At 42.9% G+C, this 144179-nt stretch overlaps 2 protein-coding genes across 3 annotated transcripts; both read right to left on the minus strand.

The window, feature by feature from the left end:
• Positions 1–18317: 18317 nt before the first annotated feature.
• LOC117448953 (solute carrier family 2, facilitated glucose transporter member 1-like) lies at positions 18318–74867 on the minus strand. The gene is made up of 10 exons (XM_034086242.1): positions 74859–74867; positions 65217–65309; positions 55450–55610; positions 55127–55367; positions 40654–40816; positions 36137–36324; positions 19116–19220; positions 18939–19040; positions 18660–18863; positions 18318–18524 (listed from the first exon to the last, which is right to left on the minus strand). The coding sequence occupies exons 2-10, from the start codon at positions 65289–65291 to the stop codon at positions 18318–18320; spliced, it is 1446 nt and encodes a 481-aa protein (XP_033942133.1). The 5' UTR covers positions 65292–65309; positions 74859–74867.
• Positions 74868–86579: 11712 nt separating this feature from the next.
• dedd (death effector domain containing) lies at positions 86580–97751 on the minus strand. 2 transcript variants are annotated; one of them, XM_071203857.1, is made up of 7 exons: positions 97430–97751; positions 94921–95560; positions 93211–93266; positions 92963–93029; positions 91781–91885; positions 91540–91677; positions 86580–89818 (listed from the first exon to the last, which is right to left on the minus strand). In XM_071203857.1, the coding sequence occupies exons 2-7, from the start codon at positions 95483–95485 to the stop codon at positions 89388–89390; spliced, it is 1362 nt and encodes a 453-aa protein (XP_071059958.1). In that variant the 5' UTR covers positions 95486–95560; positions 97430–97751; the 3' UTR covers positions 86580–89387. The 2 variants fall into 2 exon arrangements, with proteins under 2 accessions (XP_071059958.1, XP_033943503.1); XM_034087612.2 differs by lacking the exons at positions 92963–93029; positions 93211–93266 and having other exon boundaries at positions 97430–97750.
• Positions 97752–144179: the final 46428 nt, after the last annotated feature.

The following is a 144179-nucleotide window of genomic DNA, read 5'->3' on the forward strand; positions in this document are numbered from 1 at the left end:
AAGCAAATCAGAGAGTCCGTGGGGAGGAGTTGTGTAGGCTGCTCCCTCCCCTAGGTGTTATTTACTGGTTGGATTCACTTCGGGTCGGGCCCAATACAGCGAATCAGAGTTCTGGGAAAAAGTATTTTTCTTCTGAACAGAGCGTGAGAGCTTCGGAAGTAAACAAGGACAGAGTGACTTTAATCCCCCTTTTTGATCTCACCTTCAGAGATCAACTTATACACAGCATTTGAAACATAACCACTGTCATTCTTTTCTACTGTCTGTTCCCCAACATTTATATAAATCCATCAGTCGCTGGGATTTAGAGCACTTTTAAACCTTTAGGAACAGTCCACCATAATAACTTCTTATGACAGTGGAGGGAGACCAAAATATGTTAAAAAAACTCGTCCTTGTCGGCTGAGTCATCGTGCTCTTCCCCCTCCGACACGTAAGCCAACAAGGGCATTTGGTACGGGGAAGGGGCAGCTTTTCCCTCAATGGTGGAACTGATGAGTCTAACACACAATGACCGGATACAAGGCACACAACAAAAACCACATGTCACCAAAATGGCAATAAAAGTAGCCACAGAAATGAGAAGAGACATTATTAAACCTTTCCATTTACCAAACATGTTTGTCATCCATTCCTCCATAGGATTGTTGATCCCTGATTGTTCATGCATGGTTTTAGATAGGGTGCGTAGACCCTCTAAGGCTTTAGTCACGGAACCGTCAGGCGCCGTGTTGTTGGGAATAAACGTGCAGCACATATCACCGAACATTGCGCAAACACCCCCTTTCTCCGCCAGAAGCATATCCAACGCCATTCTATTTTGTACAGCGATAAGGGAGGTAGGCCCTAACTGTTCAGCTAGGCCTTCTACTGCGTCCCTAGTGAGGTTTGCTAAACGGAGGACATTGTAATGTACAAAGTTAATCCTATCTACATTTTTGTTAGTGGTAATGGGAAGAATAGCTGAAATTATAGGAATATTTTCGAACCCTGCCGCGATCTGGTCAGCTAATTTGTACTCATTAGGGACCCCCCGAGGGATTCCTATGGAGTCAATGTAAGTAGGGGAGTTACTGGAAAGGTCAAAGTTGACCCCTGCGTCTCTTTTGTTTAAGACGTGTCTTCGCCGTCGGTTAGCTAACTGACCGTTCGAGACGTGTTTCGCATTGAGGGGAATTAACCTATCACCTAGTAATGTCAAAGGGGCATGGAGGCGGGTCATTGCACAATGTCCTATTGATGCTTCCGGAATTCTGGTATACAACCGTCGGCCGCCACAATAATAGTAAAGTCCACCCCTGGCCCAATGACCTACCATATTACCTGCTAGAGTGCTGTTGCACCAGTCAGAGGAAACATTACCCAGATTAAATTTAGGGGAGGCGCTGGTTAATTTGAAACAAGTGTATCCCCCTCTGCCTTTTCTTGGAGTAAAGGGTCCTGTTTTCGTGTCATTATCAATCGGTGGGAAAAGGCTGGCTAAGGTTGTACAGTTTGATGGGCTAGCCATTTGGGTAAGTTTTAACATACAGTTGTAACCCCAGGTATCTGAAGGGAAGAGAGGAGCTGGGTCAGTTATCAAGTGGGGACGAGCGGTCGCGCAAGCTAAACAATCACCTACCATTTGTTCGTGAGCAGTCCCAGCAACCCATTTTAACCATAGGTTATCATAAGTAAAACCCGTGGCCAATTGAATTATGTCTAGTGGTTCAAGTTCGCCAACTTCGCTAGTACATTGATCTCCGCAGATGATTTTGGACATATAGTGTACCTCTGTGGTAGTTGGGTACTGCTGGTTTCGGAGTGACAACAATCTTAAACAGACCTTGGGGTGACTTGTTTCCTGCATGTGCTGCCAAAATATATAGAACTGCATCGCCGATCTCAACCCTTCTTAGGATAATTAAGACGGGGTTGCATCTTCCCCAGTCTGTCGGACCAGAGTTAACTAGTAAATAAGACCAGGATTCACATTTACATCCTCGGGTGTGAGTAATAGATCCCTTATCTTCCCTGTTAAAGGAAGAAACAGAGGCATAACTTGCACCTGTGGACCTTCGGTCGGTGAATGTATTGCATACTGTTGGGGTGAGGCAGACATATTTAGCGAGACTTGAGTATGATTTGTCCGAGTTGGAACATGGGGCGATCGCGCACAGATCTATGTCCACTATTCCGTCGCTAACTTCTTGGAGAGTGAAGGTTCTTTTTGGGGACATAAGGCTCACTACTCTAGTACCTCTTTTGGTCCTTACTATCTCTTCCTCAGGGGCAGGGGTTGGAGAAAGAACATCATTAGTTTCACAGACAATGACAATTATCGTTAACATAATGGTAAGCAGGAGGCCCAGGCCTGCTACCATTCTCCAGTGCCCGTACATAATTATGCTGTTAGCTCCAATTCTTCTGGTATCTTTAAACCGTATATTACCAACGGTCAATGCGATCGTACCTTGGTTCCCCAGAATTGAGATTGAGACCCAGATATGCCAAAACCCTCTTGAGTACGAGGAGTATTTAAATAGACATCTACCCTCGTCCAGATGTTGAGTAATGATAAAAGGGCCTATTTGGAAAGTAAAACAGCAGTTACTCCAAACTTGGTTAGTGATTGATTTTAAGCGATAGGTTGTTAATGGTAAATGCGGGTCCCCACATATATCAGTATTCTTCCACCAACTGATCCAAGTTAGCAGGGGTGAGGGAGCTACCCGGGTTTTATTACCTATCTCACGGAGGTCTTCTAAGCGCCTCTGAAAGGTACTCGTTTCGCTCGGAGTCTGAAGAGAGATTACTGTGTCTGCCCTAAAAAAAAAACTTTTCAACATTTCCTGGAACCTTTAACACATATTTCTGTAGAATAAAATAAACAAATCCCTTAAACAATGGGCTAAAAATATACAAATCCCTTAAAGTATGGGATAAATCAAGTCCCTCAAATAATGGGTTGATAAACAAAGTCCCTCAAAAAATGGGTTGATAAACAAAGTCCCTCAAAAAATGGGTTATTAAAACAAAGTCCCTCAAAAATGGGTTATTAAAACAAAGTCCCTCAAAAATGGGTTATTAAAACAAAGTTCCTCAAAAAATGGGTTATTAAACAAAGTTCCTCAAAAAATGGGATATTAAAACAAAGTTCCTCAAAAAATGGGTTATTAAACAAAGTTCCTCAAAAAATGGGATATTAAAGCAAACTCCACACCGGCTATATCAACCTGTTTCAGCGGAGAGTGGAGTCCCCTGTGCCGCCTTGGCTTGCCGTGTCTTTGTCCCCCCGATCCGCTGACGGCGGCTTCTGGGCTGCCTGCTAGAGAGGTGTCTTCTGGATCCTCCTCCTCCTCCGACCCGCTGATGGCGGCTTCCGGGTCGATGCTGGAGAGATGTCTTCCCGATCCTCCTCCAACGGCCCGCTGATGACGCCTCCCGGGTCGACTGCTAGAGAGATGTCCTCCCGATCCTCCTCCTCCGGCCCGTTGATGGCGCCTCCCGGGTCGACTGCTGGAGAGATGTCCTCCCGATCCTCCTCCTCCGGCCCGCTGATGACGTCCTCCCGATCCTCCGGCCTGCTGATGACGTCCTCCCGATCCTCTGGCCTGCGTATGACGTCCTCCCGATCCTCCGGCCTGCTGATGACGTCCTCCCGATCCTCCCGCCTGCTGATGATGCCTCCCGGGTCGATTTCCTTGACGAGGGCCAGGTCTGTCCTGATGTTGTCTAGGGTCCTCGCAGGTGTTTTCCCGACCGCACACTGCCTCCAGTGTTACCAGTTGTCCCCCTTTCCTTCTAGGCGGACGGCATGGGAGGTCCTCTGGGTCACTCGGTAGGGGCCGGAAAACCTGGGGTTGAGCCACTTAGGCCTGATGACTTTCAGCCAGACGAACTCTGCTGTGTTGGCCTCGTGCTTCTCGGGTCCCCCTTTGGCGTCAGTAACCTGTGTGGAGAAATCTGATACCAAGCCCTTAAGTTGCCGGTAGTATGGTTTTGAACACATGACCTCTACTTCCTTTCCTACGCTCAAGGCTCCTGGGCCCGGGAATTGGTGGCCATGTGTCAGCTCAAATGGGGAGAAACCTGTCCCTCTGTTAATGGAGCTTCTGATTGACATGAGGGCTAGAGGCAAGGCATCTAGCCAGTTCATGCCTGTCTCCTCACATGCTTTGCTGAGTTTCTGTTTGATGTTCTGGTTCATCCTTTCTACCTTTCCCTGTGACTGTGGATGCCTACACACATGCAAGACTTGGGGGTGCTCTATGCATGTGTCTGAGGGTAAAATAATGGCATTCCCCCATTTTTTTTGTTATTCAGTGTTACCAGGGGCACGCACTTCTGACCGGTGTTTCCTCTTTGTTTAGTCCGTGGGGGAGTGCTTAAGTGTGGGTACACAGGTTCGCCTGGTGCACAAGGTTATGGAGGTGCTGGTGTCACCCCATATTCACATAACTTTTACCCGCCTTAAGAGACACTATTTTGGGGTACAATTTATCAGTTATTTAGTCTGTGAACAGTTATTTAGTCCTGTCCATTTCATGCACTTTCAATGAGTCGTCAAATGTGGATGAAATGGAAATATTCCTGTACATTTCATCATGGTCACAGCCTGCGGCTGCTGCTGCTCTCCCTCCCTGTATTCACAGCAATTTTACCCAGCTTTCACACACTCATTCCTGGGTAAGAAAGCCATGTGCATCACCCTGGAGGGACAGATTCCTGTACATTTCATGCACTTTTAATGAGTCGTCAAATGTGGATGAAATGGACAGACTCCTGACTTGAGAGGTGACTTGAGAGGAATCTCGAGAGGGAACTTGATCGGAGACTCGAGAGGTGACTTGAGAGGGAACTCGAGAGGTGACTTGAGAGGGGACTCGAGAGGAAACTTGAGAGTTGACTTGAGAGGTGACTTGAGAGGAATCTCGAGAGGGAACTTGATCAGAGACTCGAGAGGTGACTTGAGAGGGAACTCGAGAGGAGACTCGAGAGGGGACTCGAGAGGGAACTTGAGGGGTGACTTGAGAGGTGACTTGAGAGGTGACTCGATAGGGAACTTGAGAGGTAACTCGAGAGGAGACTTGAGAGGGAACTCGAGCGGTGACTTGAGAGGGAACTCGAGAGATGACTTGAGAGGGAACTCGAGAGGAGACTTGAGAGGGGACTCGAGAGATGACTCAAGAAGAGACTCGAGAGGGGACCTGAGAGGGAACTTGAGAGGGGACCTGAGAGGGAACTTGAGAGGGGACTTGAGAGGGAACTCGTGTGGGTCGGTACGCCGACAGGACACGGGGAGCTGGCGTCGGCTGGAGAGCCAGCAGGAGACGAGGTGCTGGAGTCGGCCAGTACGCCGACAAGACTCGGATCCATGGCTGTGTGGGATGGTACTGGAGCACGGAACCATGGGTGTGTGGGCCGGTACTGGAGCATGGAGCCATGGCTGCTGGGGCTCGGGCAGCTAGCCTGGCCTTGCAACTCCTTCTCTTAGCAGCCGCCTGAATACTCCGTGGACCTCCATAAGCCAGACGAGTTCCAGAATACGACTCCTGGCCAGGAGCAGAAACTGGGGCAGAAGCATGGGTTGACTTCAGACGGAACCCACCGAGGCGTATGGTACCAGGTTGGGAATTGGGAGCCAGGGAGCTAGCATGTCTGGGGCTAGCAGGCCGGGAATCACACACCGGGAGGATCTTTGAAATCCAGCCAGGTAAGAACTTCACCAAACCAATCTCTTCACCAAACCAATCTCTCTAGCCATCTGGCGCGCCTCTGATAACACAGCCTCTCGCTGCTGAACTCCGGGTGCTCTTTTCCATCGATCCGAGTAGTTAGCCAAAAAAAAGGAAAAATTCAATAATTCCAGCTCGAACGGATCTGCTGGGCCCATTTCTTGGTTGGTGCTTTCTGATACGCAGAGTGAGGCAGGTAGGACCCAAACGCAGATAGCACTTGATAACAAATTGTAAAGCGCTTACACATCACTGTACACTGTATACCAAGGCAGGTTTACCATCACTCTCTGTACGGAGGCTCAGTCACTGGTACACTTTTATTTATAAAGCTATGTTGGGCAAACTCCCGTATTACATCTGTTCTCTGGTAAAGCAGAAAGTTGAGGGCAGCTATTGTCTGAGATCGCAGGATGTGGTCTTGTTAGATGTGCCAAGAGTGAGGACTGTCTTAGGTAAGATGGCTTTTATGTGCGCAGCTCTACTTGCTTGGAACAGCCTACAGTCAAAATTAAAATTGAGCAATTTTATTTCTCTGAATGTTTTTAAGGCACGTCTGCACGAGATGCTTTGACACTATGGGTGTTTGTAAGTGTTGGTGAATATGTAAATATGATGTCCTCTATTGTTTGTTTTTATGTTGTTTTTAGGTTTCATGTGGAACTAAATTGATGCAGGTCTCCCTTGTAAAAGAGATCCATGATCTCAAGGGACCTATCTGTCTAAATAAAGGTTTGAAATGAAATGAAATGATAACACCTTTATTTCAAGGACTTAATTATACTTGGACAGACAAAACACTCTACGGTGAACTAGGTCACAAACAAAAGAAGCACCAACACTGAACACAGGTAGAGACAAGACTAATTACAGGGAGGGGTAATTACAAGACGAGAAACAGCCGGGCAGGGGAGGAGAAACACAAGGGCCACAGGTGAACACAATCAGATAACTTGACACACCAGGGAAACTAACGACAGGGGAAAAAACACAGGGAAAAGGACCAGACAATAACCAAGAGGAAAACATGACAGAGAGAACAGCAAACACTAGGGTTACCTACTGTAACCCAGCTTCTATGAGTAATGGCGCAGCCCTCTAAGGCTATCGCTATTGGGTTATCCCTCTGCGCCCCCGCGCAGCACTGAAACACTTGTAGTCCACGCCCACCCGCTAGGTGGGCCCCACCCTCGGGCCTCCTTCCGGTATAAGTAGGAAGGTGGCCCGGCAATCTGCTCCCATACAATATAACTTTTCTTCAGCTATTCGTAGAGCCAGTGGGGCCCAGCGCCATTACTCATAGAAGCTGGGTTACAGTAGGTAACCCCAGTTCTATTTCGTATATGGCTTCGCCCTCTAAGGCTATCGCTATTGGGTTAAGGGCGAAGCATGATGTAGTCTGCGCCCCACTGGGTCCGTCCAGCACTAGAAGCACAGACACACCCTCAATAACACATCCCTGCCTGTTGTGCCATGCGTAATGGCGCATCACCGTCCTTGGAACATAGCAAACATACCTGTTTTCCTGACGGGGTGAAGGCTGGGACAATACATACCGACCGCTGTGAGAAGTAGAGACGAAGGTCCCACCTTATCCTGCGATCATAGAGGGGGAACAGCCGCTCTCTCCGTGCCAGCCAGGTAGGAGAGCGCTCAGCTGGATCCCTGACGTTACTCACTCTAATCAGACACTTCGTATGAAGTGTATTAGAGGAAGGGGAACATCCCTCTCCTACGAGGGGAAAAGGCCGCTCTCTGTGTGCCGAGAGGCAGGAGAGAGGCGCTCAGCTGGCTCCCTGACGTCATTCACCCTGACAGGACACCCAGTACAGGGTGCGTCCGAGGAAAGGGAAACATCCCTCAAATATAATTGAAAAAATGAACAGGGGGAAGACCAAGATGCAGCCGTGCAAATATCTTCCACTGACATTCCTCCGTGGAGGAGGAATTCCTCTGGTGGAGTGCGCATGTTCTCCGGGGCTCTACCGAGACATACGCCTGCGACACCGCCTCACACTTTTAGGCAAAGGACTGCGAGGGAGTTTCCACACGCTGCATTTCACTCCGTCTCTCATCATGCGCATCATGTACATGCCCAGAGGATGAGAGGTATGTGTATGCTGTCCACACGAGGCGTTATAACGGCGTTCATGTGTTTATTAAGGCCGTGTGTACGAGGCGTATCTCGGACAGAGGAATGCTGCGAGCTCTGCAGTTTATTAACCGATAGGTTCAAACTAGCAGAATTCTGCAGCGAGCCCTGACGCCGTGGCGCTGCGGGCGCTGCCGCTGGGGCACTCAGCCTCCCGTGAGGCGAAAGGGCTGCGAAGAAGCCTCCACACGCTGCGTTTCACTCCGGCTGTCATCATGAGGCGTGTACACGCTCAGGGGATGAGTGGCGGTGTGTGTCCTGCCCTGTAGGCCGCCGCGGCTTTGTTGTCTGTGCGAATCAACACATGCGGATTCCGCAGCAACGGGGCAAAGTGCTGAATTATTCTCCGTAAGGAGATCAATTCCAGCACATTTATGTGGAAGACATGTGACATGCACGTTCCTCCCCACCCTGAGAGAGATGCGTCTGTGAACACCGAGGTGTGTGACGTAACTCTGCCCAGGGGAACCCCCTCTGACAGGACTTGGGGACTTTTCCCGCGTCACCACGCTGCGTGGTATGACACGTTGAAGGAGAGCTGTCAGCGTTTCCACTCTCTGCCGTGAGAGTCGTGCTCTCATGCGGGCTGAGTTCAATTCCACCCCCAGGTAAACAATACTCTGGGCTGGAACAGGACAGCTCTTTTCCCAGTTGATCACGAAACCCCGCTTTGACAGATGCGATATGAGTATACCGTCTGTAAAGCCGCTTCCTCCCTGGAGCGAGCCAGCAGCAGCAGGTCGTCCAGGTAAAAAGTACTCTCATTCCTCCTCTGTGTAGCGGCTGCAGCGCCGTCTCTACACACTTTGAAAAAGTACGAGGAGCCAGGGAATAGCCGAACGTCAGACGGCCTATTCCCATGAATGAAAACCTCAGGAATTTCCTGTGTTTCGGAATGATGGCATATGGAAGTAAGTGGGTCTCATTCCCCCTGTCTTTTTCGGGATAAGAAATAGCGGGAGTAAAACCCCTGATTTTCTTCCTCCATGGGGAACCCTGGAAATAGCCTCTTTCAACAGGAGTTCCCGTAGCTCTGCTTGGAGCGCAAGACACTGTTCTCGGGATGTTAGGCATGTCACCTGTATCCCTTTGAACTGTGGGGGGGTGGAGGCGAACTGCAGGGTGTACCCTCTGCTGATCAGCCTGTGCATCCATCCGTCCATCAAACACAGGCGCTGCCACACCGAGAAACACTCTGACAGCGGGCGCGCCTATTCGAGATGTGTTGTGGTTGTCATGACGACGAGCCACTCCAAAGCCCTCGAGACAACCCAAGGGCTGTGCGGAGGCCTCCACACGCTGCGTATCACTCCGCCTCGCATCATGAGACGTGTACACGCTCAGAGGATGGATGGAGGTGTGTGCAGTAATATCCACATGAGGCGTTACCACTGCTCTCATGGGCTTATTATGACCGTGTATAGGTGGCGTATCTCGGACAGAAGAATGCCGCGAGGTCTGTGGTTTAATAACCGAAGAGTCATAACCATCAGAAATCTGTCGCGAACCATGCCGTCTACTAATCATCAGATTGGAGGCAGTTGGTGTAATTATTGTGCTCCGCCGTTTATTAATCGATAGATTAAATAGCGCAGGCTTTTGTACCGAACCCGGCTGGCTATTAACCGACAGGTCATAGGCAGCCCTCGTCGGTGCGGGACGGTGCCCTCCTTTTTTGAGCGTCGTGCTGGCCGCTTTAGCGATCTCCTCCGACTCCTCTGGAGCCACGGTGGTGGATCGCTCGACCAACGTCCCCACCGAGTTGGTCAGCAAAGCGATGTTGTTTGCCGCTGCTGACGCCTGGAACGCACATTGGTGCGCCCGGTCAGCCTGCTCATCCATCTGTCCATCAGAAACACGCGCTGCCACTCCGAGAAACACTGAGAGCGGGCGCACATGCTCGAGATGTGTTGTGGTTGTCATGACGACGAGCCACGCCAAAGCGTTCGCCGCCGCTGCCCGTGAGGTAACCCAAGGTGGGCCTAGAGCGAAAGGGCTGTGAGGAAACCTCCACACGCTGCATTTCACTCCGCTTCTCATCATGACGCGCGTACACGGTCAGAGGATGGATGGGTGTGTGTGCAGTGATATCCACATGAGGCGTTACCACGGCGCTCATGGGCTTATTGTGACCGTGTGTAGGTGGTATATCTCGGACAGAGGAATGCCGCGAGGTCTGTGATTTAATAACCGAAAAGTCATAACCATCAGGCCTCTGCAGCGACTCCTGCTGCCTACTAATCAACAGATTGGAGGCAGCTGGTGTAGTTACTGTGCTCTGCCGCTTATTAATCGATAGATTAAATAGTGCAGGCTTTTGTAACGAACTCTGCTGGCTATTAACCGATAGGTCATAGGCAGCTGGTTCACCCAGTGTGGAGGATATGTGAAATACATTTGTAACTGATGACTCAGACAACATGTTGGGAAATAATCGTTTTTTATTTCCTTCACACACCCCCCCAAACCGTCAAGGCCGGCTTTGCTTCTTCGGCGGCTCTCGTGGAGCAGACGCCGAACGGGAGTATCTCACTCCCTTCTTGCCCCCCCTCTCTGGTGGGGGGCCGGAGGCGCAGGACGGTGCCCCCGCCGCTGACGGACGACTCTGACGCCTCGGCTGTTGCGCGTGTCTGTCCGTCTGCCGCTGTGGCTGGGTTGGCTGCTGCTGCTGCCGCTGGCGCCGTTGCGGCTTCCCCGCTGGCTGGAGCCAGCTGACGTGCTGGCGGATGTCCTCCGCTTGCTCCGATGCCGCCTTCATGGACTCGACCATGGCCAGGAACTGGGGTCCGAACAGCCCGTCCGAGCTGATCGGAGCTTCCAGCAGCACCTTCCTGGCTGGCTCTGTCACCGCTGCCTGCTGCAACCAAAGGTGGCGCTGGATCTGAGTCATCCAGGCCGTGATTCTGGCCTGGGAGACTGCCACGGCTGCGCACAGCGTGAGTGCCGTGCTGGCCGCCTTAGCGATCTCCTCTGCCTCCTCTGGAGCTACGGTGGTGGACCGTTCGACCAACGTCACCACCGAGTTGGTCAGCAACGCGATGTTGTTCGCTGCTGCCGACGCCTGGAACGCACACTGGTGCGCCCGGTCAGCCTGGCGGGCGACATACTGGTCTTTGGGGGTGGCCAACATAGGGCGCCGTCCGGCGACCAAGTTGGCCTGTCTAACCCCGAAAAACGCCGTTAAGCTCGGTTCCAGAGCGGGTGTGGTTGGAAAAACCTCGTCCGTGAACCCCTCCACCTTAGTGAAGGGAACAAAGGTTGCCACCGGAGCCCTTAAGGTCCTCGGGTTCGCCGCTGCCCCTTCCTGGTAACGCCTAATGGCGGGGAAGCGCGGCCAGATCGGGTCACCCTGCCCGTCTGAACTCGGGAAAATACTCCGGCCATGTCATCCAGAGCCACCCTCTCCCGTAGGCTACTCGTGGAACGGGGAGGCCTCTGCATGCTGCTGCTTTGCCGATTATCTCCGGCAGCTCCAGCATGATGCCTCCCAATGCCGGTAGCGCCGTGGCCACGGAGAAGGGGACCACGTGCTCGACCGCCACCTCTGACTCTCGCTCCGACCCCGTCTCCCCCGTCCGGGGAAGAGGGGGAAGGGGAGAGCCGCATGGCGAGCCCTGGATGGAGGCGGGGGAGGAGTCGTCCGACTCCTGCCCCCCACTCGCCTCCAGGAACAGGTTGTCGTCCCTGTTCTGGATGGGCCAGTCGTCCTCCTCACCCGCAGCAGCTAGAGCGTCCGCCCTTTGCCTCCTGTCGGATGATGGGAGACGCACACAGTGAGGACATGCGATCTGCTGGCTGAGAGCCGCGTCCGCGTGCTCTGGCCCCAGGCAGGATGCGCATATCGGGTGTAAATCATAGCTCATGATATATCCTATATTGCACGAAGGACACATGCGGATACGATCATTGCTGCTCATGATTTTTCTCGTGCTTCAGTACTGCTGGTTGCTGAAGAAAAGAGGGAGCAGATTGTCGGGCCACCTTCCTATTTATACCGGAAGGAGGCCCGAGGGTGGGGCCCACCTAGCGGGTGGGCGTGGACTACAAGTGTTTCAGTGCTGCGCGGGGGCGCAGAGGGATAACCCAATAGCGATAGCCTTAGAGGGCGAAGCCATATACGAAATAGAACACCCAAACCTAGACATAGAAATGTGACATAACATGAGCATCGTGACAGGCGCGTTACAACTGCACGCCAAAGGACCCTGACCAAGCGTTGCTATTGGACTATCAGGGAGTGAGACTGTGTTGCTTAAAATGGTTTGGCTCTATGAAACCAAACGTACTTATATGATTCTGTTTTCTTTAAGTTTGTATCTTCTTGGTCAAATGCACTTATTGTAAGTCGCTTTTGATAAAAGCATCAACTAAATGCAATGTAATGTGCATCAGGACCAAAGTCGAGCCAAACCTGCCGCAAATTGCATAAAACAAGGGCAACACAGAAACGTCCGTGTAATCACAACGCAAAAAAAGTGTATATGTAAATTAGAAGAAAAATAAGAAGATGAACCTTTATTAATCCCCCTAGGCGGAAATTCAGTTTTTCACTCTGGCTTGTATTTTTTGGTTTAATACACACTCAGTATACAGGTAAAGTAGGTGCACACATAATACACACAATTATACACACTATACAGAACACATGCATCTGGAGAGGGCCAGAGCAAAGACTTGGCTGCTAGTCTAGCCGGCACCTGGGAGCAGTTAGGGGTTCGGTGCCTTGCTCAAGGGCACCTTGGCAGGGCCCAGGAGGTGAACTGGCACCTCTCTAGCAACCAGTCCACTGCATGTTTATTTTTGGGCGAAGGGGACTCGAACCGGTGACCCTTCGGTCCCAGGGGCAAGTCCCTACAGCAGGGGTCGGCAACCCCTGGCACGGGGGTGTCACCGTAACCAGTGGCACACAAGGAATAAGTGGAATAAGTGTACAAAAATATTTACATTTGATTTTCGGATCCTGAACGAGACCGCCGCCAGAGCGCGTCTCCCCGTTACCTGCAGAAGGAAGCCATGCACGCAACGCAGCCTCGCTCTCTTTATCTCCAGGTGACTTTCTGCCGCTTTCCTCCGTGGTGCTGATCGTTTCACCACAGAGGAAACACTTCACAAATTGCAGTACCCATAAGGAGCTGTACAAATGCCGCATTTTTTGCGTGGCTGTGTCTTTGGTTGAAAGCCCAGTGGCGATCTGCTCATCTCTCATCGAAATAATAGGCTCCAAAGGGGCGGACTGGCCATCTGTGTGTTGAACTTTCCTGTCGGCTCCCAGACCGTAGTCGAGGAGGGCAGACGCAACAAGCTTCAGGTTCAATAACCCACTTGAGCTTAAAGGAATGGTCCACTCATTAGATAATTAATCAAAACTTCAGTATTTAGTGAAACGTTATGTTTAAACCATACCCTGAAGAAATCAGCGATATTCCCCGGTAAATAATGATTTTATAGCTCTTTTTTATCTAGACCTGTATATTCCGTCTGGCCGCCGCCATTTTTGCCATTTTCAGTAGTCACGTGATGGTCGTGACGTCATCCATGCGTTCACTTTGTCAACACACGGAAACATGGCTGAATATTTGAGTTCGGACTCGTCAGCAGAGGAAGAAGTTTTGATGTTTTATCAGTATGACAATACGACACCCTCTGTCCGTAGACCCTCACATCGTACAAGGAAACACTTCCGAAGAAAACCCACAGTTTAAAGGGAACATGGGAGAAACCTCAGGGAGAGCAACAGAGGAGGGATCCCTCTCCCAGGACGGACAGACGTGCAATAGATGCCGTGTGTAAATTGAAGAGATAATACATTTGCAACATAGGTAGTCCAGATGTTTGGAAATGCATGTGTGTATAATGGGAAGATGATATAAGATACTATATGTATGCATGTAGTACCACCCTTGCTAGCGATTCCCTCTCTAGTTTAGCATACTCAGCTTCGTTGTCCCTGGCCATAGAATCACGATTTTATGGGGCCGGAAAAAACTGGGGGGAAATACACACTAGCCGGTACTACGCTATATGGAAAGGCCACCAAAAACTGTCCTGGCCTGGACGCTAAAGGACGTTAAGACGGGGCTAGCCGCTGCAATGGAAATGCGCTATAACATACCTTATTCTTACTCCGAGCACTACTTCTGCTCCTCCGTCGCTTCACACTTGCAGAGGGCGATTTCTCAACTGGCCGAACTGGTGTCCTGGTCGGTGATGACACCAGAAAGACCGATGGTACTGCATCTCCATTGAGTAATGGTTGTTCTTTAAATCCCATGTTATGTTTGATCATACTCTCAGAGTAGTCGTCCGGAAATGTGAAATGTTCGCTGCATACATGAGCCTGTGAATCTTTCGGTTCGGGCCGGCCACATTTCGCTAGCCACTGCCTCTGAATGTACTTCTTACGCTTACCTTTTGGCAACAGATGGAACCGAGCATTCCGTGGATTGTTCCTATCAGAATTGTGGCAATATTTCGCGATACAGTGAGGCATATTTGAATAGAGAAACTACAGTAAATAACATGGAGATCAACGTGTCTTCGAAAACCAAACGCATGGTTTACGTCACGTCCGGGAAATGGCGGCGCCCACAGTGTTGATGTTATTTCGGTATATAATCAGTTTAAAATCACTGATAATGTCATCGGATTAAAAAAAAAAAAGAAAGACTGGCAGAGACTGGTCTGTTTTATCGGATGATAATTTTTAAAAATGAGTGTCATGAGCATACCATTCCTTTAATGACTGGAGAGAGGCGAGCTCTTCCTGGGAGGCCGTTGCATTTATTTAGTTGTTCTTATGTTTCACAAAATACATCACAGTAGGGGTGGGCGGATCAATCCCAAAATATCGATGCTTCCGATATTACGTTAAAGGTGGGGTAGGTAATTTTGGAGAAACCAGCTCGAGTGCGCTCGAATCGGAAAATACACAGCCGGAAAAAATCTGCCACTTCCTTACAGAGCCCCTCCTCCAACACACACAAACACGCACATGACCAATGAGGGCACGAGATAAGTCTGTGCACAGATGGAAGGCTGACAGGCAGGTAGGCCATTACAGTACCACGGCTTCCACAGATGACATTTTTTATGGATTTTGTGTCAAAGCACTTCAGATATTCATTGCTATCGGGATGTTAAGAGCATTCCATGGAATATAACAAAAAGTGTATCTCGAGCCGGTTTCTCAAACTTACCTACCCCACCTTTAAGTTTAAAAATATCGATACTAGAGCAAATAGGATCGACACTTTTATACTTTTCCCCCCCTCTAATCTACTCGTCAATTTAATCAAAAACGATGTGCAGACGAACACAAGTATATGCGCTCTTTTCTTCTCTCTCCACTGCTGTCCTCCTCTCCCCGAGGCTCGTGCACGCACAGCGCGCACCCTGCCTGAACGCCAATTATCAAGCTGACTGACAGCAGCCAGCAGGGCAGGACAGCAGCAGGGCAGGACAGCAGCAGCCAGCGACTCACGAGTGCGACACACAGGACTTGAACTGGTGACCTTCCAGTTGCCAAGCCAAGTCCCTATGGACTTTGCCACCACCGCCCTGACTCATAGTAGTTCTGGGCAGAACATTGTAAATTGCAGCATCGATCATAGCATAGTTCAATACTCCACAGAGCCCAGTGTTATATACTTGTGATTTGATCAGCAGAGGTGTGTCAAACTAAAAGGATTTAGCAATGATGTTGTGAGGATTTGCAGTTCTCCCTCCTTCTTCTCCCCTTTGTTTTGTGTTTGTTTTTGTCTGTCTGTGTGTTTGTCTTCCTGGCTGGGCGTGGCTGACCCACTTCTGTTTCCCGCCAACTCATCCCCTCAGCTGTTGCTCATCATCCGGATTACAACTACTCACCTTCACCTGCATATATACCCGGTTCCTCCATCCAGTATTCACTAGTTCGTCGTTTCACCACGCTGGTAATACGACTTGGTACATTTGCTGTAGCTAAACTATACTCTCTGTGTTCTTGTTATCCTTACCTTGTGCTCTCTCTGTCCAGTATCCGTCTGCATACTCCTCTGCCTGCCACGTCCAGCCACCAACCCCTCGTCTGTGTTCCTCCGTGCTTCCATGCACACCAGCTCAAGCCTGTCAAATCTCGCCAGCTCTGAATCCTCGGCTCACCTCGCCAGCGTACCTCCGTGCATCTCGCGAGTGAAAACTAAATCTTAGTGTGGCTTAAAATGCCATCACTCACTACTATTATTGATTTATGGTGTAAATGTAACAATCTAAAAAAATAATATATATATATATATATATAGAAACCCATATAAACCCATATAAAAAGGTGGATGGAGAGGACATGGTTGCTGTGGTCCTCTTCAACCACTGGCCATGTGATGCATGGACAACAATCTCTTCCTTAATGTGGAGAAAACAAAGGAGATTGTTGTCGACTTCAGGAGAACCTCAACCCAACTTCCCCATCCCCTGACAATCAATGGTGCCGCAGTAGAGCAGGTGAGCACCACATTCCTGGGGGTGCACACCACTGAGGACCTCTCCTGGTGCAACAACACCACGTCACTTGTCAAGAAAGCCCAGCAGTGCCTCTACTTCGTCCGCAAACTGAAGAAAGCAGGAGCTCCCACACCCATCATGCACACCTTCTACCGAGGCGCCATGGAGAGCATCCTCAGCAGCTGCATCACCTTGTGGTTCGGAAGCTGTACAGCATCCAACCGCAAGACACTTCAGCCTTCAGGGAAAAGGTTCCGCAGCCTGAGGTCGAGCACAACCAGACTGAAACACAGCTTTGTCCACCAGGCTGTCAGGAGGCTGAACTCTCTCCCCTCTATTTCACCTATCCACCCTGCCCCCACTGGACCGGGACTTTAACGCTCCCCCACACACACGACAAAAATCCAACACCAGTCACTTTTTACGCTGCTATGGAAAATATGTTGCACTCTCATTTGCAGATCATCTTTTTTTATATATATCCTGCTTACTTTTGAAGTAAACGGTTATTTTTGTAATTATTGAGTGTTCTTGTATTTTAATATGTATATATAGTTATGTAAGTAAGTTGGAGTATAGGTATGTATATACATATTTTATATATATTGTATATCCTTTATTTCATTTTATACCTCCGGACTGTGGGAAACAATATTTCGATCTTTGACTTTTTGACTTTGACTTGACAACTCATTGAAAGACATCAAAGTAGTTGCTGAACTTCAGTTTGCCTATGGTGTCAAAAGACTGGAAACACTTTTATAGAATACAACACTTTAATAATGTACAATCACAACACGGTTCATTCATTCTGTTAAAAAAACAAAGTCCTCCTGTCCGTCAGTAATGCCTCTCAGACAAATGTTGACTGGAAATTAGCAACTTTAATATTGTATAAATTCATAAATGGTCCTTTTGCAAAATATGTTGCCGGAGCAAACATTCAAATACAGCTCAGAAAATAAAAAGTGAATTGTTCAATATAGATGTTTCTTTGCCTTGCCTTACAGTTTGACTATCCAACTATGAAGCCAATGTATTCCTCAAAAACACAATGACTGCTTCTAAAACTAATCATTACAAATACAAATCAACATGGTACGGTTAATCATTTTAAAAACACGAGCAATGTGTCCAAGTGTTACATTTTTTGTCTTGTTCTGTCTGTTAAGCTCAAACAAAACCAATTGGTGACTGCACACAGAGAGGCACCACATGCCAAATTGGCCTTTTTACTCTTTGGCTTTTGTCCAGATAAAACAAACAGAACACACTGATCTGACCTTGGGAAGTGTTGGTCGGCCAATTTTGCAACGTTTAATCAGAGCCAGGCTCCATGTTACTGTTTCCAGTCGTTCTTCTAAGCTAATGTACCATTTATATTTAAGGGACAGATACGATCCCTCTTTGCATCCTATATAACACATACAAGAACCAAACATGCACTCAAAAACCTCTGAACACAGATTGAACATTCACATAAAAACATTTGGATGAAAACACATGTATAGTTATAGTTTAATCTTGTACTAATGTACATTCCCAAATATATTGAAGTGACTGTTATTTCGATTATTGTAGCATGTCAGCAGAGCAAGGTCATATAACTTTTAACAGAGGTAAAAATTATGCATTGAAGTTACATTTACTTTTTTAAATATGAAAATGAATTTATATTCCAAGTATTTACTTTTTTTTTCTTCTTCTTTTTCTTTGTATTAGTATTATTAATTATGCTGCAGTACATTCTAGCCTCTCACTCTCCCTTTAACCCACTATTAGATGCCATCTTTACTTACGTTAGACTACCTACAGACGGAGCCCACAGTTACTAACAGTTATAGCAAGCCATCCAACTTTATCACAGTCTGTAGAGTAATACTGACCCTAACATTAGTTTATGAGAAACACGATAATACTGTCCTAAAAGTAAAAACGTGGCTGCAGGTGAGTGTGTGCATGAACAGCAGTGTTTAAAGGTCAGGGTCGTCTCCCCTGAGGCTGTTGAACTCTTCAGGGGCAGAGTACTTGCCAGCACTCGGACCTGCAGACTTCCGGAAGCCTGCTGTGATCTCATCGAAGCTGCGGCCCTTAGTCTCTGGAACCTTAAAGTAGGTGAAGGTGAAGAAGCCGAGCAGCAAGATGGTGAAGATGATAAAGACGTAGGGGCCACAGAGTTGCTGCGGGACAGCCAAGGAAAACATCATTTCATTTGAATTATGGGCCCCACATATAGTATGTACAGTATATGCAGCGCAGCAGAGAATGGACTTTCTGGAATGTTCAATATACTCTTGAATCAAAGCTTTTCTTACCTCAACATACGGGAAGCTCATCCCCACCAAGAAGTTGGCAGACCAATTAGAGAAACCAGCGACTGCAATAGCAGCTGGCCGGGGCCCCTGGCTGAAGAGCTCAGCCACGATGAACCAGGGGATGGGGCCGGGGCCAATTTCAAAAAAGGCTACAAAACTGAAGATGGCCCCAATGCTGACATAGGACATCCATTTGAGCTGGTCCTGAAAACACAGGACTTTCCGTCACCTTCTTTAAAAATCTCTATGGATTCAGTAAAGATGATCTGAAACACTTACCAACAACGCCATGGCAACCGTCAGAAAAACAGCTGAAACTGCCATTCCCATCAAACCTGTGAGGTGAAGCGGTCTCCTGCCCACACGCTCCACCACAAACAGCTGATGAGAAGAGAACGTATCTTATCAGAATGAAACGTCTGAGGCTTGCTGTGTATGTGCTCGGCTGAGACTTACAGACACCAGGGTGAAGGCGGTGTTCACCACTCCTGCACCAATAGTTGCATAGACCGGCAGGGTCACACCCGCTCGCTCGAATATCCCAGTGGAGTAGTAAAACACCTGAACACCATGACATAACACAGGAATCAGTTTGTTTACATTTTAACATTGTGTGTGTTAGTGTGTGTATACATTCAGGCATTTTTTGTAACACCTCCTGCTCTGGGCCCACCCAAATGTTGGAAATGATTACATAACCTCCACAGGTGGACCATCAATGCAGTGACAGAACGTAATTGATTTTAGCGTCGTATCGTTGCTTCTGGGCACATAATGGATTGTATTAACTCAATGTGAAGCAGGAACTGGACAAGACATGCTGTGTGTAAAGTCTGTTACACAGAAACCAAATCGGTCGGTGAAGCAGAGTTCAAGGAACAGAAGTGACAGCGGCTCAGAGACACCAAACATGGAGTCTGCTTTATCCACCAACACCAGTCCAGAACCACCCTGTCTCTCAAAGCATTGGACAAGGTTCAACACTGGCTGAACAACATTTGCAACAGTATGCATGATGTTCAGTAAACGACCAGTCAAAACCGAAGGATACAATGTGTTTTTAAAGGAGCAGAAATAGAACTAGTCCCCCACTTCAAGTATCTTGGAGTCATACTGGACTCAAACTTGACTTTTAAGAAACATATTAAGAAAGTATCCAATACCATTAAATTCAACTTGCAAAATGTTAAACAAATTAGACCTTTCTTAACTGTCAATGCTGCACAGTCATACCTCCACTGTATGATTCTATCCCACATTGAATACTGTTTGACAAACTGTCAAACAGTGCTTGTGCCACAAACCTGAAACCCATAGAACAGCTGTACAAGAGAGCTATCAAGGTGTTTGACAGAAAGCCTTATTCATACCACCACTGTACCATCCTTGAGAAACACAATTTATTGAGTTTTGACAATTTTAAGTCTTTTAAAAGTATGTGTTTTTTTTATAAATGTTTATATGGACTGCCCCCCCTCCCCCCTCCTTACTCACAACTCTCCTTCTCTTAGCGACCGTAACTCCACAGTTGCCTACGCTCTTTTCGGGTTTGCTAACGGTAGCTACTTTAGCTTGATATCTCAACCCAGTCTCACGGCATTTCGTGTTCACCAACACGATTTTTAATCTATTGATTCGTGTTCACCAACACGATTTGCCCCTTTTTTTGGTGTTGCACAGCACGATTTTAAAAGCAATGTATTTCTACTGGTAATGTGTTTCGTGCCTGCAGGCTGCAGCACGTCTTTTTCTCCGGTCGGGTCGTGGAAGACCGGAAGCTGTGTGGTTCATAAAAACATGTTCTTACTCAATATCAAGCCACAGTTATTGCTTTTATTTTAAATCGTATCATTTTGGACTTTTGTTGCCGTCTGTGAGGAAAATAAATGGGGCTCAGAGCCTCAGGATACTGAAATCTGTATTTTTAAATATTTTTTTCCTTCTAATTTGTTATTCTTTTCAAAATAACACACTGTTATTTACTCACCAATAACACACAATTATCATTGCTTTTATTTATTGGTTTGATTCCATAATCTCGGGCTTTTTTGGCGTCCGTCAGGAACTGAATTTCAAAATAAATATAACCGGAAACAGACGTAGGCATTTCGAGCGATTACCCAAGATCCTCAGCTATGGTTTTAAGCTCGCTGATTGGATGTGTTAGCCGCAATGCATGCTGGGATTTGGTGTTTATATTATATGAAATCCGGAAAACATTTTAAAAGAATAAAAATAATACTTAATTCCGAATGCTCTTGCTTTTCTCTTTGAAAGTCATCACATAACGGCATTGTAATACACGGTTCGGCTGCATTACATATTACAGATCTGCCGTAGTTCTTTATTTAGAGAGCCCTGATGAGAAGACCTTTGGAAAAACTGGAAGAAATGCCGCCGAAACTGAATACTTGACGTGGATCATAAATATATCAACAATTAAACAACATCTTCAATTTCTCTTCACACAATACGTCTCCTTGCAGTATCAACACTAATTCGGCTGACTTTTACATTTGATCTAATTCACAGATAGGTTATATTTACACCATAACGGTGCACAGCTGATAGAAAAGGACTGTAGTTTTTAAAGATATTACTGATTTTCTTTGAATGTAAGAATGTAAATACTGAGTCTGAAATAGTATAGCAATATGCTGTAAAATTATGTGAAAGCATGAATAAAACGTGTCCTACACTAATAATACAAAGTTATTATGGCTGTGTGTACCTTGTGTGCACCGCCTAGTGGTTAAAGCACGTTATTGAATTATTGTTTTTATGTGTTATAATATAACATAAAAACAATAATGTACTCTTAATATTTTTTTCATCAAATATTATTTGAATATTTGAATAAAAATATGAAGAGTACATACTTGCATAGGGGGAAAGTAGAAGGTCTGTGATAGAAATATAGGATATAAAAAATCAAGAAGATACTATAAGTGATCTCTACAATAAAACAGTTTAGTGCAGGATGTACACAGATATTAATAGGAGGAGGTGCAAAACAGAAAAACGAATTAACCTTTATTTAAACATTAAATAACAGATTAAGGTCTTCTTTTAAATAAGAAAAAAAACTTTGGGGGTATCTATCTACAGATAATTATTAAGCCTGACAAAGTACTTAACGTCTAATATATTGCTTTCCTGCAATGTTAACTATGTTGAAGCACTTATTTTAACTGATATTATATTATGAATTATACTCTTATGTATGTAGATAGAATAAGAAATGTGCAGAATATGAATATGTTTAATGGTGGAGGTACACACATATTGATAGATGTCTTGTAATGCACTGTTGAGGAACCTGTGACCCAAGTTTTTCATTCATTGCATAACTACACCGTAGTTGTGTATGATATGTCAATAAACCTTTGAAAATCTTGAAAGGGATGTGCAAAATAGCCATAATATACAGTCTTTAATTAATTATTAGTAGAGAATAACGAGTAATGAATATACTTTATTACTCGTTTCCATTCATGTCAATTGCAGATACATGTTTAGTCTTCTCAAGCACCAACTATCAAATATCTCTCCTGATTGTTGGCACTTGACAATCACCTTACCTGAATTTTACTCAGGTCACGTGTAACTAAAGTCTGATTTAAGGGTTGTTTATATTTCACATAATTAATCAGAATCTGCAAAGTAACTCAAATAAATGCAGTGGAGTAAAAATATCAGGTTAACCTCTGAATTGTCGTGGAGTAGAATTACAAAGTAACAATGAGCTGTCATGTATATATATATTAATGCTGCACATTATGGACACAAGCGATTTCCACCCATTTATTAATTATATGTTTTACATTTGATAACACCAATGTGTTTAATAACACATTGGCAACTTCTAAAAACGAAAACGTTCAGTAGAGACGTCCCATAGAACATTTTGCGAAACACAATAGCCATCATGTGTAGTTCTGGAGGGGCGTTCGATTCCAGTTTTGGATAGTCTGGCGTGGTTTCGTTCCATTTCACACAGCTGTTTGACCTTACGGGGACTGTAGTCCTAAACGATAGCTGGGGATTATGGGTAGTGTAGTGTCTTCGGCCATCCTAAACTCAGAAATGTTGACAATCGCAATGATGCTCGAAATGTCCCTTATAGACCTACGTCTGTTTCCGGTTATTTTTATTTTGAAATTCAGTTCCTGACGGACGCCAAAAAAGCCCGAGATTATGGAATTAAACCAATAAATAAAAGCAATGATAATTGTGTGTTATTGGTGAGTAAATAACAGTGTGTTATTTTGAAAAGAATAACGAATTAGAAGGAAAAAAATATTTAAAAATACAGATTTCCGTATTCTGAGGCCCTGAGCCCCATTTATTGTCTGAGCCCCATTTATTTTCCTCACAGATGGCAACAAAAGTCCGAAATTATATGATTTAAAATAAAAGCAATAATTGTGGCTTGATATTGAGTAAGAACATGTTTTTATGAACCACACAGCTTCCGGTCTCCCACGACCCGACCGGAGAAAAAGACGTGCTGCAGGCAGTAGAAATACATTGCTTTTAAAATCGTGCTGTGCAACACCAAAAAAAGGGGCAAATCGTGTTGGTGAACACGAATCAATAGATTAAAAATCGTGTTGGTGAACACGAAATGCCGTGAGACTGGGTTGTATATTAATGCTGCCCATTATGGACACAAGCAATTTTCACCCATGTATTAATTATATGTATTAAATTTGATAACACCAATGTGTTTCGTATCCCCTAAACCTCCAGAGATGTATACAGTTTAATACTGGCAACTTTTAATTGTGGGAAATACGAAAACATCTTTTTAAAACTACAATTCCCAGTAGAGACGTGCCATAGAACATGTTGCGAAACACACAATAGCCAGCATGTGTACTTCTGGGGGGGGAGGGCTGGGCTGGACCTGTCCAAGTCCAGTTTTGGATAGTCTGGCGTGGTTCCATTCCATTTCAAAGAGCTGTTTGACACTCGGCGTAACCTTGTCGCACTGCCACTCCAACATCCAATCACAGAGCATGAGGGCTAATCACGGGGTTTGTAAAGCAAGGCGGATGTTGTAGTCCCAAACGATAGCTGGGGATTATGGTTAGTGTAGTGTCTTCGGAAACTCTGTAGTGTCTAAACTCCGAAAAAACAATTTGTTTCTCCGAATCGAAGGTTAAAAACACAAAAGCATTGTACACCATTTAAACCAATCAATATTGTGTAATTAACAAGGATAAACTGATGTTTTTTAGTGGATGAGTAATGGAGATATCACTGTGTAATCATTTGACAGTGTGGGGAATACTTCCGGTTTTATTATGAAAACTTCGAGACCGGAAATACTGTTTTCACCCACGCTAACTTTACATGGAAGCTGCCCCATATACAGTACACGTTCTCCTGGCGAGACCTCAAATCATCTTCGTATATCTATCAAACTGTAGATCCTACACATCCACTGGACGTAGATTATAAAAGTACAATATACACTTCTCGCTAGAAATCTAATAAAAAAGCATTTTAATGGCCAAACTATTCCACAATTTAGGATTTTCCAGAGAGGGTTATTTGTGAATAAACGACCCTCCGGAGCGTTTGCAATCGACAGGAGCATGTTGTTTCTTATACGACCACTAGAGGTGCTACACTTTAAAACGTGACTCTGGGTCGTATTTAGCTGCTGAACAATCTACTTATATGGTCGTTTTTTGTAGGAGGACAGGCTGGCTAAAACAATGTCGGACACCGTAATCTTCTCTGGTCCCCTCCCCAATCTGATCAATGATGACATGTATAGCCGCATGTCATCATTTCAGCGCTGGTTGTCTTGGTGGTGCCCAGCAAACAATGTGGGCTTCGTAAATAATTGGACAGCCTTCTGGGGAAAACCTGGTCTGATTAAGAGAGACGGCATTCATCCTACTTTGGAAGGTGCAGATCTCATTTCGGCAAACATTTCAGGGCTTTGTGGACTTAATCCATGACAAACTGGAGTTAAGACCAGGAGGCGGAGTCGCAGTCTTACACGCTTCTCTGCGCTCTCTCCTAGGCAGTCATCCATAGGAATCCCGAACCCAATAAAATACCCAATATTAGCGGTGTGTGTGTCTGCCCAAGGACAATTTAAGGTAAAACCTAATAGAGGTGTCATACATAATAACCTAATAAAAGTAAATGTAACAACTACTACAGTGCAACAAAACAGGAAGATTAAATGTGGTCTCTTAAACATAAGATCTCTAGCATCTAAAGCAATATTGGTAAATGATTTAATATCAGATTATAATATTGATATATGCTGTCTCACTGAAACTTGGTTGAGACATGAAGAATATGTCAGCATAAATGAGGCCACTCCACCCAGCCATATCAATACTCATATTGCCCGAGGCACGGGCCGAGGAGGTGGAGTTGCAGCAATCTTTGACTCAAGTTTACTTATCAATACTAAACCAAAATTTAATTCTACAGGTCTCCTTTGAAAGTCTCGTTTTTAGTCTTACGCATCCGACCTGGAAAACTTTGCAGCCAATCTTATTTGTTACAGTGTACCGTCCACCAGGTCCTTATTCAGAATTCTTATCAGAATTCTCTGAGTTTTTATCAACTTTGGTACTTAAAACAGATAAAGTAATTATCGTAGGTGACTTTAATGTTCATGTTGACGATAACAAAAATAGCCTTACTGTTGCATTTAACTCTATATTAGATTATGTTGGTTTCTGTCAGAGTGTAAATAAACCTACCCACTGCTATAATCACACTCTCGACCTTGTTCTGACTTATGGTATTGAAATTGAGTAACTATTAGTCGAACCGCATAATCCTGCTTTATCCGACCATTTCTTAGTAACTTTTGAAGTACTGTTACTAGACTACAAAGCATTAGTCAAAAGCTCTTGCAGCAGAAACCTATCTGTTAGTGATATAGCCACATTTAAGGAAGAGATTCCACCAATACTTAACTCGATAGCATGTCTGCATGTAAGGGAGGAAACTTATACAAAATGTACACCACCCCAAATTGATCATGTTGTTGATAGTGCTACAGATGCGCTGCGAATACAATTAGACTCTGTTGCTCCTTTGAAAAAGAAGAACATAAAACAACATAGATTAGCTCCATGGCATAATGCCGAAACCCGCAAAATATAGCAAAAGTCAAGACAACTTGAAAGGATATGGCGTTCCACTAAACTTGAAGAATCTCGTTTAATTTGGCATATTACTCAATGAATATAAGAAAGCACTGCGTAAAGCGAGAGCAGCCTACTACTCTTCATTAATAGATGAGAATAAGAATAATGCAAGATTTCTTTTCAGCACTGTAGCCAGGCTGACAGAGAGCCATAGCTCGATTGAGCCTTCTATTCCCATAGCACTCAGTGGTAATGATTTTATGTGCTTTTTTAACGATAAAATTGTTACTCTAAGAAACAAAATGAATGGCCGACCTTCGTTTTATTCTCGGTGGAAAATGCCTATTTTAAAGTTAGTTTGGCCATTAAAATGCGTTTTGATGTCATTTGATGCGAGAAATATGAGTTGTTATTTCAGATTATTTGTTCAGTGGATGTACATGATCGAACGAAGTTCGGCCATGTTTTTTTTTCTGCAGGGAGAAATTTGAAGATCACGTGACATAGACGCCAGCCATTGGAATGAATGGAATGCAGTTGGAGGTCAACCAATCAGAGAGCTTGAGAACTAATCACAGGGCATGTCAAACAGAGCACATGGTGTAGTCCTAAACGATAGCTGGGGATTCTGGGTAGTGTAGTGTTCTGCCATCCTTTACTCCTAAAAAATATTTGTTTCTCCGAATCGAAGGGGAAAAATACAAAATCATTGCACACAATTTAAACCAATCAATGTTGTGTAATTAACAAGGATAATCTGGTGTTTTTTAGTCGATGAGTAGTGCAGATATCACTGTAAAATCAATCGACAGTAAGGGGAATACTTACTTCCGGGTGTACAATTCTCCGTTATCCAATGGTAATGGACGCTCACATTGCCTTTTAAGGGCATTAGACACAAACGAATGCCATGCTTCCATGAGCGTCAAATCCCGCCGCAGATGGGAATACATTGCAATCAGTTGAAAGGTATTTGCGTCCCTTTATAAAGCTGAAGGAGCCTAGGAGCGTCACAACTGCACGCCACGGGACCCTGACCAAGCGTCGCTCCTGGACGATTATGGAGTGAGAGTGTGTTGGTATGTTAGACCCAATTCCAACTAAGCTGTTGAAGGAAGTTCTTCCATTAATTAGCACTTCTTTATTAAATATTATGAATATGTCTTTAATATCAGGCTATGTTCCACAATCATTCAAAGTAGCAATGATAAAACCGCTTCTTAAAAAGCACAACCTCTATCCAGAGGTTTTTGACAACTATAGACCTATTTCTAATCTTCCGTTCCTCTCAAAGATTATTGAGAAAGCAGTCGCAAAACAGCTGTGTGATTACGTAAAAAACATCGGTAATGTCCGCTCCGTGCCCTGTGAACTTGATCATCTTTATTGCATTATCCACTGAGGCATAGTGAAGGGAGAACTGATCTGAAGGGATGATACTATTGACGCTGCAGAATGGGCCGGAACGGGGAGCGGACAGATCGAAAATCAGCCTTTTTTTATTTTTTATTTAGTATTTGCGTGTGGCTATTCCGATGGGATTTGAACGGAACACTGGGAAGCTAAAATGACCGATTATATATCCTTTGAGAAGTTCTTTGTCGATGAGCTGGGAAACTATGTTGAGTTCTTTAGCGGCTGACTGTAAGTTTCTTGCTACGAAAGTCACTGTGGGAGATGAGAGGACCCCTACCCTGAAGCCTTGGGAGAGCCCTGACAGGAGATAGTCCACAAACACGGAATCTGGGTGAGTAGATAGCGCAGCTGCTAGCTGAGGGATGTTAATGGGAGTGGAGGGGTGATATTTCAAAAGGTTTTTCCACCACAAGGTTTCTGGCGCAGAGCTACTGTGAGGCTTCGGCTGCGCCTGGGGCAAACGGACTTCGGGTGTGCATCCCTGCAGGAACTGCAGATATGAAGAAATGTACAGTAAGGGTGAGTGCAAACATTTTCGTTAAAGCTAGTACAAATCCTATCTTCGTGTCTAATCTGCACCTGACGGCTTGGTCTATCGTTCCCAGCATACTGCATGTGGGAGGCTCTGGGCGCGGAGAAAGGCACTGAGAGGCAGAGGGGAGCGATGTGGCCCTGCGCTCCGCAGCTGTTGCATGAGATAGCAGATTGGCCGCCGGTAGCCATCACGAGCAGCTCAATGTCCATGACTGACCAATCCAGGCGGATATTGCTATGCGCTAGGTGGAGCGCTGCTTTGCTTTGCTTTGGGGCTGGGAGGGCCGAAGCCAGAGAATAAGGGGGAGCTACTGCTGGAATGCGTGGAACACCCTGACCCGGCAAACCCGGCGGGACTGAGGCAGAAAGCGCTGCACTGAGTGCAACGGAAGTTGAAGCTCCTGTAACGGAGTCTTCCAGGGCCTGGAGGCGAGCATCGATAGCTATCATGGAGCTAGCCAGGGATTGCAGGGAGCCGGCCACGCTACTCTCCATGAGGGAGAGTAGTGTAAGTGCCACTCCCGGCCTGGCGAGCCTGGGAAGGGGTGGATTTTGGAGGCGGATGGGATCCTGGAGGGCTCAACTTCCTGCCCTTTTTACCTCGCCCTGTTCTCTCTGGGGAGCTGACTGGAGCTGCTGCCCCGGACTGGGGAGCTATGCTGGAGACCTGGTCCGAGAGCTCTCGGAGCTGAGAGAGAGTGAGGCCTGGGGCTGTGGGAATCTTGAGCTAATTATTTCTTATGTTTTTTTTTTTTCTCACGAGGAGGAGTATTGTAGTACTACCACGGCGTGTGGTCACCTGAAATGACAACTGACAGGGAGGAAGAGTAGGCATTTAAGGAATGTAGCATGTGCAGCAATTGGCTGCTGAGGGGTGACGCCCTCGCATTTAATGAGGGGGGAGGGAGCAATAGAGTGACATGTAAGTGACTCATTGTTAGGTCTTCCTTATTGAACTTGCGCTAAAGCTTTCATGAGGTGATGGTCGTGGATGAATGGCACAACAATGGGCCTCAGGATCTCGTCACGGTATCTCTGTGCATTCACAATGCCATCAATAAAATGCACCTGTGTTCGTCGTCCATAACATACGCCTGCCCATACCATAACCCCACCACCACCATGGGCCACTCAATTCACAACATTGACATCAGAAAACCGCTCACCCACACGACGCCACACACACTGTCTGCCATCTGCCCTGAACAGTGAAAACCGGGATTCATCCGTGAAGAGAACACCTCTCCAACGTGCCAGACACCATCGAATGTGAGCATTTGCCCACTCAAGTCGTTTACGACGACGAACCCGGAGTCAGGTCGAGACCCGGATGAGGACGACGAGCATGCAGATGAGCTTCCCTGAGACGGTTTCTGACAGTTTGTGCAGAAATTCTTTGGTTATGCAAACCGATTGTTGCAGCAGCTGTCCGAGTGGCTGGTCTCAGACGATCTTGGAGGTGAACATGCTGGATGTGGAAGTCCTGGGCTGGTGTGGTTACACGTGGTCTGCGGTTGTGAGACCGGTTGGATGTACTGCCAAATTCTCTGAAACGCCTTTGGAGGCGGCTTATGGTAGAGAAATGAACATTCAATTCACGGGCAACAGCTCTGGTGGACATTCCTGCTGTCAGCATGCCAATTGCACGCTCCCTCAAAACTTTCGACATCTGTGGCATTGTGCTGTGTGATAAAACTGAACATTTTAGAGTGGCCTTTTATTGTGGCAAAGTACTTCATATTATACCCTTTGTTAAAAAAGGGCCATTAAAAGAAACCGAATTCCTTACAAAGTACTTCATATTCTACCAGTTGTTAAGTACATAAATCAAAGTGTGTCTAAAAGTATCTTAGTAACACAATAAAAGAGAAAAAAGCATTGATGTTAACGAAATAGCGTTAAAATCAAAAGTGCCTTTAAAGAAAATGTATTCAGACAAAGTATTTTATTTTCAAAAATGTTTAAGGTTTTGCATACATAAAAAGTGTATCTTACAGTTCCTTTGTGAGAGAATTACACACAAATATGCCGAGTTTGTAAGTAAAAAGTGTTAAAATCACAAACTTGCCTTTTAGAGAAACAGTCTTTAAGAAAAATCTAATCAGACAATGTACTTCATTTTCTAGTTTTAAGGTTTTGCATACCACAAAGTGTGTCTAAAAGTATCTTGGCAAGAGAAAAAAGCCAAAATATGCCTAGGCCATTAAAAGAAACCGAATTCCTTACAAAGTACTTCATATTCTATCAGTTGTTAAGTGTTACATACATCAAAGTGTATCTAAAAGTATCTTAGTAACACAAGAAAAGAGAAAAAAGCATTGATGTTAACTAAACTGGATTGTTCTACTGAAATAGCGTTAACATCAAAAGTGCCTTTAAAGAAAATGTATTCAGACAAAACTTTTTTATTTTCAAAAAATGTTTAAGGTTTTGCATACATAAAAAGTGTATCTTACAGTTCCTTTGTGAGAGAATTACACACAAATCTGCCGAGTGTCAGTAAAAAAGTGTTAAAATCACAAATGTGCCTTTTAGAGTCTTTAAGAACAAATCTAATCAGACAATGTACTTCATTTTCTAATTTTAAGGTTCTGCATACCTCAAAGTATGTCTAAAAGTATCTTGGCCAGAGAAAAAAAGCCAGAATCTGCCTAGGCCATTAAAAGAAACCGAATTCCTTATAAATTACTTCATATTCTACCAGTTGTTAAGTGTTGCATACATCAAAGTGTATCTAAAAGTATCTTAGTAACACAAGAAAAGAGAAAAAAAAGCCAAAATCTGCCTAGTGTCAGTAAATAAGTGTTAAAATCACAAACTTTCCATTTAGAGTTTGATTCTTTAAGAAAATCTGTTCAGAAAAAGTACTTAACTTTCTACCAGTTGTAAAGTTGACCAACGTAAAACTGTATCCACAAGTAAGAGAAAAACAACGAGAGAAAAAACAAAATCTGCCTAGTGCCAGTACAAAAGTGTTAAAATCACAAAACGTGCCTTTTTAGAGTCACAGTCTTTAAGAAAATACATTTGTTACAAAGTAAATGACATTCTATCAGTTGTAAAATGTTCCTACATAAAAGTGTATCACAAAAGTATCTTGGTTTCAAAAATGTTTAAGGTTTTGCATACATAAAAAGTGTATCTTACAGTTCCTTTGTGAGAGAATTACACACAAATCTGCCGAGTGTCAGTAAAAAGTGTTAAAATCACAAACGTGCCTTTTAGAGAAACAGTCTTTAAGAAAAAATCTAATCAGACAATGTACTTCAATGTACAATTTTCTAGTTTTAAGGTTTTCCATACCTCAAAGTGTGTCTAAAAGTATCTTGGCAAGAGAAAAAAGCCAAAATCTTCCTAGTGTCAGTAAATAAGTGTTAAAATCACAAACGTGCCTTTTAGAGTCACAGTCTTTAAGAAAATAAAAGTTTTACACAGTGACTGACATTCTGTATGGGGGTTTCACACCTGAGCGGCTGCAGGGGGGCGTTGAAAAGGGGATGAGTATGTCTGGCTCTCGGAGGGATGGTGTGTTAAGAGTCACAGTCTTAAAGAAAATCTGTTCAGAAAAAGTACTTAACTTTCTACCAGTTGTAAAGTTGTCATACATAAAACTCTATCCAAAAAGTAAGAGACTTACTGTTCCTTTGTGTGTCAGTAAAAAGTGTTAAAATCACAAACTTGCCTGTTAGAGAAACATTCTTTAAGAAAAAATCTAATCAGACAATGTACTTCGTTTTCATTTTCATCTTTAAACTATTATTACCCTCTTCAAAGAGACTTCCTTGTAGTTAATAAAATAATTAAAACATTAGTTCACAAGCCATACAACTTAAGAGAACATCCAGTTCACAAGTCATACCATTTCAAAAAGAACATCCTTGGTTAACAACAACTTCATAGGGGAAATTAAACATTAAAAATACAAGATCAGGGGGTCATTAAGATCTTTTAAATTATTATTACCCCTCTTCATAAAAGAGACTTCCTTATAGTTAATAAAGTAATTACACATTAGTTCACAAGCCATACAACTTTTTAAAAAAAGAATATCTTTAGTTAACACAAATCATATTAAAAAAACTAATCTAATTTAGAGAAGACAATAAAAGTTTTAGGTGACTTAGTGAGTGAAAATGAATGGCGTTTTATTTAGTTTGAGCGTATTCTGCCACTTTCTTACAGAGCCCCTCCTCAAACACACATGAACGCGCACATGACCAATGAGGGCACAAGATAAGTTTGTGCACAGATCTTCGGCTGGAGGCGTCTGAACCCGGCACAGATACTGCATCCGTTTCTTGACTGGCTCTCCCGACGGATGGCGGTAAGTTGTCACAGGCGTCTCGCTGATTAAACCCATATCAATGCGTCTCTTAGCCATTTTTTTTTTTGAAAAGGTGACTTGATGAGTGGAAATGACTGGCTTTTTATTTAGTCTGCACGGATTTCTTTTTTTTCACCTAACTCCACCCCCACTATCTTCTGGCCTCATAGCGTGTGACAGGAAGGGGTGGAGAAAGAGGGAGAGGCCGGGGGTGTGAGGGGACGGGGGCGAGACAGTCTCACGCACAACTTCAAAGAGACTGCCTTAATCAACACCTAGATTAACATCAGAGGCTTATAACACGCCGGTGTGAAATCACACCTACCTGTTATAACACCTCAACCCTCACATCAAAGGATTAGACAACAAAGGCGCTACACAGGGGGGGGCATTTCACACCTACATGTGATGACACCTCACCCCTCACATCAAAGGATCTCACACCTACGTGTGAATTCACACCTAGGTGTGACATCCACCTCGAACAAAGGGAGGCGGGACTTAGCTAATTAGCATAATTGGGGCCGGGTCCACCTGTCACTTGTTATGCATTAATGTGATTGAAACAGCATCATTATTACTACTCCTGCGGTCCTGTGTCCTGGATCGCGAGCCCAGGATCTTGAGTTGTGGCTGTGGTCCTGGATCATAGGTCCTGGATGGATATCCTCGTGGATTCATCTTCCTATTATACACACATGCAGTTGCAAATGTATTATCTTTTCAATGTACACACGGCATCTATTGCACGTCTGTCCGTCCTGGGAGAGGGATCCCTCCTCTGTTGTTCTCCCTGAGGTTTCTCCCATTTTCCCTTTTAAACTGTGGGTTTTCCTTGTACGATGTGAGGGTCTAAGGACAGAGGGTGTCGTATTGTCATACTGATATTCTGTACAAACTGTGAAGTCCACTGAGACAAATGTAACATTTGTGATATTGGGCTATATAAATAAACATTGATTGATTGATTGAACATATTTTAATTGGGGGTGGACCTCAAATCCTCTAGGGGGGTCCGGGGGCATGCTCCCCCCGGTTTTTAAATGTTGGACTTAAATTCATCAATCTGGTGCTCTTTGAGGGGGAAATAAAGAGACTACACCCATATGAAACAGAACTGTATACATTTAAATAATCATACAATCATAAGAACATGGCCATAACCAATAACATACCATATCCAATATGAAAAAACATTGACACTTGTATATTTATTTGTTTTTACTTTCTCCCTCCTCTCCCTCCTATCCCCCCTGCTCCTCTTTGAGGCAACAGCAGAGACTAGTTTTAGCTCTCAACAAGTTTTAAAAGTACCCTTTTTCACCTAGTTAACATTTTATTTGTATTATTAATGCATATTTTACTAATCACTACCCCCTCAAATGGAAATATGTATTTACATACATGGTGACCAAACCGTTTGAGACCCACTGAGATGACTTAGACTAAGTTAACTATCTAAACACTCAGAGTCCTTTACCTCACCTGAGCTGTAGTTATCAGCCTCTCAGTCTGACAGCAGAGGACTCTCCCCCCACCTTGTTGTTGAAACAGCTCCTTATATCCGTTAGCGCAGCTAGCTAGCACCAGATGCTAACAACAACAATACACGTAACCGGTGCGCGCGCTTTCTCTCTCTCGCTCGTGCCACACATACACACACACCCTCCAGAGCTTGAATGACACACAGAGACCAATCGAGGGCATTAGTGTATGATCTGTATGAAAGTGGCCATGTCGGCAGGCCACATCATGTAGATGTGGTCACCCTCTGTGAGGCAGAGTCAGACCCACATTTGCGCAGCGTTGCGTTCACAATACATACGTATAAATAATAAAAATCCTCAGGCCAGCAGGCCACTTAACAGGCCAGACCATCGGGAAACCTCCCGGTCCTCTCAATGGCCAGTCCGGGCCTGCCATAGACAGACAACTTTTGGACAAAATGTCCTCTCCATTAAAGGCAGCTCATTCTGGAATAGCCTCCCAACTGAGATATGGGATTGTCCCACTCTCAATAGTTTTAAAGGTCAACTCAAAGAATGGTTGAGAAACAAACAGACGTGTAATCACCGATAAATGCACTTGTATACAGGGGTATCTCCTCTTGCACTTTATGTAGTACTTTTATCTTATCTTGCACTATATATATATCGTAGCTGCTACATTTTACTGCCATGTGGTTAATGCTGTATGCTGCTCATGCTCTTCCTGCATATCATGTATTTATTTTTGCTATGTATATAAATGTCATGTTATATGTTGTATGTGACGGGACTACAGATGGAAATTAGCTCAACGCTCTGAATCCGTCCCAGAACCAACAGGCAGAATGACCCCGCTGCGGCTCGGAGACACACATGGTTTTGTGTTTTTATCTTGCGTTACTTCACATCAGACAGACAGACAGACAGACAGACAGACAGACAGACAGACAGACTAGTGGTGCAAATATTCGCATCGCTTATCTCCATGTAGATACTATGGTAGATACCAACTACAAGAAAATGAACATATTTTACCGTGATTTAATTGTTAATACACGACTACACAATTCAAAATGATGCCGAAGTAACAACATACTGATACCGGTTTTAAATACCAGTTATGAACGCGTGTGTACACAAGACGGCAGGAGAAATCCTTTTTGAATGCGTGTTTCCTGTATGGAGATCTTATCGATCAGGCTAAACGAACCTGTAGCTGCTTCCTCCACACTTACAACAACGTCACACAGACAGAAATAAAGCAGCGACTGTATTCACCATGCCATATACAGTCTGTGGTTTGCTAATAGCTAACGGCTGATGTTTTGGTTTTCTGATTCAACGTCAGTGACGGCAGGCTGAGATCCTCACCGCTGACTGGCTAACGTGCAAATGCGTCACTCGTCACGCAAATTTGACACGGCTCTTACGTCTTCTCAATCACGCCATGGCATTAGCGTCATTTGCGCTGCTGGAGCGAATTTGCGTCTATGCGCGTCTTTGCATTGCAATTTAATATTCATTTCAGTCACAATCCGTTCACTGAGATTGGTTAAAAGCTAATGAGTGTACGTTTTATGGCGCTGCGCCAAAAAAAACACATCGCATCCGGTGTGAACGCAACCGTTGAATGTTTGATGATAGGACAGTGAAGCTGTAAAAGTTCAAGTTAAAGCCTGATTGATTGATTGATTGATTGATTGATTGATTGATTAAGGCACATGTATTATTAAGCCTTAATCTGCCTTGAGAGGAAGATAAATGTTCCACAGGACCTCTGAAATATATAATCAATCAATCAATCAATGTTTATTTATATAGCCCAATATCACAAATGTTACATTTGTCTCAGTGGTCTTCACAGTGTGTACAGAATATCAGTATGACAATACGACACCCTCTGTCCTTAGACCCTCACATCGTACAAGGAAAAACTTCCAAAGAAAACCCAGTTTAAAGAGAAAAATGGGAGAAACCTCAGGGAGAGCAACAGAGGAGGGATCCCTCTCCCAGGACGGACAGACGTGCAATAGATGCCGTGTGTAAATTGAAAAGATAATACATTTGCAACATAGGTAGTCCAGATGTTTGGAAATGCATGTGTGTATAATAGGAAGATGAATCCACGAGGATATCCATCCAGGACCGATGATCCAGGACCACAGCCACGACTCAAGATCCAGCGCTCGCGATCCAGGACACAGGACCGCAGGATCATCCATGACTCCGGATCCCAGCGTATATAGACACAAAAAGAAAGACATTTGGGGAAGCTGGGTTAATCGGAACATGAGTGTACACGGGTATAGACAGAGAGAAGGAAGAAGTAAGATGTCCCCCGACAAACTAAGCCTATATCAGCAAAACTAGGGGCTGAATCTAATCAGCCCTAACTATAAGCTTTATCAAAAAGGAAGGTCTTAAGCGCACTCTTAAAAACGGATAGGGTGTCTGCCGCCCGAACACAAACTGGAAGCTGATTCCACAAATGTGGAGCTTGATAAGAAACCTCCTGGTTTGACATGATTAGAGAATTGCCATTGGCAGTGCCCAGCGGCTGACAGTGAGACGCAGGGACAGACTTACAGCGTTGATTCCAGACAGCTGCTGTGAGAGCTGCATCATGATGGCAACAAAGATGGGCTGTCGATACAGGGGGGAACGGAACAGCTCGGGGATGGTCACCTTCTTCTCCCTCATCATCTGCTGGCTCTCCTCCTTCATCTCCTGCATGTCCTCGCTCACCTCGTCTGTTCCCCGCAGCATCACCAAGACTGGAAAACAGGACGTAGTTCAAGAAAACTGTCCGTCTGCCCGGGAGGGAGGGGGCCCGATGTGCCTGGCAAAATGTGTGTGCTTTAGAAGAAACCTGATGTGAGCACTTGCAGGAAAAAACTCTGAGCTTGTGTGCATACATTTACACTTGTATAACATATCCACGTATCTGTGAACCAACTTTGAAGTCACAGAAGAAAAGAAAAAGTGTTGTAGCTTGTAGAAAACTTAGTGCTGAAATGTTCACTTGCAGAAAAACATATGTTTTTTAAATATATTTTCCATTACAACTGCAACTTGGTTGTTACAACCTCTCAAATCAGTCATTACAACTTCATGAATCTGCGGCCTTGACTTTTGCTACACTTCTTGCGATGAATGGGTCGCTAAAGTAATTTTCACCTGTAGACGTGGGGGAGGCATGGGCGTAGTTTCCACTGGGGACAGGGGAACATGTCCCCCCCACTTTTCAAAATCCCATTTGTGTTTATTATTATTTGTTAACGCAAGCGGTCATCGTCACGGAGGAGCGTCTGTGTGTGTGATTTTGTGAGAGAGAGAGATTAATAATAATAATATATTAATTTTCTATAGCGCTTTTCTGAACCCAAAGACGCTTTACATTTGGGATGGAGGGTAGACAAACAAAACAAAGACAAAGCCAAAAAGAAACAAAACACAACAGAAAAGCAGTCAGGAGGAAGTTAATTGAGAGGGGGGGGGGGCTTATGGATAGAGAGTTGAAGAGGTGGGTTTTGAGGCGGGACTGGAACAGGGTAAGGGACTCAGACTCATGGAGGTCTTGGGGGAGGGAGATTAGAAGCTGTTTCAACAATAAGGAGAGGGAGAGTCCTCTCCTGTCAGACTGAGAGGCTGAGATAACGTCAGTTTAGGTGATGTAAAGGACTCGCTGAGTGATTAGATTGTAAACTTTAGTCTAAGTTATCTCAGTGGGTCTCAAACGGTTTGGTCATCTATGTAAACAAATATTTCCATCTATTTAATATATTTGTTCAAAATAATTAAAAATAACAGTTTAAAAGGGGAGTGATTTGTAAAATATGCATAAATAAAAATAAAATGCAGACTAGGTAAGATAAAGAGAGGAGAGAGGAGTATTTCAATTATGTGTTATTGGTTGTGAGCATATTCTAATGGTTTTTGGAGTATTGAAATATACAGTTCTGTTTCATATGAGTGTTGAGAGCTGTATCCACAAATCTCTTAATTTTGCTCTCAAAGTGCACCAGATTGATGCATTCAACTTCAATTTAAAGACAAAGATCTTCTCCTCATTATATACACTACACATTTTTCTTGAATTTTTTAACACCATAGTCCCTAATATATTTGTAGAAAGGCAGGAAATGGAATGAAATCGAGAAAAATGTTTCATTGCGGAGGACCCCCTGTTTTGTGCCCCCCCCCACTTCTCAAACCAAAGTTACACCCTTGGGGGGAGGGAGGGGGCGGAGCTATCAGAACGACGAGGCGCAAGCTCGGGTCGGTAGCCGCTTTCACACCAAGTACTTTGCCGTACTTAGTTCCCAGCACTTAGTACCCCCATGGAACTAAGAGCCGATCGCGTTCACACCGGAATAAGTTCCCTGAGGGAAGATTGCGCAAATTATGCCGCTGACGTCACTTCCTCTTCTTCTGCTTTGGGTTTACTGGCAGGCTGCAAACAACTTCATGGCGTATACTGCCACCCGAAGTCCCCGGCCGGAAGTCCCCGGAGTTGGGGACTGGCTTCAGTAGAAGCTGCTGGGAGTCTGCGAGTAAATCGCCAGAACGCCGACACCTCCTCATCACTCCACCGCTCCCATGTTTTTTTTTGTGTTGCCATAAGTTATTCTCTCTCCGTTGGTGCGCGGGGCTAATGCTAATAATGCTAATACCAGCAAATACAATGGCGGCTTCAAAAAACGTTTCAGAGTTTTACGGGGCGTGGTTTGCAATTCGCCCAGCCAATCAGAAATTGGTACTTTTTTCTCCCCAGGATAGTCCCACCTCTCTAGCAGGCACTAACAAATGGGGGTAAAAGTTCCCTGAACTAAGTTCTCTTTTTGGTATGAACGCAAAATTCCAGGCACTAACGGAACCAAACGGGAAAAGTACGAGTAAAAGTACTCCGCTGTGAAAGTGCCTAGTCACACAGAAGTGACTACTGTTGCCCCTTCACACCAACGCAGCTCCCGTTCTAGCTCCGTGCTTCGCTCACAACAACAATAATGGGAGACTGCGTCGGGTCGATGATCGTGTTACTTTGAATCATATGAAGCCAGATTAAATTAAATAACTACTTCTCCAACCTTATACTTTGCCGTGGTTAATTGTTTATTAATGTTTTACAGCGGCATTTACCGACCGCTGCAGTGCAGCTTGTCCACTGGAGTTTATTCTCCCATTTGCTCCGGCAGCGGCCGCTGTAAAGTATTCACTGTCTGACTGTCACACAAGCAGCTGATACATATCCCCAATTCCCCATAAGTGAATGTGTTTCAGTATGAATTGACGCTGTTTCGCATCACAATGCTGTTATGAAAGTTTATCTGGTATAAAATGGGTGATGTTAGCATAGCAACCAAAGCTAAACTGACTATATTGACTAGGCTACTTGTTGCTATCCAATTGTGGCATAAGCCGTTTTCTACAGGCACATTTTACCGGCATATTTTTCATTATGATTCTACTTGTGATAGTCGGACATCACAACCTGTGCAGCCCATGTATTGATTCCATCTGATAGCTGCTATAATACGAAACAAAACGCCTGCCTGCTCTCCACAATGATCAATAACAGCGAACAAATGGTCAAAGTAAGGTACAAATAAACAGAATCACACGAAGCCTAGTTACTGGTTAGTGTTGCCTGACTTTATAAAATGTGTTTTTTTTACAAGTGTGTGGTTGAGTTCTAGTCACTTTGCTCAGCGCTACTGCTTGTTTCAAATTGTATTTGCCGTACTCTACATAAACTGTTAGTTCAGGTTAATCTCGCCCCTCTCCGACGTAAGCATGACGTATGCGGTTCTTGCCTCTAGACCAACACTTTTTTCGAGCTTGGTAAGAACCGGTTTTCGGGGAAAAGAGCCCTCCGCTGCGGCGTGAACCGGAAAAAACGGTGCTTATCAGGCACAAGCTCCGAACCGGCCCTGGAACCGCGTTGATGTGAAAGAGGCAACATGCGGGGCCCCGCAGTCATCCGGTTTGACCTGACATGGCTGTGTGACTGACCCGAGCTTGCGCCTCGTCGTTCTAATAGCTCCGCCCCTTTGCTCCAAACCCCATCCCTCCCCCCACATCTACAGGTGAAAATTACTTTAGCGACACATTCATCGCAAGAAGTGTAGCAAAGGTCAAGGCCGCAGATTATTCGATTTATACTGCCACCGAGCAGATTCGTCAAGTTGTAATGACTGATTTGTGAGGTTGTAATAACCAAGTTGCAGTTGTAATGGAAAATATATTAAAAATATTAAAAAAATTCTGCAAGTGAACATTTCATCACTAAATTCATTTTTTTTCTACAAGCTACAAAACCTTTTTTTTTCTTCTGTGACTTCAAATGTTGTTCCCAGATACGTGGATATGTTATACAAGTATAACTGTAACAAGCTCAGATTTCTTTTCTACAAGTGCTCACATCGGGTTTTACACGCTCTCGCATTTTGCACTATATCTACCTTCATACTAAACTTACCTACAGGAACTGTCACTAAAGGAACTAATAGCTTTATGTGTACTTATTTTTGTATTCTTATTCTCTATTAAGATCTGCATTAGCACTAGCGAGAGTATTGGCAGTTGTCACCTGAGATACTCACTCACACAGTCACACATACATAACATACAAATAAACTGTTCATCATTTCATGCAATTCACAATTCAATATAAAGTGAAACAATTAAAATAAACCTATTTTGACCCTAATCAAGCCAAACCAAAACAATAAAAATAATTGTACATACCCACATACACAGTTCAATTATACTTTACGATACAGAGAAGATATTTTTGCAGAATTTTGAAATGTACTTTGGAATTCTTCTGAATAATATGGACCACCAATGACTGTTTTCTGTTTCATATTTGTTTTGGGGAACACTAACTTTCCTTCTATTGGGTATTGGGATCCTTAATGTTGTGTTTGATAGTTTTGCTGAGAAAGCTGCGATATAAAGCTTTGTGATACTATATGTGATAAACACTGTACTATTTCTGGCAACATTTAACAATGCATAAGGTGACCTTCAGTTTCTCTACATTTCAAAGTGATGTTGTTTATAACCCTGTGTTTTGTAAAATGTGTGTGTGTGTGTCTTACTGCTGCGGGCTTTGCTCTCTTCCTTGCAGTTGATGAGGAGGTAACGGGGGCTCTCTGGGCAGAGGGGCAGCAGGACACACTGCAGCAGGGCGGGGAGCACAGGGAAGGCCAGCAGGAGGGGCCACAGAGTAGCGTTCCCCATCAACAAATCCATCCCAAAGATCTGCACAACAAGCACAATACACGACTCACAACTTTGCACAACACACTGAGTATTGCCAAGGTAGCTACAAATGTTTTATATGTTTGAATTCATATCTTTCCCCAAAAATTGTCAATGCACTCAAAAACAGTTGTTTATCCTTGTATATGAAAAAAAACGCCCCCTTTTAAAAATAATTCATAAATGTATTTCTGATGCACAGATGCAGACAAATATTTCCGATTTTTACCGATTTTTAATACCAGCAGTGATAACTTGGATATTTTCATTTGAAGTAGTAGAGCAGCAAAAACAACATAGGGTGTGGGTTTGTGTATTGGACATTTTAATATTATATTTTTGCTGTAATTTAATGTCCACGTCAAGACACTGGTACTTGCATACCATGCTGCGAATGGATCTGGCCCTTCCTACATCCAGGACATGGTTAAACTGTACACCCCAATACGTGCACTCCGCTCTGCATCAGCCAAACGACTCACTGCACCCTCGCTGCGAGGGGGACCCAAGTTCCCATCAGCAAAAACACGTGGGTTTGCTATCCTGGCTCCAAAATGGTGGAATGAGCTCCCCATTGACATCAGGACAGCAGAAAGCCTGCACATCTTCCGGCGCAGACTGAAAACTCATCTCTTTACTACAAAAAACTGCTAACAGAGCACTTGTATACTAATAAAGGACTGGCTTATCTATAGCCAGTTGAGTAGCACTTGAAATGCTTGGCTCTATGAAACCTGATGTACTTATATGATTCTGTTTTCTTCAAGGTTGTGTCTTCCTGGTCGAATGTACTTATTGTAAGTCGCTTTGGATAAAAGCGTCAGCTAAATGCAATGTAATGTAATGTAATTTAGTTGTGATTTGCTTATTCAGGTGTCTTTCACATGAGTCCTTCTTTCTCACATAACACAATGATTTGTTTTAATTTACAACTAACTGTGTTTTTCTGTATTACCAGACGGCAGGGTCCGCAGTCTCAAGGACGCAGGTGTTTCAAGGACTTTCAGACTCTTGCCATGAACATGCGACTGTAATGTTTGAAATATTTTCTGCATATGAAGTATTCAAAGATAATCTCTTAATTGAGATGGTTGAGGGCTTTGTAAGTGAGGACCAGTATTTTGTAGTCGATGTGCTGTAAAACGGGAAGCCAGTGAAGTTCTTTGAGGACTGGGGTGATGTGGTGCCATGATCTGGTGTGTGTGAGGAGTCGGGCGGCTGCATTTTGAACCAATTGGAGACTTTTGAGGGAGGGTGAGCTGATGCCATAGCTGAGGTAGATCTGGGTGTCATCGGCATAGCAGTGGAAGTCCAGGTTGAAGTGGCGGAGTATCTGACCAAAGGGGAGGATGTAGATGATGAAGAGGAGGGGGCCGAGTACTGATCCTTGGGGAACGCCTTGGGTGACTGGGCCTGTGGCAGAGGAGTGGTTGGGGAGGGAGATGATCGGTTGGAGAGGTAGGACTGGAGCCACCTGAGTTCAGTACCTTCAATACTGATGTCCTTGAGTCAGGTTAGCAAGATGTTGTGGCTCACGGTATCGAAAGCTGCACTCAGGTCAAGGAGGATGAGGATATTGAGGGAACCGGTGTCAGCAGAGGTGAGGAGGTCAATAGGCGCAATCACACCGCAGTACTTTCCCCACAAAGGTGCATGAGAACTTAGTTCATGAGAACTCTTTAGCTCTTTAGTGGATTTTTGCATTTTGCACCATATCTACCTTCATAGAACGCGGCTATTAGCCGCGTTCACACTGCGGTACTTTTCCCACAAAGGTTCATGCGAACTTAGTTCATGCGAACTTAGTTCATGCTCGCGTTCACACCAAAAAGAGCCGGTACTAAAAGTAGTTCATGCGAACCTTTTAATCCCCTCGAAAGTCCCTGCTAGAGAGCAGGGACTTTCGAGCGGCTCTTTTTTGAGAAAAGAGCTATATTTCTGATTGGCTGGGCGGATTGCAAACCACGCCCCGTGAAACTCTGAGAATGCCATTTTTATTTCCTCGCATTATTGCCCAGCGCACCAACGGAGAGAGTACTGTTTTTGAAAGCAGTTATGGCAGCAGTTATTGCAAAGAAGTCATCGGAGCGGTGGAGTGATGAGGATGTGTCGGCGCTTCTGTCGATTTATTCCGAGGACGCGACCCAGCGGCTTCTGCTAAAGGCAGTTTCCAATGCCAAGTTGTACGACCGTTGTTCACTGAAGTTACGCGACCTGGGAATCTTCCACAGCGCTAACTCATGTAGGGACAAAATAAAGAAGCTCAGGCAGGACTACAAAAAAATAAAGGACCACAATAATAAAAGTGGTAACGACCGGAGGACGAGCAAATGGTACGATATATTAGATGCTCTGCTCGGCCACAGGCCCTCATTCTCCGGCACAGCGTCGACAATCGATTCGGGCGCGCTGGTGTGGGAGGCCGCTGAAATGGCGGATTCAGTGTTCTATGTAACTTTATTTGCTCAGTAGATCGAGCTGGCCATGCTAGGCTGAACTGGCTAACACTGTTAGCCTGCCGACCCCGAGCAGGCTAATAACAGCTAGCTGGCTAGCTATTCTCGTCCACTGTGAAAACGTTTTGACTTGTGAATAAGTGTGCAATGTTTCTGTAATTTGCTTCACTAACTAATCGTGTGTTTTCAGGGGCAGAGATGGGGATTAAAGCGATTAAACAGATCCTGTATCTTGCTTATTTCTCTTAGTCTTATGCATACACACAAATAATTTATCATATCATTGAGATAAATAATGAAAATACAAGGGTTAATATCCTATAGGACACTATATAAATACATTTACATAGTTGTAAAGTACCCGTATAACTAGTGTGTCTGCACTATTGTAATTGTGTCTGTCTTGACTGGTAAATAAAAGAGAACCAAAAGCACTGTAGAAATATCAGTTTTATTGTCAATTAAAAAATGTCAACACTGTTGAGATGCCTCATAAGGGCTGTGTGCGTGTCTTGGGGAGGCTGCCCCCCAGCCTCGCCAATGGCTGGCGCTGGCCCATCAAGCTGGGTCGCCGGTAAGGCAGTCCATTCGGCCCTGTACTCATCGCCATTACTCTCACAAAGGTTATATAGTATGCAACATGCTGCCACCTGGATTTTTATCTTGTCAATCTTGCAGTCGTTTCGCTTCATCAAGCACCTCCATCTGCCCTTCAGTCTGCCAAAAGCGTTCTCCACCACCACTCGTGCTCGGCTTGTCTTGAAGTTGTACACATGTTGCTCGGGTGTGAGCCTTCCATTATCTTGGAATGGTTTCATCAGCCATCTTTGCAGGGGGTAGGCTGAGTCACCAAGGATATAGTAACCCACATCATGTCCACCAATATCCCTTGTCACATGAGGAAGTAGACCACCCCTATCCACAAAACTACCCAGTGATGACAAGCCTAACACTCTGCTATCATGCATGCTACCTGGTAAGCCAACAAAAACACTCCAAAAGAGGCCCTTGCCATCCACAACACCCTGCAGGACGAGCGAGTGCCAGCCTTTGCGGTTGAAATACTCGTTGTGGTGTTCCTCTGGTCTCAGAATGGGGATGTGTGATCCATCTACTGCACCTACACACTGTGGCACACCCCATCTGCGCTCAAAAAATAACGCCATCTCCTTTAACTTCTCAGAGTTCGGCCATGGCATAAACTCAGGAAGGAGTAGCGTCACAACAGAGGAGCAGAACTCGTGCACACAGCAACACACCGTAGATCTGCCGACTCCAAACAAATGAGAGCTGGTCCTGTACTCAGAGTTGGTCGCAAGTTTCCACAGTGCTATGGCGATTTTTTTACATACAGGTACACACTCCCGGAAGTTTGTGTCGCTTCTCCCCAACGTTGCTCCCAGGCGAGAACAGAGGTATTGAAAAGACTGCTTGGACATTCGGAAATCTTTAATCCACTGCTCATCGGTGTACGTTGGCACCACCGTCTCCCACCAGGCCGAGGTTCTATTGTTCACCCAGAGAGAGCGTGGGATACGGCGCGCACCGTAGTATTCGCATATCTGGAACACATACAAAGGCACAAATTAGCTCAACATGGGTCATTCCAGAATTGGAGGACAATTTAGACACCAACATTTTTGAAAAATGAAACTTTAAAATTTGATAAAAAATGGTTATGTATTTAGGAAAAACAGATAATAAACCATCAAAAAAAGTGATTTGCCCAGCTAGGCATCAAATGTATATTTTCCAATGAAGAATTACCCCGGTTACTCTAATTATAGTAACAGGGTTGAAAGCAACAGGGTTGAAAATCAATGCTAATTTGAGCTTTAACCTCAGGAATTATTCCTAGATGTAGCATGTAATGCTACTTTCAAGGCAAGGACAAACTTGGATATCTAATGCAAGAAAGATAACTTTGAAATTAATATGCTTTATTCTGAAAATATCAGTAACAGGGTGGAGTGGGTCAGAGTGCCACACTCTTTTAAGACTGAAAAGATTGTAAACGCATGTTGAGGGACACACCTTCTGTGCAAAATTACTGTTATTTAAAATATGTTTATGATTTAACAAATTGATTTTACCATTACAAGAGACATATATCAATAGAATAATACCAAAAAAAGTAAATAAAATCCCTATTTCAAATGTTATATTTGACTTGCAAGTTGGTCACCAAGATTTTTTATATGGGGGACATGAAATGTCCTACAATTCTGGAATGACCCACATAACTCCACAAATCCTACATTAGATAGTATTATGATTTACTGATAACTTACCATTGCTGTTCTTATGGCGTGATAACGCTCATCATCCTCAGCCGCCCTACGGTCAAACAAGGCCAGAGAGCGTGCATTCCGTCGTCCAATCCTTTTGCTATCGCTTCTTAACCGTCTTCGCTTCCGAAGCAGCGTTGCTATTTCAATTGAGGTGGTGTAGATCTGCTTTTGTGGCTTAAATAACTCAGTTACAACGCTGTATAACACGAGCACAAAAACCACAACATCAGTCAACTCCATCATGTTTGAGGTCTGCGGTCGGAAGTGTGTGTTGTTGTTCTTATCTTGGTTCTTCTTCTCTCGGTTTTTGGCGGATTGCAACTTTAAGGTGCATACCGCCACCACTGTACTCGCCGTGAAGTGGTTTGCGGCCTGCCAATAAACCCAAAGCAGAAGAAGAAGAAGTGACTTCAGCAGCTTCATTTGCCTAATCCACCCCCGGGGACTTTTTCTGGTGTGAATGCGATCTGTACTTAGTTCATGCGAACTAAAGAGTTCGCATGAACTAAGTTCGCATGAACCTTTGTGGGAAAAGTACCGCAGTGTGAACGCGTCTACTGAGGACTTTGATGAGTGCAGTTTCTGTGCTGTGGAGTTGTTTGGCGATGATGCGTTCGAGTTTTTTTTATATGAAAGGGAGGTTGGAGATGGGGCGGTAATTATTGAGGGAGGAGGGCTTGCCAATGAGGCAATGGTAAACTGTATGATAATATAAATAGAACATATAGAACTATAGTTCTATATGTTCTATTTATATTATCATACAGTTTAACATTTGACCCATTTTCTCTTCTATGTATTTCAGAGCAGCCTCACTTTCTCCTGTAGTGTGCCCAATATTCTGTGTGGACACAGACTCTTATCTCTAAGTCATTTGCTGCAGCCTCTTCCAGTCCTCTGGGGGAATTATTGGACGCCCTTGTAGCTAACATCGCTGAAACTAGCACTGGAGTTGTACATCTCAGTGACATTAATATTCAGACAGGAGAATCATTTGACCATTACTTCTAATTATTCTCTCATGGTCTCCATCCCCACCTACTCATAACATTAGTAAAAACCTCCATCTCTATCTCTAATCTCCTCTAAGTCTAACCTCTCTGTAACCCAACTTCATATCTCTGATACATTTTTCCTTTATCCTATCCCCCTAGTAACATGACATACCTATGTCTTCTAATTGAACGTATGTAGCCCCGCCCCTTTCCCCACTTCCGGTTTAAACGCTTATGTCCTTGTTCTTCCGGTTTAGCACTAGCAGCATTGTAAACAGTGAGTTTAATTTGAGATAATTTACACTTTACTAATGTTGCATTTCTATAATTTAAGGTTGGAGTAGCTGAAAAGAATCCATGAAGCTTCTCGTCAAGTTTTTTAATAAGATGATACGATAAGTCTACAAAAGTACTCGGCCGAGGTCCCCTCCTATTTCACTGATACACAGTCCACATAAAATGTAGTTCTCTGTCTCTCAGAATCACAGGAAGAAGTCCTGATCTCTTCATCACAACACATTTGATGGAGGGGTCAGGTTATATTGGCCCCAGGGCTGTCCCTGGCCATCTTGTGGACTTTAATAATGACTGGTTTTCAACCTTCCCTAGTTCTCAAACACTACGACACCGCCCCTCCGCTCCCTTCACTGGTTGCCAGTAACTGCCTGAATCTTCTTCAAGACATTGGTACTGGCCTATCATGCTGTGAATGCAACAGGCTCTGATAATTACGAGACAGCATAAGTCTACAGATATTCCAGTGCATTTTCAAAACCATCCTGTTTCAACTGCACCTTGGACAATAGCAAGAATAAAAACCCTTCTACCTCCTGTATGTAGCACTTAGAAAGGTTTGGCTCATATAATGCCAATGCAGTAGCCATTATAATGGTTTGGCTTTTAAAAAGCTCATGTACTTAGCTGCGAGGCACTTTAGAGTAAATCCTCAGATAAATGAGATGTGAAGAAATGTATCAGAGGCCTTATAACAGAGGCGCATTACTTCAACTATGGGGAATCTTCGAGAATAACTATTCTTATTGTTAACCACTCTACCTTGTGTGAAAAAGCGAGGTAACCATACTTTTCAGTATCAGGTTCCAACTTCTATGCTATCTAGGGCTGCCGTCTAGTCTAATCGACTAATAGTCATCAATTCAGGCGGTTACCGTACTGTCTGGAGTATAAGTCCTAAATGATATCATCAATGCCCTTGACTCCAGACAATACTGTGCTGCCATTTTCATCGATCTTGCCAAAGCCTTCGACACTGTAGATCACCAACTGCTTCTGGGAAAGCTTAGAAGCATTGGTGTCACTAACCAATCGATAGCCTGGTTTGAAAACTACCTGTCCATGCGCACCCAGTGTGTAAAATCTGAAAATCTGATGACACAGCCCCTATCCATCTCTAAGGGAGTACCACAAGGCTCTATTCTAGCACCCATCCTATTCTCAATATATATAAATGACATGGAGAAATCAGTGGGCAACTCCTCTATCCACCTATATGCTGATGAGACGATTCTGTACACTGCTGGCCCTTCCCCGGATACTGTCCTGACAACTCTTCAGGATAGTTTTCAGAGAATCCAGTCACATCTCTCTGCCCTTGGCCTGGTCCTGAACACCACTAAAACCAAGATCATGTGGTTTGGCCGCAGTGGTGCCTCCCAAACTGGCACTATTGTGACCGCCGATGGCCGGGACCTCGAAATAGTTAAATCTTATAAATACCTTGGATTTTGGATTGACAGTAATCTGTCATTCAAAGAACATCTCTCCAAAATTCAGACCAAGGTTAAAGCTAGACTCAGCTTTCTATACAGGAATCGCTCCTCATTCACTTCATCTGCTAATCTCTCTCTGGTCCAGATGACTGTCCTTCCTCTGTTCGACTACGGTGATACCATCTACCGCTCGGCGTGTAAAGGAGCTCTCGATCATTTAGACGTTCTGTATCACTCCGCCATCTGCTTCGCCACCAATGCCCCCTACAGGACACACCACTGTGACCTGTACTCTCTGGCTAACTGGCCCTCTCTTGAGACCAGATGCAACATCCACTGCCTCACTCCCTTCTACCTCACACAATTACTGCAACTCCGCACACCCCCAACGCACAACACCCGGTCAGCTACAAGCATCCTGCTAAAGATCCCTAAAGCCCATGTATCCTTTGGCCGCTCCGCCTTTCAGTTTGCAGCGGCAGATAGCTGGAATACCGTTCAAAAAACATTAAAAATTAAAACCTTTGTCTCCCCCCGCACCTTCAATGTCACTATTATAGACACCCTGGTGCACACATGTAGCTGCTTTGCCTGATGCTGATTTTAATGACTGATTGAACCACAGCAATATTGTTTGAGAGTTTTTATATGTTCAACTGCTATGCCTGTCATCTTTGCTCTATGTGTTTGTGTTGTCTCCTGGGTTCTGTAGTGCCCGGAGTGTGTCTTTTTATTTCCTCCCAAACCCCATCCCCTCAGGAAGCCTTTGCCTCCTGTCAGGTCATCATTGTAAATAAGAATTTGTTCTTAATTGATTTTCCTGGATAAATAAAGGTTCTACTACTACTACTACTACATAAGTCGCGTTTTTTTTAGCTGTCTGGTTGGTCCTGCGACTTATACTCCAAAGCGACTTATATTATATTTTGTCTGATTGTGTTCAAACTACGGCCAATAGATGGCACTGTATACAATCGTGACAACTGAAAACTGCTGTACCACCTAAGAAGAAAAAAGTCACGGCAACCGGGAGGATGCGTCACGTAACTTTCGAAGATGTTGTGGGATGACTCGACACAGCATGGGCTTCAATGACGACCGACACCATCCTGTCAGGATTCAGAAAGGTCTAATCCCAGCTGATTCCGATGGTGAGTCTGACGACAGCCTGTAGCAGTATGCTGCTTCATCTTCCACCGGAGTTGGCGGAATTGTTTAAAGGTCCCATGTCATGCTTTCCCGGTTATTACCCATCCCCTTGTGTGTTATGAAGGTTTTTCTGCATGTAAACGGTCTGCAAAGTCACAAACCCTCAAAGTACACCCTGTAGCGAGTACAACTCTAACACAGAAAAGACCTGTCTATGCTGCCCCAGAACGTTGGAGATTTACACTGTAGGTGTGCCGTGTTTGGGGGTGCGGGGGGGGGTTGCGTGTGCTAGTGGAACCTGCAGCCCCCTCAGCATCCCCCCTTGCCGCGTCCATTCGCAATGTCTCGCCTACCTCATGCAGCAAGCAGGAAATGAACCCAGCTCACACTGTCCGCTCCTCGCAGCAGCGAGCCGCGCAACGTCCCGCCAACACGGCACCCAGACCCCACGCAGCATTCTCATCTGTTTGTCCTTACTGGTGTCATTTTCTGGTTGCCAACGCCATTGTAACTAGTGCTGCGTACCGGTACACCGAACCGGTACTGGACTTGTAAAAAGTTTCGGTTCAAGTCCGGTTAAAACCGGAACGTCAGGAACCGGTACTTGGACTCGCAAAAAAACTAGCACTTACGTATATTCTGGTGTCTGTGGTTATTTAAACATTCCCTGATAAACGTTATTCAGCGTCAATAAATGAGTGCTAATCCCAGTGTGCTCAGTGTACAACATCACATGTAATTTCTCCTTCGACTCACGGTTTGAAAACGTAGCATTTCGCCACATGCTAATGCTAACCGGAAGTGAATAATTTTCAGAATAAAAGTAGTAAGTAAATAGTGTGAACTTTCGTTTTTTTCAGAATAAAACTGATTTAAATTAAATAGTGTATTTAATTCAAAATTACGCCATATCAACATTGATTTTAATTTCTAACAGTATGTATGTACATCACTATGTATGTACAGTATGTACTGTATAATGTACACATGTAGAGTTGTAGAAAATACATGGTGTACAGACAGTACAGTACACTCTGACTGTACAGTCACTACAGTGTAGCCTATACTGTATAGTAGGTGTGTAACAGTGTAATGCGTATAGTCTACTCTACACTCTACCTTTCAGCAACGCTTTAAGGATTTAGGCTCAGTCAGCTCAGGGACTGTTTGGTTACTTTAGTTTGGTAAATGAAATACATGTTTGAACTTTGTAGTAGTTCACTGTAGTTGCTGTCATAAGTCATTTGTAGACTAAGTGGCAAAAAGTGTTTTTTTTACATTTGTACTTTATAGAGAAATGTAGACACAAGTTGGAAGGGAGCGCAATAAATCTGACGAGTTTGAATTTGAGTTGATTAGGAGTTAATTTTCAATTGATAATTAGCTCACAATAAGTTCACTTTAGTTACTCACACAACTTGACACAAGCCATGGGTTCAGGTACGGACTTATAAGTCCGGACCTGAACCTGAACCTCTGGACTTGAGTCCGGACCTGAACCTGAATGTGAGTCCAGGTACGCAGCACTATTTGTAACACATAATCACTGATGTTCCGCTGTAACGGTGGTAGACCATAGTGGTGGACTCATCAGAACAGAGTGGGCGAGGGGAGGGGGGGGCAGGAGCTCCATCAAGCCGTTTAGGAAAGAGAGTGAATACACATACTATACAGAGATATATTTACGTATGCACCATGACATCAAGTCAAATGCCTAGTATGTGCGAACCTACCTGGCAATAAACCTGTTTCTGATTCTGAGATGCTGTATGAGAAACCAATGTGAGTTTGGAAAATTGCACAATATAAATCTATTCTAGTATACCTCAACAATGGAATTATGATCAGTAGAAATGGCCATGACATGGGACCTTTAACAGCGACACAGAGGATGAAGACTTCATTGGATAAATGTGACTTATACACCGAAGCGACTTATATATGTATTTTTTCACTTAATGACACATTTTTTTATAAGAGCGACTTATAGTCCGGAAAATACGGTAGTCGACTGAATTGACGAAAATCTTTTTTTTATTTATATATATTTTTTCTCCCAAAATGGTTTTAGTTTCAAAGGCTGATAAAGAACGTTATTATAACAGCATGGTACGTTGTGCTTTACGTAAAATATGAAATAAAACTGTAATAATGAACATTTGAAACATAAATTCACACTGTGAAGACCACTGAGACAATATGGGTTATATAAATAAACATTGATTGATTGATAAATTAAATGTTACACAGAGTAAGATCCTGAGTCACACTGCACCGCACAGACACAGCGGTCCGCCTGTCAGCAGTGTAAACAGCAGAAGCTACAGTAAGAATTCTTAATGTGTGTGGGAACAAGCAGCGAGCACACACACACATACACACACACAGAACATTTAGTTCTAGTTTAAGTGTAAATATTACAGTAATAGTGCACTTGTACTGTGTGGGGAATACCGCGAAAATAAACAATAGGTTTATCGATCTTTTTTTTATCGATAGTCATGAAATTTTTCTTGGGCCAAAATAGACTCTCCATTAGTAAACGTTTACTCTGTGTAAAGACTGTGTGAGACTTTGTCATATCTATTTATATGTGTGTCTGTGATGTTATACTGAATGTAAAGTAACTGGAAATACCTGTGTGAGAGAGAGAGAGAGAGAGAGAGAGAGAGAGAGAGAGAGAGAGACTCCTGTCCCACCTCCCCAACTTTCTTTTTAGGTGTGCATTGTTATTTGTGCTTGAGCAACATTTCACTTGAACGTTATTTCAATGAACCTAGTTGTAATTATTGTCCTACTTTTTAATTTGTTTTACAGAGAGGTTTCACAGCTGCCTGGGCCTAGTGGCCCACAGGAGGCGTTTATCCAGGAGCCAAAACCTCCATCTGTGCCTGTCCCCAGGTCAAGATCTACCGTGGATCAAGGGCCTTCAACACTGCCATCACCATCAAGGATCAGCGGACCAGCATCACCACAGCTGCCACCTGTGCCTGTGCCATCTGTGCCTGCCACCAGGTCAAGATACACCTCTGCACAAAGGCTCTGCCACAGCCATCACCATCAACCCAGCCAGAAAGGAGGTCTCATATAGCACCCGTACCTCCAACACAGCCACCAGCAGCCTATTTCCAATTTCTTATATAAATAGTTGGTTGAAAAAAACATATTTATAATAAATTGTTGGTTTATAATATGTTTTAAATGTGTATTGTCTGTAGAGATTTCCTTCGAGTCTTTTAGTCCTTCAGAATTATTAGGTAGGTTTAGTAGTAGGCATGGTTAACAAAACTGTGAGTTTGTGTCTTAAGGGGGGGGGTGTCACGGCTGCTGCTGCTGTCTGCTCATTAACCTGTCTGGGATTGTTTTCAGCTGTGTATTATATGTATATGAGATGTGCCGTTGCCCGGACGCCATTGGATGACAGTTTCCTGTCCCTCCTCCGGTAGGCGTGACCGAAGATCTGGATTGGAGCAGGTCGAGCCCGACTCACCAATCCCTGCCCACACCTTCCGGGGACTCTTACAAGAGTGTGTGCATCTCAGTTAGACAGGAGAGGTCTGAATATGTGTCGGACGTCTCTCGGTGCTCTCCTTATGCTCTGTGCTAGTTCTGCTACAGTGGTTAGTTAGGGTGTGTATTCTGTGATTTGTGACGGTGTCGAACTTGTGCGAGACGCCTCACTATTTTAGCCTTAAGTGCCCATAGTGCGCTATGACTGTGATAATCTGTGGCCTTCGTTTTGTGTAGCGTTATTTTGAACAGATAGCTGGTTTTAAGAGCCTGTATTTTTGGTTATATCATCTTTATTTTGAGTTTATTATTAAAATCAACCTCTTACCAAGAACACCTGGTTTCGTGTTGCTTCCCTTTTACCCTAAGCGAACTGGGGACGTAACAGCATCACATGAACCTTTCTATGAAGTCATGAATCAGTCCTGATGTATCTCAGTCCCTGCTATAGTGAAAGTAGAGTGATGGACAACTATTTTACAAAAAATTCACACATTTTCATTTTAGACATGAAGGACACATGTATACAGTGTAATTCATATATTTAACTACTTTTGTGAACCAAAGACTTTGGTAAACCAAATCTAAAATACCCAAAAAATTGGATAACGAGTAAGGCAAGGCAATTTTATTTATATAGCACTTTTCAGCACGTTGCGTTTCAAAGTGCTTTACAGATTAAAAGCAAAATAAATTTAAGAACAAATACAGCATAAATACATTATTAAAAGGCATTTTAAAAACAGGCATAATAAGCAAAGGTAATGAAATAAATTAAACACAGCAGGTACAGAATACATGACTAAAAAGGCATACTGTAGTGTGAGTATGGCAGCTCAATTAAAAGCAGTGGCAAATAGGTGCGTTTTTGGTCGGGATTTAAAAATAGGAAGTGATTCGGCGGAAGTGCATGATTTGGGCAGTTTGTTCCAAATTGTTGGGGCATAATATCTGAACGCTGCTTTTCCATGTTTAGTGGTTATTCTCGGAACAGAGAGCAGCCCCTACCCAGAAGACCTGAGACTCCTGGATGCTTCATAGTGATGGAGTAGGTTGTCTATATACCTCGGTCCTAAGCCATTTAGTGATTTAAAAACTAGCAGTAGTATTTTAAAATCAATTCTTTGGCAGACTGGAAGCCAGTGTAATGATCTCAGAACCGGAGTGATGTGATCCACTTTTCTAGTGTCAGTGAGGACTCGAGCAGCAGCGTTCTGAATCAGCTGCAGCTTTCTGATCGATTTTTTAGTGAGACCTGTGAATACACTATTGCAGTAGTCGAGTCTACTGAAAATAAAACCAAGGACACATTTTTCAAAATCCTGTTGTGACATTAGTTTTTTAATCCTTGATATATTCTTCAGGTGGTAGTATGCAGACCTAATAACTGTTGTAATGTGACTGTTAAAATTCCGGTCTGAGTCCATCACTACACCCAGATGTATTGCTTTGTGAGTTACTTTGTAGTCTGCCGACTGAAGCTCTGCGATTACTTTTAGTCGGTCCTTCTTTGCTCCAAAAATAATGATCTCAGTTTTTTTTTTGTTTAATTGGAGAAAGTTCTGAGTCAACCAGTTAGTGATGTGCTCAATGCACTTGCTCAGTGTTCTAATCGGAGAGTAGTCTCCCGGTGTAATTTAAAAATAAATCTGGGTGTCGCCTGCATAGATGTGATAGCTTAGATCGCTCTTTTGAATAATTTCAGCCAGAGGTAGCATATAAATATTAAAAAGCAAAGGTCCTAAGATGGAGCCTTGAGGAACCCCGCATGACATATTTATCAGGGTTGATTTGTACTTGCCTATTGAGACAAAGTTTGTTCTGTCCTTTAAGTTGGAGCTAAACCAGTTTAGAGCTGTTGCTGAATGAGTACATTTGTGTTTTGAAGATTTCCAAAATCTAATGTAAAATTCTCAGCTTTAGAGCTAATTATCTCATCATATAGTGCTCTAAAATGAGTGACTTGTATTTCTAGCAAGACCAAAGACTGTCCTGAACATTTTGATATGTAACACATGGGGTGCCACATTATAACAAGTACATTTAAAAGGTGATTTAAGGAAACATCTAAAAATCGAGAAATAATTTGAGGGTTAATAATGATACCTTCACACTACATGGAGTCTCTTTGTCTCATTCTGAAGCTACTGAAGATGGGAAATGGAGTTAGAGATCTCACCTGTGCCATCAGTATGCCGATCACTACACCCAGTTGATGCAGAGTTCCTAATGCTCCGCGGATAGATGTGGGTGAGATTTCCTCCACATATATGGGCACAAAGCCAGTTGATAGGCCAGAGTAGAGACCCACTATGAAGCGCCCAATGATGAGCATCTCATAGGAGGAAGCCAGCTTGGAGAAGCCCATAAACGCAGCGGCTATAAAGGCTAGCACATTGGCCATGAGCATGGAGTTCTTCCTTTAGAGATATAAGAGTATATATTATTTGTCTTTTTAAAAGTAAAGTGTGATTAATAATGTTTTTGGTGAAGGAGTCTTACCTGCCAAAGCGATTGACAAAAAGGCCGACTGAGAAGGAGCCGAACATTCCTCCCACAGAGAAGATGGCCACAGAGAGCGACCACAGAGCGGTGAGAGTGCTCTGAGGGATGGGCTCTGAAAACCTGCTGCTCCATGTTTCATTGTAGAAGCCTTGAATGATCTGAAGCACAGAACCACAAACAGGTCTCAATGTGTAAATAGACAGATTTCCACTACACTCCCGGCTGAAATCGATATTAGTGACTTTCCCTGTAGCACCATCATTAGGTAGCTATTTCTCAAATATCTCAACAACTTTTGAAAGATTGTCGTGCCATGTCAGAGGATGAATCATACACACTTTGATGATGCTTTTACTTTTCCTCCAGCACTACCTACAGGTCAAATGTTTAACTTTCCAATAATTTGGGCAATAAATAGATTCCAGTTAGTACTAACATAGTACTGATTTGCTAATACTATCATAATACAACATTATATCTATGTCTGCTGACAAATACATGTCCCACCTTTAATAGTTCGATTTGCAAGAACAAGGAGGTCTTACTTTAGATCAGGGGTGTCAAACTCAAGGCCCGTGGGCCAAAACCGGCCGCGACCTCATTTTATGTGGCCCGCAAGAGCTTGCAAAGAATATAATATACAATACAATTGGTGTAATTGTATTCAATTATTTGCCCTAGACGTCTGCTTTCAGAAGTAGTTATTTATGATGTTATTACCAGAACTGATAATAATCCAATGAAGAGCCAATAATATAATATAATACTTTATTTAATATAAATGATATATGTATATTGATATAGTCTTAAAGTTACAACCGGCCCTTTGAGTGCAACCATAATTCTAATGTGGCCAGCGATGAAATTGAGTTTGACACCCCTGCTTTAGATGGATCCATAGCTGTTGCAACCACAGTACATCATGGTAGCTTTGATAAGACAGAAAGAAGTCATAATAGCCGTACCAGCATATGATTATTTTTCAAAATAAATGTACTGGTAAGAAAAATAAAATGTGTTGGAGGAATGCCAATCCACTGTTAATTATGCTGGTCCACCCACCCACCCCTATGTTTGTGATTTTCACATTGGGTCATCACTTATTATTGTTTTAATTAACTAAAGGGGTCACATGAGTTTGGGCAGTAGTCCTGAAGCACAACAACCCTAATGTGCCTGGTAATCTGGTAAATTTGAGCTCCTTAATCCTAACCTCATTAACCTGCTCTCTGTCATTTCAGATATCTGTCAGAAACAGAAGCTTGTCAGCAGCCTTAGAGGGTGTAGGTTAACATGTAAAATACTCAAATCCTGGCTCGACTCAAATAGCGGCATCTGACATCTTCATCCTGCATACATAAATAAAGTTTCATTTAATGGAGTCTATGTGGCTGCAGAATAATATACAGTATATATTATTTAAAATACTGGAGATAAGATGTTTTTATTTACAGATAATCTTTCTTCACACTAGATCTGAAAATTACTTGAACATGAGACAATATCTTTTTGTATACAAATATTATTGTGGAATGCAATGTAATCATAATTTACTATTTGCTAGATTATAGTACCTACTATACGTTAAAGTAATAATCTTTTATTACTTGTATATGCTTGTGATTTAGTGAGTTGGTTTAGTTGTTGTTGTTGTTGATTTTGTTGTCACCAGAGGCCTGTAAACGAAGCCCGTCCAACAGACCCTGGATATCTTTGTTATCTGGCTGAACCAACGCTAACAAACGAGATCTATGGCGCTGGTTATCAACTCTGTAAGTCAAACCGGGAGTTTCCTGGTTAGCAAAATTTGACCAATCACAAACATAAATGAACATATTTACATTATCACTGCCTTATTTAGGACATGAGTTGATCTGAGTATAATTACATTTGTCTACTTAATGTTGTTTTCTTTTTCTGTCTTTTACATGTTCAAGTACCCTTCTGTATACGTTTTTATAACTTAAAATCATTCCCTGCATTTATCAAAGTATGTAACCTGTAGCAAAATAACACTTGAATGAATACAGTGGCGGCACTGAGTGTGTGACTGAAGTGTTGAAGCAACATGCAGCTCAAGAAGCTGACACAGAGAAGTATATATATATGATGTGTGTGAATGATAAGTGTGACATGTCCGCGTTGTAAACTTGCAGAATGTACCCATTGCTCTGAATGACTTCTCAGGTTTCTTCCCTTAGCAAAAAAATCTATAAAATCCTATAGAATCTTGTAGAAATCTATAGCATGTTATAGAACATAGTCATATTTGTAAGCCATGCTAAAGAATTCTATAGAATACTATAGAAATCTCTAGATCATTCTGTAGAATACTATAAATGTGTACTTTTCTATAAACTTCTATAATTAAAACTATAACAATCTAAATAATACTATAGGACAGAACCGACTCATGACATATCTGTAGAAATCTATAGAAATCTATAGAAATGTGTAGAAATCTATAGCATTCAAAGAAAACATGCATGACATTTTCTCTCTGATGCAACCTATACTAAATTCTATAGAATTCTATAGAATTCTATAAAACTCGTCTTTAAATTGGAATAGAGAAAATCATAGTAATCTACATCATTTTGTGGAACTGAGCTGCTTTGCAAAAGCTGTATGGGTCCCTTTGAAATCTTTACAACTGTATACTGGATTATGTGCCCAATTAAATTATGTAACCTATACATAACCATATACAACCATACAACATATTGGAATGGAACTCTAAACTGAATGAATGTCACTGTCCTTGTAATCTGATGTAAATGCTCCAGAATTTCTGTGACTGCATCTGTATGTATACATTGATCACTTTTGTTATGTAACTAATTATCTGTTACAACTGGAGATTAAAGCTAAGTGACATATAACAATATCTATTGTTAGTGTGAGTCTGTTATAAACAACTCATTGGAGTCTGCAGTACTCTACTCTGTTTTGCAGTCTATTATACACTGTAAAAAAAGATCGTAATTTTACAGGAAATAACTGTAAATGTTTATAGTAAGTATCATGTTTTTTTAAATAACTTGCAAAATCCTGTAAAATGGCAGATATTAACTATAAATTAACAACCCAAAACATTATTTTCAGTATTTTGACAATAACCACAAATAACATTTATTTCCTTTTTTTTTTTACAGTAAATGTACTATATAATATTTACAGTATTTTTGCACTTTCAGAAAATAAATGCAGATGTACGTCAAATAAAAAGTATTATCTGTAATTAAATATGTAACTCGTAATATAAAAGTGTATTACTATTATAAGACTTTAAGATTTTCTTTGTAATTTTAAGGTAATCATAAAACTGTAAAAAAAGCGTCAACTAAAAAAAACGTAAAATGTAATTAAAACCTTTTTACATACATACTTTTCTCAATATTCGATTGAATCCACCACAAACACAAAATATCCAATGTTGAAACAAAAGTAAATAAATATGTTCTCATTAAATTCCTAACTTACTATATTGTAAACATCTACAGTTGACAATATCATTAAAACAAATTAAAATGATAGAAAGTGGAGACATTTCTGCAGTGAGGATCAAGGTTTAAAACACACACTGTTATTTACTCAACAAGTCACAGTTATCCTTGTTTTATTTATGTTGCTGTTTTTTTTTCTCCCATTGGTCAATATACAGTAATAAGCCTTAGTTTTACAGTATTACAGTATAGTTTTCGGATTCTGGCCGACAGCCAGAGCTACGGCAATTGAAATAGAATTCAGCCAAAACACGGCAGACAAGTCAGGCATGTTTGGAATGAGTCCACAACACTCCTGATTGGTTAATATAAACGTCATCGAAGAAACCTGCCAATGAGAACTGTCCGCGCCTGTCGTTCACATTTGAGACTTCCACGTCAGTTTGAGTGGGTCTCCTCCTGCGAGCTACAGCTGTCTGTATGTCTGCTGCAGGATTTTATGGATTTATATCGGGATCGTTTTACACGTTAAATATGAGCATCGGGACGTCAACAAAGAACAGAAGACTTGAGATCTGGTGAGTCCTGCAACTGTAATGGAGTTAAATATGTATTTAGATAATCCTTAGTTTGTGAATGTTTTATTTTTTATTTAAGGTTACGTTTCTTCTTCTAGTTAGCTGAGTTTCTTCCCGTTAAGTTGGTATTCATCATTAATAGGTTGTTAAATGTTAAGAAGCCCTGACATGCTGTTTCTTGCAAGATGTTGCGCCCGGGACACCTGGCTTAACAGGTGGCTGCTAACGTTAGCTTACAGTTTATTGCAGTGCTGCCCCCCCACCCTCTCGTCTCCAACACGGGAGAATTACACATAAACATGCAGCGGGGTGTCACAATGTTGTCGCCAAGTTTAATGTAAAGTTTCACAGCTTTCTTATAGCGGAATCTAGTTTGTTAATGTTCAGTAACAGCTAGCATAGCATACACAGCTAACCGCTAACGTTTGGCTAACTTGCTAGTTAGCTCTGCTCTATATATTACAAGCTAACATGACTAGCTAATGTCACACTGTGTGAACTAAAATACTTTTTGTATTACTACATCATACATGCTTGGTCCAAATCACTGCTAAAATTAATTATTTTTGAAAATGTATAGTAAAGAAACACTCAGCCATGCATGAAATAACATAGCAAAAAGAATACGGGTAATGTTTGACCCATGTTGTGCCTTAGAAGTGTAGTGATACAAACATTATTTGTATTCAAAAAGTAAGAAAGGGAAAAATACAAATTGGTGTTGATCCAAAACAGGTTAATTGAGGAATACCTGGAATCCTGAATGGTTAAAGTAATTTATTGCAAAGATATTTACAATTAAAACTAATTCGGGTCACTTTTGACACATGTTGGTTGTATGTTGTGTAACAAAGGGTTAACATGACGGCTGTGATGTTCACTCTTTTGACAGAGCACCAGTGGACAGCGAGGACTATGGAAGAGAAGATGTGATGGCTTTGTGTGGAAAGCTGCTGACGCCAGCCTGTGTCCCTCTCATCAGTCTCTCCAGGCAGCACCCAGCTATTCTTCCATCTTGGAGATGAAAAGACTTTGATATGTGAGTAATAACTAACTTGTGTCTAACATAGTATTGAATGTGGTTTAGTAAAGTATTTAAAAATACCCCACATTGTACATGTACAGGACAATCAGACCTTGCTCAACAAAGATCATAAGACAATTGTTTTGTCTTTGAGGTACAGCCGCAGCAGAGAGTCTGAGTTTGAAGAAAGCACTAACATTTTATTTAGTGTTGTTTAATCAATCAATATTTACTGGTCTTGAATTTCCTCACTGGATTACATAATGCTCGAATCTTATTGTACAGGGACATTATGCAGATTTAATCACCTGAAGATGAAAATATAGATTCATCGATATGTACCATTTTAAGGAAATAGACTGTTATGCGGCTTTCACACCAGCGCTTTTCAGTTTCTAGCTCCGAGCGGGAGCTTTTCTGGTTCAGCTCCGGTTTCCCTTTTCAGCTCCCGCTCTGTTCACACCGCCCACTGGCGCTCCAGAGCTGCCCCTGCTGCGTCATGACGTCACCGTTTACATCGCTGATTTGCTCCCCAACGGCAGCCATTACGGCGCTCACAACAACAACAACAACAACAACAACTGCGTCGGGTCGATGATCGTGTTGCTTTTAATCACACGAAGCCAGAATAAATTGAATAACGACTTCTCCAACCTTATACTTTGCTCCAGAGTGCCGTGGTTCATTGTTTATTAATGTGTTTCTGCAGCATTTACCGACCGCTGCCGTATTGGCTGCTCTTCCACGGGAGTTTATTCTCCCGTTAGCTCCGGGTTAGCTCACACTGCAGCGACCGCTCTAAAGTATTCACTGTCCGACTCACACAAGCAGCTGATGCATATCCCCAGTTCCCCTTAGCCTAAGTGAATGTGTGTCAGTCTGAATTGACACTGTTTGGCATCACAACGCTGTTATGAAAGTTTCTCTGGTATAAAACGGGTGATGTTGGCATAGCAACCGAAGCTAAACTGACTACTTGCATCCGATAGCTGCAATAATACAAAACAACACGTCTGCCTCTCTCCACAATGATCGATAACAGTGAACGGATGGTCAAAGTAAGGTACAAATAAACAGAATCACACGAAGCCTGGTTAGTGTTGCCTGACTTTATAAAGTGTGTTTATAGGCACTACTGCTTGTAGGCAGGCATGACAGTCGACCCATGTTCAGGGGAGGTGGGTTTAGTTTCCTGCACGCCTCGACGTAAGAGAGACGTAAGCGACGTCGCCTCTTAGCTCCAAAGCTCTTGCCTCTGGACCGACAATTTTTTGGAGCTGGAAATGAAGCGGATTCCGGAGCTAAGAGCCGGCGCCGCTGCGGTGTGAACAGGAAAACCCGGCACTTTTCAGGCTCTAGAGCTGAAAAGGCGCTGGTGTGAAAGGGGCATTAGTGGTATTGACCGAAGCTCCACAGCTGTAGCTAGGTGCTGCTAATGAAAACTCAAGTGCTCAATTTGTTGGTTTTTCTTTATTAATAAGAATTGAGCAAGCATATCTTCCTCTTCGAAATCCCAGTTGTACTTCGCTAACACGTAGTGCCTGGGAGGGTGTGTTTGATTGTTCCCACCCTTACCTCACTTATGGACTAGGTCATGTTAGACAAGCAATCCAGTGGTTCGTTTTAGGGTCACCTCCATTGTTTTATTTTTTATTTATTCACTTTAAGAGAAAGGGATTTCAGAAACAAGTCTCACAAGTTTGTCTCGAGGTAAAATTAACAAAAGCTAACTGTTGTTAGACTATGTTCCCCCCTTCTAAACTTATGAAATAATCAATGCCCTGATAATAACATCCATCATTATGGTTTACTAATAGTTATCACTTCACTTCCTCCTCCAGCACCTGGACACAGCAGGAACCTATGCCAGGATCCTGTTTGTGGACTTCAGCTCTGCCTTCAACACAACCCTCTGGCTGGAGGCTGCGCACCATCAGGACCAGAACCTCTCTCCATCAGGACCAAAACCTCTCTCCATCAGGACCAGAACCTCTCTCCATCAGGACCAGAACCTCTCTCCATAAGGACCAGAACTTCTCTCCATCAGGACCAGAACCTCTCTCCATCAGGACCAAAACCTCTCTCCATCAGGACCAGAACCTCTCGGCACCTCAACAAGGCCCGCCCCCCCCACTGACACTTTACCTCAGCCACAACGCAGACTCTGCATGGAGATCTTAGGATGGTAAATAATGCAATGTTTAAATATTGCTTACTGCCCATATTTTATATTCTATAATTTATTGCATTCTATTTCTTAATATAGTTCGCTATCTGTGTAGTTTTTACATTTTTTTATTTGTATGTACGACACCTCCTCATACGTGTGAACATACCTGGCAATAAACCCGTTTCTAATTCTGATCTTTTTGTCCTCTAGGTTGCACTGCCACGTCTACAGCAGCGCAGAATGGACAGAGGAAACATGATTGGGCCTCAAGTTTTTTGCAGCCAATATACATTATCCTACAAACTTGGGATAGGAGGGTGAGTGAACAAGTTATCCATTGGTTGGAACCTACATCCCCATTGTTAGACGTACTAAATCCTGCACACTGCTCCTTCACATTGACAATGTGAACATATGTCGCCATTTTGCCATTTCTGTTATTTTCAGTTGAGAATGTTTCAAAGTAATCTTAAAAAATTCAACTTACTTTTTGTTTCTACTGTTTATAAGTATGATGTTTAAATATGAAATGCTGTATTCATTAGTTGTACTATAATTCTACAAATATTTTTAAGTTTTCAGAGTAATTGTTTCCTACAGAACATTTTGTGATGTCATTTTGTTGAACCTGTTTGATTGGAATATGTTAGAAAAAAGCTGTAAAATAACAGTATTCTAGCTCTTTAGGTTCTGTATTTATTTTAGTGTTTGATCATACAAATCTAATAAAAGAAAATGTAAAAAACTGTTTTTCTCATCAGAACTTTATTTAAGGTATTTTAATGTAACATTTTAAGACAATGGATTTTGAAAAGAGAGGAAAGTTTCCTCTAAAATCTTTAAGGACAATTTCTGTATACTAATTGCTTTTGCACTTTATTTCAGTTAAAGTATTTTTACTTTAATTTTATGGTTTTTGTTTGGCAGCCTGCTGCCAGTCATTTGACCGTTTTTTCCGGTTTTTTTGCCCGTAGAAGTTTTAGTGCTGTACTTTTATTAAACGTTATTGACTGTAAAAAGAGCAGATACATCTGTAAAACCTGTAAAATCTTTAAGGACAATTCCCGTAAATTAATGTTATAAATTCTGCAGAACCATTTTATAGAAAACAATAGCAATGTTCTATAGATTATTTTGCAGAATCTATAGTAAAATCCATAGGTAAATTCTATAGAATATTTGCCAATATTCTGCAGTATATTCTACAGAAATTCTATAGAAACATCAATAGATTCTATAGAATATAGGTCACAAATTCTATGGTATTCTCCAGAACAGTTCTATAGAAAGCATCCATGGGGTTTTCTATAGGATTCTATAGACTATTTTCTACAAAAAAACCATCTATACACAGTGTATATTTTCTATACTATAGTATTCTATAGATTATTTCCCAGAATCTATAGTAAAACACGTAGGCAATTTCTATAGTATATCCGCAAAAATCCTGTAGTATTCTACAGAAATTTTCTATAGAATTTGTCCATAGATTTTTCTATAGTATTCTATAGATTTCTTTGCTAAGGGTTATGCTGTGGATCATTATTAGCTATTCAAGTAAGATCCTTTTACGATATTTAAAGGTGACCTATCATGCAAAATGAACGTTTGTACGTATTTTATACATGAATATGTGTCCCCGGTGTGTCAGGGAACTCACCAAGTGTCAGAAAACACAACCCTCTCTCTTTTCCTCCATACCCAAATCTCTAAAAACGGGGCTCCAACGGAGCTGATTATTATTTGAATTTTTCTGAAGTCAGAAAAGGGGTGCTCCGCCTATATGGGCAACTCTCCACCTATCAGGGGAATGAGAGACCGCTCAACAGCACTGGAGACGATGTAGTACATATGCCAGGCCTGTAGGTGGCGCTGTAGTCTGCCACAAAAGCAGAATCAGCCCTTGCAAAAACAGTGCTGGAAAAGAGCAAATAGAGCATGGCTAAAATGCATGATCTGTTTGGTATTTTGAAAAAAGAACTTCACAGACATGTTTTATATAGGTATGGCCCTACAATATATGTTTCAAATATAGCATGATAGGTCCACTTTAAGTATTTGCTTACCGCCAATGTGTTGTCATATTGTTCTGGGGACAGTTTTTTTAATGGACACTTTTGCACAGCCGTCTTTCCTGAATATGGCAGTTTAACTGTTCCTTTATCCTGTAATATGACTTCATAGCCCTAAACTCCACACACAGAGTTCGGATTGGTCAGCAGGTGGTACTTTTCCCCGAGTGGATTTCTTATATCAGGCAAGTAGGTGTTCAGTATAAGTAACCATGGCAATCTGCTCCAGTAAGAAGTGACCCAGCGTTGTAGGACTGAAGACCCAGAGTTAAAATAAGATAAGATGGACCTTTATTAATCCCTGTGGGGAAATTCAGGAGTTTAAGCAGCAACAGAGTGAGAGCGATAATCAGGACAGTAATACAATTTAAGATACAATTAAGATAAAAGATAAAAACCCTGAAGTTACCACAATAACCCCAAAACATGCTTCTCGCACAGGCCACACTCCAGTTCACACAACAGAATACTCACATTCTGAGGAGCATTGATGACACCAGTGTTGTAGCCAAACTGGAGAGAGCCAATCACAGCTGTCCCCACAGCCATCAGCAGTCGGGGTGTCAACTGTTGTTATGATGGAGAAACACAGATCAGCAAGTTTACTTTCCTACAGTGGAATTTCTAAAGTCACACTGTTCTTGGTCACTGATCTGGCTGTCCTTCGTCCTAAAGTTGTTCAAAAATATTTCGATGTATTCCATTGGTGAAAACAGTAGGTACGTAGGCTGGTTTTTCGGTTCAAAACCAGGTGGCCACTGGGACAAGGACAAATCACCTCAGTTTGAATTTCGGCATAAAACTGAGATTTGTTGTCCATTTAAGCCCTTGAGTGTAAACCTGAACTTCAGTTTGCTTTTTGAAGGGGGTAGGTGGGACCGGAAACATTATAAATGTGACAACTGTGTCCTTATTTTAACTGGATTAACACAGCTTTTACTTCAGTATATGTGTGACTACTGGTACCATAGCACCGATGCCACAAAAAAACAAATATAAATGATTTGTATATATAACATAATAGCTGTATCCTGAGCTCACAGTTAGTGGTGTGAGATGAATGAACACATTACACATTACATTTACACTAGACAGACACAACCATTGAGATTACACTCATTTACTTAAGAACAATTTGAGGTACTTCATTACGTAATTTTTTTAAATCTTGTGATTCTTTATACTTTTACTTCACTACATATCAGTTCCTGTAAATTATATAAATAAAATAAATATATATAATATATATATATATATATATATATAATATATAATCACTAGTACACACTGTTTGTAATGTAATGTAATGTTTCACATTTACATAACATAATAATGAATGCATGTCACTTGCTGCCTGTTGTTCTTACTTTGACATGCTGAAACCATGTAATTAGGAGGCCATTACCGTGTTTAAAATGCAAATCTACAAGAGTAGAATCAAGATCCAAAAATAACAAACTGGATTCATAAAATTCTGATCAGGAGTTGAAAAGGTTACAAAGATATAAACAGATAGCATTTAATTTGTTGGTAAATAAATCAAGTGTATTTATTTGTGAAATATGTTTGTATATTTAAAGAGTCGTTTTATATTTGCAAATTATTGTTTTTTAGTTCACAAATCTCTTTTGCATTTTAAGAAGTAGTTTAACATTCACAGATTTCACAATTACATCAGTGGATCAGTTCACACACATACTGTAGGCCTACTGATACAGATCTCCCTCTGTACCCCCTGGTGACGCAGCAGTTACCTGGCCGCTGCACTCCATCCCAGCTGCTCGGGTCACTCAAACTCCAGACTTCACTTCCACACTGTACAACTCCGGAGCGCTGTTACTCAGGCAGGTCAGTAAATTCGGCTCTCTACAAAAACATGTGTGCAATATCATTTAGTCCGACATTGATGTAAACAACTTCCATTCACCTGCTGCACTAAGCAGCTTATGACGTCAGTCGCACTAAGTGGATCTTAATGGGCTGCGGTGAGGAGCGGAGTCAGTACGCTCACACACAGCACGCAAAGCTGCGTAGTGTCCCAGTGCTCATACAGGAGGGAACCAGACTTCAGTCTCAGATAACGATCAAACGTTAAATTATTATTTCCTATGAATTAGTGAGCACATAAGTCACTAAGTGAACAACAACATTTTAAATGTGGACATTTGTACACAGATGAAATGTTGCATTAACTATAACGCTTGCTTAAGTACTGAGAAGGATGTTCATTGGTGACATTTCTTAGTTAAATTATAATGTTGATCGATGTGATGTAGTTTACAATCCAGAAATATATTTTCAACAAAAGTGAGAAAAAAATGGGTTAGTGTTTAGGACAATGGAAAGAACCCAAAAAAGTATGTTTTAGAAATATTTAAGAAATGTTTATCTACTTTAAGCCTTGAGTTTAAATAGATCATAATTAATAAATGTCTAAGGTCTGAATACGTTTGTTGTTGTAGGACCTCAGTTTGAATTGTTTCTGTAGAATGTACTATATATTTATCTTTTTGTCAATCAGGGTACAGATAATACATTGTGATACACCAGAGACCATGTACACAACCTTGACTCATTTTATTATTGCTATTATTTATCCACTCCAGGGATATATTTGCACACCAATGTGTACTGTGGGTCCCTTCTGAGCCAAGTTAATCCAACATCTCTATATAAACATTGTACATGAGAGAGAGAGAGAGAGAGAGAGAGAGAGAGAATCTCTAATCATCTGTAGATATTTAAACCTTCACTCAAGAGTTATATCACTGAACCATAAAACAATAAAACATGTACAACAGTTGTACTAATACAAAAAAAAGTAAGGTACATGCTAATGTCAGCATCCCATGAAGCATTTTGGAACTATGGTACAGTTCATTTTGTTGTTACTGTGTTAGTGCAATATTCAAACAGATCACTAGAGGGCGCATAACGCTTGTGAGGAACCTATCATTGAATAAGTGTGTGTGTCCAGGTCCGGACTGGCCATCGGGAGGACCGGGAGGTTTCCCGATGGCCTGGCCTGTTAAGTGGCCTGCTGGCCTGGCGATTTTCCTTTTTTTTAATGTATTGTGAACGCAACGCTGCGCAAATGTGGGTCTGCCTCACACAGGGTGCTGTCTGTCCACACATGATGTGGCCTGCCGACAGGGCTGTCCCTCCCTACAGGCTGATCACACACACTGCGTGGGGCCTCACCTTGCGGAGGGGGCCTCACCTGGAGGGGGCCTCACCTCGCGGAGGGGGTCTCACCTCGCGGAGGGGGCCTCACCTCGCGGAGGGAGCCTCACCTCGCGGAGGGAGTCTCACCTCGCGGAGGGAGCCTCATCTTGCGGAGGGAGCCGCAAATACGGCGCACCTATGCGCTTATGCGGCGCATAGTGTGGCGCGGCACGGTTGCGAGGCTCAAACTGTTTGGTCACCATTTATGTAAACCCATATTTCCATTTGAGGGGGGAGTGATTAGTAAAATATGCATGAATAAAAAGAAAGAAGGTAAGATACACTTGTAAAACTTGTTGAGAGCTAAAACTAGTCTTTGCTGCTGCCTCAAAGAGGAGCAGGGAGGAGAGGAGGGAGACAGGGGAGGCTGATTCAGGAGTACAGACACACTCACAACTATAAATGAACCAAAAATAAATAAATAAACAACTTTCAGTGTTTTTCATATGTTATTGGTTATGGCCATGATTTTATGATTATTGAAATGTATACAGTTCTGTTTCATATGGGTGTTCCAGGTGTAGTCTCTTTATTTTCCCCTCAAAATGCACCAGGTTGATGCATTAAACTCCAACATTTTAAGATAAATCTTACCGGGGGGCATGCCCCCAGACCCCCCTAGAGGATTTGAGGTCCACCCCCACTTAAAATATGTTCACATGGATAGGTTCCCAAATACATTTGCATATTTTTTTAAATAGTAACCCCTGTCCATATGTTTATTATTGGGTAGATTTAAACTATAGAGCTATCACTATGGGCAGCTACGCTGTAAATATTTACAAATAAATCCAGCAGAATGGCAACTGGTAGTGGCCTGGCTGGGTGTATAATTCCCGGCCTGATTTATTGTCCCAGTCCGGCCCTGTGTGTGTCTACAGAAGGTCCAGTTGTGATAGACACGGTTCGCCACTGGTATAATTCCACACACCTTTTCTCCTCGTATTCTCATTCATGACTTTTTATTTAATGCATTTTAACAGCTGTAATCATTGTTAACGTGAAGCCGGAAGTAACGTCATGGAACCGACGGGTTTGTCCTTCAATAAAGCTTTTAGAAATAAAACTGTACATTCATTTAATATTCAGCAATAACATTTGCCACATGCTAATGCTAACCGAAAATGAAGTATTTTCAGAATAAAACAGTTTTTAGTTTACAGTATGTTTAATCGGAGCCACTATACCAGGTGAGGTGTTTTCTGACAGCAACACGCCGGCTATAGTGTCACTGAACGCGCACAGTGCTTGGACGGCACTTCCTGCGGTGTATTACACTTACGTGAGCGCGCCCACCCGCTGCCCCCTATACTGGAGGTGTAGCTGGAGCGGGGGTGGCTCGAGTGTGGCACAGTGTTTCACAATGGCGCGGCATATTCCTTGGTGTCTTGCTAATGTACAAATAATGTACAAGGAAAAACAGACATTGCATTATACATTTTTACAGCAAGATCTAATAATAATGATAATACAATTTATTTATAGAGCACTTTTAACTCAAAGTACTCAAAGACCATTTATGATGCTAACAGAATGACACATTTAAAACACAATATAAATGACAAATTAAAAGCAGCTGTGAAGAAGTTGTGTTTTAAGTGTTGTTTTAACACGGAGAAGGCTCTGCCCACCCGGGCTGCTTGGTTTGTGAGCCAAATTAGTACCTCAACATTTTACTCAAGTACAGTACTTGAGTAAATGTAATTAGTTACTTCCCACCTATGGCGGCAGCCAAAGTGCCATGGTCCATGGTAGAGAGCCACCTCCACCAACCAGACCAACTATACTATAGCTGGCTGCTGACTGGCTGTCTAGCAGAGCCGGATACGACAGTCTGTCCACCATTTGAAAGGTGATTTGCACTGTGTAAGGGCAGTGGCGCCTCCAGAAATGTTTCATAGGGGTGGCCAAATGGGGCCACTGAAAATCTAGATGAAAACAATGAAAAAGAGAATCACCTACTGATATACTTTGGTTTCTTATTTTACATTTTCTGATACTATTCATCTGAAGTGAATATAATACGGATAGTTAACATTTTACTTCAACATTTAAAAGAACCTTGTTTTGTGTTATGTATACATGTGTTAGGTGATTTATTGTTTTGTTTTTTATGCTAGTTGTTCTTTCCTTTTAAAAAGACAAATACAGCTTAATTTAAATAAGTTCCTTTATTGTAAGGCACAACATTTCCAGCATTCTCAACACATACAATACACAACAGCAACACAACATGTTCTTCTCTAGGTTATAAATTGTTTTAGACTGAACAAAGCCGTTTGTGTCACACTGGGATCAAAGATGATTGACATTACTTTATTAAATCAAGTTTTAAAACATGTCTATTTTATTTCAACAGGACCCAAAAACACAAGGGGTATAACATGGTAAATACATACTGTGATTGAACACAAAAACACCATCTATTATTGACCTTTATAGCAAGTTCAAAACATTATAAATGACACAAAACACCACCTTTTAGTATTAGACAGAAAATAGGTGACGAGACATATTTCTATTTTTTTTAGATTAGGCCACTGTGGTGAGAGTAATACATATAGCTTGTATTCCATTTGTTTTGGAATGTATATACTTTATAAACAAACTGGTTACCCTTTTTTTAAATTGGCATACAGAACATTATGAAAACAAACTTGACTAATGGTCGGCTCATAACCTCAGAACACAGAAGAGGAAAAACTGCATAGATTATCGTTTCATTTTGAAGCAGCTGCAGACCTATAGTGTGTAGAACACTTAAAGGATTAAAAAGGTCACAATCACATTAATAAAACTGTACTTAGGTTTTAGTTTCACTTTTACAAAACAGAGTTCCACATGTACTTTCTAGCATGTATGGCCATCTCCTCACTAGCCCTATGCTGCTGCTCGATACGGCAGCCTGTCGGCCACCCCCTGGAAGGTAAAACGTAAATAGTTTCTGTGTTTCGGAGCAATTCCGACATGAACATAGGCGTCCTTCAGGTCGATGGTTATACATCAATCGCCTGTTGCACCAGTTGCAATAACCGTTTCACAGTCAACATCTGGAAAGTTTTGCGTACAATGTGGAGATTCAGACCACGGAGATCTAGAATGGGCCTGAATTCGCCTGTTTTCTTGGGCACCAGAAAATACAGAGAATAATGCCCCGTCTCTCTTTCCCGTGTGCGCACAACAGATACCACCTGTTTTCGCACTAAAGTCTGAACCTCTGTTGAGATCCCTTTGGGATGTTAGCGTCGCCTCTTTTATGCCTGTAAACGGGGGAGGGGTGCTGGAAAACTGGAGTGAGTAACCCTGTTTCAGCGTCCTGTCCATCCACTCCGTTAGCATGCATCTGGGTTTCCACTTCCCGTAACACTGTGTCAAGGGATGTGCCATTAATTGTGGGGCCCCAGCAATAACCTGTCCCGCCGCAAAAACTCCCGTGAAGGGAGCATTTGCCCATGGGGGGTCGACACGGAAAGGGCCGACTCTCTACTGAGGTCTTTGAACACAGGCACATTCCCTCTGGAGCGCGCGCTCCACCATGATGTTTCCACCAAAACGGTGAAAAACACATGTGGAGTCCTCACACTTGGTCTTAATTGTTTCCTGAAACTGTACTGAAAACATTATGTGGCTGTGTGGGTGTGTGGAAAGCAGAGACACTCAAACTGGAGTACTTTTGATCACTAGAAAAGGACGAGTTAACAACAAAAGGATCATAGAGGGAGGAGGCAGGATTTACCCTCGCTTCCTGGCCGGAGAATTCCCCTCTCCCTGCCGAGACGCTTCCTCCCGCCGCCAGTCAACTCCTGGAGGAGGGAGCTCCCCACCCGGTACTCCTCTGCGGCGGTGGCACCCGAGTGCGGACCGGAGGAGGAGCCCGACGAATTCTGTTGGCCTGTCCCTGAGGGTTTCAGCCCCGACCCAACACCTCGGGACGGACCGTGGAGGCAGAGGGCGCTCTCGGGACTCTCACCCGACGCCTCTCTGTCCGTCTTACCACCGCCGGACGCACTCCCCTTTGCGGGGGGCCCTGAGTGTGAGCCAGCGGCAACATGCGGCTGAGCTGAGCTTTCTCCACTTCCGACGGTTGAAGCGCTGAGTGACCGAGGCTATCGATCCAAAAAGCCCTTCCGTGGTAACGGGGGCCCCAAAGAGATCATCCCGGTCTTTCTTAGGTGGTCAGGGCCATCACCCGACCGGCTGCGCTAGCCATGCCGTGGACCAGATTATTCATCTGGTCCACGCAGCGGTCCGAATAATCACTCCCGCCCTCAGACGGGGGGGCGGGAGCGTCCTGCTGAGGAGAAACCAGCGACACTCCTAACACATCCAGATTATTGGCCGCCGCCGCTATCTGCACCCCGAGCTTGAATATTTTATCGAGATACTCAAGCATCTCTCGGTCACGCGGCAGCGGGGGCAGGGGCCTTCTCCCCTCTGCCCACCCAGCTGCCTGCGGAAGCAGATGTGCCGCAAGGCTATCCTTCAGCGGGGGCACACATTCTGAGTGGCCCTCCACCTTGAGGATTCCTGCCCAAGTAGCCACCGTAGCCTTCGTTTTTAGTGGCTGCCGCCACGTGGCTTCCACACACACCGCCAGAGGTCCGGCAGAGGGGGTGAAACGAAGACCGGCTGTGCTGGACGGCCCGTGCTGTAGAAGCCCTGGCGAAGGCGGCTCACCGGCCTCGGAGGTATTAGTGGGGGAAGCGGCAAGCCTGCACGCTCCGCCGCCATAGCCATCATCGCCGAGAAGTCCTGACGAGCCGACCTCTGCTGATGGCCTTCCTGGCGGTTAGCGGAAATCCCGGATGACGAGGTGTCATCATCGTCGTCCGCCTCTCCGATGCCTGGACCCGTCCGGGCTGCTGGGACGGCGAAGACGAATGGCACTCCCTGCACGAGGTCCTCCATCTCCACCACGTCGAACTCTGGGTCTTCCACCGGCGAGACGTAACACCCCTTGAACACCTCCACTCTGTATAGGCAGCTGGACCGAGTCAACATCTGACATGCGCTGCAAGTTGCTGATGGAGGCAGTTTAGCTGCCGCGTGGTCAGACCCCAGACACTCGAAGCATCGTACATGCATCATCACCCCCGATAGAACCCGAACACAAAGGACACGGGCGCTCGTCAGGTGAGTCCATATTTGTCCGAAGAAAAACAACTGTTCTTTTTTTATCCTATTTAATCTCTCGCTCAGTTACTCGATAGCTGCTTAGCTGAAAGAGAAAGGGATAGCAGTGAGTGGGCAGGGCCGCCTCTTATGCAGTGGATGCGCGCGCATTCAGGTAGGCCCGCCCAGGGGGCCGGCTACGGGTATAAGTCTCAGTGAAAGAATGCGTGCATAGATAGGATTGAGGGGAGTACCCATAGAGTCCAGTAGAGGGCGGAGCCCGTGAGAGATATAACTGCATGTTTCGAGATCAGACCCCAGCCCATTTGTTTTGCAAATCCTTTAAAAGGGTTAACCCACACAAGGCTCCAGGACCTGATGGCATCCCTGGCCGTGTTATCAGGATGTGTGCAGTTCAGCTGGCAGAGGTGTTCACGGGTCCCTGCTGCAGTCTGTAGTCCCCACATGTTTCAAACACTCCACCATCGTTCCTGTCCCCAAAAAGACTAAAACCACCAGCCTCAACGACTACCGCCCAGTGGCACTCACCTCCATCATCATGAAGTGCTTTGAGCGGTTAGTCAAATCATTCATCACCTCCTCCCTCCCTGACTCTCTGGACCCCCTGCAGTTTGCCTACAGAGCAAACGGGTCCACAGACGACGCCATAGCCCTCACCATCCACACTGCCCTCTCACACCTGGACCAGAGGATCACATATGTGAGAATGCTGTTCATCGACTACAGTTCAGCTTTCAACACCATTGTGCCCTCCAAGCTGGTCATCAAGCTCAGGGACCTCAGGCTCAACAGCACCCTCTGTGATTGGATCCTGAACTTCTTGACGGGCAGACCCCAGGCAGTGCGGGTGGGAAACATCACATCCTCCACCCTGATCCTCAACACCGGAGCCCCTCAAGGCTGCGTGATCAGCCCTCTCCTTTACTCCCTGTTCACACACGACTGTGTGGCCACACACAACTCCAACAGCATTGTGAAGTTTGCTGACGACACAACCGCCATCGTCCTGACACACGGAACATTTAGTTCTAGTTTCTATTATTTATATCTGAATACAACAATCCAATAAATACTATACGAGTAAACGGAAACACTGAAAATATGAGCTTCGGCAAAATTACATTACGCCCTCATCATGAAATTAAAGCTTTATCGTTTTCTGAGGTCAGAATGATTATATATTATAGGTCTATATATGTGAATACAAAGCTAGGCTACTGCCTGACTCACCGCTGATGTTTTCCTCAGAGTCTGAGAAAGTAGCACACCATCCATCCATCCATCCATCCATCTTCTCCCGCTTATCCGTGGTCGGGTCGCGGGGGTAGCAGTTCCAGCAGAGAGCCCCAAACTTTCTTTTCCCTGGCGACATCAACCAGCTCTGACTGGGGGATCCCAAGGCGCTCCCAGGCCAGCGAAGAGATATAATCCCTCCACCTGGTCCTAGGTCTACCCCTTGGTCTCTTCCCAGCTGGACGTGCCTGGAACACCTCCCTAGGGAGGCGCCCAGGTGGCATCCTAACTAGGTGCCCGAACCACCTCAACTGGCTTCTTTCGACGCGAAGGAGGACCGGCTCAACTCCGAGTCCCTCCCTGATGACCGAACTTCTCACCTTATCTCTAAGGGAGACACCAGCCACCCGGCGGAGGAAACCCATCTCGGCCGCTTGTATCCGCGATCTCGTTCTTTCGGTCATGACCCATCCTTCATGACCATAGGTGAGGGTAGGAACGAAAATGGCCCGGTAGACAGAGAGCTTTGCCTTCTGACTCAGCTCCCTTTTCGTCACAACGGTGCGGTAAAGCGACTGCAGTACCCCTCCCGCTGCTCCGATTCTCCGGCCCATCTCACGCTCCATTGTTCCCTCACTCGAGAACAAGACCCCGAGATACTTGAACTCCTTCACTTGGGGTAAGGACTCATTCCCTACTTGGAGTGGACAGTCCATCGGTTTCCTGCTGAGAACCATGGCCTCAGATTTGGAGGTGCTGATCCTCATCCCAGCCGCTTCACACTCGGTTGCGAACCGATCCAGTGAGTGCTGAAGGTCGCAGACCGATGAAGCCATCAGAACCACATCATCTGCAAAAAGCAGTGGTGCAATCCTTACTCCACCGAATTGCAGACCCCCCCCCCCACGACTACGCCTCGAAATCCGATCCATGTATATTACAAACAGGATTGGTGACAAAGCGCAGCCCTGGCGGAGGCCAACCCTCACCGGAAATGGGTCCGACTTACTGCCGAGGACCCGGACACAGCTCTCGCTTTGGGAGTACAGAGATTGGATGGCCCTGAGTAGAGACCCCCTCACCCCATACTCCCGCAGCACCTCCCACAGTAACTCCCTGGGAACCCGGTCATACGCCTTCTCCAAGTCTACAAAACACATGTAGACCGGATAAGCGTACTCCCAAGCCCCCTCCAGGATCCTTGCGAGAGTAAAAAGCTGATCCGTCGTTCCACGACCAGGACGGAATCCGCATTGTTCCTCCTCAATCTGAGGTTCGACAATCGGCCTGACCCTCCTTTCAAGTACCTTGGAGTAAACTTTCCCGGGGAGGCTGAGTAGTGTGATGCCTCTGTAATTGGCAGACACCCTCTGATCCCCCTTTTTAAAAAGGGGGACCACCACCCCGGTCTGCCACTCCTTCGGTACTGTTTCCGACTTCCACGCAACGTTGATGAGACGTGTCAACCATGACAGTCCCTCAACACCCAGAGCCTTCAGCATTTCCGGGCGGATCTCATCCACCCCCGGAGCTTTGCCACTGTGGAGTTGTTTAACGACCTCAGTGACCTCCCACCGGGAGATTGGTGTTGATCCCCCGTCATACTCCAGCTCTGCCTCTAACATAGAGGGCGGAGTTGTCGGGTTCAGGAGTTCCTCAAAGTGTTCCTTCCAACGCCCCAACACTCCATCAGTTGAGGTCAACAACGTCCCATCCTTACTGTACACAGCTTGGATGGTTCCCTGATTCCCCCTCCTGAGGTGTCGGACAGTTTTCCAGAACAACTTTGGTGCCGCCCGAAAGTCCTTCTCCATGTCTTCTCCAAACTTCTCCCACACCCGCTGCTTTGCCTCGGCCACGGATGAGGCTGCTGCCCTTCGGGCCTGTCGGTACCTTGCAACTGCCTCGGGAGTCCCCCGGGATAACAAATCCCTGAAGGCCTCCTTCTTCAGTCGGACGGCTTCCCTGACCACCGGTGTCCACCAGGAGGTTCGAGGGTTACCGCCCCTTGAGGCACCTAGGACCTTGAGACCACAGCTCCCCACCGCGGCTTCGGCAATAGAGGCTTTGAACACCGACCACTCTGGTTCAATGTCCCCAACCTCCACAGGAATGCCCGAAAAGCTCCGCCGGAGGTGTGAGTTGAAGGCCTCCTGAACTTGGGCCTCCTCCAGACGTTCCCAGTTCACCCGAACTACACGTTTGGGCTTACCCGGTCTATCCAGAGGCTTCCCCCGCCACTCGACCCAACTCACCACCAGATGGTGATCAGTTGACAACTCCGCCCCTCTCTTTACCCGAGTGTCCAAAACATACGGCCTCAGGTCCGATGATACGATAACGAAATCGATCATGGACCTTCTGCCTAGGGTGCTCTGGTGGTAAGTAACACACGTTGTCGGATAATTAAGCTCCGTGTTTTGTTATGAAGCCAGCATTCAGGAAGCTGCGCTCTGGTGGTGTGGATAGGGAGGAGACCTTTTGATCCATACTTTGGATTTCCTGCCCGACCAAATTAACTTAATGACATCTCTGAATGAAGTTTGAGGGTTTCCGGCTGACGCGTCATAACACATGCAGCGCACGGATGGAGCTTTCATTCTTTTTTAATATAATCCTTTTTTTCAACTAATCAGCTAATGAAAAATTGCTCGATTAAGACTTTATTAGTAGACTAGTGATTAGTCGACTATTAGGAGGCAGCCCTAGTTCGTTAAGTAATCTTTGGTACTACGTCATTGATGCATTTGCCAATGTAGCAGATGACCGCGTCCATGTGTGTGTTGATGTTATCGTCCTCAAACACACACCACTAGTTTCAAAGCAGTGCTGCAGAGCTGAGTCTGACTCCTCACTCAAGCGCTGTATAGTCTGTGTCACCGGCCTGTCCCGTTTGAGTTTCTGCATGTAAGCAGCAGCAGCAGTGAGATGTGGTCTGATTTGCCGAAGGGAAGGAGAGCTTTATATCCATGTCGGAACGGGGAATAATCATGGTCCACTGTATTTCCACCGCGCGTCGGGCAGCTGATGTGTTGGTAGTACTTCGGAAGGACCTTCTCAGGGGTGGATCTACCGGGGTGGCATGGGGTGGCCATGCCACCCTAAAAAATAGCCTTGCCACCCCAGCTGCCACCCCAGTTGGCATCTTTGTTTTGAAAGAAAAGTTGTGGCTCATCGGACATTTATGAGAGAAAATCTCTAATGTGCGAGTGCAAGTGAATGCAGCACAAGATGCGAGTCTTGTAACCCCGGCCCTGGCGCGAGCTTGGAAATATGATTGGTGGCAATTTCATTTGAACGGGGGGACGGCGCAAAACGAGAAGCATTCGGACTCAAGTAGACGGAATGAATGAGGTATTTGCAGTCTACAACAGGGGCGGATCTACCGGGGTGGCATGGATGGAATGAGGTATTTGCGGTCTACAATGACAGAGAAGAGACTGTCAAGTGTGGCTGTACTCAGCATTGAATCTTAATCAGTTTGTGAAGAAAATGGTAATCGCCGCATTCAGCTGTAATAGGCATGCCAACTTGATGCTCTGCTCACGGATGACTCGATGAACATAACAAACTGTTAAGATGATGACCTTGTATGTATGTATGTTTTTTTTCTTTGTGGGGGTCTGCCCCCAAAAAACTGTTTAAAGTCCTGAGGATTCCACTGGATAATAACTTACTGCAGCAATGTATATGTTTTAGCTTTATACACGTTTTTTAACCCTAACTGATGCAGTTAGTCACTTCTTTAATGTGTGTTCTTTCTGATGTAAAGTCCAGGTTGTATCTGCAGTAAAGTCGTGGGGCGCTGAACTGTTCCTTTGAATCTTTTGAATTTTGATACATGATATAATTACTTGTCTTTCAAATTTGAAGGAGGGTGAGCAAGCATCTTGAGGAACATTCGTCATTAACTCCTCCAAAAAATATAGTTTATTCAATAATAAATTAATATGTGAATCATAACAGTGATTCTGATAGGAATAATACGATTGTTAATATTATCATATTCATTCAGACAAACATCGATGAGACAGTTAATTAATGTACTTATTGAAGCAGTCTGCATTGATTTGGTACCCCTGCTGGTCTAAGAGTGAGACAAACTCATTCAGTTATTGTTCAGTTAAAATTCATTAAATTATGTCTGCCACCTTACAGTATATATTTATATCTAAGGCTTTACTGATGTGCCACAATAATGTCACCTATGTTATTGAGTTAAAATATTAATATTGTGGTTTTCCAAGTTAACATTGATTGATATGACTGCGATTAAATCAGCATATACTTCTGCCAGGGGATGTCACCCCTCAACATCTCCTGCCATCTCATAAATATTTGTCTAGATCCGCCCCTGCACCTTCTTCATGTTGGCAGAGTTAAAATCCCTGGTCACAATGAAAGCAGAAATCTCTGTCCTGTCGATTACATCAAACAGCTATTCCAGCGCTGTGTTGTTGTCAGTGTGTGGCGGAACATACACTGCTGTAAGCACAACCGCTGTAAATTCCCTCGGCAAATGGAAAGGCCTGCATCCGATCATGAGGTGCTGTGAATGAGGAGAACAGTCCGAAGAAATAATCTCCACATCTGTGCACCAGTTATTGTTCACCATAAAGCACACACCTTCTCCCTCCCTGAGTTTACAATCCGGTCCTGGTGAAAAATCTCCCCATTTATATCAGGACAGCAGAACATCTACCTATTATTCCATCGCAGAGTGAAACCAAGCGGTTTCCAATGCATCAAACTTGACACAACAAAAAAATATACTACTTAAAAGGCTTCGCCCATTTGAAACCCATGCACTAGCACTGGTAAAACAGTGGTTTAGCTGATTTTAAGCTAAAGTGCCTGCAGGTTTGCAGGACATCTGATGGAATTAACTACACATACACACTTCTTACTCATTATAGCACCAAAACTAAACACAGATTTGTGTAGATTTGTTGGCATGTCATTCAGACACGTTTTGTAAAATGTCCGCATTTCAATGTTTTTCCTTTTTTTCTCTATTCTTTGTGGTGACGATCATTTTCCTGTAAATACTACAGCTTTAAGCCACTGGCTAGGTAGATGAATATGTGTCATTGCGCAACAATAAAAACTATTGATTGACATTTTTTACTTGAATTATAAATATTGCTTCAAATATTAATTTGAACATGCTACAGTAGGAAACGGACCACATGCTGCATCAATACAGAAGCTGCATAGTATGGTTATTTGCATGTATTTATGTATGTATTTGTGTACTATCTAATAGGGACACAAGCAAAATAGGAAAATATCATCCACTATTTTGGGTGAAAATGAACTGTAACTAACATCTTCTTTGCAGTATCCAGTTATTAGTTGTTGTGTTATGGTAGTGCACCGTTATATTTATTTACATGAATGTATTTCAATGTCATGTGCATAGAAAAAAAAAATGCTGTCATTTATGGTTATAAAATGACTTATTCTTCCTTTGTGGCCACTTATTGCAATGGGATTGTCTCCCTTTTGAACTTTGAACCATTTCACTACCCGATGTGACCCTTACCTGATAAATGCTCTTTAAATAAACCATTTTACTATCAAACTAAAAGATCTGTGACACTGCATGGATGATTTTATTCCGCATTGGCCTATATTCTTCCCTAACATTAGTAATACTTTTTCAGTCTTTACTGTACAGTGAAGGAACAATTGGAAATCCTTCATGTCTGTCAAAAGGTGATTGTGTGTTTTGTGATTAACATTTGAAAACGAATTAAGATTAACTAAGGTAAATTATCTGTTAATTGTACATCCTTAAGTTTGGCCAACATCACACCATGGGATAGATTTTCAGAATGAATACCTACTTATTGAAATATGAAGTAGACATGTTGTAGGTTTAGCCTTGTCCGTGTTGATTTACAGCTTAGGGCTTAGGCAGGCAATAGGAATTAAAAAAAAGAAAAGAAAATTCAGATTTGAAAAACAAACAAGTTTGTATTGTTAAAATTGTAAGATTGAAAAAAACAATAAAAAGACAATAGATTTCCTGAGCTTTCTGTCTCTCCGGGGATTAGCCTACTAACTTACACATTAAAATACCATCATGGATCCTGAATCTGGCCAATACCTGTCCCTGGCTATATTACAAGCCACAAAAGTAAACTGACAACCCTAACTAAGTAAGATATTTTATTGACATTTTATACAGTATGATACTAAATTCACAACAATAACAGTATAGAACAACTGCTAAACTGTATGGTTAACCAAATCCAAACGTAAAATCTATCTTAATAGTATTGGTGCAAAGTTGGATCATAAGTGACTTAATCCTAGCTCAGTTTGATAATCAACTGTAGAGTATCCATGGAAAGACAGCAACATTTACTTTAAGGTCAGCAAGGGAACAGGAATACGCACCAAATAATTTACTATTTTGATTTAGGGGATGTGCTGAAAGCTTTACCTTAAACTGGCAGTTTATAGTTCACACATACATGACAGTTAAGTCTCTTCACATTCAGAGATTGTATCAAAATAAAGGCTTGATTTCTGTGACAAAATGTGTCGCCTATATTCCCTTCCTCATATGTCTTCCTCACATGGAGAGTGATGATGCAGCCAGGACCAGTCTAATGTGAATCTTAACACACAGTTTGAAAATGGTTTTAACATTCCACTTAACAAAGGCTCTGTTTGTCTAAGTGTTTTTTAAATGTTATTGTAGCTCATTAAAACTTGTCAGTTTAAATATCTCCTTTTAGTAGAGGAACTAAGGCCCCTTTCCGATGTAGAACAAAGCACAACCATGTTTTTTCATTGCTGTAGCGTGAATCACTCACGAGGACAGCTCTGATCCCTCAGAGTGATGGCTAACATCACAGTGACACTCTAAGGCAGGGATGGAGAACCTTTTTCCTCTCAAGGGCCATTTCAATTTTTTCAACATCCTCCGAGGGCCGTACAAATGATTGACCTCTGCTTAAAAATACTAAAATCACAGCCCATTCATTTCGCCTTTCTTTCATGCTGTGCAAAGAAAAAGCAACCTCTTAATCCAGATATCTTACCATGACTCGCGCATGCATGCACGTGCACGGTTGTAGCATGACCACCAAAACAGAAAGATATGGACACAAGATGTGTGCAATTTAGTTTCCTATCCATGTGAACATGATTTAAGTGGGGGGGGGAACCTAACCTTCTCTAGGGGGTCCGGGGGCATGCTCCCCCGGGAAGGTTTTTTTTTAAATGTTGAAGTTAAAAGCATCAATCTGGTGCACTTTGAGAGCAACATTAAGAGATGTGTTTCTGTTTATGTGTATGTTTATTAAGGATCCCCATTAGCTTTTGCTCTTGACAAAAGCTACTCTTCCTGGGGTCCGACACTTAAAACAATACAACAATAATACAACAACAATACAACAACATTCAAGACATCATTCCTGACATCATCACCAATATCATCAACAATTTCCAACATCATCAACAATCTCATCCACTTTCATTATCAATCTCAGCCAAGGATGAGTGCACTAGACACCCACCAGTACAAAGTATGGGATCAAATTAAATTAGGGTTCACAGCTCACAAGGGTGCATGGTCATTAGTAGATGGCCCTTCAATCTCTTCTTGAAAGAGGCTCTGGACTCTATTTCAGCAAGGTAGTTTGGCAATGAGTTCCATTCCTTTATAGCTCGATAAGACGCAGAAGAGTTCAGAAGATGTGTCCTGGGTTTAGGTGCCAGAAGATGGCCTGATGTAGCTTGTCTAGTCTTGTGGTCATGCTCGTCTCTTGTGTAAACTATTTGATCATAACAAATACAGTGTTTTTTTGCTAAATTTGAAATGTTTTAGAAAGGTGATGACACGAGATTGCAGACGTTTCTCAACCGGAAGCCATGATAGGTTTCTATGCATAACTCCAATATGAGTGCGCTTCGAACAGTGGAGAGCTAGTCTGGCAGCCTTGTTTTGAGCTATTTGTAATTTCTGTAAATGTGTTTTTGCTGCTGATGACCATATGACCGGACAGTACTCAAGATGTGACAAAACCAGAGACTGAATGACTTGTTTCAAAGTGGTTGGTGTTACATACTTTGTACATTTTCTCACCACAGCTATGCTCCTTCCCATTTTAGTTACGATACTGTCAATTTGCTTTGTCCACCGTAAACCAGAATCAAGAACAATGCCAAGCAACTTAGTCTCGTTGACCTGTTCCACTGGCTGACCAGCCGGCGTCAGGCTTAATGAGGATTGCTGCTTAACATAAGTCTGGATCCGACCACCATTGCTTTTGTTTTTGCAATGTTGAGTACCAGTTTGTTATTGTTATGGCTTTAACCTCTATTTTAAGTAGATTTCTTCTCTCATCACACATTCAAGCCCCCAGTGTTCATGTATCATTTCAAACTAAATTCTTCACTTTCTTCTTACACATTACATTTCAGCATAGCAGTTTAGAGTCAGCTTTTCAGCATAAAGCATTCCCACTAGCAATTTCTTCAGGAATTGCATTCTCTATTTTACGTATGTCCTGCTGCTATGGACAATGTTGCACTCCCATTTGCACTATGTACATCTTCTTTTTTATATGTATCCTTGCTTACTTTAAGTGTTTGTAAATGATTGAGTCTTCTTGAGACTGTGGGAAACAGTATTTTGATCTTTCTGTGTGTACAAACATATTTTGAGATTGACAATAAAGTTGACTTTGACTAAAGAAGAAGCACATGTAGCTGATGGAGGGGCCTAGCCAGACTCCGGACCTTAATCCCATAGAACATCTGTGGAGGGAGCTGAAGCTTCGAGATGCCAAGCATCAGCCTCAAAGCCTTCAGGATTTGGAGAGGACCTTCAGAGAGGAGTGGACCAACATCCTTCCTGAGATGTGCACAAACCTGGAGACCAGCTACAATAAACTTTACCCGTATCTCGTGTCTTTTTCCGATTATGTTGTCATGGCCAACAGCCAGACCATGACACAGCCAACAGGCTGCTTTACATATTATTTCACATGATTAAACAAGAAAATCAAAGATTAATAATGAATAGAATAATCAATAAATCATACAATTATAAAGAGTATATTTATAACTGGGGTCCTTTGTATTTGTATATACTTGATAAAGCCAATTCAATCAGGAGAGACATGTTTTGATGTAACAATATATATATATTTATAGCCAAGAAATACACAGATGAATATAATGGTGTTTGGTGATTAGACCCCGTTGTGTGAGAGGGGAATACCGAGCCGATAAAACCCCCCCTGGGGTCTAGACACCGGTGGTGGTGAAGGCATGAAGGGATTGATGGAGGTCTGAAGAGGAGTGGTTTAGCTTGACTTGGACCCTGGTTTCAGAGAAAGGGGAGGAGGGCTGCGTCGAGTCACATGACAGCTGCCAGGAGGGGAGAGAGCAGATTTAACGGTTTGACGATGTTCTATGATTGGCTTGTGGGAATAGAAACGAAAGTGATAGGTTTAGCTGGGGAGTGAGCACACCTGATCGCTGATTGGAGGGGTGAGCGTAGTAAGAAGGAAATATGTGAATGACGATATAATGATGGTCTTCCTGGTTGAACTTGCGCTGAGCTTCATATGTTGTTATTCAAATAAAATCAGTCATATAAATATGACAGGTCGCCTTATTCCAACATTTCAAGATTAACCTAGGTGCTTGTTGGGAAAATACTGAATGTACTCTTCTAATATCAGAGTAGCACGTGATTACAAAGGCCCTACGTATAGCTGTGTACGTAACAGGATGGGACACACTGTGTTAGGCATATGATAGCTGTGTGACATCGATGAACATGATGATTCAGCCTCTATGGAGATAGACATATGACTGTCATGTTTATTGCTTACGTGGGCCTAATCTGAAATAAACATTGAATACTGCTTTGAACCGGTATTCTGCATCTTGTGACTGTGACACTCTCTTGTATATAAGGCATGTGAAGGACACTGATCTGATAACCATGCAGCTCCGTGTGTGATGACTACTTCCTTTCTTGCAAGGATAATAAATACATGTATCCTGATATTGAAGACCAAGCCGGTGACGCGTGATATTTTCCTAACAGTTCTCCAGATAATACAATGAATAGAGTGATGTCCTTCATACTATCCCATGTCATCATGACACATACAAACAGTATACAATACATGAGTTGTATTCCATACATTTAGTAATAGCATTGTTTGAGGGAGCCTGACAACAATAACTTGACCAATCTTTAAAACATCGTGAGGCCCTGCATGCTCAGTCCCCTCAAGACCCCGAGTCCTCCTTCAGTATATCAGACTGATCTGCTGCAGGCTCCATGTTGTTCCCCACCAGTCTACAGATGGAAATGAGGCATTGTTTCTTTTGTCTTGGTGTGTACAGTGCCATCATGTTTCTATGCTTTGCACATAACTTAGACCTATGTGCCTAGTCGTCACACATCACATACGATGAGTCAGCTCTCTTCAGCATCAGGCCATGCTACATGTTGGTTAGAGCTGTGCAGGAAAGTGTTAACGCCTGGGGGGTAAAGCTCAACATGAATAGAAACAAAAGCTGAAGCTGGGTGAACAGATCAAAGGCTGTGTTATTCCTGATGTCTCCCTGAAAAGTATCATCGACCAATGAGTGAATCACACCAGCCGTAAGGCCAAATCAGGCCAGGGGAGCAGAGTGGGGGGCGGGGGGGCTGTTTGATTACTGATGTGTCATGATTAGAGACATGGGATAGTTTGAAGAATATCACTTTTTTTGCATCCTATAGAACAGGGTCGTCAAACTCAATTTCTTGGCGGGCCACTTCAGCATTATGGTTGCACTCAAAGGGCCGGTTGTAACTTTAAGACTATATCAAAATACATATATAAATATTTAATATAAAATAATGTATTATATTACATTATTGCCTCTGCATTGTATTATTATCGGATAGGGTAATAACTTCATAATTAACTACGTCTAAAAGCAGAAGTCTAGGGCAAATCATTGCAAGTCTCTTCAGTGAGAATGTTACAAAATGGTTTAAAAAAAAATCTAATTCTGAGAAAAAGGCAAATTCTAAGAAAAAAATAATATTTTGAAGAAAAAAAGTCAAATTCTGAGAAAAAAGTCAAATGTGAGATGCATTGTGGGAAATGTAGTTTATGGGCAACGTGCTTCTGTAAATCGGCATGTAACCGTATAATAATAAACATATTATATTCTTTGCAATCTCTTGAGGGGCCGCATGAAATGAAGTCGCGGGCCGGATTTGGCCCCCGGGCCTTGAGTTTGACACCCCTGCTATAGAAGAACTAGTTATATTTAAAGAACATTGGAATAATAAATAGAAGGCTGGATGTCATCTTCAAATCTCTGATTTGATGAACAACAACCAAAGGCTTTATAACACACATACAAATACTAGGCACCCAAGTGTATATATAAATACAGTATATAATTGATCATTCATTTATGATTCATCTTTGATTTATCCATCTAATAATTGAACATTTTCATTTAAATCATGTTAAAATGTTGCATAGAAACCTGTTAGCTAATGGCATCAAAGTATCTACTGTGTTATTCAAAGATGATGTAAAATACAAACAATGTGTTAAGAATGAAAAAGTTTGACATAATTATAAAAATGAAAAATAGTTATATAATATTACTGGATCTCTTAATCTATGCTTTGTGTCCTTCCCTTCACACAGGTACACCCTTAGGGCCCCATGCTGACGGCCATTTTGGCTGCAGGTTAGCTGTTAGAGGCTGGTGACAGCAGAGGCTGAAGTGAATAGTCAAAGATAACTATTTGTATATATATAGCAGTCTCTGGTAAATATAAATTACATTTGTGGGTGATTGGGCTCTTTAGTTTAAAAGTGACAGAAAAGTATAAACATACCCTTTGCATTTTAAATGTACTTTTCTATTTCTGTCTTTGGTTCATGAAGTGTCAATATTACAAGGATGGTAAGAGGTATTGATATCATTTATTGTATGCTATACCTCTCTGTGAACATCCAAGTGAAATGTCGTGACATTCTGGTCATTATTTCCAGATATACACGGGATAAGGCCAACAGGCCCCCTTTCAAAGCATGGTTGTGCTTTGTTCTACCTCGGGTAGGGGTATCTCGAAAACTAAAGCCCTTTTTTATAATCCTGTACATTATAAATTGCAAAATGTAGTTTTCCACCTAAAGATTTTGGTTGTGTGTCATGTGACATGAACAAATAATAATGCCTGGGACTTCAACAAAACCCATCCATTTCATTTATTAACAGACCTATTTGTCTGTTTTCTGAAGAAATGCAAAATTGATTGGAAACTGGAAACCCAATAAAGTTAATTACAAAATATTAGCACTGCGAGTTTCTACGACATTTTGACATAACAGGTTATATGCAATGTTGCGAAGGAGACAGCTATATTTAACTAACATAACATTCATTCAACAGAACACACACCAACCTATATAATAGATGCTAACTTGCAACCTCGACATAAAAAATAAATAAATGTAGACCGACTATGTAACAGAGGGCAGTCAAACATGACTTGTGTTTTAATATGAACCCACGGATTGTATGATAGCAGAGATAAGAAAGAGCATTTTTTGAAGGAAGAATATATTTGGCATGACGACGACTATTTGGCTATGTGCACGGAGTAAAAGAAAGATGAATGGAAAAGGTCAAATGTAAGCATTTGAGACTAGCATTGCAATTGACAATTGTGACTTAAATGACATTTAAGCCTGTAATCAAATTCTGTTATAAATTCTAAATGATCTATTCACAAATCAGCATTATGCACAGTCTTTTATATCTTATGATTAATATCAATCACGTCCAAACAAGTTACTTTTTGCATTAAGTAATAACCTGTCCTGGTTCGACAGCAATGACATTACAACATTTCCAATTTGGAGAATCTTAAATGGCATGACTCAAGATTGACATACTGTACTTCTCTGTGTCCTCTATGCTGCTCCTCCAGTCAGTGTGGAGGGCGACTGGTGCACAGGCAGCTATGTGTCTGACTATGATGCAGGAGAATGGTAAATCCATCCCATCATAGAGACATTTTTATTAGTTCACTGACACTCTGGCGATTATGTTTTTGGGGAAGTTGAACTTCAACACAGAACAGGAACTTCAACCTACTGCTGCCATAAGGGAGGCTTGCACCTGCAATGAAACAAAAAGTCGAGAGTACCAATCTTTTTGTAATCCACAAAGTATAACAGAAAGATGAACCTGACCTTTTCATACCACTGTCAGGCCAAATAAACAGTGACCAAGCTGTGGATAAAACAGGACTCTACTAGATGTGTGCACTCTGGGCTGGAACCATGACAAGAAGCTTTAAAGCTGGGCTTCCACAGCTTGCTGATAAAGCTAGTGACTCGTCAGTATCTCATGTATAGGATGAATTTGTCAGCGGACCTAAAGGGTGTTCTCTAATAAAATGGCCACTCAGTGTATTTTACCACTCTATAATATGTTAGTTGTCTCTCACAGGCACCCATTATACCTGATGTCTTAAACCATGGATACCAAAATGAAATTCAGTTATATTCCAACGTTGCTTGACTGGCTGCATTTCAGAAAATTCTGTAGTCATTTTTGTTCCACTACAAGCGCATGATCAGCACCTGCACTCAACATTGTAGAAGTGTATGCTCCATTCCCGTTTCAAAGCATTAAGTATCCAGTTTGCATTGGGAAGCATTGTGGATGGAAGAGGATACGCAGACACTTCTTCGTCCTCCATCAAGCCCAGTGAGGGTGAGGAAGTAAAAGCACCTGCTTGTACTGCTTTTTCAGCATGTGATTGACAGTTGTTTTAAATATTTTAAAGTTCACTGTTATATGAGTAAACATGTGGAGACGGCAGGTAGGTGTGGTTCGGGCTGACAATGAAACGTGAAAATCCCAAAATATGTCAAACACAGTAAATGACTACATTTTTCATTGAATATGATTCAGAATAGTTAAAGGTGGGGTAGGTAAGTTTGAGAAACCGTCTCGAGGTACACTTTGTTATAATCCATGGAATGCTCTTAACATCCCGATAGCAATGAATATCTGAAGTGCTTTGACAAAAAACCCATACAAAAAAATTCATCTGTGGAAGCCGTGGTACTGCTGTAAAAAGCACGACCAATCATCTGAGCCGGCCCGGCTAAAGTAACTGGATGGCCTACCTGCCTGCAGCCTTCCATCTGTGCACACACTTATCTCGTGCCCTCATTGGTCATGTGCGCGTTAGTGTGTGTTGGAGGAGGGGCTCTGTGAGGAAGTGGCAGATTTTTTCCAGCTGTGTATTTTCAAATGTTTCTCCAAAATGACCGACCCCACCTTTAAAATGTTCCACAAAGTTTAAATATCGGTGTTGACTAAACAATTGAAATGTCACATTAGGTCAGAATCACAGCCCCTGGTAACAAGTCACGTTGTTAATGAAATAATCTGAAAGACACAAGGATGTAGACAGTGAGACCAACTGGGAGCCAAGGCTCTTAAGGGTTTATCTTTTCACACAAGGGAACTGTGTTAAGTCTTAAGGAAAGTAAAGGAAAATCTAAATGTAAGTCATACGTCTGTGCCTTTCTATAACAAACAGAATACTCTTCCCTTGGGGTTAATCCAACCAATCTGTTATGTACCGGACATGGCTGGACCGCAGACCGACCAGCTTGACCCTAAGGTACAAATCCCACTGAGTCATTTACATCATAAACACGAGCTTCTCCAACAGGTTGTCAAGAGTGGAATCAGGTAACAGATGCACTTCAATGAGTTAAGGTTCAAGAAACAAAATTAGTTCAATTCAATGCACACATGTATGAGTATTCTCCTCAAATAAAGTGAAAAGCTTAACATTCAAAATAATATCCACCTGTATGCACCTACTTCTGCTAACAAAGTTCTAAATCACCTCGCATGCTACGCTCAGGAGGGCCAAGTTGATATCCTAAGACCTAAGCTCTCAAGGAATCGAATGGGAAGCTAGAAGTCCTTTAGTTTATTTTCAGGCACCTCAAACAACACAAACACATCTCACGCACTTCCCTGTGGGGGGTCCACAGACACAGAATATTTGCTAGCTCCACCTGGGCTAACTCCACTTGTCACCAGATTACGAAGTAGTTTGCGCCGACCAGCCTGGTAGTCTTCTTCATCGACATTGACCAATAGTTTTATAGCTTCGTGGCCAACAGCCTGTTTTAAGGAATCTGTGATGAAGACCCCTTTAAGGGCCTCGAGCAATGATCCGTTGATGTAGTCCCTCCAGAAGGCATCCAAATAGGTGAGCTCAGAGAACTTGATGTCACAGATGATGGAACCCAAGTCTCGGGATTTGAGGATAGTGTTTGCCTGGTTGAAACGCTCAAACTGGCGCTCCACTGCCTCTTGCTTGTTAGAGAAGACATTGCCCTGAAGTGCAGACTCATGCTGGCAATATTCAGCACGAACCCGGAGGCGGATATCTGAAGGAGGAGAGCACAACATAAAGTCAATAAGATCATCAAACAAATCTCCTAGTGATACTCTACAAGGCGCTATGTGGACAATGCTCATTGGCCACGAGTATTTTTTGCATAAGCACGGAATCATGAGCAATCTCTCCAAACATCTGGCCAAAAGGCATCATATTTAGACGGAGACATGCACAGCTTTCATTTACCTTTACTCGTAGCTCTGTCGCCCCAGTTACGTGTAAAATGGGAGAAGTACTCAGATCTTGTACTTGAGTGAAAGTAGAAGTACCAGAGTGTGGTTCTACTATGACTACGTTTACTTTTTCAAAGTAAAAGTAGTCGTTGTGCATTTCGTTGTCCATTTCAGAATAATATATATGATATGTTTTATAATGATTGATCATGAAAGTGTTCTCAAAGCTGGTAAAGGTGCAGCTAGTCTGAAGTACTTTGTAGACTGCAGGGTAGCTGGTGGATTTACTCCAGGTGGAACTAAAGTCTGATTCAACACCTGATTATATTTCACATCATTCATCCACATCTGTGAAGTAACTGAAGGTATTAAATACATGTAGGGGAGTCAAAGTACCATATTGGGGGATCTGTGGTGGTCGATGTCTTTTAGACTCGGTTCAGATCTTTACACCACACCGGTTTAAACCACGGTCCCCCATTCCCCTCTCGGTCACTGGGAAACAGAGCTTCCTGGAGATCACTCTCCTCACAGGCTAACTAGTGACCTGGCAACATGGATGGAGGTGAAGCGACTACAGGGTGCGTCTGCTGGATTAATATTGTCTACTTATTTGTCGGGTAAACCCTCACTTCCTCAAATTCAATAGTAGCAAACACCCAGACGGGCTACTAGCTGATCACCAACTCCAACTTCCAGTAATTCATTTGAATGGTGTTTACACAAAATATTAGAGTGTGCATCTTTTTGCTGGACGGGCATTGTATATTTGAGGTCTTGTGTGTAGATACAAGGCTAGGCTACTGCCTGACTCACTGCTGCTGTTGTTTTCCTCCGATTATGAAAACAGGAACACACGTTCCAGGTGTTGCATTGATGCCGGCATGGCGTCGATATGAAGGCCACCTGCAGAGTGTGCGTTGTGGGGCTCGTCCTTTAAATGCTCAGAAAGATCCCACACTTTGGATTTCCTGCCCGACAGAATTACCGTAATGACCATGCACAGCTCTGTATGAAGTCTGAGGGGTTTTCCGGCTGACGTTGTTTTTCTTTCTTCGACTAAGACTGATGAAAAACGAACACTTTTTTCGCCGAATAACGTTCAGTCGACTAATTGGGGGCAGCCCTAACTTTAATATACACACACAGGTTACTCAGAGTAGCCAGGTCACACTGTTAATCATATAATGCGTTTACATGCACTGTAGTAACATGGTCTACTTCGTGTAATTCTAAGTTACACTCGGACTGGATGTAATTATTATAAATTACAAGGATGCATCGCTGCATTACAATCCCTCCAGGAAATATCAAATGTCTCTAATCCCTAACCATGACTCCTGTAACCCTTTTAAAAAGAAAACATATATATAATATACAGTATACTGAAAATAACAATTGTTACCTACTTATTTAAAGGCACGTAAAAGGGTTGGTAACTGTTGCTTTAAAGCAAGCAATGTTACGAGACAGGTCTTATTTTGATGTATTTGTCAACATATTCATGAGGCTTTCTCTGTGTGGTGTTTCGCTTTACCACATGTTTGCTTCTCTCTGCAGTCAGCTGAAGAATGACTTCTCCTCCGTTTGCGGTTTGGTGCAGGAGGAGCTGGCTTTGTTTGGGGGGGGCCAACGTGGGGTCCTGACGGGGAACAGCAAATGACTGGTTGTGGACCTAGAAAACGATATCTCAGTTACTTGGACGCACACGCACACACACACACATGCGCGCGTACACGCGCGCGTACACACACACACACACACACACACACACACACCTGTTCTTCTGTGAGGCGCAGTGTCCTTGCCCTGCACCACTCCTCTGGGTGAAATGTAGCGCACTGATGTCTCTTCCAGGTACTTGTCCACAGGGTCCGGGCACACTGATGAAAGCAGAAGATTTGAAATTGCAGGACTTATCATCACACAAAAAGCAGAGACATTTTGGCCCAAAAACTACATTTTGGTGGTGCCATGGCGACATAAGTAGTCACTTCAGACAAGTATAAACCAACATGTTTGTTAAGTTATTTATAGTCAAATGTTATGCATAAGACAGTAAGATTATTCAACTTTTTGAAACCAATAACAATAAGGTGCCATATCCTCCATAATTACTAGGGATGGGAATTTGAAAGCAAATGTATATTAGAATACGGTTAACCGAAATGTACATATCCTATATAAAAAAAACATTCGAAAACTTTTTTTCCGAAAACATTTTTGGAAAAAAATAAATACATGTTCAAATAAGTGTAGAAACCAAGTCAAGTTAGTCAAATGTATGGAACTGGTGATCCCAGTTTGACAGCTATAGGCCTACAGCTTTCATGTGCGGAGGTGATTCACAATCAGGCCAGCTGTAGAGAAGACCCTCTCAGCTGGAACGGAGGTTGCGGGTATAGCAAGGTATAGCATGTATATATAAGTTTAATTTGGCATAGTTTGACCTCTACGCCGCACTCACTAACCTGGTCGAAATATATCCACACATTACTCCTTTTTGACGCCATGTCTGTTGTGTAGGACTCTTCTTAGAGTGTAAATAATTACCGGACTATGACTGGTAAAATATGTTGAATCCCGGCAAAACTAAATCTCTCCTGTCAAAATGTCTATGTACTTTGCCGCCACACACGGTTGCCAAGCAGCGCTTATTGTTGTTTAGGCTGGCCACTCATGTGTCGCGAGTGTTGACAGGGGGCGGGGGAGCACGCTCATGAACTGTTAGCGCCGGAACCTCGCAACGGCTGCGGAGCACATTTGGGCCTAAGATGAGGTTTGAGTCTGCGTGATCTGCGTGTAGGGAGGGGCAGCAGCCATATCATTAGCTAGAACTAGCTAGATCTGATGGATTTGGACATAAACGCGAGTGAAGTATAACCGGACGCGAGAGAGAGAGAGATCAGCACATGTAGCTCTGCCTGCTGTGAGGTGCCGGTGAGCGGAGCAAAACACACCTTTAGACCTAACACACTTAGCTACGGCACTGTCGTATACCAGTGTTTCCCACAGATCTGAAATATACTTGGGCAGGTGCCCGAAAAAAAACAACATGTTAACAACATGTTTATTTATTGACTTTTGACTTATTGACTTTTCATTCCTGTATAATCATTTTGCGCAAAGATGGCACTGTTTGTCAGAGCACTTCATCCTTCTGGGATTTCATGAAGAACAGCTCCAACGCCTGTGTGTATGGGAACACCTCTGGTGCTGGTCCATTAACTGCCAGTGTTTCCCACAGATCTGTTTCCCACATATCTGAAATATAATTGGGGGGGAGGTGGTAGCGGGGGGGGGGGGGGGGGGGGGGGTGACGTGCAACAACATTAACCTTTCTGTTGGTCGCTTGTTAGCAGACCCTTCACGCGATGGCAGAGCGAACAGGTACAGGCATGGCCCATAATGATAGCCCTATGGTTTAAATTTTGGAGTTAAATGCATCAATCTGGTGCATTTTGAGGGGAAAATAAAGACACTAGATCTATGGAAACACCTATATTAAACAGAACTGTATACATTTCAATAATCATAAAATCATGGCCATAACCAATACCATACCATTTTCAATATGAAAAAAACACTGAAACTTGTTTATTAATTTATTTTTGGTTCATTTATAGTTATTAATTCATTAATATACCTGGGCGGCCCGCCCAAGTATAGTCTATGTGTGGGAAACCCTGTATACATTGAATTATTCAATTTGATAATATGTAATCAACTTAGACATCCCTCCCCAATTTTTTTTTAGAAAAAACAAATAAATAACTCATTCGAATACCTGAATAATTTCGAATATTCGATTAATCGTTCCCATCCCTAATAATTACTACTTGTTATTTTTTCCGATTGCTTTCCAGCATCTACACTGCAAGCCTTGTTGGCAAAGCAGAATCGCAAGACCTCACATGTCCCTGTGGACAAGTATGAAAAACCCTCACAAAATATGTGGCCTACAGACAACAAACATGAACACGGAATACAGTTTACTAATGGCGCGTTTCCACTGCAGCGGGTAGCTCGCTTTAAGCGTGCCGAGCCGTGCGGGGCCCGTTTTTGGTTGCGTTTCCACTTGGCCTAGTTTTGGCCCGGGGCTACTTTTTCACCTTTTTTCTGGCCCGACTAAATCGTGGTTCTAGGGCCAGGAACAACCAGGCTGAGTCGGGCTGAGTATGCTAAACTAGAGAGAGAATCGCTGGCAAGGGATCTACAACTACAACAAGATGAACATATTTGACCATGATTTAATTGAAATACACGTTTCAAAATGATGCCGAAGTAACAACATACTGATACCGGTTAGTAAAAACCGTGAATTAATGCTTTGACAAGTCTGCAGACAGACGGCAGGCGGAAAACCTTTTAAAATGCGTGTTTTCTAAATGGAGCTTGGCTAAGCTAACGTTATATATGCTCCGACCGTCCACACTCACAACAACGGCCTAAACAGACATAAATAAACCAGCGACTGTATTCGCCATGACACTTGATTAACCTTTGTCTAGTTTCTGAACAGATATGAAGAGCTGTGAGCTCTGAGTGCTAAGAGCTAACGGCTGTGTTGTTTTTCTGGGGCTCTCATTGAAGATGACATCACGGCTCCGCCTACACTGCGTTACTATAGTAACTGCCTCAGTTCCTAAACTGTAATGGAGTCGTAGCATTAAAGTGAGCCGGGCCTAATAAGGCCTAACCAAACCGAGCGAGACTTGCAGTGGAAACGCGCCATAAGGTAACTTAGGCAAAGGCTAAATACAAGCAACAAACACTTGAGCACACTTTAAAAAGGAAAGGAGAAATGTACAATTGTTTCTCCCAATTCTGTATTTTGGAGTTTAAAATACACCCTTCATTTCCACTGATATGTATTTGAAGTCTTGTATGATCATAGTATTTACATTGCATTACTCACCAGACTGCCGTTTCCGGAGTGTGACGTACGGCAATAGGTCATGGCGTGTGATGATCCTTAGAAGCTGTAGAACATGTCGAAAGTTGGTTTCATCACAGCGACCCTGGCGTTCAAGGGCCAGCAGGAAATCCTTTCCACTCCTGATGCCACCTCGCTCATACTCATCAATCACGTCAACAAAAAGGAATGACAGTACCCTGACATCACGATGGGTAAGCTGTGCTCCAACTATGTCAAACATGCGGTGGAGTGAGTAGAGCCCATGGGAGTTGTCCACAGCTTCCTCAGGCCATGGCTCCAAGCTTCCATCTCTTCTGGAGAAGCTGGACTTGGTGCAGGAGGCCGAAACGTTTCTGCTGGCTCCCTCCCCGCTGGCTGCTGCAACACCAGAGCAGCCCGCCCTGCCGCACAGGGCTCTGTGATCCAGAGGCCTGGCCGTGGCACTGCTCTGACTTGAGTCCAGCGGATTGCCCTGAATGTGATGCCGGGCCTGCTGAGCAGAGGAGTTGTGAGCAAGCTGGGGAGGAATGGCAGCACTGGGAACCTGTTGCTGCTGTGATGTCATCTCAGGGCCCAACGATGATACGGGATGTTGGAATCCCAACAGCCCCTGCTGTCTTTGAACGCTCCAGTTGACGAGCTGTTCAGAGAGGGGGGAGTTCAGAGAACTGTTACCATGGGTGGACGACGTCATCATTTATCAATAACAGTATACAGCTGCAAAAACATACCTGGTTTCCCAAGGCTCTATTAGGTGCATTCAGCATTTATGATTATTCTTTCATGAAATAAAGATTCAGATAAATGGAACACAATCTCAACATAATGCAGAGATGGGCAACTTGTTCATGAAGGACACAATTGTTAAGTCCAGGATTGGTAACAGGGTCCTGGTATTGTGCAGCAGGCTTTCCTTGCAAATTGAACTTCACACTGACACTTTACTGGGCTGGAAAATAGAGAGAAATCTAAATCTAGGTTCTAACAATACTCATTCCTCTGAGGTTATTTTCTAAATGAAAGACTTAAAGGGCCCATGTCATGCTTTTCCGGTTATTACCCATCCCCTTCTGTGTTATGAAGGTTTTTCTGCATGGAAACACAGAAAAGACCTGTCTATGCTGCCCCAGGGCCAGAACGCCTCGTTGGAAATTTCTCTTTTTCCATTGTTTGCTTCCTGGGTTCTGTGACGTGTGAACACCCAAATCAACAACAAATGACCGGATTGGTCAAATGGACCAATCCCCGGAGCACCTCACACACCAGGATCCCTTGGCTAACTAACAGGGAGTCCCCATTGACTTGCATTCTCCGCAGACCCATTCTCACAGCGTTATAAACCTTTTTCTTACTCAATATCAAGCCACACTTATTGTTTTTACTTCGGCTGTGAGTGTTTGTGTGTGCTCAGGATGAGTTTCGCTTGTTCTCGCTGCATCGCCGACCCGGAAAACTGTCCGCTCCTCACAGTAACGAGCCTCGCAACATCCCGACCAATCAGAGCACACTGGGCTCACAGGGAGGGGGGGGCAGGAGCTCCAACAAGCCGTTTAGGACAGAGAGTGAATACATACTATACAGAGATGCTGAATGAGAAACCAATGTGATTTTGGAAAATTGCACAATTTAAATCTATTCTAGTAGACCTCAACAATGGAAATATAATCAGTAGAAATGGCCATGACATGGGACCTTTAATTGTTTAATTCATCTCTTTTAAGTCTAAAAGTGTTTCTATCAGTGATATTTTTTTTTAAGGTAAGAACAACATCTGTTGCAGAGACCTGGTGCAGCCTAGCTCACTCCCACAATGCCATGGTGTGTAGGTAAACTCAAAAGAGCCATAATTTAATTATTATTATTATATTTACTTATTTTGTATGTACTATTCATAATAGTCAAAACGTCTTCAGGGAGAAGGGCTGTCATGTTCTTGTCATATAAACTGCACGACTTCTCTTTTTGACTTTATGACCGTGTGGTTGAGGGGACACTGAAGGAACAATTAACACAAGTAAAATGAATGATAATGGCTGTTTTGACTAAAATGTTTAGCTAAAGCAAATTTAGCGAGTTAAACGTTTAGTCGTGTTCAACGCTTCTGCCAATGAAAAAATATTATTGATATTGTTAGACCAAACAACACACTTGCCAGCAGGACAAATAACAAGCTAGAAACTAGCTGCGCGCAGAGCGGAAGTTAGCAATCAAGCTAACGATATATTTTTTTTAATGGTTAACAAATGAAAGACGTCAACTACATGTCGCTAAAAAAAAACGCACGGGGAACTGCTGCTGGTCCGTGTTATGCTTTTGCGACTAACGGTAAATAACTCAAGACTTTAGCCCCTGAGTGTGGCTCTGGGTTTGTTTTGACTGCTCATGGCTAGCCTTAGTTCACGTTGGCCGCCAGCGTGCAGCACTGCCAAGACTAACTTGTGTAAAGCTGTGTGTAAAGTTAAGTTAAAACAGAAAACAAAAACATTATTCAACGACAAATGTCCATTACCTCCTGTGTTGTGGATACTGTTGATGAGCCCGACAATCTCACAGTTCGTTAGGTAGCGAAAGCGAAGTTAGCATCCCAGTGTCCATAGCAGAGCTTCAGAACACGGTTCCGTTTCACCGTGTTGATAAACTACACGATAAATGCTCGATATATGTGTCCAGTCTGTTTATGGGGGCTTATTTTTGGCCGGACATAAAAGTTTGTTGATTGTTTTTGGTCCTCAGACCGATATAGTGGAAAAACAAGCAGACTTGTTCTTCAGCTAAAATGAAAGAACTTCCAGTTCACAGCGCCCTTCTTCTTCTTTTGTTTTTATGGCGGCGACTAAACGGAATTGCCGCCACCTACTGTACCGGAGTGTGTACAGACAAGACTGTTGAAGTTAAACATTTAAAGCCGTTTCAATCTGAAGCTGTTTTTCCCCAATCTCTATCAATATTTTTTAGTAGAGGAGCACCCCTAAAAAGGGCTTTAGTTTTCAAGATACCCCTACCTCCTGAGGTAGAACAAAGCACAACCATGTTTTGAAGGGGGGCCTTTTGTTCTTATCCCATATATGGAAATAATGATCAAAATGTCACAAAATGTGTATTAGATGTTCAAAGAGAGGTAGGCCTATAGCATACAATAAAGAAAATTATATCAATACCTCTTAGCATCTTTGTAATATTAACACTTAATGAATCATAGGCGGAAATGCAAAAGGTATGTTTATATTTTTCTGTTATTTTTTAACTAAAGAGCCCAATCACAGAAAAATGTAAGTTATATTTACCAGAGACTGCTATGCTCTCATAAAAATAGTTATCTTTGACTATTCACTTCAGCCTCTGCTGTCACCAGCCTCTAACAGCTAACCTGTAGCCGTCAGAATGGGGCCCTATGGATGTACCTGTGTGAAGGCGTGCTAGCTGGCGCAGGACCGTCTGTCAAAATCCAATCTATCACCCAATCATGATACTCGCTGGGGGGGGAAGAAGGAAGAAGAAGGGGAAGGGGAAAAAGGAAGAAAAAAAGAGAAAGAGGAGAAAAAATCGATTCTCCTGCTCCCAATTTCCCTTCTGTAGCATTTAAAAGTGTTTATATACAGTAGTGTTTCAAAAAAAGTATGTATTTGTTTATTTCTTGAGGCAGAAAACACATCCACAAGATTGCAGGATTGAATCCCAACTCAGTCAGTATTGAAGTGTATAATATATAGAACATGAGAGGAATAAAAGTGCTTGTGTTGCATATCTTAACATTAATTAATTAGAGATATTGACTGATAAGACTTGTGTTATACAGTTAACTATTAATACATTTATATTAAATATTAAGTAAAAGTTATTTACTTCTTTCAAGTTTATTAAATACTTTTTTTAAATCAGGGATAGTTTTTAAGTCACCGATATGGATTTGTATTGAAGCTCATTGTTTGTGTGCTGTGTATAAATAATAAAAATATAACCATTACATTAATATCAACTAAGGTATAGGTTTTATAATTATTTTGTTGTTGCCTTTCGAACTGCTGCTCGAACAGGTGAACGAAAAAGTATAGAAATTGTAAACATAGTACTCCACTACCATTATTGGACAGACACTAGGCATACTTGAAAAAGCCAAACCTTTATGTTATGTTAGTTAAACATAATAACATTTAAAACAGTAGTAAAACGGTATAACAAAAATAATGATAATAACACTCTTAAATAGAAGATAAAATTACTATCCGTGAGGACCTCCATGCCTGCTCCATCCTCTGTCCGTTCTCCTGTGAGGACCTCCATGCCTGCTCCATCCTCTGTCGGTTCTCCTGTGAGGACCTCCATGCCTGCTCAACCCTCTGGCCCTCAGATGGTGCGGCAGCGACAGCTCTTCCCTGCTCCAACTTTGGGCCATTGCTCCTGGATTTTTAATCCAGTGACCTCACATATGCCGGTCCAGGTCGCTGCTCCACAGGCTCCGAATGCCAGCCTCTCCTCTGTTCTTCCTGCTCCTACTCCTGCTCCAGCCACCCGAAAGCTGACCCGCAAGGTTGTGCACAACACGTGCAAAAAGTGTGGGAAGTTTCGCACAGCGGAAACTGGACACAGCCAATACAAGGGAGTTGTTTACTGCCCCTTGGTTGAGGCTTTGCCAAAGGAGCAGTGGCTGAAGGACACGAGGAACAAAAAGTGAGAAGTGTTTCCGCCCCCATAGGCATTGACACTTAATTATGTATATAGTTTGGTTTACAGTGTTATAGTTATGTGTGTATATATCTTATGTATAAATTGTATACAGTAATTTTATCTTCTATTTAAGAGTGTTATTATCATTATTTTGTTATACTGTTTTACTACTGTTTTAAATGTTATTATGTTTAACTAACATAAAATAAAGGTTTGGCTTTTTCAAGTATGCCTAGTGTCTGTCCAATAATTGTAGTGGAGTACTATGTTTACAATTTCTATACTTTTTCGTTCACCTGTTCGAGCAGCAGTTCGAAAGGCAAAAACAAAATAATTATAAAACCTATACCTTAGTTGATATTAATGTAATGGTTATATTTTTATTATTTATACACAGCACACAAACAATGAGCTTCAATACAAATCCATATCGGTGACTTAAAAACTATCCCTGATTTAAAAAAAGTATTTAATAAACTTGAAAGAAGTAAATAACTTTTACTTAATATTTAATATAAATGTATTAATAGTTAACTGTATAACACAAGTCTTATCAGTCAATATCTCTAATTAATTAATGTTAAGATATGCAACACAAGCACTTTTATTCCTCTCATGTTCTATATATTATACACTTCAATACTGACTGAGTTGGGATTCAATCCTGCAATCTTGTGGATGTGTTTTCTGCCTCAAGAAATAAACAAATACATACTTTTTTTGAAACACTACTGTATATAAACACTTTTAAATGCTACAGAAGGGAAATTGGGAGCAGGAGAATCGGTTTTTTCTCCTCTTTTATCCTTTTTCTCTTGTTTTCTTCCTTTTTCTTCTTCCCCCTTCTTCCCCCTTCTTCTTCCTTCTTCCCCCCCCTTGCAAGACTATTGTTCCCCAGCTTTGGCGCAGTGGGTAGAGCCTTGGTGTTGGGATCAGGGGGTCACAGCAGGTTCAAACCCCACTGCAGTCAGCATGCCGTTGTGTCCCTGATACACTTCACCCCAAATTGCTCCTGTGGGGATTGTCCACAGTATTGAGTATGTAAGTCGCTTTGGATAAAAGCGTCTAACAAGTGACATGTAATGTAATGAAGGGAAGGACACAAAGCATAGATTAAGAGATCCAGAAATATTATATAACTACATTTATTATATATAACAATGATATTTATTATTTTCGTTATTATGATTATGTCAAACTTTTTCATTCTTAACCCTTGTGCCCTCCTCGGGCATTTTTGTAAATGTTTGTGTGCATTGCAACTTCGGAACGGCTCGTGAGGAAAACATAAGAGACAGAATCGTGGTGGGAATTCTAGACAAGGATCTGTCTCAGAGGCTACAGCTGATCCCTAACCTCACTCTGGAGATGACGGTACAAGAGGCGCGTCAATCAGAGGAGGTAAAAGCTCAAGTTAACCAGCAGGGGGAGCGGGCTTACGTCGTGCAGGAAGTAGCACAACGGCATAGCAGAGGTGCAACACAGAAGTGGCGGCACCCACAGAGAGAGAGGCGCCAGGAGAGAGAGAGTGAGAATGACCACAGGAAGTGCTGGCGGTGCGGCAAAATGCCACACAGCCAGCAGGATGACTGCCCAGCAAGGAGCTCTACTTGCAATAATTGTGGGAAAAGTGGACACTGGGAAAGGGTGTGCACGAGCAAGCAGGTGAGAGAAGTGACTGAGGGTGAGGGATCAGAAGATGGACAGTATTATTATCTGGGCTCAGTTAATAGCATGCCTCACAATGATAATGAATGGACAGTCACATTAGAGATTGGCAGTTCACCTGTAGAATTTAAAATAGATACTGGAGCCGATTGTAGTATCATAAGCGAAACTGTGTACAAAACACTGGAGCCAAAAAGGGTTCTACAGAGGCCAAAGAAGGTGCTGAGTGGTCCCGGGGGTGGATTGAACTGTTTAGGGCAGTTTATAACTCAGACCAGCTACAAGGGGAAAACATACACATGCAGGCTCTATGTCATTAGAGGGCAGAGTGTGAATAACCTACTCAGCTGGCCAGTAGCTGTAGCTATGGGGTTAGTAAAGCGAGTGGGCGAGGTCAACACCAGTGAACAGGAGTTTGGCTTACTGAAAACACAGCCTGTGAAGATAGCTCTAAAGGACAATAACCAGCCCTATGCAGTATGCACAGCACGCCGCGTCCCCATACCGCGCCTGGGTGCAGTGAAAGAGGAGTTGGAGAGGATGGAAGCCAACGACATAATTGAAGCCGTGACTGACCCAACAGAGTGGTGCGCACCCATGGTGCCAGTCCAGAAAAAGTCTGGAAAAACACGCATCTGTGTGGACTTAAAGAAGCTTAATAAGGCTGTCAAAAGGGAGAGATTCATCTTGCCGACATCAGAGGGGATGATAGCTCAGCTCAGCGGCTCCACCGTCTTCTCATCACTAGACGCAGCGTCAGGGTTCTGGCAGATCCCACTGGACAAAGACAGCCAGAGGTTGACCACCTTCATCACTCCGTACGGAAGGTACTGTTTTAAACGTCTTCCCTTTGGGATAAGCAGCGCACCTAAGATATTTCAGAGGAAGATGGTAGAGACGCTGGAAGGGCTGGATGGCGTTGCCGTCTACATGGACGACATCATCATCCATGGCAGCAACACCAGCGAACATGATGAGCTGGTGTTGCTGCCTGAAGCTGGATCGGCTGGAGTCTGCAGGCCTGAAGCTGAACAATGAGAAGTGTGTGCTGAGAAAGGAGGAGCTGCACTTCCTGGGTCAGGTGATCAACAAAGATGGTGTACGACCCGACCCGGACAAAGTGTCTGCAGTCAGAAAACTTGAACCACCAGAAAAGTGCAGGAAATAAAGAGAGCACTCGGCATGATCAACTACCTGGGGAAATATATTCCAGACCTCGCCACAGTGGGCCAGCCACTATATGCACTGTTAAAAGCAGACTCGGTGTGGATGTGGGGTCCGGCGCAACAAGCAGCCTTTGAGCGAGTTAAAGAGCTCCTCACAACGTCACCTACCCTGGTGTACTATGATGTTACCAGGAGCACGGTGGTCAAAGCAGACGCAAGCAGTTATGGGATAGGCGGTGTCCTGCTGCAGCTCCATGGCGACGACTGGAGACCGGTAGCATACTGCTCAAGGCGACTGAGTGACGCTGAAACCAGGTACGCTCAGATAGAGAAGGAGTGCCTGGCGAGCGTGTGGGCGTGTGAGAGGTTTCAGATGTATCTCTACGGCCTACCAGCATTCAAACTGATTACGGATCACAAACCCCTCATCCCACTGATGAACTCCAGGGATCTCGACAATGTGCCACTCCGCTGCCAGCGACTCCTCATGCGGTTGATGAGGTTCAACCCGGAGGCTGAGTATGCGCCGGGGAAAACCCTGGTGGTGGCAGACACACTGTCCAGGAGCCCACAGGCAGACAAGGAGCTAGCTCAGTAGAGACACAGACGTGGAGTGTTACGTAGCAGCTGTGATGAGCAGCATTCCAGCATCGCCGAAAAAGATAGACAGCATCCGCGCGGAGACGGCAGTGGACGAGCAGCTCCAAGAAGTGATCAGGTACATACAAGAGGGGTGGCCTGAACACCTAGCACACATAAACACCTGTGTTAGGGAGTACTTTCCCGTTAGGAACGAACTGTCTATGCATGATGGGGTAGTGACCAGAGGGAGTGGAATAGTGATACCAGGGAGATTGAGGTCAGAGATACTAGAACGCATACATGAGGGCCATCAAGGTCTTAACAAGTGCAGAGACAGGGCCAACACTTCGGTGTGGTGGCCTGGCATAGCCACACAGATCACACACATGTACTGTCGTGAGCAGAGGAGAGCACAGAACAGAGAGCCTCCCCTGTCAACACCTCTCCCAGACAGGCCGTGGAAGAGAGTTGGCATAGATGTATGTGAACATGAGAGAGAGAGTTACCTAGTCATAGCTGACTACTACTCTAGATACCTGGAGATACTCCACATGCCTACCACGACTAGTGCACATGTGATCTTGAAGCTGAGAGCCACGTTTGCCCGGCACGGAATACCGGAGGAGGTTGTCAGTGACAACGGACCGCAGTTCAGCAGCGATGTCTTCAGAGGCTTTGCCTGTGACATGGACTTTACGCACACAACCTCTAGTCCCCAGAACCCACAAGGAAACGGTTATGCTGAACGTGCAGTCCAAACGGCAAAGGGGATTCTGAGACAAAAGGACCCCCTACTTGCTTTAATGGTTTACCGTTCTTCTCCACACAGCAGTACGGGTGTCAGTCCGGCAGAGCTCCTAATGGGCAGGGAAATCAGGACGACGCTGCCCACTCTGGCCAAGAACCTGCAACCAAAGTGGCCGAGCAGACATCACATCAGAGCTCGAGATGCTGCGGAGAAGAGCAAACAGGCCTTCTACTATAACAAGCACCATGGCGTGAGAGAGCTCACACCACTGCAGCGAGGAGACCATGTTCTCACCAGACTGGACAATCAAAATACCTGGTCCACACCTGCAGTAGTGGCAGGTGAGAGTGTTACACAGAGGTCTTATCTCATCGAGACGGAGCAGGGTGCTCTGTACAGACGTAACCGTCGACATCTCCAAGCGGTGCCCGTCGCGGGGCCTCCAGCGAATGACGACACAAATCCAAGGAATAACACACCAGACATTCAGATGAGCCCAGAACATGGCTCGCCTGGTCCAACAAGGAACACTGACGGACTGATCCAAACCAGGTCTGGTAGACCTGTTAAACCTGTCCAGAGACTTGACCCGTGAGGGGACAGTTCAATAATAAAAAAAGGGTGTTGATATTGTAAAAAAAAAAAGAGAAAAAAAGGAGAGATGTCATAGTTATTGATGTGTTGATATTGTTAAAGAAAGATATCTAAGTTATTGATATGTGTTGAATTGTTAGAGAAAATATATCTAAGTTATTGATATGTGTTGATATTGTTAAAAGGGAGATGTCATAGTATTGTTAACTGACTACAAGGGGAGTTGTGATATACATTACGGCATGTTTACGACAGTTACAGTAAGTGGGGGTGGCGAGAGAACCACCGGAGGCAGCAATAAAGGGTCCTGTTAAATAACCAACTGTTCCGTTGTCTGTTAATATCCAAGATATTACAACCCCCATACAGGATGTCCTCTGTCAATCTCTCTTGTCCCACAACATCCTCCACACTACCATCAACGTTTGCAAAAAGTTGTAGAAATACATTACACTCATTTGACAGAGATAACACAGAAATTCGCTGGTGAAAAACTAGTATAATACAGAAAATATATTTCATAAAAAAGTTCAAGGTAAAAATGTGATAATGGCCTAGATTAAATTGGACTCAATTTCTATAGGTTAACCAACCATGTAGTGGTCCGGCACATCTGACGGGTAGCGAGCTTCTCTCTCAAACATGAGAAAATAGGGAGAATATTTTGTGGTCATCGTTTTTTTTGCCAAAGACCAAACATTATTGCATCCAGGTGCTCATCCCAAGTCTCTGGCCTCTGTCCGACCAATTAGCTGAGTGCTCTGAAAAAAAGAAAAAAAACGATCAGATGAGATTGAAGTATAATTCTGACATGTAGCCACAGAGGTTTCTATAACATTCTATTTCTACTATTGAATAAGCTGCATTATCTTTTTAAACTCACAAATTAATAACGGTATCTAACTTGAGTTTTTATTATATCAAAAACCTGTTGAAATGCTACTGTTATTTTTACTGTCCCCAAAAGCGCGTCGGCAGCCTCCAGGAATGCTTCTTCCACAACTTCACCGTCTTTGAAAGACTTCATGTGTTTCGCAAGAACGTGACTGACACGATAAGATGCTATGGTAGCAGCCTACCTCTTGTTGTTGGGCCTGGTGAAAATGGACTGCTGTGAATTTAGCTGTCCTTTCAGGTCCCTCCCCTTTTGGGAGCGTAGGGCAGAATTAGGAGGGAATTCCGTCTCGTAGCGTTTGTGCACTGTTTTGAAATGCCGCTCCTAAATTACCCTTCTTCGATAAAGCCACGCTCGCATTGCAGATGAGAAAGATGGACTTTGAATTGGAATAGATACAAAAATAATCATCCTCCCACTCGGAGTGAAAATTATATATTTTGGGCTTTTTTGCTTCTGTCATAATTGTGGTCTTGTGTGTGTGCGGACTGTCACACCTGTGTTGACACAGACAACATCAGCGAAATAGTGCCCACTGCCCACCAGCCACGCCCCGACACATGGGGTCACGCCGGCTAATCACAAAGTTTTGATGCGTTCAAGTGCATTATTCTGGCACAGGAAGATTATGTTATATATATTAACGATAAAACAGAATATTGTTGTTCTATTTTTAGACACATCTCCGGTCGATCGCGATCGACTGGTTGGGCACCCCTGCAGTAGCGGTCCGGTCCGTGTACGTTTTGTTAGTTTGATTTTTCGTTTGAACCAAAAGCCAAAAAACGAAAATACCAGCCTTTTTTCGTTTTTCATTTAAAATGGAAAAACGGAAAACCAAAGCCGTTTTCCCGTTTGTGTTGTCTGAATCAAAAGATCAAAATATGCGCAGGGGCGCGGTAAGGGGGTGAAAAGTTTGGACGATTCTAAGGGCCCGTGACTGACAGGGGCCCCAAACATTTTTAGAACATTAAGAAAAAATGTTTAAATAACCTTTCATCAATCATCAATAATTAACATTAATATAACGTCATATTTATAATGTACTCACTAAACTTACGATTCATTTAACTTATTTTCTTCCAAAAGTTAATTATCCACAGCATCGAACACCCCCTTCTATTTACATGTAATGGTTTGGTCCTGCCTCCAAACGCTGTGCGGCACCAGCCCTTTCTAGCAGAGAGTGAGAGCATGTGAGGAGGGATGCTAGTATTTACGTGTGTACGATGTCTCAACGACTAACAAAGTCAGGCTTCCAAGAAAGAAAAGAAGGGAGAGAAAGAGAGAGGGACTAAAGGGCGACAGTATGTCACCCAGTTTTTCAAAAGAAAAGGTGGGTGTGGTCCATGAGTGGTGTAAATTAGTCTGTTAGCTATGTGTAGTCCATTGTAAATAATAATTGTAATGTTTTGCTGACATTAAAGGTAGGGAAAGTTTGAGAAACTGGCTCGAGATACACTTTTTGTTATATTCCATGGAATGCTCTTAACATCCCGATAGCAATAAATATCTTAAGTGTTTTGACAAAAAATCCATAAAAAAATGTCATCTGTGGAAGCCGTAGTACTGTAAAAAGCACGACCAATCATCTGAGCCGGCCCGGCTAAAATAACTGGATGGCCTACCTAACTGCCTGTCAGCCTTCCATCTGTGTTGGAGGAGGGGCTCTGTAAGGAAGTGGCAGATTTGTTCCTGTTGTGTATTTTCAAATAAAAAAAATTCAAAATTACCTACCCCACCTTTAAAGAGCCTGTGACACGGTTTCCCCCCATCATCCAAACCCATCAATTTGAGTACATATTGTCCCCTTGAAAACCGTTACTAAACTGATTTTGGATATTTGTACTTTGATAACCATTAATCTCGCTTCAATGTTGACAATTTTCTGGATCTTCTCGCGGATTCTTCAAGTCCCGCCAAATGATGGGTGACGTCATTGCGGGCACAGCGCTCCAGCTGCACCGTCCAGGATCCCAGCATCTGCATGTAAACCTTTATATATATACAGTCAGATGTAAACGCACGACGGCGCACACAGCAGCAAGCTCAGACAGCGATGACAGGTTAATGTTGAACATGTCTGAGAGCTCATGAGGCTGAAGGATCGGTTTATGTTGTATCTGTTGGAAGTTTAGGAATGAGGTGCGTCAATATGGGCGATCATATGGTCATGTAGCCAGTGGTGGACTGAGACTAAAAATCATCCCGGGACTCTCGACCGGCCCACTTCGGTACCGCTAGTAAATTGTCAACGGGGGGAGCGGGGGATGTAAAATACAAATATAATGTATAATGTCTGTGTCTTTGACATTAGCGCTGCTAGCCACCTGTGCCCTGTACTACGAAGCCAGTTCAACAGACCCTGGATATGTTTGAGTAACAAACAAACTAACAACAAACTAACAAACGAGATCTCGCTAAGCGGTCCTACGACGCTGGTTATCAACTCGGTAAATCAAGCCAGGGTTTCTCTCTCCAGCTGAGAGCGCGTTCACGTCTAAGACACGAGTGGATCTGACTTTAATTACATTTGTCTCGAGTGTTTCGTCAACATAATGTGTTAAATAATACTTCTGCATCCAGTCTGTGACACTGTGAGTGTTGCACGGCCAGATGAGGCTGGAGAAGCTGACTCAGATCAGGAAATATATGATATATTATGATATTATATTATATGATATTATATGATCGATGATCTGATTGATGATGTAATATGAATGATAAGTGCGACACGTCGGCGTCTTCTCTGCATACGGCAGTTTAAACTGTATTTCCTGTATCCTGTAATATGACTTGAGAGATTTAAACTCCGCACACTGAGTTGATCTCTTTTCTATAGACGCCGGAGGCGGGCAGCGTCAGGTAAAAGAAGTTATTTAGCCTTCTCAAACCTGAGCCTCACGCGCCGCCTATGGGGGATGTGCTAGTTACTTATCCGACCGGCCCACTTCGGTACCGGCCCATCGGGATTCGTCCCGATGGCCAGTCCGCCACTGCACCCAGCCCACGTAAACTGTCAACGGGGGGAGCCTCGCTGCGGGGAAACGGTGGACCTAGTGTCCCGATCGGAGTGGGAATAATAATAATAATCCGTGCATTTTATCCATTAATTTCCCCGACATTGTGGTAAAAAAAACCACACGTTTAATCCACGTTGGTGTACTACAACTACAAAAAGCATCGGTTTGTTTTCTCATCAGTAAATGCAGACCGGCTCAAACAAACGATTTTTAATCATCATCCTCACTCATCATTTAATGTATCATATGTTCGCCGAATTGACATGAAAGCACTAATAAATGTAGTTTCATCCACTTGAGTTTATAACCACAAAAATAATCGATTTGTTTTTATATCACATCCGACGGGAGGAAATTCAGCAGCTCTCACTCCCGATTTTTAATCCTAATGTAATCATCATCTTCACCACGATCATTTATGTTTATGTCGCCGAATTGACATGAAAGCACTGACACATATGAATTAACTGTAGTCAACTTCATTAAAACGTTATTAACGTGCCTAAACTCAGTAATTCACCATTTCTACGCATGACAACACACTTTGTCCGTGTTTGGCTCTCGAAGCGTTCCCGCATTGACGTCACTTCCGGCTTCCCCCAAAACTTCAAAATGAGTGAAGGAATTTCCCCGCAATGTTCGAAATTATTGATATTTAACGAAACGGTATCGCTTTTTCTTTTTTAAACTGACGGTTCGAGATTACTAGTAGCCCAATATGTCATTGCACAACAGTTGTTGGGATGGTGTCACAGGCTCTTTAAGTACTGTTAATATCTTCACAGAAAATTCAGAGGTTTTTAATTTTTTTTCCTATTTTAGCTGACATTTAATAAATGCAGGTACATTGTTAGCAGCTATTCATACTAAATCAGTTGTCCCTCCCCCTGGTGCCAGGACCAACAGATCCATCTTTAGGCTCCGCAGCCCTGTCCCCCCATAAGGCTTTGCACTCTTGCCATGCTGTCCATTGAAAGCCAGTTGGCTAGAAAGCTGGACTTCAAGGACTTGATCAGTGACTTTGCCTGCAAGGCAAGGCAAGGCAAGGCAAGGCAAGGCAAGGCAAGGCAAGGCAAGGCAAGGCAAGGCAAGGCAAGGCAAGGCAAGGCAAGGCAAGGCAAGGCAAGGCAAGGCAAGGCAAGGCAAGGCAAGGCAAGGCAAGGCAAGGCAAGGCAAGGCAAGGCAAGGCAAGGCAAGGCAAGGCAAGTTTATTTATAGAGCACTTTTCAACGCAAGGCAATTCAAAGTGCTTTACAAAAAAAAAAAAAAATGAAAGACATTAAGCATTAAAAAAGAAAAGCTAATCAAATAAACATTAAGAAAAAAATACATGGATAAAAGTTACAGTGCAGTCTAAAATATAAATAGTTCAATTAAACATTACAAGAAAAAGTACATGGATAAAAGTTACAGTGCAGTTTAAGATATGAATAGATATTTGGAGCATAATAACTGAACGCTGCTTTACCATGTTTAGTTCTGACTCTGGGGACAGAAAGCTGACCAGTCCCTGAAGACCTGAGAGATCTGGATGGTTCATAATTTAGCAGGAGGTCAGTAATGTATTTTGGGCCTAAACCATTCAGTGCTTTATAAACCAGCAGCAGTATTTTGAAATCTATTCTTTGACACACAGGAAGCCAGTGTAAAGACTTCAGAACAGCAGTGATGTGATCCACTTTCTTAGTGTTAGTGAGGACTCGAGCAGCGGCGTTCTGAATCAGCTGCAGCTTTCTAATAGATTTTTTAGTGAGACCTGTGAAGACACCATTGCAGTAGTCGAGTCTACTGAAGATAAAGGCATGGACAAGTTTTTCCAAATCCTGCTGTGACATTAGTCTTTTAATCATAGATATGTTCTTTAGGTGATAGTAGGCTGATTTAGTAACTGTTTTAATGTGACTGTTGAAACTCAGGTCAGAGTCCATGACTACACCTAGATTTCTGGCTTTATCTGTTGGTTTGAACATTGCACACTGAAGCTCAGCGCTAACTTTTAAACGTTCTGCCTTGGCTCCAAAAACCATTACCTCAGTTTTATCTTTGTTTAATTGGAGAAAGTTCTGACACATCCAGTCATTGATTTGTTCAATGCACTTACTCAGTGTTTGAATTGGAGCATAGTCTCCTGGTGAAATTGTTACGTACATTTGTGTGTCATCTGCATAGCTATGGTAACTTATTTTGTTGTTCTTCATTATCTGAGCCAGTGGTAGCATGTAGATGTTAAAGAGAAGAGGCCCCAAGATGGAGCCTTGAGGAACCCCACATGTCATATTTGTCAACTCAGATGTGTATTTACCGATAGAAACAAAGTTGTTTCTGTCCTTTAAGTAGGATTTAAACCAATTTAGAACTGTTTCCGAAAGTCCCACCCAGTTTTCCAGTCGGTCCAGTAATATGCTGTGGTCAACAGTGTCAAACGCAGCACTGAGATCTAATAATACTAACACTGAAGTTCTGCCACTGTCTGTGTTTAAGTGGATGTCGTTAAAGACCTTTACAAGAGCAGTCTCAGTGCTGTGGTTTGGACGAAAGCCTGACTGGAACACATCGAAACAACCATTTAAATGCAAGAAATTACTCAACTGTTGAAAAACAACTTTTTCAATGATCTTACCTAGAAATGGCAGGTTTGATATGGGCCTGTAATTGTTCATTACTGAAGCATCTAGATTATTCTTTTTTAAGAGCGGTTTAATGACTGCAGTTTTCAGGGCCTGTGGAAAAATACCTGAGTGAAGAGATTTGTTTACTATATGAAGTAGTTCTGAGGCCATGCAAGGCAAAACATCTTTGAAAAATCCTGTTGGAATAATATCAAGGCAGCAGGAGGAGGATTTCAGAAGTTGTATAATGTCCTCCAGGTTTTTATCATTAATCTGATGGAATTGTGTCATGATGTCTGAATTGATGTTAAGTGGACACAGAGACAACACATTTGCTGTTCCTGATGCAGAGGCACTGACTGCTTGTCTGATTTTCTGAATTTTGTCAGTGAAAAAGAAGGCAAAATCATTGCACGCCCTGGTGGATAGAAATCCAGAGGCTACTGACACTGGGGGGTTAGTTAGTCTGTCGACGGTAGCAAACAAGGCACGTGCGTTGTTTTTGTTTTTGGTAATGATGTCAGAGAAGAATGATTGTCGTGCGTTTTTCAATTCCAAATTATAAAGGCCAAGTCTCTCTTTATAAATTTCAAAGTGAACCTGGAGATTTGTTTTTCGCCACCTGCGTTCAGCTTTTCGACATTCTCTTTTTTCTGTTTTAACGGTCATGGCCTTTCTCCATGGAGATATTTTCTTCCCAGTCACTTCCTTTACCTTAATTGGAGCAATGGCATCTATAACATTTTTAATTTTTGAATTAAAATGATCTACTAGCTCATTTACTGAGGTGTTAGCAGGGGCAAGTGTGGAAGAAAAATTCTGAGTAAACATTTCCCTAGTATTTTCAGTTAAACATCGCTTTGTGGTTACCTCTTTTTGAACACTTGTGTGAACAGAAATAGAGCTCTCAAAGAAAACACAGGAATGGTCAGACAGTGCAACATCAGTCACCACAACCTTAGAGATATTCAGACCCTTTGAGATCATTAAGTCCAGAGTGTGCCCCTTATTGTGCGTGGGCTCCGTCACATGCTGAGTCAGTCCATAGCTATCAAGAACACAAAACAGTTCTTTAGCCCCTCTGTCCTGGGGGTTGTCAACATGGATGTTAAAATCACCAACAATGACTAGACGGTCAAAGTCAATACACACTATAGACAGCAGTTCAGTAAAGTCATCAAAAAAGCTTGCACAGTATTTGGGTGGCCTATAGATATTTAGGAACAGAGCTCGAGAGGAGCATTTCAGCTGAAGGGCCACATATTCAAAAGAATCAAAGTTTCCATACGATGTGTTCCTGCATTGAATGGAATCATTGAACAGAATAGCAACTCCACCCCCTTTCTTATGCATTCTTTCCTGACTCATAAAACTAAAGTTGGGAGGGGTTGATTCGATAAGAACAGCTGCACTGTTATTTTGTTCAATCCAAGTTTCTGTTAAAAACATAAAATCAAGATTGTGCTCAGTGATAAAATCATTGATTAAAAATGTTTTTCCTGCCAAAGACCTGACATTTAATAAAGCTAGTTTAAGTTCGTTAAACACACTATCAGTCAAAGTGGTGTCATTCCCACAACATAGTCCATTCACTTCCACGTTAACTTCCAGCCGTTGCATTTTCATTTCCAGCACGGCCATCTTCTGTATAAGTTTGTGGAAGTCATCTGTAGAGAATGGAGGCATTTTTCTACCAACTAGCTTAAGCTAAATAGCATGCAGTAGCCTACCAGGCTTTAGCTGTTGCTAGGCCACGCTACTGTAAGACTGGGGTCGCCGTAAAAATGTTGAAATATGGCTGAAAACCTCCGTCTATTTACGAAGATGAACTGTCCCAGTGATAGGTTAATGTCCAGGAGCCCCTGCTCGAAGTTTTCAGAGAATAAGAATAGGAAAATCAGCATAAAAAGTAAACAGAGGCAGGAGCAAGCAGAAAAGCGTCTGCACTGTAAGAAAGATAAGCAGGAAGCTAGGCGCTGGGCTCTTGGTGAGTAAGGCTGAGCCAGGGCTCGTAATAACTGTTAAAGGGCAAGGCTATGGTAACGATATTGGATCACTACACAGAAGATTCATGATGAGAAAAAGACTGAGAACAGGTAATAGGCTCTGATTTAGCGCCACCATCAGGCCTTTTCATTTCCATTTCCGTTTTGTTGTCCGTTTACACTTTTATACCCGCTTTTTTTGTAGTTGGTATGTATATTTAATAAAAAAATCTGCTGCTTATGTTATTGTTTTTGTTATAGAATTTTATAAATGATAATATTGGTGTTAATGTTCACTTTATTTAAATTTATGAGGTCATGTATATTTAAATTATATTTATTTTGATTTATGAATGTTCCATTCAAAAATGTTATTAAAAAGGCATGTGCTCCATAAAAGATGACTATTGAGATCTATTGTCAGGAATGTTAGTGTTATATAAAATAGTGAATTTTACTGCAGCAGAATGTTGCAGTAGAATTTGCAGTCTGCACAGTGTTATATGTTCACCGCTCAGTGTCAGTAAATATTGTGCAGTTAGTATTTTAGTTAGTTTTATGTTTCATGTGGAACTACTTGAGCAGGTCTCCCTTGGAAAAGAGATCAATGATCTCAATGGGATTTTATCTGTATAAATAAAGGTTTGAAATGAAATGAAATGAGTATTGGACTACAAGATAGATGCAAGCCTGTACAGGTAGAGTTATTTATAGCATAAATGAGTCGGTTGGGTTCTGGAGGTGTGGTTACAGCAATTGTGCTTGGTTGGTGGCCCAATGTGATATCTTTTCATGGGGCCCAAAATCCCTGGCGGCGCCCCTGGATATGCGTTTATAGAGAATACAAGTAATGTTTGCATAACTTTATTTCACTGACTTCCGGTTTGTACTGTGTCGGAAAATCCAGGGTCCAGCTTGTCGCTGTGTGACAACGTCATGTTTGTTGCATACCTGCAAGATTTACCTGTGACAAATGTCAGCGATGTGAACAGAACTGTCGCCCTACTTTCACCTGCACTCAGCAGCAAGCGGGAGAACGATATATCATACAGTTCACACAGTAATGGAACCGTTGTTAAGCATTATTTTGTCCAACTAGTCTCTACATTATGAATGTGATGTTTGTCTAAACTGCTAAGAAGCTGACAGCTGAGTTAGAACAGAAAGAAAGGCAGGCCATAATCACTAGACGCTCAAAAGAGGAATGTGTGTGTAAGGTTTACATGAAATGAATTGAAACACTGTCCATTAGTTGATTAATAAACAAGACATTCAAGTCAAAGTTTTAGGCATTTTAATTTGTAGCACGCTGTAAATATGGACTATGAATGAACACATTCAATGTGGAAACACACACATATGTTTATTCTCAATACTCATAACAGTATCAGACACAATGACTTTACTGAGAGTGAAGATGACTTGAACATATTACTGTATGGTACTGAAGACAAAATACAGTATATTGCATTTACCTCTTCCTCTAATTCTCTCTCCAAAAGTGGCCTCCATTGTTGTGCACAACAAAGTGTTCAAGCTCAGGTTTTTAAGTGATATCATTGGTTACATGGCTTTTAACATGTGCATTCTGGGTGCAGGGGCTTGATAATTGAGTGTGGTATTTCAGTGGCAGTGTTTTGCAAACAACACACAGGCTGTCGGTTTTGAATAACGTGTCTAATGTAAATAAGAGTGTGTAGTTATTTGGTCAATCCAGTGTCCAGCTTGTCGCTGTGTGACAACGTCATGTTTGTTGCGATACCTACAAGATTGACCTGTGACAAATGTCAGCGATGTGGACATAAATGTCGACCTACTTTCACCTGCACCCAGCAGCAAGCGGGAGAAATGTTTCAAGTTGTACTCGTGAAGTTACGTCTACAATTAGGAGGGTGAGTAATTAAGCTTTTATTTCTGTAACGTTAAACTTATTGGTTTTTTTCAACAAGTTTGACTACATTGAAAGACAGAGGAGGGACAGCATGTGCATTCTTAATGAACATACTTTGTATTTTGTATGTGTCAGGGTGTTATGCTCCAGGTCCATGAGGACAGACCCCACAGTGAGTTCAGGATGAAGTGTTACTGTCTTAGTTACCGTCTGGTTCAACACGTTCCTGGGGATTCGGCTCATTTCAGACAGGTTAGACACAGCCAATAGTAAAACATCAACTTTAATATAACTAGCACAAGGTAGCTACTCCCCAGAAATGGACTGACTGGTCTGTGTGTGCTGCACAGAGGTCACAGTTGTGTTTTGTTCCTGTTCTGTTGTTAGAGTCATTTTTCTTCGTTCATAGTATAAAAGTAAATCAATTCATATCAGTCTGTATACGAAGTTGTAAGTATAGAAAACATTTAGAAAAAAATATATGACTTCTTATTTACTCCTTAAAATAGCACAATGTTATTAAACCAAAATGTTACCCTAAAAGAAATAATACAAAGCAAACTGAACACGTATTTATTTTGTTTCTCTTCTTACAGGTGGGGCTGAAAGACTCGACCCCCGATGAGCTGGAGCATCATGGCTGCAGGTGTGGCGTGTGTTACTCTCCTACTCCAGTCACATGACTCCCAGTGGGTCCCCAGTACTCAGCTCTACAGAGCAGAGCAGCAGTGCTACAAACCAAGAACTATGGCAAGTCTGAGAATAATGTCATTGTAATTCAAATGCTAAAACTACACACTCATCATGTCTCATACACACATCATCTCATCATTTCTATATCTTGCTTAAACCCACAGTGTGTAAAACCAGGCCCGGTAGAGAACATGGCTGGGATGTCCGCAATCCAAAGCAGAGAACAATGTCAGAGAAAGTAAAGTGAGAGATTAGTAGTTATGTGAAAGTAAGCTATGCACACAGAATAGTTGATGTGTTGATGTCTCTGAGAGCTGAGAGCTGCTGGATCTGTCTGCCCTCAAAGTGCCAGGGATCTACAAGGACTTCATGCTGCTTCTGCACCATAGGTATCCCTGTGAGGTGCCACTAGTGGACTCTAGGGCTGTGCATCTTCACTGGTCTCACGATTCGATTACGATTATCCTGTCAACGATTCGATTCAATTCGATATCCCGATGCATCACGACCCAGATAGCAATTACCTTTGGGCCGGATCCGCACGAAAGCCTTTAGATCCGTTTGTAGCTCACATACGTTTTTGGAATGTGGGCCAGATCCGCACCAGATAGAGCTTTCAGCCTAAACATTCCATTTGCAAGCAGTGCAGTATTTTTGCTGGTTTACAGATTTGGCCCAGATCCGTAATACGTATTTGAGCCGCAAGCGCCAGAAATCATTGGGATGGAACAAATCAAAAATAATATGGGGGTGTAATGTCTTCATATATTTCTTTGATTATTGAATTGAAACATTAAAATAAAATAAAATATAACATTGAAAACTAAAAACTTAACACAAAAATAGTCTCCTACAGTAATGTGGCATTGTACGATTGAATTAAATATTAAACGATAGATTCATATTTTTTCATTACGCTAATGCACACTATCCATAATCCAAGTAGCCTACTCTGAGCTTTCACAGCCAACGTTCGCCGGCGGCAAATTCACTCAAGAATGATCAACTCAAGTAAGTATAGCCAACATTTTTGTTCTAATTTTGTATTTGTGGTTGGTATATATATGTATTATATGTGTATGTATGCTTCGATTGATACGCAAGTGACTCAAAATGCTGAACTTTTTTGTCAAAACTCTGTTAGTTGATCATAGTTTAGATAAGCTAACGTTAGCGTTAGCCAGTGGATAGGATAGACGAGCAAGTTACAGCCTTGAAGAGTTAATATTAATTTAACGGTGGAACAGTATGTCAAGTAAAAAAAAAAGCAGGATTAATGTATAACTTTAATATTGAACTTTTATTCGAATAGTGACGTTAATGTGAGTGGAGGCATTGTGCTTTTAAAGGCGGGCTCAGATGGCAGGAGAGTGGTTTGCTGAAGACTCAATTCGGCATTAAACTTGGTAACACACAAAAATAAGTTTAACTTGTAGTAAACTTAGACGTCGATATAAATGACTTATTTCCATCCCCACATGCGTATTAAATCTTACGTTTCAATTTGTATATTTTATATTTCAAGTATTTGCTTTTTACTGATCTTGGTGGGCATAAGTTAGCCTGAATGATTCACAACATTACGTTAGTAAATCTTACTTAAAATTAATTAAATTAATTAATTATGATAAATGTGAACCATTACCCAGAAATGTTAAGCCACTTATAGTGCTTCTTGATTCGTGTGTTGCTCGTTCACCAAAGTTAAATCTGTCCTGCCCTGTGAAGCCGCCTTTTCTGTGTCATGGAGTCATCGATTTACTTCAGCTTTAAGATTCGCTGTCATGTGTGTCCTTGTAATGTGCTATATGAATAAAAGACTGAACATTTGGAGGGTGTGCTTGTGCATGTGGGGGTTGGGTAATCCAGAAAGGGCATTTGTTCAACTGTCAATTGTTACGTATCCTATGGATTCAGCATTTCTTAAAATTGTTTGTGCATCAAAACTTGAACGTGGCACTACATTTAGCAGACTTTCCAACATTGACCAAAAATGTGTGGCTTTAATTTAATTTTAGTTTAAAAAATGTGCTGTGAAAGGACCAGCCCCGAAAACGAAAACGGAGGGAAAAAAAGTATGCACACAATAGTTACAGTTATTGGTTATAATAGAACTATTATTTCTTGTCACTGAAATATTACATGTGTTTTGACTAGATACCCAACCTACGAATCAGACACTGACTCTGAGCCAGTGGCCCAAAAACGAGGGGTGTTATTACGCAAAATGTGGCGACGTTACCCTTCATCCCACCACCCTGCTTCAGTAAGTATATGTTGAGTCCACTATTGGTGGCACTCCAGTGTTTTTTTTAATTAGTTTTATTGCACACACACTCACGTTTCGTTTATATATGTTGATATGTTCCATTAGCTGCCAATTCTCAGGACCACCAACGACCACCACCACAACAACCCTGCATCTGTAAGTTTACCTTTCATGGCTCCTTTAATGGTGGCCGCTCATGGCTCCACACACACTCACGTTTCGTTTCTATATGTTGATATGTTTCTATATGTTGATATGTTTCTATATGTTCCATTAGCTGCCAATTCTCATGACCAACACCACCTAAATGATATCAGCTGGAACACAAGGCGTCTGGGGTCTGTGGGTGAGACATTAACTGGTAAGAAGTTTCAGCCTAATGTAACAGTTTCATAAATGTATGTATAACATATATATAAAGATGTGTGTGTGTGTGTGTGTGGGTGCACACACACACACACACACACACACACACACACACACACACACACACACACACACACACACACACACACACACACACACACACACACACACACACACACACACACACACACACACACACACACACACACACACACACACACACACACATACACACACACACACACACACACACACACACACACACACACACACACACACACACACACACACACACACACACACACACACACACACACACACACACACACACACACACACACACACTTATATGCCAGTTTATTAGGTACATCTAGGGAAAGCTAATGCAGTCTATTACAACAGTCCTGCAATAAATACCCCTTCCTGATTTGTGTTGAAAGAGTTTAAGAGAGATGCCGATTCAACTGTATGTTATTGCTGTTGATGTATTTATCTTATACACTTATATATGTTATTTACTTTGTGCTGTGCCACTGCAAGTCCTGTTCCTGCCTATTGGCAACACTGCCTCTCTTTTTCTCGCTTTCCGTTGATGTCCACCTTCTATTAGGCAATGGCATTTTCACAGTTACTCCACCTGAAAGACATCTACCATTTATGAGTCCAGATTTCAGTTACCCTGAATTGTCCACATTAAATGGTGAGTTTTTAGTGCAAATACATATCCTGAAGTGTACATGGAACTATTCTAATACATAATTCTCAATGTTAGGCCCACACACTACCAAAATCAATGGCATCATGAAGTATGTCGACCAGTATACAGTGGGGAAAAAAAGTATTTAATGCATCATTTTGTTTCAGTAAACATATTTCCAATGCGGTTATTCATAGGAAATGTTGACAAGACATTGGTATTTACTCAGGATTTCTTGAGTTAATACTAAAGTCTGGTCAACATTTTCTGTGAATAGCCATATTGGAAATACGTTTACTGACAAAAATGTTGATGCGTTGAATACTTATTTTCCCACTGTATGTGCATATGCAAAGCTATACTGTAAGAATATCTTTTTTTGTTGAACCTATAAATCCTTTAATTCAATGCTGGACAAATGATGAGTGCACCCTGTGGAATACAAAAACATATATATACTATATATTTCTTAAACCTGTCTTATAAGTATTACAGTCTTTTAGTTTATATGTTTGTGTTGCCAATTTATTTTCTTATTTATTTATAATCTGCTAATCACTATTGATTTGCCTTTTGCCAAATAGCCAGCGACGGCCGGGACCAAGGAGGCAGACATTTCACACAATTAATGGGGCCCACAACACCCAGAAATGAGCATGTCTTCAGGCCCACATTTAGGGTTGGGGGTGATAGTGGCCCGATTCCCTGCACAGGTAAGACAAATCGTGATAGTATTGTATCTTGAGTTACTCTGCGAATCCAACACACACACATTTCCCCTATACTAGTATATTTTGAATGGTTAGGCTAAGTTTTTAATTTAGGAGTGATATCAAAATTCTATTAACTGACTAAGCATTAAATGGTCTTGCCCTATCAAATATCTTTATTTTCCCACATTATTTCAGCTGCAGAGCTGCATGGCCTGTTGCTGCTAGAAAATATTAAGCAGCAGGTCAACCAGTTAGCAGGAACTTTAAACATTTTGATGGCGAAAGTAGGATCAGGCCTGCATGCCCCAACCTATGAGATGCCCGAAGAATTCCAATTCCCCCTCGACAGCGATGGGGAATTGGAGCGTTTCGAAGAGTGGCTCCGCAACCCTCTAAAGGAAAGAATGAAGACAAATCTTGTAAGTATTTTTATGGGACATGTTTTCATATGCTCAATACAAAATGTTAGCCTTGTTTGTCTTTGAGTTTGTTGCAGTAATGTTGACATGTATATTCAGTTCAGTTTCCATTCTCCACCTAGGCGACTTCACTCTCCTCTGTTGCAGGGGTGGACACTAAGAGGGTTGTGTGGAATATTCTGGCAAGAATGATTACCTGCACCGTGGCACGCAGGATCAATTGGAAGGGAGTAAACGGCAAAAGGGCCTTCAATAAAATGGCCATGAAAATCGTTATTTTCCGTAAGTGTCTTTCCAAATGTTTATTTCATCATAATGGTGTAAAAAGAATTAGATTGGACTAGTTGAATTAGATTGCATTTACTCAATTTCCATATTCTCATTTAACAGACACTTCTATCCTACAGGTAAAGTTTAAGCAACAGTTTGTTCTCTTGGAACTGAATCTATTACCTTAATCTTGTAAGCACTTTGTTTCACAACACTCCCTTAGCCTGTCAATCACTACCTTGTAAGTCTTTCACTTTTCATCTATGTGTTTGCATGTGCTGCAAAGTTTTTCTATTTGTTTTTACACTATGCCCATCATTGGCGGGCCAGGGGTTTTATGGTTAGGCCTTCAATGACGATTTATGTTTTATAGGACTAGAAAACAATTGTATCGTTTTAGCATTTAAACGCACACTTTTCAAGCATTTTTACACAACATTTAAAACTCGGTAGCCCTACCAAGTATCAAACACAAACCAAGTTTTACATTTTGCAACATGTTGCACATACAAATGTACGGAAGCCTGTTGCTGCCTAGCCAGAAAGAAACCCTGATCAGGATCACAATATTACATGAAAAGTGTATTGTTATAACAAGATGTTTATCATGTGATAACAATATATTTTTCACGTTATAAAGTTAAAATGTTAAAACGTGAAAAACATCACTTTGTATGTTATAACGTGATACTGATCTTTTTTTCCCCTGGCGTGGCAGAAATGATCTTTAGTACAAATGCGCTGCTCGACAGAACGCTGCATGTATTCTTGTTTAATTTCGCCATCGAGTGTTACTCAAATGATTGGCAGGTGCTAATATGAATAATAATGTTGAATGTTCGTGTCATAAATGATTTTGTAAGACATATCCTTTACCCATCCTGTAGCCTTCCTCCAGTTAGGCTTCGATGCTAACTCTGCCTAGCAGGCCTTGGCCGTATTCTCCATGTGTGCGTGACAGTATCAAGGTAGCCAAGCCTTTCTGTTGTACAATTCGCGGTTGCTTGTGATTGACTGATTAACTGCTCGTGCCTTTTTGGCATCACATTAGATGATTGGCTTAATTTGTGCGTGTCATGTGTTGCAACGGTCAGCAATAGGCTGCTCTACTGCATTTACTTTGAAATGTTCTATCGCCCCAGAAGAGAGGGGATGAACAGGAAGCTAATTTCTTTCAATAACTATTTGTTTAGGAACAATGCGGATTCCGTCCTGGTCGTGGAACGACGGATCAGCTTTTTACTCTCGCAAGGATCCTGGAGGGGGCCTGGGAGTACGCTTATCCGGTCTACATGTGTTTTGTAGACTTGGAGAAGGCGTATGACCGGGTTCCCAGGGAGTTACTGTGGGAGGTGCTGCGGGAGTATGGGGTGAGGGGGTCTCTACTCAGGGCCATCCAATCTCTGTACTCCCAAAGCGAGAGCTGTGTCCGGGTCCTCGGCAGTAAGTCGGACCCATTTCCGGTGAGGGTTGGCCTCCGCCAGGGCTGCGCTTTGTCACCAATCCTGTTTGTAATATACATGGATCGGATTTCGAGGCGTAGTCGTGGGGGGGGGGGATCTGCAGTTCGGTGGACTAAGGATTGCACCACTGCTTTTTGCAGATGATGTGGTTCTGATGGCTTCATCGGTCTGCGACCTTCAGCACTCACTGGATCGGTTCGCAACCGAGTGTGAAGCGGCTGGGATGAGGATCAGCACCTCCAAATCTGAGGCCATGGTTCTCAGCAGGAAACCGATGGACTGTCCACTCCAAGTAGGGAATGAGTCCTTACCCCAAGTGAAGGAGTTCAAGTATCTCGGGGTCTTGTTCTCGAGTGAGGGATCAATGGAGCGTGAGATGGGCCGGAGAATCGGAGCAGCGGGAGCGGTATTGCAGTCGCTTTACCGCACCGTTGTGACGAAAAGGGAGCTGAGCCGGAAGGCAAAGCTCTCTGTCTACCGGGCCATTTTCGTTCCTACCCTCACCTATGGTCATGAAGGATGGGTCATGACCGAAAGAACGAGATTGCGGATACAAGCGGCCGAGATGGGTTTCCTCCGCCGGGTGGCTGGTGTCTCCCTTAGAGATAAGGTGAGAAGTTCGGTCATCAGGGAGGGACTCGGAGTTGAGCCGCTCCTCCTTCGCGTCGAAAGAAGCCAGTTGAGGTGGTTCGGGCACCTAGTTAGGATGCCACCTGGGCGCCTCCCTAGGGAGGTGTTCCAGGCACGTCCAGCTGGGAAGAGACCAAGGGGTAGACCTAGGACCAGGTGGAGGGATTATATCTCTTCGCTGGCCTGGGAGCGCCTTGGGATCCCCCAGTCAGAGCTGGTTGATGTCGCCAGGGAAAAGAAAGTTTGGGGCTCTCTGCTGGAGCTGCTACCCCCGCGACCCGACCACGGATAAGCGGGAGAAGATGGATGGAACTATTTGTTTATTTTAAAACTATTCACACATTTTTATTTATTTTTAAAACACTGATGGAAAGTTTTTTTTTTTTTTTAACAAACAAAGCGAGAAGGAAAACGAGGAAGGAAGGATAATGAGAAGGAAAACAGACATTTACAGTAAACTAACATATTATGTATGAATGCAATATTTGTCTTAATTTTGGCTTAGCAGGCCCCTGACTGTCCGCCACTGACGCCTACTCTGAATGCCACCTCTATGGTCTCTGTCTCCATTGCATGTGCAGCATGTCTTAACATTACATTCACCCACTGACTGTCATGGTCTCTGTTGGCCATTGCTAAATCACCTTTCTTTGTAGATGGCACTACAGTCTAGCAGTATTAGAACAGTGTAAGAACTTTGTGTGTTTGTTTTACAATAGGTGCAGTGTGCAAATGCGCTATAACGAGTGCAGCGATGGATGCAGACAGATCCCAGCATACCATTCGCTGGTTTAACCTGGCAAGCGACAGGGAAGGGGGCCGCCAGGAGAGACAGGAGAGGAGACATCAAAGCCAGGATACACTGCCCGTCCCCGATCGACAATATTAATTATTTTATCATTTTTGTTTCGTTTTGTTTTTGTTTTTAAGTTTACAGTTCATGTTTTAATAAAGTTTCATGTTCACGTATACAGCAAACATCTCTGCGTCACCGACCGATTTGATATTAAAGTGACAGAAAAACGTTATAGTAAAGCTCCGGCCGGAAAATCAGGAAGCAACGTTACTACGCTATAATCGATTATCTTCCGTCACTGCATCGATACCGAATCGTCCACTTCCGCATCGCAATGCATCGTAGAAACGATTATTTTCAACACCCCTAGTGGACTCTGCTCTCGGTAAAGTTCAAGCTGGCAGTCCCTTGTCATATGAACATCACCATGACAGCTAGACAACCTGCATGCGTTTTTTGTTGTTGTGAACATCAACAGCTGCCCTTAAGGGGACAAAAAGCTTAACAACTGGTTGTGCACAAGAACTTCAGGTTTTTCAGTATAAAACAGCATTTAAACTGACGGTATGTTAAGCTATATTATACCATCAAAACATTGATTTTAATTTCTAACAGTCCCTCCTTACACACCTAAAAGGTGTGTATCTAATACTGAAATCAATGAGTTCTTCATCTGAACTTTGCATAGTACATAACTCATATCACAAACATATCAAAATGGAATGGTTCAATAGCCTTAACTTTACAAAAATCTTTGACTGTGTTCAAACATAAAAGTTTTCCCTTGTGCATAACTTCTAGTGTTAACATTCAATATCATTCTTCAAAATAGCAGCAATGGCTTGGTATCAGAACATTTCTTCCTCCCTCCTTTCACAGAAACCGTTTTCATATCACGCTCAGTGTTAAGGCACTCGTTGTCAACGAACTGACCATGAACAGGAGGGAGCTAACACAATATATACACAGGTAAAGGGGACACCGGTGGAAACAATCAGGGCGGGGAAAACAATCAAGGACGCAGGAGACAGAAAGGGGCGGGGAGCGTGGAGGCCTGAAATGAGAGGGAGAATTAATTAAGGGAATAAACATAAAGCACAGGACAAAAGGACATGACAAAACTAACAAAGAATAAACTTTCACTATAAGTTTCTTGGACATGACAGTACCCCCCCTTCTATGGATGGCTCCTGACGGCCCAGGCTCCTCTGAGTTGAAGCGGTCAAAATCCTCAATGAGGCTTTTATCTATGATGAAGTGGGAAGGAATCCATATCCGCTCCTCAGGACCATAACCCTTCCAGTCAACCAGTAGCTGTCACCCTCTACCCCTTTTCCGACTAGCCAATATTGTCTTGACTGTGTAAACCGGACCTCCATCGATCATCCGGGGGGGGCAGGGGGGGGGGGGGGGTTTGGCGGAGGGAACCATAGCTCTCTCCTTCAATGGTTTTAGTTTCCCTACATGGAAGGTGGGATGTACCTTCATGGACCTGGGAAGCCGTAGTCTCACTGAAACCGGGTTGATGACTTTGGTGATGGGAAAAGGACCCACAAACCGGGGAGCCAATTTACGGCAGAGTACGTGGAGGGGAAGGTCTCGTGTAGAAAGCCAGACTTTTTGGCCTGGCTGGTATACAGGGGCTGGTCGGCGTTTTCGGTCTGCTGCTCTTTTAACCAGTTGTAAATTCCTGCAGAGGATCTTCCTAGCCGCAGCCCACACGCGCCGACAACGCCTGACCAGAGCGTGGGCAGACGGGACCGTGACGTCTCTCTCCGTGGCTGGGAACAGTGGCGGCTGGCAGCCATAAACACAGTGAAACGGGGACAGGCCCGTGGCAGAAGTAGGGAGGATGTTGTGCGCATACTCAACCCAGGTGAGGTGCTCGCTCCAGGAGGATGGATTCTGGGACACCAGGCAGCGCAGGCAGGTCTCCAGTTCTTGATTTAGGCGCTCTGTCTGGCCGTTAGACTCCGGATGGTATCCAGACGAGAGACTGACCGTGGCACCAATGAGGCTGCAGAACTCCTTCCAGAAGCGTGACACAAACTGGGGACCCCGGTTTTCCTTTGGGAAACCATGAAGCCGAAACACATTGTGCATCATGACCTCAGCCGTTTCCTTAACTGAGGGCATCTTGGGCAGAGCAATGAAATTAGTCATTTTAGAAAACCGGTCCACTACCGTGAGAACTGTGGTTTTACCTCTAGAGAGGGGCAGGCCAGTGACGAAGTCCATGGAGATCTCTGACCAGGGTCTGTTGGGAAGAGGGAGTGGTTGTAATAGTCCTATTCGCGCCCTGGAAGAGGTCTTGTTTCGAGCGCAGATAGGGCACGCCTCCACATACTCCCTCACCTCCTTCTCCATGGATGTCCACCAGAAACGTTGTTTTATAATGAACATAGTTCTCTTGACTCCGGGGTGACAGGTGAGCAGCGAAGTGTGAGCCCAGTGGATCACCTGTGGTCGCTCGGCCTCCTGAACGAAAAGCCGGTTAGGCGGGCAACCCCTTGGTGCAGGAGCTCCAGCATTGGCTCGTATTACCTCCTTCTCTACTGACCAACTCAGCGCTCCTACCACCCGGTTTAATGGGATGATGGGTTCCGGCTCCTTGACTGTAGGCACAGGGTCAAACAGACGGGACAGAGCGTCAGGCTTAACATTCTGAGACCCCGGCCTGTAGGAAAGAACAAAGTCAAAACAGTTAAAAAACAAGGTCCACCTAGCCTGGCGGGAGTTCAGTCTTTTGTCTTTTCTTATGTACTCCAGGTTTTTGTGGTCGGTCCAGACCAGAAAAGGATGCTCGGCTCCCTCCAACCAATGCCTCCACTCTTCCAGTGCCAGCTTCACGGCCAGCAACTCACGGTTTCCCACGTCGTAATTTCTCTCTGCTGGGGAGAGCTTCCTGGACAGAAAAGCGCAGGGGTGAAGTTTGTTGTCCTTCTGTAGTCGCTGGGAGAGGACCGCTCCCACCCCTTCGTTGGAGGCATCCACTTCTACCACAAACTGACGAGTGGTGTCCGGCAAGGTGAGTATGGGAGCAGAGGTGAACATTCCTTTAAGCCGAGAAAAAGCCTCCTCAGCCTGAGGAGACCACCAAAAAGGCACTTGAGGGGACGTGAGGACATGAAGAGGGGCTGCAATAGCACTGAAACTCTGCACAAAACGTCTGTAAAAATTTGCAACGCCTAAAAACTGCTGCACTTTCTTACGAGAGTCAGGGGTAGGCCAACAAGCTACTGCGCTAACCTTCTCTGGGTCCATCCTAACCGGACCTGGAGAAATGATGAAGCCCAAAAAAGTGACTGTCTCTGCATGGAATTCGCATTTTTCTGCTTTGACAAACAACCTATTCTGGAGCAGCTCTTGCAGGACCTGGCGGACATGTTGTTTATGGGTGTCAAGGTCAGGGGAGTAGATCAGAATGTCGTCAAGATATACAAAAACAAAACGGTTCAGAAACTCCCTCAACACGTCGTTGATCATAGCCTGGAAAACAGCAGGAGCGTTTGATAATCCAAATGGCATTACGAGGTATTCATAGTGGCCTGAAGGGGTGTTAAAACCTGTCTTCCATTCATCGCCCTCCCTGATCCTGACCAAATGATAAGCGTTACGCAGGTCTAACTTGGTGAAAACCTTGGCATCCTGAAGCTGCTCGAAAGCTGACGAGATGAGAGGAAGGGGGTACCGGTTTTTAACCGTAATGTCATTGAGAGGTGAGTAGTCAATACATGGCCTAAGAGACCCATCCTTTTTGCCAACAAAAAAAAACCCCGCTCCTGCTGGTGATGAGGAAGGGCGAATAAGGCCTGTTTTGAGGGAGGCATCAATATAGTCCTTCATGGCCTCTTTCTCAGGTCCTGAAATAGCATATAGTCGAGCCTTAGGAATTGGAGACCCAGCAATCAGGTCAATAGCACAGTCATAGGGGCGGTGAGGAGGAAGAGTCAGAGCCTTGGATTTACTGAATACTTCACTTAAATCGTGGTAGCAGGAAGGGACTGAAAGTACATCAGGAAAATATATTTATGGGATAGTTCCCTGCCTAACCCTCCCAGTGTTACCTCTTCTGTCAATCTCCGCTACCTGCTTAACACAGTGATCTATGCAATTCTTTCCCCACCCCTCCACCCTCCCAGATTGCCAATCTATGTGAGGGTTATGAAGTTTCAACCAGGGAAACCCCAAAATGAGTGGATGTTGGGCTGAGTTAAATAAGTGAAATGACATTGTCTCGTGATGGTTATCATTGCATCTTATTTCTAAAGGCTCTGTTTGGTGAGTCACTTTAAACAACAGCCGCCCATCGAGAGCACTCGCTTCAAGAGGCTGAGGTAGAGGTTTAGTTTTTATATCCAATTTTTTAACTAAACCCCAATCCATAAGACTTTCGTCTGCCTCTGAGTCAATGAGAGCACCATGAGTACCCACATTGTCTCTGATCTTTACCTGGATGCGGGTCAGGGTGCGAGGAGGAAAATCAGAGGAAGAAATCCGGCTCACCAACGTACTCCTCATTATTGGTGAGCCTCCTCTTTTACCGGACAAGCCGCTTGTGGATGTCCGCGCTGCCCGCAGTAGAAACACAGACCCTCCTTTAATCGACGCTGACGTTCTGCCATCGAAAGCTTGACGCGGCCCAACTGCATTGGCTCCTCCACGGAGCCAGGGGGCGCTGTTGTCCGGAACGCAGGTGGTGAGGAGTGACGGGGCCTCCAAGAAGAAGTAGTATCCAGCGGCGAGCGTCTCCTCTGGAGAGGCGGGTCAACCGCATCCTTGGATTTATTCCTTCTCCTCTCCGTTAAACGATTGTCTATCCTTATTGCCATGGATATGACAAATTCCAAGTCAGCGGGCAGATCGAGAGGCGCCAGGTGGTCTTGTAGACCGAGAGACCGCTGACGAAAGCGTCAAACAATGCAGCGGAGTTCCAGCCGCTGTCGGCTGCCATAGTCCGGAACATAGTCAGCCACACTCCGCTGATGTTGTCACAGCTTAATCAGAGCCCGAGCTGCTTCCCTGCCCGGCGTGGTTTGATCGAAGATCTTTCTCATAGTGTCTATGAAGTTTTCCAGAGACCCGCAAATGGGGGAGCCTCGGGACCACTCTGCCGTAGCCCACGCTGCTGCTCGGCCGGAGAGATGGGAGATCATGAAAGCCACCTTGGAATTGTCCGTGGAAAAGGCAGCCGGTTGGTGGTGATAGTGTAGCTCACACTGCACGATGAACGGCCGGCAGCCTTCCGAGTCTCCGGAGTACTTTTCGGGTGGAGCCAGACGCATGGAAGTACTGTGCGGCTCAGTAGCCCGGTTGGGATAGGATCCGGTCGCCGCTGAAACCGGAGGAGTCGTAGGAAGAGAAACAGCCTGTAGGTGAGTGAGCATACACTGAACCTCTGCTGCCAATAGATTTACTTGGGTCGTCACCGAGGTTTGTAGTTCCCCATGGCTGTTGATTAGATTCTGCACTCCTTGCTGCATGGTGGCCATATGCTCCTCATGTTGCCCAAGACGTTGGCCCTGAGAGCGGATGGCGTTCTTTATCTGATCTGAGTCGGCTGAGTTAATTTTGTTGGTCAGTTCGTATTGTCAAGGAGTGAACTTCTGAGGCATGAACTCAATTGCACAACTCAAACTCAGACTCGGATAGTGTTTTAAAATAAAGACTTTACTGGGATTTGCACAGTAATGAAAACAAGGAAAACAAAAACACTCTTTCGAGGAAAACTAGAACAGTGATCAATAACATAGATCCGTGAGAAGTCCGTGAGGTAACGTAGGTCATAGAGAGACAACGAACTGACCATGAACAGGAGGGAGTTAACACAATATATACACAGGTAAAGGGGACACAGATGGAAACAATCAGGGCGGGGAAAACAATCAAGGACGCAGGAGACAGAAAGGGGCGGGGAGCGTGGAGGCCTGAAATGAGAGGGAGAATTAATGAAGGGAATACACATAAAGCACAGGACAAAGGGACATGACAAAACTATCATAAAGAATAAACTTTCACTATAAGTTTCTTGGACATGACACTTGTTTTTACAAAGTGAAAAGAAACAAACCATTTTAGAATAGCAATAATTTATAAAACATGAAATCTACCATATTAGAATAGTATAAAATAATGAAGAATAAAATAAACTATCTTGGAATAGTGTAAAATAAATTGAAATGGACTCACTCAATTTTAGCATTTTAGTTTGCTCACTTCTTCACATGATTTCATCATTTAAAGTATCACATCAGCTGGACATTCATTGAACAATCTCATCTCTGATCATCCATCTCTGTTTAACTAACTCATCATTGTCATCAACATCTGTATACGGGGGTGGGTCGTCCTGTTTTGCTAGCATTTATAACTCTCTCCTCATGAGAAATGTACCCTCCCTCCTTTCATACCATTTAAGGTATGAAAGTAATATGTTCTCTAGAAGAGGCCTTCGTGATCAATCGGTACGTTAGGACATGGAATGCAACATCTAGCACTCCCCTGGGCGCCCCTATGCTATCCTTGTACACTGTGGAGCCTAAACTCCCCCTGGGACTGGTCTCTTAGCCCTACTGGCTTTGGGGTGTTTCACCATGTTGTTTAACTACATAAAAACCACATCACTGGCTGAAAAGAGCACAGGTCCCAGTCCAATCATGTGGCAAGACTGACTACAAGGTTTTAGTTCCACGATACCACCAAACACCTACTCTGGGATACGGCATTCTCGACAGTCATTTCTGGGAGAAGATTTTGGTCAGTTACAACAGTTGTAGAATTTCATCACTTAAAAGTTCCTACTTCAATACCTTTGGGTGGTCTGTTCTAATGAAGTGATAAAGTCCCTGAAGTTGTGTGAAAACCGGTGGAATATCAATAACTCATTATACTAATTTATCTTCAATTCTGGTCTCCTTGATGAACCATGCTAACTCCTTTTACAGTGTGTGGAAACTTGAGTGCCCAAGCATGTGCAGGGATGCAAACTTGTCACCTTTCGGAGAAATTCGCCGTTTTGAATCCAAAATAGGTCGTGTGTGTGATTCATGTAGATCTGCAATAAATAAAAAAAGTGGGGTATGGGGGGGGGGTCTGGGACCCGGAGTAATCTGCGGCCGCGATGATGGTCTAGCTTCAGCAGCTACATTACCTGCGTTCGTTAATATTAACTGTGTGGTCCGGAGTCACTGTGGCACAGACTGGACCGCTGGTGAACAGCTGTTAGAACGGCCCTGCAGGTGTTCAAAGCAGGGCTCCCTGTCGGAGCGGCAGAGCGTGATGTGCACTGAAAAGTGTTTCTGTCGCAATATTACCGTTGAGCTAGCTAACTAGCATACATTGTCACTATCTGCTAACGTTAGCTTTAGCCTTCGTTTTCTAATAGTTTTTTTCATAGGCTATAAACAGAGGTGGTATAAGTATAGATCTTGTACTTAAGTAAAAGTAGAAGCACTCAGATCTTGTACTAGAGTAAAAGTAGAAGTACTCAGATCGTGTACTAGAGTAAAAGTAGAAGTACTCAGATCTTGTACTTGAGTAAAAGTAGAAGTACTCAGATCTTGTACTTGAGTAAAAGTATAAGTACTCAAATCTTGTACTTGAGTAAAAGTATAAGTACTCAGGTTTGAGTCAAAGTAGAAGTACCAGAGTGTAGGAACAATCCTGCAATCAAAATGTTCCTCAAATAAAAGTACAAAAGTATTATCATCAAAATATAGTTAAAGTAGCGACAGTAAAAGTAGAACTTGTAGATCTTGTACTTGAGTAAAATAGAAGTACCAGAGTGTAGGAATACTCTGTTACAGTAAAAGACCTGCATTCAAAATGTTCCTCAAGTATAAGTATTTTTTATTTATTTATTTTTTATTTTATGTAACCTTTATTTAACCAGATAAAAGCATTGAGATAGAATCTCATTTGCAATGCTGACCTGGCCAAGAAGGCAGCAACGTTACACATAACACATAACACAAACATATAAAATACAGAGAACATAACTAAGAAAACAAAAGCAGTCACTACATTGTGCACATTAGGACAGTATGAAAGGTGCACTACTTATTACTGTAAGAGCAGCTGGTGGTAAGGACTTCAGACAACTTCAATCTAAAACATACTATTGAGACAAGTGCCCTCAGTTTGAGGCGTGATTGAAGGTCATTCCAAGACCAAGGACCATAATAAAAAAGTCTCTTTTTCCCAGCCTCAGTCCGCACAGCAGGAACCTGGAACCATATCCAGGTGCTGGATCTGAGGTTGTAAGAGTCACAAACTGGAGCAAATCTGGCACATATGTACAGTGGAAGCTTACCTAAAATGGCTTTATACATTAATAAAAACCAATGTTGCATCCTACGCATAGTAAGTGAGGACCATCCAGTTAGGCTATACAGTTTGCAATGATGAGTCCTATAGGGTGCATTTAAAATATAACGCAGTGCAGCATGGTTGAGTGGGTCAAGTTTGGCCAAAACAGTGGGACAGGCAAATCTATAAATGGTATCACCATAGTCCAGCTGGGACAGGAATAAGCCAGGGACCAACCTTTTACGGGATGAAGTTGAAAAACAACATTTAAGTCTGTAAAGGAAGCCAAGAGTGAGTATAAAAGTATTAGCATCAAAATATAGTGAAAATAACGCCAGTAAAAGTAGTCATTGTGCAGATTGGTCCATTTCAGAATAATATATATGATATGTTTTATAATGATTGATCATGAAAGTGTTCTCAAAGCTGGTAAAGGTGCAGCTAGTTTGAATGACTTTGTATACTGCAGGGTAGCTTGTGGATTTACTCCAGGTGGAACTAAAGTCTGATTTAACACTTGGTTAGATTTCACATCTGTGAAGTAACTAAAGGGATTAAATACCATTTACCTCTGAACTGTAGAGGAGAAGAAGAACAAAGTAGCAAAACATTGAAATACTTAAATAAAGTACAAGTATCTCAAAATTGTACCCAAGTATAGTACTTGAGTTTATGAACTTAGTTACTTTACACCAGTGGCTATAAAGATAGAAAGACTAAGCCTTGCACAGAGGCATGAAAATACATTTTCAAAATGCTCAACAGTGCTGCCAGAATTATAAACTGACTGCTACACAATTAAAATAAATGCTTTTATATATTTCTATTAGAAGTGACGCTTTGGCGTTTCTGTTATTATTAACACTGCTGCTTTAGCTCTTCTGACTGCTAAAATCCTCTGTTATCCTTAATTTTAAAGCCGATATTCCGTGGGTCGGATCCTTGTCACCTTTTTCATACCTGATGAGTTTGCATCCCTGATGTGATAATTACTCCCTCCTTTAACAAGGACTTTAAAAACAGAAGTCATTTCATTAATGGTTTGTAGTTCAATTTAGGAATTTTCACTTATGGCAGATATGTTTCTCCTTTAAATAACATCTCTAAATGTCAGGTCATCACTGATTAGCATTAGGAGGTGGTGGCACTTGTCTTTTAAAACTCATACTCTGGTGCCGTGCGCTCCCTCTGAAGCTGCAAGTAAGATTTAAAACATCTGCAGGGTGGGTTGAGTGACCCCTTCTCCCTGAACGATATTTGTTGTCAAAAATATGCACCATTAAAATGAGTGATCCAAGGCCCCGCATGTATTACTCCCAATTATATTGCTTTTTCAAAATTAAAATGTGCAATCTTTCTTTGCCCAGTTTCTTTTTTTTTTTTAAAACTCTACATCTTGGATGACAAACAAATGTTATTTCCACCTTAACAGTTCTCCTGTGGTAATAACCATGCTACAATGGTGAAATCAATACTTTAGATTGAAATACTTTCTTTGGCTTGGTTCTAGCTCGACCTTTAACATTTTCCATTCAAATAAAGATGTGTCTGCTTTTATAGAGTGGTTACTAAAACTATCCCTTTAAACTGTAGATCTATATTGTAACAAATTAAATCTCCCCCAAATTCACACATGAATAAGAATCTCATAAAGAATCATTTGTTTATATGATGAAAAGATTGAATAATATGTTCTAACCTCAGTGTGTTTATGTGTAAACTCACTCACTCCCGTTTTCCTTCTCTCCCCCTCTGATTGTCAAGCCACGACCCCCTCACATTCTGCCGGACCACGCCAACTCCTCCGGTTCTGTCCTCTCCTCTGTCCTGCTTTCTCCTCAGTCCATCTGCTCTTGAATCCTTCCGCTGTAACTCTTTTCAGTGGCCCAACTGCTTTGCATTTCATCTCCTCCTTTTCAGTCTCTACGCTGTTTCATGGAGGGCGTATTCCGCTCTCATGTCCCACACTCTGCTCTTGTGCCAAATCTCGTGGCTCAATTTGGAACTTCATGTCCTGTCTGAGGGACCGATGAGAGTTTGCCTCTTTGTCAGCATGCTGGTTTGGTTCTGGATGCCTCAGGTGGAGATGGTTCTGGATGCCTCAGGTCGTTGTAGGTTCAGCTCGGGTTCTCTGTTGCCCCTTTCACACCAGCGCCTTTTCAGCTCCGGCTCGGAGCTAGAGCCTGAAAAGCGCCGGGTTTTCCTGTTCACACCGCAGCGGCGCCGGCTCTTAGCTCCGGAATCCGCTTCATTTCCAGCTCCAAAAAATTGTCGGTCCAGAGGCAAGAGCTTTGGAGCTAAGAGGCGACGTCGCTTACGTCTCTCTTACGTCGAGGCGTGCAGGAAACTAAACCCACCTCCCCTGAACATGGGTCGACTCGACTGTTATGCCTGCCTACAAGCAGTAGTGCCTATAAACACACTTTATAAAGTCAGGCAACACTAACCAGGCTTCGTGTGATTCTGTTTATTTGTACCTTACTTTGACCATCCGCTCACTGTTATCGATCATTGTGGAGAGAGGCAGACGTGTTGTTTTGTATTATTGCAGCTATCGGATGCAAGTAGTCAGTTTAGCTTCGGTTGCTATGCTAACATCACCCGTTTTATACCAGAGAAACTTTCATAACAGCGTTGTGATACCAAACAGTGTCAATTCAGACTGACACACTTTCACTTAGGCTAAGGGGAACTGGGGATATGCATCAGCTGCTTGTGTGAGTCGGACAGTGAATACTTTAGAGCGGCCGCTGCAGTGTGAGCTAACCGGGAGCTAACGGGAGAATAAACTCCTGTGGAAGAGCAGCACTGCAGCGGTCGGTAAATGCCGCAGAAACACATTAATAAACAATGAACCACGGCACTCTGGAGCAAAGTATAAGGTTGGAGAAGTCGTTATTCAATTTATTCTGGCTTCGTGTGATTAAAAGCAACACGATCATCGACCCGACGCAGTTCCCCGTTGTTGTTTATTTTTTATGGAGAAAATAGAGATGATGTCAAGAACAAAGCTATTGTTTTGTTCCGGCTCTGCCAAATCAGTCCTAACTCCCAATAATGTTCTAGAAGTTGCCAGTGAAGGGTGGCAATGTGTGAGGTGGTGTCAATTTGCTCCTTTTTCTTTACCTTTAAACCGGAGCTCGTGTGAAGTTTGTTACAACTTCTCACTGTTCTGACCAGCTCACTGTCTTTTGGGAACATTCACCCTCACCCAATCACCTGGCCGAACAGGAGTCTCTTCTGGTATCTCTGTGGTATTCCTAGCCTGTGTAGACAAAACTTGGATAATATTACTCAGAGTTCTGACATATTCATTACTTCTATTCATCTAATATCTAAAACTGGACCACTCCCTCCTTGGAGGAGGCCCAAGCTTCGGCATACCTTTTGTCGTTATGAGACCTATTGTTAACTAAATGTTATTATTTATTAACTACAACGTCGATGAAATCAACATGTCTTTATAATCATGACACTACCTCCTTTGTTCATAACATGCTCAATGAATATTGCAATGATTACCCTATTCTGAACAGGACATGTAAAACCCATAACGTTGCTTTAAATAAATATAAATTCTCCGTGTACCCATAAGGCGTACACAAATATCGTATGATGTATGGTTTTCTGATGGTATAAATGCATATTCACTCAAATCTGCCATTAGCACAAAAAATGGTTTACTTGTTGCAATAATGGCTTTTGTCCTGGTATTATGCATCATCACCTGGTTTCGCTAATGCGTCTCAATAATTATAGGATTAGAGGATTGTTTGATACTGCTGAACTAACATATGATAAAATAATATTTCTCTAAACTAGAGAGAAAATACGAACTATTCTCACCGAGGGTGACATGCATGAAGGGCTGGTGCCCCTCACTCAAAATGAGATATTGCCTTACGCACTACATTATAAATCAGTAAAGTTACTCAAGAATAAATAAATAAAAACTGATTCTTGAAACTGTTGTAAAAACCCTACAACTTCTTCATCCAAGCTCTCAATCAGTGTTATGTTATTTAATCTGCAGCTCATAGCCTTAAAACAGATACTTCAGACCGATTTATAAAATTGTGTTTATGAGAAAAAAATGTAATCTGACTCCATAAATCACATAATTGTTTGACTAAAAAACTACACTTCCACTAACAATAAATGAAGTTCCCCTTTAAACTCAGCCCCGGTCTTCTGACGGGGTCTATCTATGTACTGGCTGGAAAATGTCGGGCCAGTCTCTGTCGCCCTGTCACTGTTCTCCCGCTAACAGTCACTCTCTAGTTCTGCTGGGTTCTTGTTGACTTCTTCACTGGTTTGAGACAAGCGACCCTATCGGACACCTCCCTTTGTAGTCGGTGTAAACAGGAGGACTTGGTAAGGATCCTCCTTCTTGGGCGAGCAATAGGTTCCCGTCGCATATTTTGGGTGGAAACCCATCGTCTTGACCTCACTAGCTGTGTGGACACAATAGTTTCCTGTGTAGGGGAACAACATCACTCGTAATCTCTTTCCTTCTCATAATTACAAAAATAGTCTGCTAAATGTTCTATTCTGTGGATGCTTTATGTGTAAATGCAAATGCTACTCTCAATTTTGTTTTACATTAAACATTAAACCTCTCCCTCCTGTGGTGACAGATATGGCCATGGGCGCGGGAAGGGAGGTGCTGAGGGCGCTGCAGCACCCCCTAGCGGCAGGCAGGGGGAGCTCCCCTGTCTGAATTATTATTTGACGGTTATTTCTGCTCCCGCTGTGCATAATCTGTGTAATATGTAGTCAATAAATTCCTCATTGTTGGTAAAATAATATTTTGGCCTGCCCCGAATGTTTTTTCTGTAGCACCGGACAATTCTACCTCAATAATATAATACATTAGCCGTGTTTTACGTGAACCTCATCATGACACTCGAGAGGACGGCAGGACTGTAATTTCCCGTGTTCAGTGAATGCAACAGAGGCAAGACACCAGACCAATCAGAGAGTTGCATGGAAATAAAAGTGTGCTTGTGTCATTCAAACTCGGCTCTGTTTGTGTGTGTGTGTGTGTGTGTGTGTGTGTGTGTGTGTGTGTGTGTGTGCGTGTGTGTGTGTGTGTGTGTGTGTGTGTGTGTGTGTGTGTGTGTGTGTGTGTGTGTGTGTGTGTGTGTGTGTGTGTTGTGTGTGTGTGTGTGCGGACATAGTGCATTTAGTGTGTGTGAGAGAGGGAGAGAGAGAGAGGCACCGGTGCCAGCAGCAGGGACCGTGTTGTTAGCATCTGGTTAGCTAGCTGCACTAACGGACATACGGAGCTGTTGCTGTTGGTTCCACAACAAGCTGGAGGAGAGCTCTCCTCTCAGACTGAGGGGCTCAGGTGAGCTAAAGGACTCTCTGAGTGTTTAGATAGTTAACTTTAGTCTAAGTTATCTCAGTGGGTCTCAAACGGTTTGGTCACAAATTATTCAAAAGATTATTTCCGCGGCACACTTTCATATGATCATTATAGTTATAAAACAAATAAGAGAATAAAGGAAAAACAGTTATGAAATACTATATAGCAGTAAAACAAGAATACAGTTTGAAAGGGGAGTGATTTGTAAAATATCCATAAAGAAAAAGAACATCTGCTTACAGTTGTGTTTCATCTGGGTGTTGAGAGATGTATCCATAGATCTCTTAATGTTGCTCTTAAAGTGCACCAGATTGATGCTTTTAACTTCAATATTTAAAAAAAATCTTCCCGGGGGAGCATCCCCCCCGGACCCCCCTAGAGGAGGTGAGGTCCGCTCCCCACTCGCAAAAAATAGCAGTTTACCCCTGTCTATATGCCGTGAGCTGATTATCGAGCCTTCATTGTAACAGTCGCGGGTGTAGTGTGTGTTTGCGTGTGGGGATTGCCTTTGTGCGTGCTCTATAGTGCCCGTAATAGTGTTCACTGGAGTCCGGCACCTCAGCACCCCCACTCAATATACCTTCCTGCGCCTCTGGATATGGCTCAATGTAGCTGGATTTCAAAATACCCTTGTGCTGAAGATGCATCACCTGGTGGTATGGCCCTCTGAGCTTCCTCATTGTTGTGGTTGATACCAGGCTGTCAGTGGCATTTGGGTCATGTTTGGCACCCCTGTTCGTCTTTGACCCCCTGCCTCCATCGTCATCATGGAAACCTCCCCTGGGGTAACTACATGGAGGGCCGTTGTTTGGTGCATTGTTCTGCGGACACTCCCTGGACCAATGTCCCATTTGGCTGCAATGGTAACATCCCTCAAACCAGAAACCTCTTCCTCCTTTTTGTTGGTTCTGCATCTGAATCTCTGGCACTACTCGAGTTTGAACTGTTGGAGGTGTCTGGCCTGCCTTCTCTGATTCTATGGCCATCTTTGATGTAGCTGCCGTTTACCTTGCCGCTTTCTTGTTTTTATTAGCTTCGGTATCTTTCTCAGCTACTTGTATCTTCAAGAGTCTCAGTTGTAATGCTACCATTTCTGTCTTTTGTGTTTCTCTTTGTCGTCGTCTTTCTTCTGTGATTTCTTCTAATCGTATGTTCTCTTCCATCAGGTGTTTTGATTTACTGGTTGGCACTCTTACTCCATACTCCAATCCTTTGTCACTTTTGTCCGTGGAAACTCCATTCAACTGCAAGACTTCTCCAACATTTGGAAAGGGAGGAGGGACTTCGGCCAGGTTTAGATACAGCTTCGGAGTTTGGATAACTGGGGCGTCTTTTGTTTTTTCTGCTATGTCTTCCCTCACTGGCAGGTCTGCTACTCGGACCACATGTATGCTGTGTGCCAATAGGCTGGCATATTCCAGATGGAGTATCAGACTTCTAACTCTTATAAATCTTTCTTCAGCTTCCCTCCATATAGTTAGCTGTTGTAGGCATTGTTCGTGCTCATAGTCGAGTACTGCTCTTATATGGGCTTTTGTTGGTCCAGGTTGATCATCTGCTGGAATCAGTCCTCTTGTTTGCCACTGTTCCAACAGTTTTTCTATTTGATTCCATGTCTTCTGTCTTTTAATTGGAAAGGTTAAAGCATCTGATCTGATTTTTACCCTTTCCTTGATATCTGCAGTTGAGCCTGGTCTCAACTTAGCATTCGAATGAAATTATCAAAAGATTGAAGCACTAATCCTCCGACTAGCACCTCTGTTCCTGATAAATAATATCCTATGTCATCCGAATTTTTTTTTTTTAAAGTTTTTAAGTTGTAAAGTTTTAAATATATATTTATTTTTTGAAGTTAAAGACTTTTTTTTTTTTAATATATATTTAAAATAGTTTTTGTAAAAATTAATAAATAAAATTAAAAGATAAATATTATGCAAATTTGAAAATTTGAAATATTACAAATAAAAATTGTACAGTGTATGGTTTTGACTTTGAAATAAGAAAATAGAAATCTGGTGAAAATCTAAATCTACTGTGTACAGTGCATACCGAAGTGTATGAAATTATGCAAATGTCACAACTTGTGTTAGCTTCAACAAATTGGTGTTTGAATATACTACAGTCTAGTTTGAAAGACTATTATGCAAAGTTTCTCATCTTATAATTAGAAACCGAGAGGTGTTTCCTCTATCTGCGTAATATAATTCTGTATTACCAGCAGAGTGCGCTGTTGTAATTTCCAGCTCAATCCACTAGAGACAGCTGTTGCGAAACTTTTTAACAAGAAGAAGCTTATTTTCCTTAAAAATGGGAAGAAAATTAGACTATGGTTAAACAACACAGCACATAACCGCCAAAACACATTTGCAAACAAGAATATCTAAAAAAAAAACAATACACACTTGCAAGCAGAAATACTTCCAAAACCAGATTGGATTTTTAGGAAACACAATATTCCTTCCCTACAAATACCAACTTCCAACGGTGAGATAACCTGACTATTTTCTAGTTCCAACTCTGACAAGAAGTATGTTCTTAACAAGATGGAATGCCCAGAAAAATGCCTCATCTCCTGTTCTGCTGCATAAGCACAAACAAAGGAGTGCTTTGAATTTGCATTTCACAAAATGGCGACTGCCCTGTGTTTGTCTATCAACATGTGGGGTGTAAACAAGATGGCACCCGATTATTCGAACTCTGACCTGGAGACAAAGAGATTTGAAAGTAGACACTAGGCTTGTTTGAGACACATTGCGGCTCGCCTCGAAAGTAGACGAGAGTAGCCGATCGCAGCCGGGGGAGGTGTCAAAAAGCTCATCTTAAGTCGGATAACTCGGACTCGGAGTCGGCTTGACTGGCTGGGTTTGCAATGGCCGAAATTGCGTTGGCGTTTTTCGTTGCAGATGAAGTGGATGCAATAGAAATCCCACATGTATTGTATGGAGAATGTAATTTGATTTAATCTTGCCATTTTAAATGATGTATTCAATAAATAAGGTTAAACCAAATCATTACATTACAATAGATTTAATTTTAATGATTTGGTTTAACTTAAAGAGAAACTTTATTGTTATTGCACATATTACAGGTACTGAGACAACGAAATGCAGTTTAGCTTCTAACCAGGTGCAACGAGCAGTGAAGTGGAAAGTAATGTACACAATCTACAGAATAACATATAGAATGAATTGAATGATGAATAAACAGTGGGGTATGAATACACTAGATATCAGCCTGTGAGCAGTATGAACAGTGTGTATGAATATGCTAAGATATATAAAGTATGAAAACGGTAAGCAGTATAGTATAAAATATATAGATATTAATTTCATGATGATAAACATTGTGGAACAATGATGAAAAATGGGAATGGATGTGGCGACGTAAAACTGACACAAAACAACAACAAACTTTTGCCAGCCAATTGGAGAGCTTCATCAGCAGCACGTGGTAAAAACCACCAATGAGCGCTCAGCTCGAGATACCAGCGAACCGTTTCCCATCAAGCATTTCGCTTCCGCAGCTCGTGGAGAGCAACTGCGCCAACTCGCCTCGCCTCGCTCTCAAGGCTGCGGGCGTCTTTGTCCCGCGAGATTTCAAAGTCTCATGTGGGCGAGCCTCCAGAGCAAGTCGGACAAAATGACTAACCATCATGCAACGCACTAGCAAGACGTTGATCGCAACTGCGCAGGTCTGCGCAGGTCTTGCTTGTCTCAAACAAGCCTACTGGGTCCTTCTCACGGTTAAATGGATTCCTTGCGTCCCTCATTTGCGTCGTTTCCCTGCGACTAGTCCCTCCCACCAGGGAAGCATGGAGAGACGCAAGGAAACCACGAGAAGCAGGGAAATGAGTTTTAAGAGCAATGGGACGTCCTTTCCTCCGGAGCGTCACGTGAAGCGACGTCCGTTTGTGATGACGCTGCACAGCTGATCGTCTGACAGCAGCTCTGTCCCTGTTATTTACACAAACACCCCCGCCTCTTTTAGCACACATTTACTGACACTAACATTTGTATCATCTGTTGTAGACCCAAATAAATAAAATAAGAACTCATTCTCAAAAAAGATAAACACCATTCTTAAAATGTATAAGCGAACAATAGTTTGATTAATATTGATTAGAGTGCACAATAGAAATAAAATAATTGAGAGAAGAAAAAGAGATATGTTATCTATCAAAACCCAGTTAGATTAACATTCATTGGATTGCACACTTTGTTTGTTTGTGTGGATATGTAGCACATTAACATTTTAATAGCACTTAATAACTGACTGAATGGAAATGACAATAAATGAAAATGTAAAACGAAAAAAGCGATCATGAAAATGTTTCCAATAAATGAATAAAAAGATTTTTGACCACTTTGTTGTTCATATATATCACATATTTGTAACTAAATGAAACATGAATTGAAACAAAACACGGTATAAACTACGGAGTGACTCCCGTGAGTTTCATGTATTTTCTTCACTCCGCTGGGAAACTGCTCTCATGTCAAGAAGCATCAGATCAGTGCATGCGCTGCATCCTCCAATCAGTGAGCGATACACAGTAAGGGGGCGGGGCGAGTGTCTGAGGATTTCATCGGAGGATGGTCTGGTGGTTCCTCGGTTATAGCTCCTCCATTATCGCTCCTCCCTCCTCGGTCCTCGATCCTCTGGCAGAAATAAGGCTATTGGGATGGTACTCAAGATGGCGCAGACAAATCAACTTCCGGTGAGACCGAGACCGAGGAGCGAGGACATGAAAAATAAGAGAAGTGAGAAGGGGCCCATGTGGCTCTCAGAGAGGAGTTTAAATAATGGCAGGGTGATCTTTAAACGAACTGTAACAAAGGAAACCACTGGTTTGGTATTATAAAACCTGAAATACAAGCCAAAACACTTAGTTTAAAATAATCAATCAATCAATCAATCAATCAATCAATCAATCAATCAATCAATCAATCAATCAATCAATCAATCAATCAATGTTTATTTATATAGCCCAATATCACAAATGTTACATTTGTCTCAGTGGTCTTCACAGTTTATACAGAATATCAGTATGACAATACGACACCCTCTGTCCTTAGACCCTCACATCGTACAAGGAAAAACTTCCAAAGAAAACCCAGTTTAAAGGGAAAAATGGGAGAAACCTCAGGGAGAGCAACAGAGGAGGGATCCCTCTCCCAGGACGGACAGACGTGCAATAGATGCCGTGTGTAAATTGAAAAGATAATACATTTGCAACATAGGTAGTCCAAAATAATAATAATAATATGAATAACAACATTTCTATCTAGTTTACTATGAAAAATGGGCTTTATCTTATTGATATCATCACTTAAAGTTAGGAACCCTTACGCATAAGTCATAAACTATATCTACGTAATATTTGACTTTGTAGTCCACTATTGGTTAACTGTCGCTATTTAGACACGTTAGGTGGGAGTAATATGGAAACTGTTATGGAAATCTAGGGCCCAACACAGCTGGAGAGTACAAGTCAAATGATCATAACAAATAAATGGTGAATCGAGAAAAGCTGTCTTTTGGTTATTTATTTGAAGCTTCAAATACACGATATAATGATTGAATAATGTCACAAGTCGCACAGAGTATAAGATAGTCTGCGCGAGAGTGCGCAGGACAATGAAAAAGCAGAGATTATATAAGGAAAGAGTGGGAATATTATAACTCCCCTGTTCACACGGGGAGATTGTTATGAGACACCCAGTGGCCTTGAGTAGATAGCATAACGGTTCTCAGAGCAGGGAAGTTCGTGATGTGTCTGACTGTGTATGAGTCTCCCAGTCTGCTGAAACAGCTGTGGCCTTGCAGAGACTGGGAAACTCATAAGAGAATATAATAGAATAATAATGGTAAAAGCACAACAAGAGGAAATAAGAAGCATTTGGTTTAAACATATGAAAGATATAATAAGGATAATAATAAGGATGATAATAATAACATTTTCCACTACATTCCCCCCTTTTGATCATACTTGATCAATAGAAAAAACAAATGATAGGATAGACTGATATAACACATCAATGAATACACTCCATCGCTGGTTTAAGTAAACACATCACAAATATATCATAGAAAACTGGCTGTTTTTGTGGAGGACAGACTCCAATATAATGTAAGCATAAGAGAGGAGATACACACATGATTATATTGATAAATCGGAATCAGACTCTTCTGATTCTAGCTGATCTATCTCACTGTGGCGCAAAGGATTGTCTTGTAATGGAATAGTAGTATACTGAACGAAAGCTGAGGACACCATGCTGGAAACGCATTTCTTCAGTATTGGGATTATCAAACAGGTACAACTGATTAATAGGCCAAAAATGATCGCCAGGGGTGTAACTATACTAGCCAGCCATGCTTTCCACCCGCCTGATGTAAGCCAGGCCCACCAGTCCCAGCCCCCTGCGTTGGATATGTCATCAGCTTTCATGTCAGCTAACAGGTTGTTAAGATGCAGCACGGTGTCAGTGGTGTTCTTGGTGGCGTCGGGAATGTAAGTGCAACAGGAGTCACCGATCACATGACACAGGCCACCCTTTGAGGCGAACAAAAGGTCAAGAGCGAATTGATGCTGCATGAGCATGTTCCTAGAGGCTATTATGAATGGGGTCAAAGCCTGGAAGCCTTGAGTCGTCTCATAAGTCAGATTCTCTAGCCGGACGTGTAAGGTATCTATTTTATGGGCATTGTTTGCTGTACCCCACCATGGGAACAGGCCACCCATGAATTTAGCTGACAGCGGACGTCATATCTCTTTTTACCTTGTGGTGGTCGGGGTGTTGGAACTCTGGGTAATGATGTGTCGTGTGCATTAAGGACGTGAGTACAGTGACTGCTGGATTCAAATCCACTAGAGTGCATGTCCCTATCCAAAGGGGAGCCAGAACTTGATAGAGCTTGTTGCCGCACAACCAAACGTAATCTTCTGGCGCGCTAAACCCAGCATCACTGGGCCACGCCAGTTGGAGGGAAATATGTTTAACATCAGGGAATGCTACGTTAGAAAGGATTCTCTCAGGGGCACCAGATATGTGACAATACGAAATTTTGTAAGCACCGTAACTGCATGTGTTCCGTAGGATACGAGTACAACCAGTAGTAGTGCCTAGGAAAAGATAAGGTGGTGTAAAAGACGTTTTGTGGTAAACTCTCTGGATGCAGAGGTTGTGTTTCATCCCTCTCAAATGACTGGGGTGCACATGGCTGACGGGTTGGTACTTTGCGTATGTGGTGTCAAGCGTGGATGCACGCAAAGAGGAGTCAGATCGATTGCTGCATGGTGGGGGAAGCTGCCTAGCATAACGCCACTCGGTTACGCTGTCTTCACCCTTGATGGGCCTTGTCAGAGCCATAAACGCGCAGAGGTGTTCAACCTGGGTCAGAGAGCGCGGACAAACTGGCACGGACATTGATGAGTCCTG

The sequence above is a fragment of the Pseudochaenichthys georgianus genome, chromosome 7 (assembly GCF_902827115.2).
Source record: "Pseudochaenichthys georgianus chromosome 7, fPseGeo1.2, whole genome shotgun sequence".
Taxonomy (NCBI): Eukaryota; Metazoa; Chordata; class Actinopteri; order Perciformes; family Channichthyidae; genus Pseudochaenichthys; species Pseudochaenichthys georgianus.

Coding starts and splice junctions, on each gene's coding strand:
- LOC117448953 (XM_034086242.1), bottom strand. CDS start 65,291: ATGGCTGTGGGGACAGCTGTGATTGGCTCTCTCCAGTTTGGCTACAAC. Junction 55,611..65,216: donor TCATCAATGCTCCTCAGAAT/GTGAGTATTCTG, acceptor TCTGTGCTTCAG/ATCATTCAAGGCTTCTACAA. Junction 55,368..55,449: donor TTTGTCAATCGCTTTGGCAG/GTAAGACTCCTT, acceptor ATATCTCTAAAG/GAAGAACTCCATGCTCATGG.
- dedd (XM_071203857.1), bottom strand. CDS start 95,485: ATGACATCACAGCAGCAACAGGTTCCCAGTGCTGCCATTCCTCCCCAG. Junction 93,030..93,210: donor TTAATGGACCAGCACCAGAG/GTGTTCCCATAC, acceptor CACCTGCCCAAG/TATATTTCAGATCTGTGGGA. Junction 89,819..91,539: donor CAGAGAGAAGCAAACATGTG/GTAAAGCGAAAC, acceptor CTCCTCCTTCAG/ATATCCGCCTCCGGGTTCGT.